Raw genomic sequence first — 120,717 nt, forward strand, 5'->3', positions numbered from 1 at the left:
AAATTTGGGAAAGACAATTGAATTAGGATAGGACACTTTATGCTTCATATACTAGTTCAATTGTCTTTCCCTCCTTCCTGGGTTAAAAGACAAAAACGATGTATTGTACTTGTTTAATTTGAAAATGTAATGTTGTAGGTATCACATTTACGAATAGCATGATTCACATCTATAGTTCTGTATTTAGTACCATCCTTCATTCCATCAGTGTAGAATTAATTCTTAACACATCCTCTCACAAGTGAAGAATTTCAAGTCTACGCATAGGCAACCCAAATGAGGTGACGTGGAGCACGTGTGGCCATTAGGTTTCACATGTGAGATAACCTGTTTTGATACCATAATAAAAGTTGGGGTTTCACCACAACCAATTGACAAAACAAAGAGTAGCCTAACTTACTTGTAAGTCCATGTAAGATCCCTCCTCCCATAAATGTGAAATTTATTCTCAACATGAACGGTTTTGGATTTGTCTATTTTTTTTTTTTTTTTTTTGCAATGATAATCTATGGTAGATGTACTAAATTTTAGATAGTTTAGATCGTTGAAAAAAATTACTCAAGAATTTTTTAGGTTCAAATTAAAACACCCTTCTTTTTCTATATATAAATAGCGGATGTGTTGCTTGAATTTTATCTCTCTAAAATCTTGTAACATAAATTTCCCACAAAAGAAAAGTTCATCTCAAACCCCAAATGGACAGCATCCCTAACAAAACCAGCATTTACCATGGCATGGCCTCTTCTTTAAGTTCCACTTCTGCTCTGCTCAAATTGAGCTCTTGTTTCTTTCACTCATTTTTTTGAGAAGCTCAAGCTTTTCGGGTCAATTTCATCCACTCGGATCGATATTGTCCTCCCGTTCTCCTCCTCAGTCCATTTGATCGATTCCTTCTCCAGTTGCTTCACAATCTGCAAAACAAAATTTAAAAAAGATATGTGAAATTTAAGTTTTCATAAAGCATATGGAGTCATAGTGCATGAAGAAAAAAGTGTTAGAGTATAGTGTTTTAACATTGTGACACTTGTCACAATCTTACTATAGTTAGTTAGTTAGCTGTTATATGTAACAGTATATATAAGAACTCATTATGTAATTACTAAGATCATCAAGAAATATAACAGATTGTTCTTCTCTCTCTAACTTCTCTCTAGTCTCTCTTTCTTTCTCCTCTGTTCTTGATTCAGTATACAAGATTACAGTATATGTTAATCATCTGATATAGATTAACATGGTATCAATCGCCATTGTTGCTTACGCTTGAAGATACGATCCTCTGTTGCTTCCGCCTTCTCTGATTCGGATTGGTTTTTTTTTTTTTTTTTTTTTTCTTTCTCAATCCGACTTCGTCTTCTCCTATTTCTCATTTCTGCAATTTCTAGGGTTTCCTATCGTTCTTTTGCTCTTCTTTGGTACGTGCTCAATTCTGCACACCTTGTGTTTGTTGTATTGTCTCACTGACAAGTTGATCTTGAATTCACGATGGTGACTGCTTCACAACTACAACTCCTTCAATCTCCGATTACGGGCCTGATTTCCTCCATTTCTACGTCGGTTAATGTCAAGCTTGATGATTCGAACTATCTCAATTGGCACTTCCAGATGCAACTTTTGCTTGATAGCAATGGCATCATGTGGTATGTTGATGGTTCGATTGCCTGTCTATCTCAATATGCTTCGTCATCCGGTGAATCTGGTATCTCTTCTTCTTCTCTGAATGATGAATACATAGTATGGAAAATGCATGACCGAGCTATTATGCAATTGATTATTGCCACTTTATCTCCTATTGCCATGTCTTGTGTGATTGGTAGTACTAGCTCCAAGGATCTGTGGTTTAGGTTAAAGGAACAATTCTCAACTGTTTCTCGGACTAGCATCTTTCAGATGAAATCCAATTTGCAAACCATTAAAAAGGGGTCCGATTCGATTTCTCAATATCTTCATCGCATTAAGGAAGCTCGAGACTATTTGTCTGCTGCTGGGGTCTTTTTTGCGGATGAAGACATTGTTATTCTTGCTTTGAATGGTTTACCTGCTGAGTATAACACTTTCAGGTGTGTTATCAGGGGGCGTGAAAGTGTGATTTCACTGAAAGATTTTCGGTCACAGTTACTTGCAGAGGAAATTATTGTTGACAATTCAGTTCATAATCCTCTTATGACAGCTATAGTTGCTAATACAGGTTCCACTTACACAAAAGGGGCTTCGGTTCAGTCTCAGGGTTTCTCTTCTCATCATGGTCAATCTCAGGTAGCCACTGGAGGCTTTAGACCCTATAATGGGAACAAGAACAAGGGCAAAGGTCGTTTCAATCAGGGCTCAAGATTTTATAATTCTAGACCAGTGTTTTCCCCCATGGCACATATGCTTCCTCACTCTAATCCTGGAGTTCTTGGTCCATCTCCTGGTCAACAGTTTGGTCGTCCTTCTACACCTATGCCTCACATTTGTCAGTTGTGCAATTCTGAGGGACATACTGCCCCATTCTGTGGAGCCTCTTCACATGAGCCAACAAAATGTCACATTTGTGGTCGAAGTAACCATACAACTTGGTATTGCTTCCATAAGGATAAGGGTCCCAATTACATGGGAATGCATAACCCTTCTTCTGTTTTTCCACAGTCCTCATATGTTATGCAACCACCGCCTGTTCAGTATAATTCCTATCAAGCTCCTCCTCAGCATTCCTCATTCACACCTTCTCAGTTTCATGCACCGCAACCCCCTATGCAAGCCATGCACACAGTGCACAACTCTGCACCTCAGTCATCAAGTTCTTCAGGTCCTTCTCAAATGTGGCTCACGGACTCTGGGGCCACCAATCATATGACAGCTGATTTGACTAATCTGTCCCTGGCATCACCATATTCATCCAATGAAACAATTCACACTGCAAATGGGGAAGGTTTGAAAGTATCTCATGTTGGTCATTCTACTATTCATACATCAGTTTCTCCAATCAAATTGAACTCTGTGCTCTGTGTTCCTCAATTAACTCAGAACCTGTTGTCAGTCCATCACATTTGCCTTGACAATAATTGCTGGCTTATATTTGATGCTTTTTGTTTTTGGATTCAGGACAAAACCACAGGGAGGATCCTCTACAGAGGCTTGTGCAGTAATGGGCTGTATCCTATCCACTCTTTGTCCACTTCCAATTTCCAGAAGAATAATCAAGCTAAGGCCTTTCTTGGACAACTTGTTCAATCTGATCTGTGGCACCATAAGTTAGGTCATCCAACAAATAATGTTGTCTCTCTGATGTTGCATAAATCTAATGTACCTGTTCCCAAATCCTTATTACCTATGCTATGTCATACATGTCTAGAAGGCAAATTTAGCAAGCTCCATTTTCCAAATCATGTCAATAAGTCAGTCATTCCTTTTGAAACTATTCATACAGATTTGTGGGGTCCTGCACCATGTATATCAGTGGATGGTTATAGATATTACACCATCTTTATAGATGAATGTACCAGATACTGCTGGATTTTCCCTTTAATAAACAAGTCTGATTTGTTCTCTACGTTTGTTGCTTTTCATTCCTTTGTTGTTACTCAGTTTTCTGCCTCAATTAAAATTCTTCAATCTGATGGGGGGGGGGGAGAGTATACCAGCCTCAAATTGAAACATTTTCTTCTTGACAAAGGCATTTCACGTCAATTATCTTGTCCCTATACCCCTGAACAAAATGGGGTAGCTGAAAGGAAGCATAGACATATCATTGAAACCACTATCACACTGCTCCAAACAGCCAAGTTGCCACATCAGTTCTGGTCTTATGCTTGTCAAACAGCCACCTATCTCATCAATCGAATGCCTACTGCTGTACTTCATAACAAATCTCCTTTTGAGATCCTATTTGGGACATATCCAATGCTTACACATCTTCAAATTTTTGGGTGTGCTTGTTTTCCCCTTCTCAAACCCTATAATAGTACCAAACTACAAGCAAAAACCACAAAGTGTGTGTTTCTAGGGTATGCCACAAAATATAAAGGTTATCTGTGCTATCATGTGTCTACAAAGAAAGTGTTTGTTTCTAGGCATGTTATCTTTGATGAACAACATTTTCCCTACACAGATTTATTGACTGCATCTTCCAACACAGTTTCAACTGCACATAGAGTTGTCTGTCCATCTCCTAGTTTCAATTGTCATACCCCTATAGTTACTCCCGAAAATAGAATTGTCTCATTTATCCCAGAATCACCTCATCAACCTTCTGCCTTGGATTTACCTGAAGTCTCTCCAAGTTCTCAGTCCATTACTGCTCCAATCCAAGTCTCTTCTCAGATCCCTATGGTACCTGATATCAGTTCCAATTCTGCATCGGAAATACCTGTTTTTAATCCTGATACTCTGTCAGTCGTTTTGCCCATTCCTCCACTTAATTTGCATCCTATGCAAACCCGAAGCAAAAGTGGAATTTTCAAAAAGAAGGCTCTCTTAGCCAGTGTTCAAGATTCTGGGGGCACTGATCTATCCTTGGTTGAACCAGCTAGTTATAAGTCTGCCATCAAAGTACCTGTGTGGTTAGCAGCCATGAAAGAAGAAGTTAATGCTTTACATGCTCAAGGCACTTGGAGTCTAGTTCACTTACCAGCAAACAAGAACCTGGTTGGATGTAAATGGATTTTCAAGATTAAGAGACACTCAGATGGGTCTATTGCAAGACACAAAGCCCGGTTAGTTGCTAAGGGCTTCAGTCAAGAACCCGGATTGGATTATGGGGAGACTTTTAGCCCTGTAGTGAAACCTACTACAGTACGGTTAGTTCTTGCTCTTGCTGCTCAGTTTAATTGGTCTCTTCGCCAGTTGGATGTTAAAAATGCGTTTTTGTATGGCCTTCTACAAGAGGAGGTCTACATGTCTCAACCTCCAGGTTTTGAAGATCCAAATCATCCTTCTCTCGTGTGTAAGCTGCATAAATCTCTCTATGGTCTCAAGCAGGCTCCTCGGGCCTGGAATGACCGCTTTACTCAGTTTCTTCCTTCTTTGGGATTTGAGACCACATATTCTGACTCATCTCTGTTTGTTAAGTATGTTGGTCATGAAATTGTGGTGTTACTTCTCTATGTGGATGACATCATTATAACTGGCAATGCTTCTGGTGCAATTACACAAGTTATTAGTGCTCTCACCACTGAGTTTGATATCAAGGACTTAGGCTTACTCTACTACTTCTTAGGGATTCAAATCACTAAGACTGCACATGGTTTGTTCCTGTCACAAACCAAATATGTTGAGGATTTGTTGGTTAAATCTGAAATGATTGAAGCCAAACCGTGTGATACCCCTTGTCTTCCTTACAACAGGTTACTGAAGGAAGATGGGGAACCTTATTCCAATCCTACGTTGTATCGAAGTCTTGTAGGAGCTCTTCAATACTTGACTTTCACACGGCCTGACATTGCTTTTTCTGTGCACCAAGTGTGTCAGTTCATGCAGAATCCAATGGTGTCCCATTTTACTGCGGTTAAACGCATATTACGATATCTGAAGGGCACAATGCAGTTTGGTATATCATATACTAAAGGAGATTTGCAGTTGAAGGCTTTTAGTGATGCTGATTGGGCAAGGGACCCTAATGACATGTGATCTACTACTGGTTTGGTGGTCTTTTTGGGTAATAGTCCGATTTCCTGGTCCTCTAAGAAGCAACAAACCGTTTCTCGATCCTCAACCGAAGCTGAGTACCGAGCTTTATCGTTTACATCTGCTGAGTTGGATTGGATTAAATAGTTGTTAGTTTTTCTGCACATTCCCTTACCTAGTGTGCCTGTCCTCTTTTGTGACAATCTGTCAGCCATTGCCTTGTCTTTCAACCCTGTCCAGCATCAAAAGACCAAGCACATCGAAGTCGACGTCCATTTTGTTCGCGAAAGGGTCTCACAGAAACAACTATCAGTGCAATTTGTGTCTTCTCAAGAGCAGTTTGCCGATATTCTTACCAAGGGCTTGAGTGGTCCTCTTTTCCGAACTCATTGCCGCAATCTCATGCTTGGTTCATCACCGCATGTTCTTGAGGGGGGATGTTAGAGTATAGTGTTTTAACATTGTGACACTTGTCACAATCTTACTATAGTTAGTTAGTTAGCTGTTATATGTAACAGTATATATAAGAACTCATTATGTAATTACTAAGATCATCAAGAAATATAACAGATTGTTCTTCTCTCTCTAACTTCTCTCTAGTCTCTCTTTCTTTCTCCTCTGTTCTTGATTCAGTATACAAGATTACAGTATATGTTAATCATCTGATATAGATTAACAAAAAGAAGCACAACGTGTTAAGCGATCTGTTTTATGATATATGTGCTATTTTCCTTACCAACTAAAGCAAAAACAGTTATATTATTGTGACCAATTTCAATCAATTGTATTTGTGTATGTACAAGGATGAAATGGAAAACCTACTTGAAAATTACGATAGCGATTTCACCACATGATAAGATTTTCTGATACTAACTTTCATTAACAGCAGAACCAGACTAAATTGTGCATTTGTAATTTTGAAGTTGAAGCTCAAATGAAAATTTGAACACACTACGTATAAATCAAATGAAATGCTGAAAAATTTGCAACATGAGCTTGATGATAAAGTCATACCAGTCGTCTCCGGGCCCCTCCTGTTGTATCTTCATCATTCGATCCCACTATGACCCGAAGATACTTGAAAGCTGAAAAAAATGCAAATTCATGTTGTCCTTGATTCTTCTTAATAAATGGGAGATCCAAAGTCATTCCATACTGTTAATTTCATTTCAAGAAAAAATGATGGAGGGTCATGACGACCTACCTGGGATGCCAGAGAGATAGGTTAACTGAGATCTTAGAAGACGTATAGCTTCCTTGGGCTCGTGGTTATGCAAGCCAAGAGACACATCATCCTCACTGCATTCAAATGATCACCTGTTAGGCCATCTTATGAGGCTTTTAATATCAATACTATGTATTTTTCTCTGAAAAAAGTTCTTTATTTGTAGCAGGACAAGACTAATTGTGAATTTGTAATTCACAAGTTGAAGCTCAAAGGAAAATATGAAGACATTAGATATAAATCAAATGAAATGCTGAAGATTTTGTCGTCTCTGGGCTCCTCCTGTCGTATCTTCATCAATCGTTCCCACTATGACCCGAAGATACTAGAAAGATGAAAAGAAAAATGCAAATCGACGTCGTATGTCCTTGGTTCTTCTTAATATATGGGAGATGGTCCAAAGTCATTCCACTTTGTTTATTTCATATCAAGAGAAAAATGATGAAGGGACGTCGGGGATGCCATAGAGATAGGGTAAAAGATTAGTCCGACGCTGTTCTGCTGGCAATTGACGAAACAAAGGGAGGTAATGAAAAGATACGGGTGTCCTCTTTGCAAATGTTTTTCACCCTACGAAAATATACGTAACTTTTAAATCCAAACCGTTCAAAATAATCTAAAGGTTCTGAATGTGCCACGTATTTAATGGTCCAGTTTTCCTGATCCTTTTCCCCACTCCGTCTCCCTTCATTTTTCCTTTTGCGATCGACAAGTCATGTATTTCCACATTGGGTAATGTTAGGGAATATAAATTTATAGATAAAATTTGTATACTAAATTATGTGTTCCTAATAGGAATGAACATATTTATCAACGCCTAAGTTATAATCTACTTATCAATTTCCACTTTATTTAGTTTATAAAATTTTGTCTACTAATTTAGCGTCTCTAGCGTTACCCTTTCACACCACACTATCTCTCTTTCTCTTACCTGCACACTAGAGTGTCAACATTGCTAGAAATGAAGAAATTAAGCTATGGAAATAGAGAGAGAGATATATCGAAGAGGTTTAGAGAGAGAAAGAGAATATTGCAACTGAATCTTTCTATTTCTATTAAGTTAACTATTATAAGGCATTCTCACTATTTATACTCATACAGCTTATAACAACCTTGAGACAAACCTCAACAGCCACTAATAACAATACAAGTGGCATCCTCTACATAACTTAAACAACACAACACAAATATCCTTTATATTCTAACATTCCCCCTCAATCTTATGTTGGGAAGGCCCATGCATAAAATTGGAACAATGATGGCTAAAAGAAGGAGAACATAAACCTTTGGTAAGGGTATCTGCATACTGATCAGTAGAGGATACAAACTGAAGTGAAATAACACCTTGTTGGAATAATCTCAACAGTAGTACTAGCCATGGCTCTATATTCTACTTCAGTTGAAGAATGACTAAATGTATGTTGCTTCTTAGAACTTCAAGAGATGATTTTGGAACCAAGAAACACCACAAAACCAGTTGTAGACCTTCTATCATTGGGATCACCAGCCCAATCCACATATGTTTATGCCTAAAGATATAAACTTCCAAGCCTAAAACATTGTATACATGTAGATGTGAAACCCAGTGAAAACAAAAAAGAAGTAAACTTGTTGTTCCAAGCTCATGGAGCTTGTTTAAGACCATAGAGAGATCTGTGTAATTTGCAAACGTACTAGGGTGATGAACATCAACAAATCCCTAAGGTTAAGACATGTATACTTCCTCCTTAAGAAATCCATGTAAAAAAATGCATTTTTTACATCTAGTTGCTTCAATTTCCAACCTTTAGTAGCTGCCAAAGATAACATGAGTATCACTGTAGTTGGTTTAACCACAGGGTTAAAGGTTTCATAGTAGTCTAGTCCTACCTCCTAAGAAAATCCCTTGGCCACCAACCTCGCCTTGTGCCTAGCAATGGAACCATTTGGATGCCTCTTGATCTTATAGATCCACTTGCAACCCACTAAGTTCTTATCAGGAGGTAGAGGAACTAGAGACCAAGTTTGTTGTTGAAATAATGCATCTATTTCCTCTTGCATTGCTTGTTTGCACTCAACAGATTTGGAAACTGCAATAAAGGTTTTTTATTCTGTGCCAGTGGTAGACTGAACTGCAACATTGAAAACTTGTTTCTTCTTAGAAATACCTGATCTACATAGGGTGACAATTCTAAAAAGAAATGACCTCAAGTTGTCAATCTTAAACCTAAGATGTTGTGATATCTGGATTCAACTCTAATATATGAAAAGACTCAGAAGTTCCAATGGCTAATGCAGTAGCAGTAGAGAAGACAAAATCACCATGTGGGAGAGAACTAGACTGAGTAACTTGGGGTGAGGAAACAACTGATTGAAAAATATTTTGTAATGGTATAAGGATATAATGGGGTACTGATGAAAAGAATTGGGATGAACAATGTGTGGTGGTGAGATATAAGTTTGAGAAGAAGAAGACTGTTTGCTAGAAAGGTGAGACATTGTTGGATATTGAGTTTCATCTAATAAGACATGTCTAGAAACTATCAATTCGTGTTTTGAAACATCAAAGCAATGTATCCTTTGTACTGTGCAACATAACCCAAGAAGATGCACTATGTTGTCTTAGGGTCAAGCTCATTAGTCCTATAAGGTTTGAAAAAAGGATAACAAGCACAACCAAAGACCCTTAAATGATCTAATCTAGGTGGAGAGTGAAATAAAACTTCAAATGGTGATTTCATTCCAATAATAGGTGTAGGCGTTCTATTGATTAGATAAGTTGCAGTAGCACAAAGCACCCAAACACTCTAACACTCAAGAAGACTCGGAAAACCCTTTGTGTTCTTCGTCAAATCCCGTGAAGAACCACTAAGCACCCCTACACGTGCTGGTTCCTCCATTGCCAAGAGCCAAAACCCTGCAACATTTGTTCATCCAAGATCAAGTCATCGCGACCCTTAAATCAACAATACTACACAACACATTTTAGAGATCGAATCAGATGATCAAGTTGTAAAAAGATTGTAACCCTACAAATTCATTAATGCAAACAATTTATTTTGTACATGTGTTCTTGTCTCATTTGTCGCAGGATTTTCATGTTTACAACTAGATCTGGCAAAAATTTAATGTTGGAATGTAAGAAGTTAACAAAATGAAAACATGGGTCTAAGATCACAGTACAGTCTGCATCTGCATTGGAAGAAGACAACTTACCTGCATTTGAAGAAGACACGGATGCTAGGGTTTAGGAAGATAGTCTTCTACTCTCTCTAAGCTACGGACAGTTTTTTGCGTTGAATATAATGTACTTTGTGAAACCAGGGACAAACCTATATATAGTGAATAGGGTTTCTCCGAAACCACCTTTTGTAGTTAAAAGAGAGATACTTCATAACATTTTCTTCTTCCTCCATTTATTTTTAAAAGCATTACAAATTAACTCTAGAAACTAATTTATGCAGTATAGCTTGTAGAAAACCCTGATGATCCTTGTCTACCTCTTTGAGTGCGGGCTTCATTATATCCACAGGACATATATGCGGTTCCCCTTTGCTTATTAGAAGTAGTTGGGGAAATTTTCATCTTAAAGATACATATCATACGTACGTTGCATCAACTTATATTTCATCCTTCTCCTAGCTACCACACACTATATGTTCAACAATACAGAGAGAACTGCTGACACATAAGTTATCAACATTTGTGTAAAATGATATGAGCACCAAACTGTGGCTGAAGGGTTAGATTTGAAGAAGGAGCATGAGCATAGGATGGAGAAAGCTCAAATGTAAAGTGTTGTAAAATCAGCGATAAGGCCAATTTTACTTCCACCATTGCAAAGTTTTGCCCGATACAATTCCGCGGACCGCCTCCAAAAGGGAAGTATATGAATTTGTTCTTTGTTGCCTTCGAAACGCCTTCTGAAAACCTCTCCGGCTTGAACTCATGTGCATCATCACCCCACAGTTGTTTGTCATGGTGAACTAGGAGGGTGGGTAAGGCAACTTCAACTCCAGCTGGTAAAGAATATTTTGAAAGTTGTGTTTCCTTGATTGTGGTTCGAGTCATCACAGTACCTGCTGGGTATAATCGAAGAACTTCATGTAGAATCATGGTCACCTGGGAAATCATGCATTAGATACACACACACACACACACACACACACAACCAAGATAAGTTTTATATTAACAACATAGGGGAAACAATAGAATGCACCAGTGTATGGGATGATCAGTGCATGGGACGATTTAGTTGGATTTGCATAGCTGCATTTTCAATCCAATTTTTCTCATTTAAGCACAGTGCATTCCAATTCCATACACTGCGTGTGCTATAGAAAAACCCAAACATTATAGATTGATATATACAAACTTGAACTTGTGTGTGACTATTTCCTGTCATATAACATTTTGAGTGGAAGACAATTCAGCTAAAAGTGGAGTCATCACCCATTTCATTTCTTTTAAAAGCATGTCATCTTTTAACTGAACTGTTCTTCACTCAAAACGAATCACATAGTCGAAGCAATCTCTCGAAAGTTTTTCTTGATGGAAAACACTTACAACTTTTAGATGAATTATCCCATCAAATTCTGGCTTGTTGCTTCCAAAAACCTGCAAAATCTCTTCTCTTGCACGATCTTGCCAGTTCTGATATTGACCTAGCAAAACCATTGTCCAAACTAGCAACACTGAGGTTGTCTCCTGCCCTGCAAAGTAAAACAGCTTGCACTCCTCGATCACATCATGCATACTCATTCCAACTTTTTTGTTGTTGCCATGTTCTTTGATTTCACTCAAGTTGGACTCCATAAGCACACCTAACAAGTCATCTTTTGTGGCTTCGCCAGCCCTAATCGCATCTTCTCTTTTGTTTATAGTACCCATGAATAACGCTCTTATCTCTCTGTCAATTTCTTTCATCTTCATGTTTATCTTGGTCGGTAGGAACCTGCAAAAAAACATTATTAATTCCAATGCTGATATGAAGAAAAAACAAAGGGTTCGACTATAATACTACGTCTCATTTGAATTCATAAGTTTTGAGATTGGGTGGGTTGGATTGATTATGTAACCTTTGGAGGTTGAAAGATGTGAAAACAGAAAATTTACCTCGCTCCTGGAATGTAGACACTTCGTATAACTTTTATTGCAAGTTGTGCTTGCTCTTTCAAAAGTTGAAATATTTTTCTTCCTTCTTTGTAGCTACTTCCAAATGCTGTTCGAGAAATCACATCGGCTGTCATATTTTGAAAGTAGGGCCACACATCCAACTCACATGAACCCTCTTTCAACATCAAGCTCTCCCATTCCACAATCATCTCGCTGCAACTTTGGTAAAATTCAGGCAACATACGCTATAGAAAACAAGAGGAAAACATAAATTTTCAACAATAATTATATATGAAACATAATTAATACACATCTAATTTGCTCAATCAATATATTTTCCATATGTACATACTTAAAACATGCCTGGATATGGTTATTAACCTACTAAAATTTGTTCCATTCGCATTCAAACATCGTAAAGACAACTTATTTTAAGGTAATAGAAGAATTTCATTCATAAAAAACCAAACAGGTTACACAAACTAGGCATGAAACAAAGGATACGTGGCTCGGAAGAAAACCTATCCCTGGGTAAACCACATGGGAAAAACCCTGGAGGAGGAAAACGAATCACCCATGCCAACAAATTACTCACATAGAACATAATCATCGGAAGTATAAGACATAAGCCAAGAAGGACCAACATCCTCCCAAAAAGAAAGACCATGGACTCTAAGGCTGAGTCCATGAACATCCTAAACAAACACAACTAGGTATATGAAGAGAAGAGTGATGCAATCTAAACACATTTACTGACGACAATGTTGACCACTTCTCTATTACTAGAGAGTTGGGTTGATAAGATATTTTCGTTCGCCTATATATAAAAACTATTCTAATTAAATCAATGGTAAAATCTCCAGAAGATTTGAATGAATATTGGCAAGATTGTATGCATAATACCTTTAGCTTCTCTAAATGGAATACTGGGTTGATAATTCTTCGGTGTTTTGCCCATTTCTCACCTTCATACAGTGCAATACCAGTTGCTAGTAACTTGATAAGTGGGTTTGCTTTCGGCTTCGGAAAATCATCCATTTTTGTAAGGAATGTTTTCAGATCTTCTGGATCAGTGATATTCACCCTTGGTGTTGGGCCCATCCAAACAAAAGAATTCTTACCTGCAGTTTTGTTTTTAGAGAACATAAACGTTCAATGTATCATACTACAACCAGAGTAGAGTTGACACATTTGTCCGAAATATACAAAAGATATTAAAGAAAAACAGAAGGAAAAGTCAAGAGCATGAATTGTGGAGATCTATCTAAGATATTTGAGTGCACAGCTAGTTTTAACACCTTAGACTTTTCCCATCGACTTCAATAAGTGAAGACTTATGTGTCACAAAATTTATCGGGTCATTGAAAATGTCTTATCACATTTAATTATGTTGTGCATGTAAATCTGAATTGTATATATTTCATTTATAATTTAGCACCATAGCTAATTATGTTATAGTTTGGTAAGTGAAAACTATCATAGAAAGGTGCAAATTACTGACATATTTACTTCAAATGAGAAAAAATCATAAATTTCAAGAAGAAAAAAAGAATAAAATTGAGATCAACTAGTATTAGAGTATAGATTTCAAAGTGATCCCACTTTTTCGATTCTATATGTGTTTTAACAACGGACAAAAGTGAACAGTCCAAACCTTTTCAATTCTTATTTCTTGTAAGTAAACATTATATATATGTAGATGTGAAAAGATACATGCTTGACATACCGCAATTTTTTACTAATTGGTAGTCGAAAGGGACAACTCGTGGGGCTATGTCATGGGAGAGGCTCACTGGTTTAGAATATGCTTGTTTTATCATCGTGGAGATTTCTTTCATGTCTCCTGTGTAAAACCTGTACGAGTTTCCGGTAAGGCCTTGCTGCCTCAGATATCTTTCCAGTTTCTTTGGCCTCAGCCACAACCAGTTCAGCAACCTCCATGCCCCTGCAATTACTATTACTGTTATCCCCACCAAAACAGCACCAATAGTAGCCACTGATACTTCCATTAGTTTGTGTGTTTCAGACAGAGAAAGAACGGAGAGAGAGAGAGAGAGAGAGAGAGGGAGGGAAAATTAATGTATATATATTTCACTTTTATAATTTTGTTTGGCTTAATCTCTGACAAATCAAACCTGTTGCTTCCGTATGTTTACGTTTGTGGTCCAAGTGAGGACTCAAAGACATTACCACAATTCTAAATCAAATGAAACACGGAACTTACTTTGATCCACATATTACGACCATTCGAGGCAACGGATGTCGAAAGATTTTTTATTTTTTTAATAAACTTCCCTCGCATCCAATGAATAATTATCACTTTATAAAATAGTGGCATGAAATTATGATTCACCGACTTAGGTAGGGATGACAATTCTAATCGTTAAACTCGATAACCGTGCATAACCGTCCGAATGGATTGGATTTGGGTATGGAAATTCGGGTATATTTTGGGTATGGGAAAAAACCTTGAATATTATTCGGTTATGGTTTTGGATATGGTTATAGGGGTCCCCAATGTTGGAGAACAATTTAGAAACAATAAAATAACAAAAATACAGAACCGAAATACTTATACTTTATTATTAAAAAATACTTGTAATACAGAATGCAATTATGTTATAGTAACAAAAAATTAAAATGATACCAACTTGAATGAATTGAAGGTAGAGGCTAGCACAAACGCTATGTCCTTCGAACAGTATTTCCGTCTCACTCGTGTGCTTGTGATTCTACAACGTCTGCTCAACCAGGATACAACTACCTAATTCTACAACCCGCACTGGATTATAGAACTCTAGCGAATTGCTTTGTGTGTTGACTCTCTGGAAATTTTGTACGGAAGACAAGGGGGAAGAAAAAGATGATTTTTGATGGAACTGAGGACTCCAGTTATATAGGCTCTTTCATACCTCTTCAAACACATTTTGGATGTATCTGAAGCTATACAACTCTTTCCAAAGAGATACAACTCTTTCCAAAGAGTTGTTTCTATTAATCAAAACGTTTTTAATTAATTTCATTAAAAACTTAATTCGAAATTAAAACTAATTGATCAGATTACTTTTAATTCCTTGGCCCCAAGGCCCTTGTTTTGATTAATTAATATTAATTAATATTAATATTATAGTATAATCATCAAGCCTAATCCACACAACCATAAGACCCAAGCCTTCAATCCATTTCCAAATAGTCCAAGTTCTAATTACTAAGAAAAAGGAATAAGCCTATATAAAGACTAGTGAAAAAATATTGTTGACCAATGTGGGACAAAAAGGTCTCAAACTCCTACAATACCCCACATTTGAGATGACTCTTTGGTCCTAGAAACACTAAGATATGAGAGTAAACAATAGATGTGACATACATCAGGAGAGGTGTCTTTTGAACTTGAACCTACCTTAGTATATACTTATCGGATTTACTAGATGACGCAGTGAATATAAAATCTTGAACTATTCATCTCCGTAGTAAACCAAGACAATAAGCAAAACATATGCCACATTTACACATCACAAATTCATACGTTTGTGTTCTTTTTGGTCCTGAACAAATCCTAGATTCATGAGAGCTTTAGAGAATGTAGCCATGTAATTCTCATAAATGCGACCCCACATTTACTCTCATATAGGTGATATTGATTAAGAATAGGCTGCTACTATTCCACTTGATTTACAAGTATCAATATCATTAAACTAATGTATCCTACATCATCAGCAGTCAACACACTTCTTCCATCATAGGAATGGGTATGTAAGTGTGTTTCTTCTTGAATCTAGCCAAACCAGTTTGCCTATTGAACCTAGACCATAGGATTTCCAATCAACTAGGTTAGGTTTCCATTTGACAGTTTCATTTTACTCTATTGGCTTTAAACCCATTCCCTTCGATGTATGCTTAACTTGCTTTCTAGACAAACCTTTAGTAAGCAGATCCGCAATATTATCTTTTGACTTAACATAGTCAATACAAATTACACCACTAGAGAGCCATTGCTTTATTGTATTATGCCTTCGTCTAATTTGTCTAGACTTCCCATTGTATACACTATTTTTAGCTCGATATTGTATAGCTAAACTATCACAGTGCATACATATTGCTGTTACAGGTTTAAGCCATATGGGAACATCCTCCAAAAATCTCTTAGCCACTCAGCTTCTCCTCCAGCCATATCAAGAGCTATAAATTCCGATTCCATAGTTGATCGGGCTATGCATGTTTGTTTAGAAGATTTCCAAGATATTGCTGCTCCTCCCAAAGTAAATACATATCCACTTGTGGATTTTGTATCATTACTATCCGATATCCAATTCGCATCAGTAAATCCTTCAAGCATAGGAGGATACCTTGTATAATGCAATCCATAATTCATTGTATGCTTTAAGTATCTCAATACTCGAATTAAAGCTTCCCAATGATCATGCCCAGGATTACATGTATATCTACTCAGTCTACTCACTGAATATGCTATATCAGGCCTTGTACAGTTCATAATGTACATAAGACTTCCAATAACTTGTGAGTATTCACGTTGAGATATAGCATCACCTCTATTTTTCTTAAGTTTGCTATTGGCATCAAAAGGAGTAATTTCATCTTTACTTTGCAAATGACCATATTTTCTAAGTGTAGCTTCTATATAATGGGACTGTGTAAGAATATATCCTTCTTGGTTTCTTTTTATTTTTACATCAAGAATCACATCAGCTAATCCAAGATCTTTCATATTGAAACTTGATTTCAATATCTTTTTGGTCCAATTTATTATCTCTTTGTTAGTTCCCATTATAAGCATATCATCTACATATAAACACAACATAACGTAAGCATTATTTTGAGTTTTTGTGTAGACACACTTATCACACTCGTTTATCTTAAAATCGTGTGTTATCATAACATGGTCAAATTTTTCATGTCATTGCTTTGGAGCTTGTTTAAGCCCATATAGTGATTTCACAAGTTTACAAACTTTGTGCTCTTGACCTTTAACCACAAACCCCTCGGGTTGTTCCATATATATTTCCTCATCTAAGTCTCCATTTAAGAATGCAGTCTTTACATCCATTTGATGTATTTCCATGTTATGGAGTGCAGCTATAGCAATCAACAGTCTTATTGACGTAATTCTCGTTACAGGCGAGTATGTATCAAAGAAATCCAAACCATGTTTTTGACGGTATCCTTTAGCTACCAAACGAGCCTTATATTTGTCAATCGTACCATCAGGTTTTAATTTCTTCTTAAAGATCCATTTGTACCCAATTGGCTTATTGCCAGGGGGCAAATCGACTAATTCCCATGTATGATTTTGCATAATGGAATCTATCTCACTGTTAACCGTATCCTTCCAAAATGGAGCTTCAGGAGTGGACATGGCCTCCTTGAATGATTGAGGTTCTGTCTCGGTTAATAAGGTCACAAAATCAGGCCCAAAGTCCTTTCGAATTTTTGTCCTTTTACTCCTTCTAGGTTCAAGTTCTTCTTTTTCTTGAACTCTAGACGAGGATGAACCATCATCATGTTCTCTAGGTTCGTCATTAACCTCAGATACATCATCATGTAATCTCTTTTTCAATAAATTAGACTTGCCTATTTTGTATGGAAATATATCCTCAAAAAATATTGCATTTATAGATTCTATAATAGTATTGACATGTATATCACTGACTTCAGAATGAAAAACTAAGAATCTATAAGCTGAACTATTAGATGCAAAACCAATAAAAACACAATCTATAGTTTTAGGCCCTAATTTTGTTCTCTTTGGCAATGGGACTTGTACTTTTGCCAGGCAACCCCACACTTTAAGCAATTTAAACGTTGGGGTTCTTCCTTTCCATAATTCATATGGTGACTCCTTTCTCGTTTTAGGTGGAATTCGATTCAAAATTTTATTTGCAGTAAGTAAAGCTTCACCCCACAAATTGTGTGGAAGCCCAGAGCTATTCAACATAGAATTGATCATGTCTTTAAAAGTCCTATTTTTCCATTCGGCAACACCGTTTTGTTGTGGTGTATAAGGGGCTGTTGTTTGATGAATTATGCCATGTGTGGCACAAAATTCAGCAAAGGCATGAGACTCATATTCTCCTTCCCTATCGGACCTTAAGACTTTAATCTTCTTGTTAAGTTGATTCTCAACTTCTGCCTTATATGTCTTAAACATATCCAAGGTCTCATCTTACTATGAAGTAAATAAACATAACAATACTTACTGAAATCATCTATAAATGTTACATAATAGTTCTTTCCACCAAGAGTTGGATATGATCTAAAATCACACAAGTCACTATGAATTAAATCTAATAAACCATTGGACTTTTCATGCACTGATTTAAAGCTTTGACTCGCAAATTTCGATTATGTACAAGTCTCACATTTAACATTATCTAGATAATCAATTTTGGGCAGCAAACCTAAATTATGCATTCTAAAAAGTGAACGAAAATTTACATGTCCTAACCTAGAGTGCCATAAATTAGACGAATCAACAATATAAGCAGAAGCATTATTTATTTCATTCATAACATTAGCAAGTACATTTAGTTTGAATAATCCATCAGCAAGGTAACCCTTCCCTACAAACATTCCCCCTTTAGTTAGTACAAACTTATTGGACTCAAAAACTAGTTTGAATCCTTTATTACTAATGATAGGACCAGAAACAAGATTCTTCCTTATATCGGGGACATGTAGCACATCAAGGAGGGTTAATTCCTTTCCAGAAGTGAATTTCAGAACACATTTCCCTATTCCAGCCACAACAGATGCGGATGCATTTCCCATAAACAGCTGCTCGTTTCCCTCGATTTTCTGGTACGAAGAGAACATATTTCTGTCACCATACACATGGCGAGTTGCACCGGTATCTATCCACCAATCAGCGTGATCAGATACAAGGTTTATTTCAGAAATCATTGCAGCCAAAGCATCCACATTGTTTTCAATCAGGTTTGCGCGGTTGTTGTTGCCTTGATTTCCAGGACCTTGATCCCTTCGATAGCGACATTCTTGAGCCCTATGGCCTTACTTTCCACAAACCCAACAACTTCCCTTGATTTTCTTGAAGTCTTTGCCTTTCGCACCAGAGACAAAGTGTTTTTCCTTCTTCTTAGTTTTCTGGAACTTCGGCCTTTGCTTTGATGAACTTCCTTCAACAACATTCGCCTTGGCTTCCATACTCGAAACCAGGCCCTTCTCATTCTTTCTGTTATATTCCTCTATTCTCAACCTTACAATGAGATCCTCAAGGGTCATCTCTTTACGTTTGTGTTTGAGATAATTCTTGAACTCTTTCCAAGAAGGTGGCAGTTTTTCTATAAAGGACGCCACTTGGAAAGACTCATTGATCACCATCCCTTCAACATGAATGTCATGGATGATTTTCTGGAGATCTTTAATTTGAGAGACAATGGACTTGGAATCCACCATTTTGTAGTCCAAAAATTTGCCCACGACAAATTTCTTCGAACCAGCATCTTCAGTTTTATATTTTTTCTCAAGTAATTCCCAAAGTTCCTTGGCTGTTTTGCATACTACATAGACATCATACAATGAATCATCTAATGCATTAAGAATATAGTTTCTGCAGAGGAAATCATTATGATTCCAGGCATCTATAGCCGTTAAAGTTTCTGCAGAAAAAATATTTTCTCCATCTGCAGTAGGTACAGTCTCGCGCAGAACATTAGCCAAATTCAAAGTTGTCAAATAAAACAGCATCTTCTGCTGCCATCTTTTGAAGTCTCCACCCTTAAATTTCTCAGGCTTCTCAGAATGAGATTTAGTTCCCGATTGTTCCATATTGTTCGAAGATTGTTGGAGAACAATTTAGAAACAATAAAATAACTGAAATACAGAACCGAAATACTTATATTTTATTATTCAAAAATACTTGTAATACATAATGCAATTATGTTATAGTAACAAAAAATTAAAATGATACTAACTTGAATGAATTGAAGGTAGAGGCTAGCGCAAACACTATGTCCTTCGAACAGTATTTCCGTCTCACTCATGTGCTTGTGATTCTACAATGTCTGCTCGACCAGGATACAACTACCTAATTCTACAACCCACACTGGATTATAGAACTCTAGCGAATTGCTTTGTGTGTTTACTCTCTGGAAATTTTGTACGGAAGACAAAGGGGAAGAAAAAGATGATTTTTTATGGAACTGAGGACTCCAGTTATATAAGCTCTTTCATACCTCTTCAAACACCTTTTGGATGTATCTAAAGCTATACAACTCTTTCCAAAGAGTTATGTCTGTTAATCAAAACGTTTTTAATTAATTTAATTAAAAACTTAATTCGAAATTAAAACTAATTGATCAGATTAATTTTAATTCCTTGGCCCCAAGGCCCTTGTTTTGATTAATTAATATTAATTAATATTAATATTATAGTATAATCATCAAGCCTAATCCACACAACCATAAGGCCTAAGCCTTCAATCCATTTCCAAATGGTCCAAGTTCTAATTACTAAGAAAAATGAATAAGCCTATATAAAGGCTAGTGAAAAAAATACTGTTGACTAATGTGGGACAAGAGGGTCTCAAACTCCTACACCCAATCCATATCCGTACCCAAATCCGAACCGAATAATATATAATATAATTATATATAATATTAAAGTATTATATAATGTATGTATGTGTGTGTGTGTGTGTGTGTTCATTATTCACCGAATCCATTACCTTGATAATACAAAAATTGCATTGTGTGAGTTGCATTTTATGGCAAAGTTCAATAGTTTTGATATGAATCAAAATCTATGAGAATTTGATGGTATTTATGGGCGATATCAAAGATCAACCAACATTATCAATGTTTAGCTTTAATTTTCATGCTAAATATTTAATAACGAAAGCAATATTTACTAAATTATCATGCATCAATCGGGTGAATATATTTTTTGTACTAACGAAGATGGATATAACCGTTAATCGATGGGGAATCCGTTATCCGGTGGGTATGGTTATGGATAATACCCGATGGTTAATTTGTGGTTATAGATATGGTTAATTTTCATGGTTATGGGGATGGATGTAGCATTTCCGTCCCCAAACCGATCCATTGCCATCCCTAGACTTAGGCTAATAATTAATAATTCTAAAAGAAAAACGCGACATAAAAAGGTAATGTCTTTATTAAAGCATTAAGGGCAAAAGACTATTTACTACCTCATGTTTCGTGGTTTTCAACATTTAGTACATGAAGTTTTTTTGTCCCCAGAGTCATACCTAAAGTGTAAATTTTGGGACAGTCTCATACATTCGTTAGTCAAACTATTAAGTCTCCCGTTAACTGTGACATGGTGCCCTTGTTGACAATGACTGGGTGCCACGTGTCATCCACGTGGAAATTAAAAATGAATTATTTTATAAAATAAAATAAAAAATTTATATTAAAAAATATATATACCTTCATCTTCCCCAAATCCCACCCTCCCATCACCCACCTCTTCGTGTTCCCCAAATCCTACCCTCATTCGCACTTAGCCAGCCTCAATCAAACCCCCCCCAAAATGTCTAATCTACAACTAAAGACTTCATGCACCCTCCCTGCCACCCTCCCTTCCCAACCCCCTCCCTCATTTTCCCTCCCTTATTCTCTTCCCTGCACCTACCTCCTTACCGAAGCCCCAACAGAGCAGCACCTCTAGGTCCCATTTCGCTCACTACTCCTGCCAGAAACCGACCTCGACCTATGACGCCGCCACTTCTTCGCACTAGCTCCTTCACTGTGCTTTTGGAACTTCCACCGACCCATACTTCTCCACCTATCGCCAGAACCTAACCCCCCAACCCATGGTCATTTTTATCTTTCCCTATAGTGCTCTGCTTTGCTTTTTGGGTTTTGGATTTTCGAAACCATCAAACACCCAAAAAACGACCAAATTTTGAATCCAACACGCAGATTCAATCCCAACTTATCCTCAAATCAAAACCCACCAAATTCTTCAAGTTTTCGACCAAACGGGTCGCACGCCCAACACAATGACGCTGCCACCTCTCCAAGTACCCCCACATCGTCGGAATCAGCCGTAGCCATTTGGTTTGGGGTTCAGCCGCGTCAGCGAGAAATCGAAGTCGAAGCCGAATGGGTTGAAAATATTTTGGGGATTAGGGTTTTTCATGCTAGGTTTGCTCAATTTTTCTGAAAATTGAAATTTTTTGGGGATTAGGGTTTTTGCAAAGGTCAGAATAGTGGGTAGAGAGAAGGGAAGGGAGGTGAAGAAGATGGAGATGGAGTAGGTTGGGTACAAAGGGATCAGGGGAGGGAGATGTGTCGAGAGAGTCGAAAATCAGTAATGGAGAGGAGCATCGGAGAAATCTTTTAGTCGTGGGTTGTCGTTTTGGCTGTGGGTTATTGTTTCGGGAGTGAGCTTGGATCTGAGGGAAGAAGGAAAGGAGAGTGCGGGTTGGGGGAGACTGGTTTTGGTGGTGAAGAAAGGTTGAGGGAGAAGGTGCGAGTTGCAGAGGGAAGAAGGAAGGTTGGGGGAAACTGGTTTTGGTGGTTGGAGTGAGCTTGGGGGAGGTTTTGGGGAAGAAAGGGAAGAAGGAAGGGAGGGGGTTGGGGGAGGTAGAAGACGGGTGGGTGATGAGAGGGTGGACACAGGTGGGATTTAGGGAAGATGAAGGTTTTTTTTTTTTTTTTTTTTTTTTTAATTTTTTAATTATATATATTTTTTTTTATAAAATAATTTTTTTTTAATTTCCACGTGGATGACACGTGGCGCCCAGTCATTGTCCACATGGGTGCCATGTCACAGTTAACGAGAGACTTAACAGTTTAACGAACGGATGTATGAGATTGTCCCAAAATTTACACTTTAGATATGACTCTGGAACGAAAAAAACTTGATGTACTAAATGTTGGAAACCACAAAACTTCAGGGTAGTAAACAGAGTTTAACTCAAGCATTAAATATTGGAGAAAATTAAGTTGACTTGAAGCAGTGCAGCTGTGCAGGTTAGTAGATGCATCAATCAAGGAGGACGGTAAGCAACGCCTGAGCTAGCTGTTGGATGTATTTACATATAAAATATGAGTGATGATTCTTTGGCATCATTGACAAAAATAAACACTTCTTTGGCATCGCACATCATATGATGTGTAATCAAATTACTTATGTTATAATACGCACCATAATTATTGATGTATCATAAGCTTTATATGCATACTCAAGTTCTCATGTTATTATAAGAAAGACTTATTTACAAAATGCCCTCGAACACGTTTCTCAAGTTTAAGTATCACTTTACCTCTATTTGCGTAACCACATCACTTTTCTCCTTCAACTTATGTGTTTCACATTCGTCAAGTTCATCCATTGACTCGTAAACTTTCGATCATGCATGGAATACTCGATTAAGGGTTCTGCATCATTAGTTAGATAATTAGTTAAATGGTTGTACAAGTCAACAATGTAGTTAGCAAGTTTGTTAGTATTTGGTTAAAGTTGTTAGGATTTCTATTATAAAAACAGAGTATGTAATCATCATTCTTTTAAGTTAATATACATATCTCATTTCTCGGTGTAAACTCTCTCTCTCTAATTCTTCTCCCACATTTCTCTTTCTTTTTGTAAAACTTCATCTCCTGGTTTTGTGATTGTTCATCTCTGCTACTTCTTCAGTGTAGTTAACAATTTATATTACTGATATCATGTACTCTTCTCTAATTTAAGTTCATCCAGTCTTGTTTCTTTCAATCATTTTTTTTGGAGAAACTCAAATTATTCGGGTCAATTCCATCCACTTGGATCAATATTGTCCGCCCATCCTCCTCCTCGGTCCATTTGATTGCCTCCTTCTCCCAGTTGCTTCATAATCTGCGGAATTTTTTTTATAAAAACAGGTATAATTTAAGTTCTCGTAAAGCATATGGTGGTGTCATATATAATGCATGAAAAAAAGAAGCAAACATAAGTGTTAAGCAATCTGTTTTGTGGTGTGAACAGATTTATACTTAAATTGTGCTTAGATCTAACACATTTCGATTAGTTGTATTTGTATGTAAACCTACTTCAAAAATACGATCATGGTTAGAAAATTGGCTTTTAATATCAATACTATGTATTTTTCTCTGAAAATAACTCTTTATTTGTGGCAGGACCAGACTAATTGTGAATTTGTAATTCACAAGTTGAAGCTCAAAGGAAAATTTGAAGACATTAGATATAAATCAAATGAAATGCTGAAGATTTTGTCGTCTCTGGGCTCCTCCTGTCGTATCTTCATCAATCGTTCCCACTATGACCCGAAGATACTAGAAAGATGAAAAGAAAAATGCAAATCGACGTCGTACGTCCCTGGTTCTTCTTAATAAATGGGAGATGATCCAAAGTCATTCCACCTTGTTTATTTCATATCAAGAGAAGAATGATGGAGGGACGTCGGGGATGCCAGAGAGATTAGGTTAACTGAGATCGTAGAAGATGTATAGCTTGCTTGGGCTCGTGGTTATGCAAGTCAAGAGACACATCGTCTTCTCTGCACTCGAACCATCACCTGTGAGGCAATCTTATGAGGTGGGGCACCAAAATTTTAGATTGAAACGTTGTTAATTTGATACTTTGATTGAAGGACAAAATATTAATTTCAGTATTAAATTTAATGTTGAAATTTGATACATACATATATATATATATATATATATATATATATATATATATATATATATATTTGAAGAGAAACGATAGCTTTTATTGAATCAAAGGAATTTAATCAACAACCATGAGGGCCTCCACAATTGGATCTGGAGGCTTCTCAAACCAACAAAACTCAATAAGTAAAGAATTAGCCAACTTGGCCATACCATGTGCCGCAACATTAGTAGAGCGGCGCACAAAGCAAACTTGTGAATCCACACAGGCTCGCAAACTAATACGAATATCCTCCGCCAGAAGGTCCATAGGAGCAGACCCCTGGAAATTGTTACCAACAGCTTGAACCACCTGCAACGAGTCACATTCTACAATGATACGCTCCAGCTTCCTTTCCACAGCCCAGCGAATTCCCTCACGGACTGCCAGAAACTCAACCATAGTGGAGCACGATGCAGAGGTATTTGGCGAACAAAACCTCCAGCATAGCTACCAGCTTTGTCACGAAATACACCTCCAACACCGCCCACATTGACCCCAGAAAGGAAAGAACCATCAACATTTATTTTTATCCATCCAGCCGGAGGGGGACTCCAGCGTGACATTGCCTCCGGGGGACGGGAAACAGGACCAGGCCTAGCCTTAATAACCTCAGACATCTGCAAATTAGAAAGATGGGAGACTAAGGACGGGTTCATTACTTTATTCTCCCAAAGTAAGGCGTTTCTAGCACGCCAAATACGATGAATACACATAAGCAGCAAAGCAAACTGATTTGTAGAAACCTGATCCACACAAAGTGATAACCAGTCACAGAAAGAAGCAGACGGCGGAAGACTGAATCTGAAATTTAGATGAGAGGCATCATACACCGCACGAGCAAATAGACAAACAGTGAAAACGTCTAGCGCCGACTCCAAAGAGGAACTACAAAATAAACATAGATTATCCACCATAACTCCCTTGGTTACCAAATTAGCAAGAGTGGGCAAAATGTCTCTGCACGCCCTCCAAACGCACAAAAGAATTTTGCCTAGGATATTAACCTTCCACAAAGCTTTCCAAACTGAAGCACCCCTCAAGGTTGAGTTTAAACATGTTTTATTTTTATTTTTAAATATGAGTACATTATAGATAAAACAGGTGAATAAATTTTACTTTAAAAAAAGAAGAACATTTTACATAAAAAAAAATTGGGAACATTTTTACATTAAAAATTGGGAAAGACAATCGAACGAGGATATGACACTTTATGCTTGATATGCTAGTTCGATTGTTCTTTCCCTCCTTCTTGGGTTAAAAGAAAAAAACGATTTATCATACTTGTTTAATTTGAAAATGTAATGTTGTTTACGAATCGCATGATTCACATCTATAGTTCTGTATTTAGTACCATCCTTCATTCCATTAGTGTGGAACTAATTCTCAACACATCCTCTCACAAGTAAAGAATTTCAAGTCTACGCATAGGCAACTCAAATTGGATGACATGGAGCATGTGTGGCCATTAGACTTCACACGTGAAATAACCTGGTTTGATACCATAAAAAAAGTTGGGGTTTCACCATAACCAATTGGCAATACAAAGAGTAGCCTAACTTCTTGTAAGTCCATGTAAGATCCCTCCTTCCATAAATGTGAAATTTATTCTCAACATGAACGGTTTTGGATTTGTCTTTTTTTTTTTTTTTTTTTTTTTTTTTTGCAATGATAATCTATGAAAGATGTACTAAATTTTAGACAATTTAGATCGTTGAAAAAAATTACTCAAGAATTTTTTAGGTTCAAATTAAAACACCCTTCTTTTTCTATACGTAAATAGCGGATGTGTTGCTTGAATTTCATCTCTCTAAAATCTTGTAACATAAATTTCCCACAAAAGAAAAGTTCATCTCAGACCCCAAATGGACAGCATCCCTAACAAAACCAGCATTTACCAATGCATGGCCTCTTCTTTAAGTTCCACTTCTGCTCTGCTCAAATTGAGCTCTTGTTTCTTTCACTCATTTTTTAGAGAAGCTCAAGCTTTTCGGGTCAATTTCATCCACTCGGATCGATATTGTCCTCCCGTTCTCCTCCTCCGTCCATTTGATCGATTCCTTCTCCAGTTGCTTCACAATCTGCAAAACAAAATTTACAAAAGATATGTGAAATTTAAGTTTTCATAAAGCATATGGAGTCATAGTGCATGAAGAAAAAAGAAGCACAACGTGTTAAGCGATCTGTTTTATGATATATGTGCTCTTTTCCATACCAACTAAAGAAAAAACAGTTATATTAGTGTGACCAATTTCAATCAATTGTATTTGTGTACAAGGATGAAATGGAAAACCTACTTGAAAATTACGATAGCGATTTCACCACGTGATAAGATTTTCTGATACTAACTTTCATTAACAGCAGAACCAGACTAAATTGTGCATTTGTAAGTTTGAAGTTGAAGCTCAAATGAAAATTTGAACACACTACGTATAAATCAAATGAAATGCTGAAAAATTTGCAACATGAGCTTGATGATAAAGTCATACCAGTCGTCTCCGGGCCCCTCCTGTTGTATCTTCATCATTCGATCCCACTATGACCCGAAGATACTTGAAAGCTGAAAAAAATGCAAATTCATGTTGTCCTTGATTCTTCTTAATAAATGGGAGATCCAAAGTCATTCCATACTGTTAATTTCATTTCAAGAAAAAATGATGGAGGGTCATGATGACCTACCTGGGATGCCAGAGAGATAGGTTAACTGAGATCTTAGAAGACGTATAGCTTCCTTGGGCTCGTGGTTATGCAAGTCAAGAGACACATCATCCTCACTGCATTCAAATGATCACCTGTTAGGCCATCTTATGAGGCGGAACACACATAACTCATGGATCAAGAGTAGTGTACATTTCACACCTGATCTGAGCTTGAATAGTATCAATACTATGTATTTTTCTCTGAAAAAAGCTCTTTATTTGTAGCAGGACCAGACTAATTGTGAATTTGTAATTCACAAGTTGAAGCTCAAAGGAACATTTGAAGACATTAGATATAAATCAAATGAAATGCTGAAGATTTTGTCGTCTCTGGGCTCCTCCTGTCGTATCTTCATCAATCGTTCCCACTATGACCCGAAGATACTAGAAAGATGAAAAGAAAAATGCAAATCCACGTCGTACGTCCTTGGTTCTTCTTAATAAATGGGAGATGATCCAAACTCATTCCACTTTGTTTATTTCATATCAAGAGAAGAATGATGGAGGGACGTCGGGGATGCCAGAGAGATAGGTTAAAAGATCAGTCCGACGCCGTTCTGCTGGCAATTGACAAAACAAGGGGCAGTATTGAAAAGATAAGGAGTCCTCTTTGCAAATGTTTTTCACCCTGCGAAAATATAAGTAACTTTTAAATCTAAACCGTTCAAAATCATCTAAAGGTTCTGAATGTGTCACGTATTTAATGGTCCAGTTTTCCTAATCCTTTTCCCCACTCCGTCTCCCTTCATTTTTCCTTTTGCAATCAACGAGTCATGTATTTCCACATTGGGCAATGCTAGGGAATATAAATTTATAGATAAAATATGTATACTAAATTATCTGTTCACAATAGGAATGAACACATTTATCAACGCCTAAGTTATAATCTACTTATCAATTTCCATGTTATTTAGTTTATAAAATTTTATCTACTAATTTAGCGTCTCTAGCTTTACCCTTTCACACCACACTATCTCTCTTTCTCTTACCTGCACACCAGAGTGTCAACATTGCTAGAAATGAAGAAATTAAGCTATGGAAATAGAGAGAGAGATATATCGAAGAGGTTTAAAGAGAGAAAGAGAATATTGCAACTGAATCTTTCTATTTCTGTTAAGTTAACTATTATAAGGCATTCTCACAATTTATACTCATACAGCTCATAACAACCTTGAGACAAACCTCAGCAGCCACTAATAACAATACAAGTGGCATCCTCTACATAACTCAAACAACACAATACAAATATCCTTTATATTCTAACATTCCCCCTTAATCTTATGTTGGGAAGCCCCATGCATCAGATTGGAACAATGATGGCTGAAAGAAGGAGAACATAAACCTTTGGTAAGGATATCTGCATACTGATCAGTAGAGGACACAAACTGAAGTGAAATAACACCTTGTTGGAAACGTTCTTTAACAAAGTGACAATCCACTTCAATATGCTTAGCTTTGGAGTGAAGAACTAGATTAGTTGCCAATGCCATAGCTGAGATATTGTCATAATGTAATATAGGAGGAACATAACTAGGAATATGCAAGTCTTTAAGCAACTGTTGTATCCAAATAATCTCAATAGTAGTACTGGCCATGGCTCTATATTCTACTTCAGTTGAAGAATGACTAACTGTATGTTACTTCTTAGAACTTCAAGAGATGAGATTGGAACCAAGAAACACCACAAAACCAGTTGTAGACCTTCTATCATTGGGATCACCAGCCCAATCCACATATCTGTATGCCTTAAGATATAAACTTCCAGGCCTCAAACATTGTATACATGTAGATGTGAAACCCAGTGAAAACCCAGTGAAAACAAAAAAGAGGTAAACCTGTCATTCCAAGCTCATGGAGCTTGTTTAAGACCGTAGAGAGATCTGTGTAATTTGCAAACGTACTAGGGTGATGAACATCAACAAATCCCTAAGGTTAAGACATGTATACTTCCTCCTTAAGAAATCCATGTAAAAAATGCATTTTTTACATCTAGTTGCTTCAATTTCCAACCTTTAGTAGTTGCCAAAGATAACATGAGTCTCACTGTAGTTGGTTTAACCACAGGGCTAAAGGTTTCATAATAGTCTAGTCCTGCCTCCTAAGAAAATCCCTTGGCCACCAACCTCGCCTTGTGCCTAGCAATGGAACCATTTGGATGCCTCTTAATCTTATAGATCCACTTGCTACCCACTAAGTTCTTATCAGGAGGTAGAGGAACTAGAGACCAAGTTTGTTGTCGAAATAATGCATCTATTTCCTCTTGCATTGCTTGTTTGCACTCAACAGATTTGGAAACTACAGTAAAGGTTGTTTATTCTGTGCCAGTGGTAGACTGAACTGCAACACTGAAAACTTGCTTCTTCTTAGAAATACCAGACTTTGACCTGGTCTGCATAGGATGACAAATCTAAAAAGAAATGACCACAGGTTGTAAATCTTGAACCTAAGATGTTGTGATATCTGGATTCAACTCTAATATATGAAAAGACTCAAAAGTTCCAATGGCTAATGCAGTAGCAGTAGAGGAGACAAAATCACCATGTGGGAGAGAACTAGACTGAGTAACTTGGGGTGAGGAAGCAGCTGATTGAAAAATATTTTGTAATGGTATAAGGATATAATGGGGTACTGATGAAAAGAATTGGGATGAACAATGTGTGGTGGTGAGATATAAGTTTGAGAGGAAGAAGACTGTTTGCTAGAAAGGTGAGACAATGTTGGATATTGAGTTTCATCTAATAAAACATGTCTAGAAATTATCAATTCGTGTTTTGAAACATCAAAGCAATGTATCCTTTGTACTGTGCAGCATAACCCAAGAAGATGCACTATGTTGTCTTAGGGTCAAGCTCATTAGTCCTATAAGGTTTGAAAAAAGGATAACAAGCACAACCAAAGACCCTTAAATGATCTAATCTAGGTGGAGAGTGAAATAAAACTTCAAATGGTGATTTCATTCCAAGAATAGGTCTAGGCGTCCTATTGATTAGGTAAGTTGCAGTAGCACTAAGCACCCAAACACTCAAACACTCAAGAAGTCTCGGAAAACCCTTTGTGTTTTTTGTCAAATCCCGTGAAGAACCACTAAGCACCCCTACATGTGCCGGTTCCTCCATTGCCAAGAGCCAAAACCTTGCAACATTTGTTCATCAAACCTTGCAACATTTGTTCATCCAAGATCAAGTCATCGCGACCCTTGGATCAACAACACTATACATCTACACATTTTAGAGATCGAATCAGATGATCAAGTTGTAAAAAGATTGTAACCCTACAAATTCATTAATACAAACAATTTATTTTGTACACGTGTTCTTGTCTCATTTGTCGCGGGATTTTCGTGTTTACAACTAGATCTAGCAAGAATTTAATGTTGGAATGTAAGAAGTTAACAAAATGAAAACATGGGTCTAAGATCACAGTACAGTTTGCATCTGCATTCGAAGAAGACAAGTTACTTGCATTTGAAGAAGACACGGATGCTAGGGTTTAAGAAGACAGTCTTCTACTCTCTCTAAGCTACGGACAGTTTTTTGCGTTGAATATAATGTACTTTGTGAGACCAGGGACAAACCTATATATAGTGAATAGGGTTTCTCCGAGACCACCTATTGTAGTTAAAAGAGAGATACTTCATAACATTTTCTTCTTCCTCCATTTATTTTTAAAAGCATTACAAATTAACTCCAGAAACTAATTTATGCAGTATAGCTTGTAGAAAACCCTGAGGATCCTTGTCTACCTCTTTGAGTGTGGGCTTCATTATATCCACAAGACATATATGCGGTTCCCCTTTGCTTATTAGAAGTAGTTGGGGAAATTTTCATCTTAAAGATACATATCATACGTACGTTGCATCAAATTATATTTCATCCTTCTCCTAGCTACCACACACTATATGTTCAACAATATAGAGAGAACTGCTGACACATAAGTTATCAACATTTGTGTAAAATGATATGAGCACCAAACTGTGGCTGAAGGGTTAGATTTAAAGAAGGAGCATGAGCATAGGATGGAGAAAGCTCAAATGTAAAGTGTTGTAAAATCAGCGATAAGGCCAATTTTACTTCCATCATTGCAAAGTTTTGCCCGATACAATTCCGCGGACCGCCTCCAAAAGGGAAGTACATGAATTGGTTCTTTGTTGCCTTCGAAACACCTTCTGAAAACCTCTCCGGCTTGAACTCATGTGCATCATCACCCCACAGTTGTTTGTCATGGTGAACTAGGAGCGTGGGTAAGGCAACTTCAACTCCAGCTGGTAAAGAATATTTTGAAAGTTGTGTTTCCTTGCTTGTGGTCCGAGTCATCAGAGTAACTGCTGGGTATAATCGAAGAACTTCATGCAGAATCATGGTCACCTGGGAAATCATGCATTAGATACACACACACACACACACACACAACCAATTTAAGATTTATATTAACAACATAGGGGAAACAATAGAGTGCACCAGTGTATGGGATGATCAGTGCATTGGACGATTTAGTTGGATTTGCATAGCTGCATTTTCAATCCAATTTTTCTCATTTAACAGTGCATTCCAATTCCATACACGGCGTATGCTATAGAAAAACCCAAACATTATAGATTGATATATACAAACTTGAACTTGTGTGTGACTATTTCCTGTCATATAGCATTTTGAGTGGAAGACAATTCAGCTAAAAGTGGAGTGATCACCTATTCCAATTCTTTTAAAAGCATGTCATCTTTTAACTAAATTGTTCTTCACTCAAAACGAATCACGTAATAGAAGCAATCTCTCAAAAGTTTTTCTTGATGGAAAACGCTTACAACTTTTAGATGAATTATCCCATCAAATTCTGGCTTGTTGCTTCCAAAGACCTGCAAAACCTCTTCTCTTGCACGATCTTGCCAGTTCTGATATTGACCTAGCAAAACCATTGTCCAAACTAGCAACACTGAGGTTGTCTCCTGCCCTGAAAAGTAAAACAGCTTGCACTCCTCGATCACATCATGCATACTCATTCCAACTTTTTTGTTGTTGCCATGTTCTTTGATTTCACTCAAGTTGGACTCCATAAGCACACCTAACAAGTCATCTTTTGTGGCTTCGCCAGCCCTAATCGCATCTTCTCTTTTGTTTATAATACCCATGAGTAACGCTCTTATCTCTCTGTCAATTTCTTTCATCTTCATGTTTATCTTGGTCGGTAGGAACCTGCAAAAAAGCATTATTAATTCCAATGCTGATATGAAGAAAAAACAAAGGGTTCGACTATAATACTACGTCTCATTCGTGTTCATAAGTTTTGAGATTGGGTTGTGTTGGAGGTTGAAAGATGTGAAAACAGAAAATTTACCTCGCTCCTGGAATGTAGACACTTCGTATAACTTTTATTGTAAGTTGTACTTGCTCTTTAAAAAGTTGAAATATTTTTCTTCCTTCTTTGTAGCTACTTCCAAATGCTGTTCGAGAAATCACATCGGCTGTCATATTTTCAAAGTAGGGCCGGACATCCAACTCACATGAACCCTCTTTCAACATCAAGCTCTCCCATTCCACAATCATCTCGCTACAACTTTGGTAAAATTCAGGCAACATACGCTATAGAAAACAAGAGGAAAACATAAATTATCAACAATAATTATATATCAAACATAATTAATACACATCTAATTTGCTCAATCAATATATTTTCCATATGTACATACTTAAAACATGCATGGATATGGCTATTAACCTACTAAAATTTGTTCCATTCGCATTCAAACATCCTAAAGACAACTTATTTTAAGGTAATAGAAGAATTTCATTCATAAAAAACCAAACAGGTTACACAAACTAGGCATGAAACAAAGGATACGTGGCTCGGAAAAAAACCTTTCCCTGGGTAAACCAGATGGGAAAAACCCTGGAGGAGGAAAACGAATCACCCATGCCAATAAATTACTCACATAGAACATAATCATCGGAATTATAAGACATAAGCCAAGAAGGACCAACATCCTCCCAAAAAGAAAGACCATGGACTCTAAGGCTGAGTCCATGAACATCCTAAACAAACACAACTAGGTATATGAAGAGAAGAGTGATGCAATCTAAACACATTTACTCACGACAATGTTGACCACTTCTCTGATACTAGAGAGTTGGGTTGATAAGATATTTACGTTCGCCTATATATAAAAACTATTCTAATTAAATCAATGGTAAAATCTCCAGAAGATTTGAATGAATATTGGCAAGATTGTATGCATAATACCTTTAGCTTCTCTAAATGGAATACTGGGTTGATAATTCTTCGGTGTTTTGCCCATTTCTCACCTTCATATAGTAGAATACCTGTTGCTAGTAACTTGATAAGTGGGTTTGCTTTCGGCTTCGGAAAATCATCCATTTTTGTAAGGATGGTTTTCAGATCTTCTGGATCAGTGATATTCACCCTTGGTGTTGGGCCCATCCAAACAAAAGAATTCTTACCTGCAGTTTTTTTTTTCAAGAACATAAAAGTTCAATGTGTCATACTATAACCAGAGTAGAGTTGACACATTTGTCCGAAATTTACAAAGATATCAAAGAAAAACAGAAGGAAAAGTCAAGAGCATGAATTGTGGAGATCTATCTAAAGATATTTGAGTGCACAGCTAGTTTTAACACCTTAGACTTTTCCCATCAACTTCAACAAGTGAAGACTTATGCCACAAAATTTATCGGGTCATTGAAAATGTCTTATCACATTTAATTACGTTGTGCATGTGAATCTGAATTGCGAATCTAGATATATATCATTTATAATTTAGCACCATAGCTAATTATGTTATAGTTTGGTAAGAGAAAACTCTCATAGAAAGGTACAAATTACTGACATATTTACTTCAAATGAGAAAAAATCATAAATTTCAAGAAGAAAAAAAGAATAAAATTGAGATCAACTAGTATTGGAGTATAGATTTCAAAGTGATCACACTTTTTCTCGATTCTATATGTGTTTTAACAACGCATAAAAGTGAAAAGTCCGAACCTTTTCAATTTTTATTTCTTGTAAGTAAACATTGTATACATGTAGATGTGAAAAGATATATGCTTAACATACCGCAAGTGTTTACTAATTGGCAGTCGAAAGGGATTACTCGTCGGGCTATATCATGGGAGAGGTTCACTGGTTTAGAATATGCTTGTTTTATCATCGTGGAGATTTCATTCATGTCTCCTGTGTAAAACCTGTACGAGTTTCCGGTAAGGCCTTGCTGCCTCAGATATCTTTCCAGTTTCTTGGGCCTCAGCCACAACCAGTTCAGCAACCTCCATGCCCCTGCAATTACTATTACTGTTATCCCCACCAAAACAGCACCAATAGTAGCCACTGATATCTCCATTAGTTTGTGTGTTTCAGAATTCAGACGGAGAAAGAGAGAGAGAGAAGCTTCAACTGAAAGAAGGAAAATTAATGTGTATATATTTCACTTTGGCTCGTACATTTATGAGTAATTATGAGCCATGTGTTGGCAACAATTGAAGACCATTGACCGAAGACCATTGACCATGTGAATGCGACAATGGCAGCAACCGTGACTTTGTTTTTGCTTGCATGCAATTGTGCATGTTTTCTCTTTTATGCATTAAATGGCAAATGGAGAAAAAGTTGTACTCTATAGGCTAGGTATAGACCTTGGTGCATGCTAGGTAGGCTAGGTGATGATTATGTCATGTGAACTTAAGACTTTTTGGTCTTGGTTGTTGGGATAGTTGCTACTGTATGCCTATAACTAGGTGCAGTATTTGCCCATTTAGTAAGCTTAGAAAGTGGGAAGATAAGCATCATAGAAGCATCCAAGCGGGAACATCCGGCTCTCCTATGGGAAAAGGTTGAACATGGGTTGAGAGAAAATCAAGAGAGCTAGAGTGAAAACTAATCTAGTGAAAGAACACGAATTATGTCGATTCATAGAGTTGATGTACAAGGGATTTGAGATTGAATTATGTCAATTTAACTCATGTGTAATTTGTACTGTTATACTCATAGTAAAGAGTAATATCTCTCTGGAGACGTAGGCAAGTTAATGCCAAACCTCGTAAATTTCTCAATGTCTTTATTTCTTGTATTTTATTTTATTCAACTATGGGTCTGTATCTTGGTAAGGTAATCTGAATCTTGTTTCCACACTAGCCGGGTCAAGGCACAGCAGCACGTTATAAAATAGCGACATGAAATTATGATTCAGCGACTTAGGCTAATAATTAATAATTCTGAAAGAAGAACGTGAGATAAAATGGTAATGTTTTTATTAAAGCATTAAATATTGGAGAAAATTAAGTTCACGTCGTTGAAGCAGTGCAGGTTAGTAGATGCATCAGTCAAGGAGGACGGTAAGCAACGCTTGAGCTAGCTGTTGGATGTATTTACATATAAAATATGACTCTGAATCTTTGGCATCGTTGACAAAAATAAACACTTCTTTGGCATTGCACATCATATGATGTGCAATCAAATTATATGTTATAATACGCACCATAATTATTGCTGTATCATAAGCTTTATATGCATACTCAAGTTCTCATGTTATTATAAGAAAGAATTATTTACAAAATGCCCTCAAACACGTTTCTCAAGTTTAAGTATCGCTTTACCTCTATTTGAGTAACCGCATCACTTTTCTGCTTCGACTTATGTGTCTCACATTCGTCAAGTCCATCCATTGACCCGTAAATTTTCGATCATGCATGGGATACTCAATCTATTTGTTGTTAATATGACATTTACATTAAGGGTTCCGCATCATTAGTTAGATAATTAGTTAAATGGTTGTACAAGTCAACAATACAGTTAATAAGTTTGTTAGTATTTAGTTAGAGTTGTTAGGCTTTCTATTATAAAAACAGAGTGTGTAATCATCATTCTTTTTAAGTCAATATACAAATCCAATTTCTCTCTGTAAACTCTCTCTCTCTCTCTCTAATTCTTCTCCCACATTTCTCTTTCTTTCTGTAAAACTCCATCTCCTGGTTTTGTGATTGTTCATCTTTGCTACTTCTTCAGTGTAGTTAACAATTTATATTATTGATATCATGTCATGATCAATATCAATGAGTAAAAGTTAACAGTCAATGAATGTAGTTGAGGGACTATCAAAATGTCAGATGCGAAATGGAAGTCATATCTGATGCAAAATGAGAGCAACTCCAGCGTTGGAGCCCTCCCCCAAGCTATTCACTATTCAATTCACCTGATGAACAGTAACTGCCCTTAATGAACAGTAATCGCCTTTTGCATTTCCACCGTTACACTTCTATCATTATTCATAGTTTCTGCTTCTTTCTTCACAAAAATCTGTATCATTATTCATATTCTGCTTCTTTCTTACAATGTCTTCTTCTTCCTCAAGGATGATGTGGAAACTCGATCAGGAAGAGGAAGAATTGTTTAACCAATCAGAAGGAATGTTCAATCACCAGGTGGCAAAAAATGAGAGGGAAGAGGATGAGGAGCGTAGAAGGAGAGATGACGAAGTAAGAATGGGCAGAGCCTCACATTCCCGTCGAGTCATCCAAGCTGTGGCTCAGATCTGTAGGCCCAACCGTTCCGGAAACCTTGATAGAAGCAGGCAACGACGAGGTATCAAACTCTTGGATGATTATTTTGTCCCTAATAGTGCATTTCCTGATACGTACTTTAGACGTCGTTTTAGAATGGAACGACATTTGTTCAACAAAATCATGATTGCTGTTTGCAACCATGATTCTTACTTTGTGCAAAAGAATGATGTTTTTGGTGCTATGGGTCTCCTTCCTCAGCAAAAAATTATTGATGCCTTGCGGATGCTTGCATATGGAGCATTTGCAGACCAAGTGGATGAGATAACGAGGATGGGGAAATCAACCATTCTTGAGTCCCTGATGAGGTTTTGCGGAGCAATCAAATCTATCTACACCGTTGAGTACCTCCGCAAACCTACAAACATGGACTTGGAACGGCTTCTGAAGAAGGCCGAGATGCGTGGTTTTCCTGGGATGATTAGAAGCATTGATTGTATGCACTGGATGTGGAAAAACTGTCCAAGTGCATGGCAAGGCGCTTATGGGGACAGAAAATGAGCAAAAAGTATCATTCTGGAGGCGGTGGCATCTTTTGATACATGGATTTGGCACGCCTTTTTCAGGGTTCTGGTAGCTCAAAATGACATCAACGTCCTTGTCCAATCCCTAGTGTTCAACGATGTCCTGCAAGGAAAGGCACCAAAAGTCATGTATGAGGTCAACAGACGTATGTACGACGGGCCATACTACCTAGCTGACGGCATTTACCCACGATGGTCAACATTTGTCAAAACAGTGCCACGTCCGCGAAGTGCAAAGGAAAAACACTTTGCAAGCTGTCAAGAGGGGTGCAGGAAGGATGTGGAGCGTTGTTTCGGTATCCTCCAAGCTCGTTGGGCGATCGTCAGGGGTGCTGCCAGATTGTTTGATGTAGAGTTGCTTCGATCCATCATGATGACGTGCATCATTCTTCACAACATGATTGTGGAAGATGAGTACGATTATGAAGCCGTTGATGAATATGAGCCAGACACGATGAACAATTCAAGAACACGTATATATTGTGCTCATAACGCCACCAATGAGCCCGTGCAACATGAGCCATTACAAAGGGATGGACGTTACAATGAAAGGCTCATTCAATGATATACTGCATTTCAAATGCCAGACATGTACAATGCTCGGCAAATTGACTTGATAGAGCACCAGTGGGCATTGAAACAAGCTGAAGATAATTAAGTTCATTTAGTGTGATTTTTTGAATTTGGTATGTTTATGTTATTTTATTTGATGTGTTTTATTGTCTCTATTAGTTTGTGTGTTTCAGAATTCAGACGGAGAAAGAGAGAGAGAGAAGCTTCAACTGAAAGAAGGAAAATTAATGTATATATATTTCACTTTGGCTCGTACATTTATGAGTAATTATGAGCCATGTGTTGGCAACAATTGAAGACCATTGACCATGTGAATGCGACAATGGCAGCAACCGTGACTTTGTTTTTGCTTGCATGCAATTGTGCATGTTTTCTCTTTTATGCATTAAATGGCAAATGGAGAAAAAGTTGTGCTCTATAGGCTAGGTATAGACTTTGGTGCATGCTAGGTAGGCTAGGTGATGATTATGTCATGTGAACTTAAGACTTTTTGGTCTTGGTTGTTGGAATAGTTGCTACTGTATGCCTATAACTAGGTGCAGTATTTGCGCATTTAGTAAGCTTAGAAAGTGGGAAGATAAGCATCATAGAAGCATCCAAGCGGGAGCATCCGGCTCTCCCATGGGAAAGGTTGAACATGGGTTGAGAGAAAATCAAGAGAGCTAGAGTGAAAAGTAATCTAGTGAAAGAACACGAATTATGTCGATTCTGTGAGTAGATGTACAAGGGATTTGAGATTGAATTATGTCGACTTAACTCATGTGTAATTTGTACTGTTATACTCATAATGAAGAATAAAATCTCTCCGGAGACGTAGGCAGGTTTTTACCGAACCTCGTAAATTTCTCAATGTCTTTATTTCTTGTATTTTATTCTATTCAACTATAGGTCTATATCTTGGTGAGGTAATCTGAATTTTATTTCCACACTAGCCGGACCAAGGCACAACAGCACGTTATAAAATAGCGACATGAAATTATGATTCAGCGACTTAGTCTAATAATTAATAATTCTGAAAGAAGAACGTGAGATAAAATGGTAATGTTTTTATTAAAGCATTAAATATTGGAGAAAATTAAGTTCACGTCGTTGAAGCAGTGCAGGTTAGTAGATGCATCAGTCAAGGAGGACGGTAAGCAACGCTTGTGCTAGCTGTTGGATGTATTTACATATAAAATATGACTGATGAATCTTTGGCATCGTTGACAAAAATAAACACTTCTTTGGCATTGCACATCATATGATGTGTAATCAAATTATATGTTATAATATGCACCATAATTATTGTTGTATCATAAGCTTTATATGCATACTCAAGTTCTCATGTTATTATAAGAAAGACTTATTTACAAAATGCCCTCAAACACGTTTCTCAAGTTTAAATATCGCTTTACCTCTATTTGAGTAACCACATCACTTTTCTGCTTCGACTTATGTGTCTCACATTCGTCAAGTCCATCCATTGACCCGTAAACTTTCGATCATGCATGGGATACTCAATCTATTTGTTGTCAATATGACATTTACATTAAGGGTTCCGCATCATTAGCCCATGCATGCTGGAACCGGTCCACAGGGCCCCTTTTCTCTAGCCTGTCCCCCGAGCACCCAGCAACGTTGGAGTTGCTCTGAAAGTCTGATCAGATGCCAAATGAAAGTGCATTTCAATAATTACGCCTACAACAAGTTTCCTCTGGGCTCTTGGTAAACATATGTACAAATACAAAGCCCTGAAAACTTTGCAACAATATAAGAGGAAGGGCTATGAAATATATATAAGAAAAGTTCATCTCAAACCCCAAATGGACAACATTCCTAACAAAACCAGCATTTACGACCATGTCCTCTGAGATCGTGGAAGATGTATAGCTTGCTTGGGCTCGTGGTTACGCAAGTCAAGAGACACATCATCTTCCTATGAGGCAATCTTATGAGGTGGGGCACCAAAATTTTAGATTGAAACCTTGTTAATTTGATACTTCGATTGAAGGACAAAATATTAATTTCAGTATTAAATTTAATATAGAAATTTGATATATATATATTAAACAAAATGTTTTATTTTTATTTTTAAATATGAGTACATTATAGATAAAAACAGGTGAATAAATTTTACTTCAAAAAAAAAAAAGAACATTTTACATTAAAAAAAAAAAAAAACTTGGGAACATTTTTACATTAAAATTTGGGAAAGACAATCGAACTAGGATAGGACACTTTATGCTTCATACACTAGTTGGATTGTCTTTCCCTCCTTCCTGGGTTAAAAGACAAAAACGATTTATTATACTTGTTTAATTTGAAAATGTAATGTTGTAGGTATCACATTTACGAATAGCATGATTCACATCTATAGTTCTGTATTTAGTATCATCCTTCATTCCATCAGTGTGGAATTAATTCTCAACACATCCTCTTACAAGTGAAGAATTTCAAGTCTACGCATAGGCAACCCAAATGGGATGACGTATGACCATTAGGCTTCACATGTGAGATAACTTGTTTTGATACCATAAAAAAAGTTGGGGTTTCACCATAACCAATTGGCAATACAAAGAGTAGCCTAACTTACTTGTAAGTCCATGTAAAATCTCTCCTCCCATAAATGTGAAATTTATTCTCCTCCCATAAATGTGAAATTTATTCTCAACATGTACAGTTTTGGATTTGTCTATTTTTTTTTTTTTTTTTTGGCAATGATAATCTATGACAGATGTACTAAATTTTAGACAGTTTAGATCGTTGAAAAAAATTACTCAAGAATTTTTTAGGTTCAAATTAAAACACCCTTCTTTTTCTATACGTAAATAGCGGATGTGTTGCTTGAATTTCATCTCTCTAAAATCTTGTAACATAAATTTCCCACAAAAGAAAAGTTCATCTCAAACCCCAAATGGACAGCATCCCTAACAAAACCAGCATTTACCATGGCATGGCCTCTTCTTTAAGTTCCACTTCTGCTCTGCTCAAATTGAGCTCTTGTTTCTTTCACTCATTTTTTTGAGAAGCTCAAGCTTTTCGGGTCAATTTCATCCACTTGGATCGATATTGTCCTCCCGTTCTCCTCCTCGGTCCATTTGATCGATTCCTTCTCCAGTTGCTTCACAATCTGCAAAACAAAATTTACAAAAGATATGTGAAATTTAAGTTTTCATAAAGCATATGGAGTCATAGTGCATGAAGAAAAAAGAAGCACAACGTGTTAAGCGATCTGTTTTATGATATATGTGCTCTTTTCCATACCAACTAAAGAAAAAACAGTTATATTATTGTGACCAATTTCAATCAATTGTATTTGTGTATGTACAAGGATGAAATGGAAAACCTACTTGAAAATTACGATAGCGATTTCACCACATGATAAGATTTTCTGATACTAACTTTCATTAACAGCAGAACCAGACTAAATTGTGCACTTGTAAGTTTGAAGTTGAAGCTCAAATGAAAATTTGAACACACTACGTATAAATCAAATGAAATGCTGAAAAATTTGCAACATGAGCTTGATGATAAAAGTCATACCAGTCGTCTCCGGGCCCCTCCTGTTGTATCTTCATCATTCGATCCCACTATGACCCGAAGATGCTTGAAAGCTGAAAAAAAATGCAAATTCATGTTGTCCTTGATTCTTCTTAATAAATGGGAGATCCAAAGTCATTCCATACTGTTAATTTCATTTCAAGAAAAAATGATGGAGGGTCATGATGACCTACCTGGGATGCCAGAGAGATAGGTTAACTGAGATCTTAGAAGACGTATAGCTTCCTTGGGCTCGTGGTTATGCAAGTCAAGAGACACATCATCCTCACTGCATTCAAATGATCACCTGTTAGGCCATCTTATGAGGCAGAACACACATAACTCATGGATCAAGAGTAGTGTACATTTCACACCTACTCTGAGCTTGAATAAGCATTTGAGCAGATTTTTCATCTGCTTCCCGTGCCTTTTTGTTAAAATAATGTCCCTAGAAATTCCAAAGAGCATAAAATATATCATTATAGCCTCTAGAATTAAGGGGAGAAGGGAAAAGCAAGTTTAGAAGGAAGGCAATTGATGATAATGTCTATTAGAACGCAGACAAGGAAGTGCACAGCCTCCATCTACGAAACGCATGTGCATCTGAAGATACACAACTGTGCCTAGACTGCCTTGTATTACTGTTACTTGTATTATGCAAGAAGGGCCAAAAGAACAATTTAAAAATCAGATTTCGGTTCACAAATGCTCGACATAAAACTTTACGTGAAGCAAGCATATGTATCACCTAAATATTTCCTTGCATTCCCATATTGGAGAGAAGCCTACAGGGCTTAACACTGCAACATCCACTACGTTGTTGACCCACAAGTACAAGAATGCTACGCAAAGGGTCAGACTCAAGTCAAGCCATATAACACGAAAAACTCAATATTTTGATCACTCTATTAAATAAACTGTTACAGTGCTTCTGAAGGAACAACGATCTGAAAACAGAGATTCTAACTCAAATCACTACAAGCCGGAACGTAGATTATAAGAACTTTGTTTATTTAAAGTTTGTGTATTTAAAATTAAAGCTTAATGAGAACAAGTAGCATAGTTAATTCCATCTTTAAGTATTAAATCACCAAATTAAAACAAAAAATCTATACCTTCTCTAGCAGTTTGTCTGAATGTGCACGATCACCCTCACAAAATGCATTAAAAGCCTGCAGAGCAAGTGGGGGGATTAATATTCACCTATGCTCAACGATAATAACAATGATTAATGCATTAGGAGTGTAAACCAACAAAGTTGAAGATGAAAATAAAATGTAGACAAGAAAATGCTCAGACTGATTGGGCAATCATATCTCCCTTTTGTCAAGAGTAACAGACATTGTGGTCTCCTTGAACATTCAATCAAATAACTTCTGTAAGTAAACTTCCAGAAAGTTAATAGAATAAGAATCTTACCGCTTTATAGTATTCCTTCATTGTGATCCAGTATTCTTTCACAGATTTACGTAGGACCTCATAGCTATTATCATCATCTCCATCTAGAGAAGGTAAATGCATTACAAAACTTTATACGGAAGAAACAGAAAGATAGATAAAATCCTTAGTCAACCACCATGGAAAACTGAAATGAAGCCACAAACAAATGAATGGTTCCCTAAGTACGCATGATTACTAATCAATAGCTAAAGGTACCCCATAGGAAAGAATCAGATACTGGATTAGAGAATTAAGAAAGAATTTAGAAGAAAGAAAATCTTGGATGAGAAATTATTAGAGTAATGAAAAGAGTAAAGTTTGTACCTGCCCCGGAAACTCCTTGTGGTGCTAGTGCTACAGTAGCTTTACATTCTACAACCGTGTCTATAAATGGTTTAACCATGTATCCCTTAAGTCCCTTATATTTATATCTTTTCACTTCCCTCGATGGGAGACTTCTTTTAGGTGCTTCGTCAGTTCTTTCAGGAACATGAAACAACGCTTGTAAAACCTGTTGGCAAAGAAGCCCATCTCCTTCTCCTACCGGTGATTCAGATAAATCACTGCAAGAGTGGAAACAAAAACAACTTCAAACTTCTAGCTTGTGCAAAGGGAGAGAGATGAAAGAAATAAGTAGTTCATTCTAAGTTAAAGCAAAATGAGGCTCCTCTAAAGTATAAAGTGAACTAGCAAAACTACCAATAACAACATACCTATGGGCAGAATGTTGATCCGGACGCTTCTCTGCAGACTGTTACAGGAAAAACTTCAAATGAATAAAAAGAACAAGAAAATGAAAAACTATTGCTGGCTACTTCATGTGTAAATTTGAGCTCATAGTGAAGCGCAGCAGACCGATCAAAAGCTATCCCATTAAGAATGAATTCTTTTCAATCATGGGCCACAGAAGTTGTTCCTACTTCTGACGGCCTCAGATCCTACTTTAGTTTGCCCTACCTATCCTACATATCAAGCCTGATTAAAGTAAACATGATGCCACTAAACATGGTGAAACTGTCTCAATTGTATTTTCAACATGCCAAGGGATTTTACCTTCATTTGATCAATTTCTATTCCTTGCTCAATTAACAATTTCTCAACTGCCTGAACTTTTGGTAATCATACTTCCGTGATTGGTTGGAGAATGCAGTAAAACTAAAGCTTACCTTCAAACCAGCTAAGCCGACAACATCATCAGACTTCTCCAACGTTGATGCTGATATGAAAAGAAGATTCTCCACGCTCTGCAGAATCAAAATATGAATTCTTCAAAATTGATGACAAAGATTAAAATTTTGGGTGGTAAAGAGAAGAAAACGATTCTTTCCAATCTTAATTTATACAGCAACAGAAAATATATGCAATTAGAATTGAAACATTCAGTTACAAAGAAACCAAGTCATCAAAGAAATAATTAATATTTGGAATAATTGACAGAAAAACTGTGGTAGTCTCTGAGATTTCGAGGCCCTGTGCGAAATTTATAAAATGGCCCCTCCTTCAGATAGTATTAAAAAAAAAAAAAAACAATGTATTGATGTTATAAAACAATCACTTAAATCAAAATGAACTTTAGCACTCACTGATTGCAAGTTTACAAATGTCATTAATTATAAGTAAAAAAGCTACAAACATAACCTTCACTAGATAATCAAAAGCAGTTCAATCTATAGAAGCTGTAATGTAAGAAGCAACATAAGAATGTACATCATACCTTCTGCACATCATATCCACAAAGGCCTGCATTCAATAAAATTCACAAGTAAACGTTTTGTCAACCTCAAGAACATCATCAGAAAAGTATTTTTACAATACAAAGGCACAATTGACCTACTGTTTGTATTTAAAATTTAACCCTAATGACATCAAAGCACTAATAACTAAAGAACCTGAAAATGCCATTTTACTCAATGGTAAAGATACATCAGAATACATTCATATTGTCCGATTAGGCAATCAATTTTTCAGTTTCCTATAACCTAGGCAGGTCTCCACAACTAGCTTGAGAGGTAATGGCTAACCAGAACAACCAATAAACCTAGAACTGGAAGAGTGAAGAATATCATGAAGATATTTGAATTTTCATCATCTAGAGCAATATTTGAAATTCAATGATATCATGACCATGCATTCATATTTTCAGACCATAGTGATCCAAATTGTATTTTTTTTTGTTAGTGTTAAAGGCAATCAAGGGACTCAAGGAACTGTCAAGTTGTATTTCAATTTCAAGAGGTACATGCACTTGACATGTTATCCAAAATGAAAGATTCCAATGTGATATCGACAATTATATTTTTCATTGTCTCCTGTTTAAGTAATATGATGAAAAATAAAATGAAAAGTGTGCCATATTCTATAATAGTATTCCAGAAATACTAAAGAATTCAGATTTCTAAGGGATAAGAAAATTTACCAAGAACTTCTCGGATCACGTTCTTATCAAGTTTAAAGCCCTCTCCAAGCATTTTACACAGAAATTCTTCAGCATCAGCATGCAGTTTGCTGTTTGTTGGTGGCGTGGTTGATTGGACTTCTTCACTCCATATCGCAGAGGCAGGCACTTCTTTCCAATCTAGTTTTAATGGTTTCTTCACTTCAGTATATTCAATTGTTGATGCTCTGGGTCTACTGTACTCCTTTCCAATCATCCCTGAAACAGTACCCACTGAAGCAGAAAGTTTTTTTGACTTCAATGTTCTGGTGTTGTCCATTCCATTGAAGGGATTCTGAATACTTTTGACGGTTGACACATCTGCATGAACTGCACTTGCAACGTCCCGTCCAGATTCCAGGCCTTCCAAAGAAGTTGTGCTTGCACCCTCAAGCTTAACTTTTGAGGAACTAGCACCGTTTGAGGAAGTTAAATGTGATCTGCAAAGAATTTCACCGGCCATTTCTACATTGCACTTTGCCTGGCAGTATGCGGAGGCTATGTCCTTGAGAGAAACCATTGAGCTAAATGCTTCAAGCAAATACTCCAAGTCCCTTCTCTTGTCATCACAGCTTGCAGCAGGTGTGTTAAGTGCTTGCATTGTAACATATGCTTCACAAAGAAGAAGAACAACAGAATAGCAACGTTAATGTATAAACAGGAACTCCACCATGACACGAGATAAGATTTTCCAAAGCAAGGATTTGTAAATAGAAACCAAATGTGGGCATAAAAATGGAAAGCAAGTTCTCAAGCTCTCAATTTTATATTATATAGAAGCTTGTATGTTCAAGCAGCAACCCCAGTTTGCATCCACAACTACTAAAAGGACCAATAACCACATTCAGGGACACAATAAAGAAACTTGTAATTTTAAGCCCTCTCTTTCCCTTCTCTTATTGTCACAGGATGCAACGCTTGCATATAAATTTTCGAGCTTTGATTTTCTTGCATTTTACAATTATAGAACCGCTCGAATACCCTGTGCTTTCGTTCCCTTTTATACTACTCTTCAAACTAAAAAAAATCTTTACTTTCTACTTCCACCACAATTCCTTGACTGAGCTTTTACCAAACAAATGCATCATGTATGTCAGTATGTGCTATATCCCAAATTCCACACTCATATCATAGGGGATTTGATGTGAAAAAACAGAGTGCTGGCTGTCGACTATCTAACGCATTCCCCTCCTTTATCAAAACTCGATGTACGTACGTACGTATGTATGTACACGTATACATACACACACATATATATACACGCAAAAATTATGTCATTAGGTTCTTAAGTAAGAATTATGCTTCGTGATCTGTACGGACACACGCGCTCACATTATGTAGTCATGTAATCATCTGCAAGAAATACATATCATATTAAGAATCACAGAACATAAAAATGTGCATATTTCAAAATATAATCCAACGCAACAGTAACCAGGGTTTTAGTGAACGATTTTGGAAAGAAAAAATTACAAAAAAAAAAGGAAAAATAATAATATTTTGATGAATGGCAGTGCGGAGGAAGAAACGAAAGGTCGGTTACCTGGAGAAGATGGAGCGACGAGAATATAGGATGAGAAAGAGTAGAGAGAGAGAGAGAAAGCCCTCTTTCTTTCTCTTTCAAAATTCAGGCTTTCTTTCTCTTTGTGGAAGGCGTTTAGCCTCTCTCATGGAAGAAAAATGGAAATAGCAGAGTGACTGTAGGAAACATGACAGTACGAGAGTAACACGCGATTTCAAAATTCCGCGTCCTACGCGCTTCTTTCTTTGGACAAAACGGCATTCTCGTAATTTTATTCACTTTGCAAATGGACTGAATTTCAAGCAGTTTTGCTTGTTGATTTGTAGGTTCTTTAACAGATGTCTTAAGTTTGGTTGATGCAGAACAAGCCAAGGGAGTTTTGGGGAGATGGGGATGATAACATGGGATTCACTTAACCAAAGGCAACGTAGCTCGTTCACGTCATTAATTGTGGATTCGCTCACACAACCAGACCAAATGTTTGATTTTAGAAGAAGAAATCACTTTCTTCAAATGCACAAGACAAATACAATTTTAGTTCATTCAAGTCTGTCCTTCAAGGCTTTCTAGTACAATATTTATAAGCGTTTACAAATTAATAGACCTCAAGTTTCCATGACACCCTTAGAGCATCTCCAGTGAGGTGCTCTATATGAGGCTGGAAAAGTGGTGGATATAGCCCATTTTAGAGCTCCGAGGAATCTTTGGGGCCTTATAAAAGAATCTTGTGTTAGCTTTTCTTAAGTTAATTTTTGGACGTGCTATCTTAAATTTTTTTTTTATAAAGCCTTCAACCTAAAAAGTTCAAATTATGACAAAATTAGATTTCATCACTAATGAATCGTTCGTTGGATTAAATTCTCTTATCTCAAACTCATCAGTTGAAAGAAACAAACCCCCACTACCCTCTGAAATAATTTGATTTTCATGTATAACACAACAATTTACCTAGCACCAATTGGTAAATTAGTATCATACAATTTTGAAAAATAATTATTTGAAAATTTCACCCATCAATGCCCATAAACGCTAAATCAATTTGAAATTTTAATTCTTATGGAATTTAAAACAATCATTAATTGGCCAAATTGCAAGACAAATAAGTAAGAAAAAAGAATTAAAATAATAATAATAAAAGGAGAGTATAAGTATATTCGCAAGTGGAGGGAGATTGATAGAATTTTGCTCACATGGGTTGCTACTTTTTTTGTGGGACCCACTGTTTTTTGGGGCTAAATGTAGCCCGATTTTATGCTACTTAAGAAAGGAAGTTGCTATCCCCAGTAGTGGATCTAGCCCCATTTTCCGGCTCATTGGGAATGAAATTTCTCTCTAATGCTAGAAATGTAGTAGCCTTATGGATGATAAAGTCCCCAATAAATTCTTAAGTAATTAAAATATAGAACCTTTGTTATTCCAAAGCATGTTAATGGTTTCAAATTGTTTTCTCCAAGTCTTCCTCCCGCATCATTGATTATCGTCAAATGCGAATTTGAACCATATTATTGCTAGTCCATTATGAGGCTTAACTCACCCCATTTTCTTAGTGTAGATAATATCGTTTGTTCAAAAATGTTTGCAATCCATTTTTAGCAACCAAAAAAAAAATTTAGGGGTTTACCGGGCCTTTGTGTGGGCTATGATTGTAGGTGTGTCATGTTTATGGTCTTTGTGGTATATCTGTACCGGCATTTTTCAGTAGTGTTATTAGAGTGGTGGGCATATAGAATAATAGGAATTTATCTTTATTGTTATATGTGCATAGAGATGGCAAATTAATATATTGGATTGTTAATGAGTAATCATTAAGACCCCCTTCATATCAAACTCAAACGGATCTAATGGTTATCGATTAACAATTCAGTGCGTTGATTTGCCACTTCTAAATGCATGTAACAAAAAAGGTAAACCCTTACATGAACATTGCACCAATAAAACAAGATATATCTTAAGAGTTACTCATTAACAATTCAATATGTTGATTTGCTATCTTTACTATGTGTGCTTCACTCCAAGTAAAAAAATTATTCATTGAAAAAATGTAGCTATTTGACACCTTATACTCATCATGTTTCTATTAATATCTTGTTGAAAAAAAATCTTGCAATCCATTTTGATAAATGAGCGATGGAATGTTGTTGAAAATATTTAAGGTAAACACTTACATCTCTCATGACTTATTTCAAATAATGTATCTTCACCACGTAAATTTTATATTTGAAACCGTTCACTTTTTCACTTTTCATTTGAAGATATCTAAATAAATTTATTAAAAAAAAACCCACACACACACTTCGGCTTGTTGTAGATTCTTTGTTTTTGGTCTACAAATTCAGATGGGCTTCACCCTTGGTTGATTGAAGGCGAAATGAAGGGGTGTATTAAATTGGGATTTTGGAAAATTTTAATTCTTTTAATAAATTTAGGGGTATTCGATTAGGATTTTAAGTGATTTTTGGAATTCAATGTATATTCAATCATGATTTTAAAATAATTTATCAAAATCCTTAAAAATCCGAATATATTCAATTAGAATTTTAAAAAATTTATAACATTTCAAGTGTATTCAATCATAATTTGAATTTATAGAATTTAAGTTAAGGAATTAGAGAGAATTTTAGAGATTTTGAGCATTCAGAAATCTTACATCTTCTCATGAGATTTCGAGAGAATTGAATCAAAATTTTACAAAAAATATCTACAAATCAGTTTAACACCATAAAAATCCATTGATTTATAAATCCATTAAAAACTTTCACATTATCAATTGAATACACCTCTGAAAAAGTAGAAAATAATGAAAATTGGAGAAAGCAGAAGAGCATGTGGCATCGTTTCTGAAGAGCATGTGGCATTTGGCTCTTACCAGTTAAAATTCTCCCATTTCTCTCCTTCCCTCCGCCGCTCTCTCCTCCATCTCCGTCACCAAACGCTGGGTGTCTCTCCGCCAAACCAGTAAGCTTCCATTTTTATGCTGCATCTTTTTTTGTCTGCATTTCTATGCTTTAGTGTTTGAAATTTTGATGCCATTTTGGTAATTGTTTACTTGTTTCTGGCATGCTATGCCCAATGCCTTTTGGGTGTTTTTTTTTTTTTTTTCCAATTGCAAGTGATTGATATCTGCTATGTGTTTGGTGAATTACACATCTCTGCTAGGCTTTTCAACAAACACATAGAGAGCAACATACTTCTGAGATAGATTACAGAAACTTTTTGTTTTTGATCTAAATTTGAGCTGAATTATGTGTTTTTACTGATTGGGTTGGGATCAGCTGCTGTCTGGTCCACCATATCCTCAGTAGTCTATAGCGGTGAGCAAGCATATGAAATTTTGTGAGGAATAGTTGCTAAGCTTGTGGCCTCTTTAGTTACTGAGCTTCAAATTGTATGATAATGTTGAAACTTTGCATTTCAAATTCTTGTACTAGATTATTCGATAAGCAATGAGGTTTCTCAGTATCCAGTATTTGTTGATGCTAAACCGCAATGAGGTTTTTCGGTATCCAGTATTTGTTGTTGCTAAAGCATTTTAATTGGGTTTGGCAGCTAGGTATGGGAGGCAGAGGAGTTATCGGGGATCGATGGTCCATGAGGATTCTCTGGGCGTGTGCAATTGGAAGTGCTGTCAGTATGAGCTCTTGACCTTTCCATGTTTTGATTCTTCATTCAAATAGCATACTGGATTTCCGACTCAAATTTTTGTAAGGAAAATGCTTTGTCTGCTTTTAGTTTTACAATACTTTTGTTTCACAAACTGTCACGCGAATAATATTCATGCCACGCATAACACTTCTTCTTTACGGTTGTGATTTTAGTGAGCATGGTGCGCTCCTGCGTTCATTTGTGAACTAAGATGATTCAAACCAAACTAACTGATTCAATTTAATTGTTTAAAACCCAATTATATCTACATTAGATAAAGTATCCGCTAAACCGGTCAGGGTTTCAAACTGGTTAAAACTCAACTAGTACTATAGATAACACCACGTTTTGTGTAATTGTTTATTCTGTGAATTTCTTTGTTTCAATTTCATGGCACCTCGTTATTTTTTCTGATGATGATTGTCACTTCTTTTTAGGCCTATATATGGTTGCTGTGGACAGACAACTAAAGAACAGGGAACGAGCGCTGGCCGAAGAGTTAAAAGCCATGGAGGCAGAGTCAGGCAGCGGTGAGGTTGTTTGACTGTTGATAAATTATAGGCAATAACTAGCTTAGAGCTTTCTAGATTTCCCAAGTTCGCATCTGTCATTTTGGCCATTGTGAGGATTATGTAAAATGTTCTGTTGTTCCCATTCGGAATCAAGTTTTAGGGGTTTACCCCGTTGACAAGAGTATCACGATTCTGGTTTTTGGAGGATATTGATGTAGAAGTCGTTGCAGAGACTGTTCTCTGCACAGGAATATATATTCGAGAATGACATTTCTATTGCGATCCTGGCATTATATTCGAGTAGCCGTGGTCAATCGTATCTGCGCAGCGCTGATCCTGGCACGCTGGCTCGAAATGCATCAACAATCAATATCAGCTAACGCATGTGTGGGCAACTGACTTCATCCTTAAATGCTTATTTGGTAGTGTTCATTTGTAGAGGCTGTTTACGTTCTTGTAACGCAATATAGTAATGTAGTTGTGTAACTCGAATCTCTCAACTAATAAGTTACCATGGGCTGCAAGTGCAAGAAATGTTCCTCCAATTTCTGCAAGAGCTAGAGTTATATAACAAAGTGTCAGTAGCTAGCGCTGAAACACAATTAGCAAGTTAATATGGAGTTATTAATTTGTTTTGGCCACTCCAAAACCCTTGATCTGAACCGTTCACTGTTTAAATCCTTGTTCAACCATCGCTCGTACGAAAAATTCACCACTATCGACACACACACGCCACGCGTGTTTATCAATTCTAGTTGTATTGTGTGATGTGATCAATGAAATTGCCTACAAAAGAAGAGGTTGTCCGGCGGGGAAGCTGAAAACAAGGTCCATTTGTTGTGGCAGCACTCTGTCTGCTCACAAAAGTTTCATGACTCCAGAGAGTTCTAAAACAACTAGCAAACCTCGGAGAAGCGCTTTTGGTGCTTTTCCAGTTTCCATGTTTCATAAGCACTTTTTCATGCGGAGCACAAGTTCGCTATATATAAATAGTCATATAACCATGCAAAGCAAAGCAAACATACAGAAAAAGATGGCTTCCTGCAGCATTGGGTTGTTGGCACTTGTCTGCTTGCTCAGCTTGAGCAATGCCCATAGGGTCCTCAAATTCGAGGACCCAAGTGGGCATGGAATGAAAATGAGAATGCAAAAACCCATGGGCCAAGGCGTTGGCATTGGCATTGGGACTGGAAGTGGAACTGGGGAAGGTGTAGGCATTGGGAGGGGTATTGGTGAAGGCGGTGATGGTGAAGGATTTGGAGAGGGCAATGGAAAAGGCATTGGAGAAGGTGGAGATGGGAAAGGATTTGGAGAGGGTTACGGAAAAGGCATTGGTGAAGGTGGTGATAGAGAAGGATTCGGAGAGGGCTACGGCAAAGGCATTGGAGAAAGCGGAGATGGGAAAGGATTTGGAGAGGGCGACGGAAAAGGCATTGGTGAAGGCGGTGATAGAGAAGGATTCGGAGAGGGCTATGGCAAAGGCATTGGTGAAGGTGGAGATGGGAAAGGATTCGGAGTGGGCTCTGGAAAAGGTATTGGTGAAGGAGAAGATGGGAAAGGATTTGGAGAGGGCTCCGGAAAAGGCATTGGTGAAGGTGGTGATAGAGAAGGATTCGGAGAAGGATATGGCAAAGGCATCGGTGAAGGTGGAGATGAGAAAGGATTTGGAGAAGGCTACGGAAAAGGCATTGGTGAAGGCGGTGATGGTGAAGGATTCGGAGAGGGCTATGGAAAAGGCATTGGTGAAGGCGGAAATGGGAAAGGATTTGGAGAGGGTTACGGAAAAGGCATTGGTGAAGGTGGAGATGGGAAAGGATTTGGAGAGGGCCACGGAAAAGGCATTGGTGAAGGCAGAGATGGGAGAGTATTCCGAGAGGGCTATGGCGAAGGCATTGGTGAAGGTGGAGATGGGAAAGGATTTGGAGAGGGCTATGGAAAAGGTATTGGTGAAGGCAGTGATAGAGAAAGATTCGGAGAGGGCTATGGAAAAGGCATTGGTGAAGGCAGTGATGGTGAAGGGATTGGAATGGGCTATGGTGTTGGCAGAGGCTCTGGCAAAGGTGTTGGTCATGGAAAAGGCATTGGTGAAGGTAGTGGAAGAGGCGCTGGCACTGGTATTGGCATTGGGCTAGGTTCTGGAGATAGTGGATATGGGGAGGGTCGAGGAGTTGGTACTGGGACTGGGCATGGTGATGGCGGGTTTGAGGCCGGTTTTGGCGTCGGCATAGGGTCTGGTTACGGTAGCAATTGTAAGAATTTCTGATCTTAATAATTCACCACACTTAAGCCTTACGGGAAGGCTTTGTTATATACACTACAATATACAACTTTACACTTTTAAAAGACAAGGACTGCACTCCACACATGCAGCAGCTCATTAACAGCACACCATAGCACTCGGAGCAATAGCATAGCAATAATAAAAATGTCTTCCCTGCTGTCCATGAGTCAGCATTCACATGTCCTCTTGCTCTCTTTCCTTTATGACAATGATGACTGTAGTTGTAATGATGGCAGCCACTTAGCAAGACTCGGACTTGGTTTAACAGCCCCCCGCAAGCTGACAGGAGGAGAAACAACTGGAAGCTTGGAAACAAGATGCTTGAACCGTGAAGAGGACAATCCTTTTGTAAACAGATCAGCAATCTGGTCTTGAGAACATATGAAATTCACAAATAACTCTTGACGAACCACTTTCTCACGAACATAATGATAATCCACCTCCAAGTGTTTGGTACGGGAGTGAAAAACTGGATTTGAAGCAAGGGCAATGGAGGAAACATTGTCACACCAGATTGTTGGTCTATCAAGATGCAAGTGTAAGTCACGAAATAGAGAGCGGAACCATGATACTTCTGCAGCAGTATAAGCAAGCTGCCGATATTCAGCTTCGGAACTTGACCTACTGACAGTTTTCTGCTTTTTCGAACTCCAAGACACGAGATTGGACCCTAAGTAAATGCAAAAACCACCTGTGGAATGCCGTGTATCAGGATTCCCAGCGTAATCAGCATCAGAATATGCTGTAAGTTGTGCAGTACCAGGTTTATACACAAGACCATGATTGTGTGTGGCTTTAACATATCGAAGGATCCGCTTAACTGCCATCCAGTGAGTAGTCTTTGGAGAGTGCATGAACTGACAAACCTGGTTTACAGCATAGGAGAGATCTGGTCGCGTGATAGTTAAATACTGAAGTGCTCCAACAACACTTCGATACATCTCGGAATTGTCATGTGGCTCACCAGTGTAAGCACTGAGTTTCTGTCCGCAGGAAACAGGAGTGGAAATTGGTTTAGCATCCAAAAACTTTGTACGCTGAAGCAAGTCCACAGCATACTTGGCCTGATTCAAATGCATTTGATCACCACAATAGGTTACTTCCACACCCAGAAAATAATGAAGAGGCCCCAAGTCCTTCATTGAAAACAAAGTGCCCAGTTTACATATCAAGCTAGACATGTGGCGAGTACTGTTCCCTGTCAACAATATATCATCTACGTAGATCAATAAAATCAAGTAGACACCAGAGTTATTGAAAACAAATAAACTGTAATCACATGTGGATGCCTGAAACCCTAATTGAAGCAAAAACTCTGAAAAACGTTGAAACCAGGCTCGCGGAGCTTGTTTCAACCCGTATATACTCCTTTGCAATTTGCAGACATGTGTTGGATGCTGCTCATCAATGAAACCTGCAGGTTGTCGCATATAGACTTCCTCCTTCAGAAATCCATGCAAGAAGGCATTTTGTACATCTAATTGCCTGATATGCCATTTTTTTGAAACTGCCAAACTAAGAACCAGGCGTATGGTGCTGTGCTTGACCACAGGACTAAAGGTCTCGGTGTAATCAAGTCCAGGCTGTTGATGAAATCCATTTGCGACTAACCTCGCCTTGTGCCTTTCTACAGAGCCATCCGCCCGGCGTTTGATTTTAAAGACCCATTTGTTTGGCAGCACATTCATTTTTGAATGATAAGGAACAAGCTCCCACGTGCCACAGTGCTGCAATGCATTAAATTCGAGAACCATGGCCTCCCTCCATTTGTGGTGTTTGACTGCCTGACTAAAACAGGTTGGTTCAACGAAAGAAAGATCAGTAGAGACATGCATAGCATATTTAGGATTAGGTTTTTGTATTCCAGACTGTGAGCGAGTCATCATGCGCGGCCTTATGGAAGCACGATCATGGTCTGAAGGTGGCAGAGAATGAGGCGGGAGTGACACAACAACTGGGACTTGCTCATTTAAAGTTTGGTTCGTGGAACTAGGGTCAGGGAAAGATAAGGTGGTTTGAGGGTTGGAAGGAGCAGATAACATGGGAGAGTGAGGAAGGGTAGGGTATTCAGGATTTTGCGGGTTGGTTGTGGTGATGTTTGGCTGGGATGGGGATGCTAAAGGAGGGATAGGATTCAGCAAAGAGAGAGAAGTATCTGTCGAAAGTATAGGAAATGTGAACAAAAGATCAGGAGAAGCAAAACTACCTGTGTTATCAACGTTTTCCCGCAAGGATGTGAGTTCCTTAAATGGAAATGAGTCCTCATCGAATAGGACATGGCGAGACAAATAGATTCGTCTCGTGGACAGGTCCAAACATTTATACCCTTGATGATTCAGTGAGTAGCCTAAAAATACACATGGTTTGGACTTGGGTTGAAGTTTATTTTGTGCATAAGGTACAAGCCACGGAAAACACTTACAACCAAACACCTTTAAGGTTTCATAGTTTGGAGGTTTTTCAAATAATGTCTCATAGGGCGAGTTATGAGACAGAACTCGAGTTGGCAATCGATTAATTAAATAAGTTGCTGTTGAACATGCATCAAACCAATATTTGTTTGGAAGGGAAGAGTGAGAAAGCAAGACAATACTTGTTTCGACAATATGTCGATGTTTTCTTTCTGCTAGGCCATTTTGCTCGGGGTGTTTTGGACACGAAAACCGTTGAGAAATGCCATTTGTTGCAAGAAACTGTTGAAAACTTCGACTTTTGTACTCACCTCCTTCATCACATTGAAGGGTTTTGATTGAGGTATTAAACAAATTTTCAACCTTAGCTTTAAATTGAACAAATATTTCAAACACTTCAGACTTATTTTTCATGGGAAAAATCCAAGAGTACCTGGAATAATCGTCCACAAACAAAACATAATATCGAAAACCTTCAGTTGAAATAACTGGAGAACACCAAACATCGGAATGTAAAAGTTGTAAGGGAAGTTGGGAAACAGACTCAGAAGTACTAAACGGTAGCTTAGTACTTTTTCCTAAAGGACACGAATGACAAAACGTTACATCCGCAGTACCATGAATGGGTACTTGTTTGTTGGAAATTAAAAACTTGATAACAGACGATGCAGGATGACCAAGACGTGAATGCCATTTTTGAGCCGAGACTCGAATGCCTAGACACACTGAAATAGGGTTATGGAACTGTCCACTGCCACCAAAAAATGGGTATAAGCCATTCTCACATCGCCCGCGGAAAAGCGTCCTCCGGGTCTTGAGGTCCTTAACAAGAAAGAAATGAGGAAAGATGAGTAAATAGCAATTATTGTCTAGGGTAAAACGGTGTGCAGAAATGATGTTTGTAGAAGCAGTGGGGCAGCGTAAAATATTTTGCAATTTAAATGAGCAAGATTGTGTTTGTAGTTGATTCGAACCCATGTGAGAGATAGAAATGCCAGTATCATTACCTACACCACCCACATTCTGATTACCATTATACTCTTGTGGGTTTACCAGATTCTGGATGTCTGGAGTTACATGAGCATTAGCACCGGTGTCCAAAAGCCACAGTCCATTATTCTGCCGATTGAGAGGAACAGAAGATGTTGCCATGGCAGTAAGCTGCTTTGCTGGAATTCTCCCTTCATAGGCTGCATTCATTCTTTGATAGCAATCTAGGGCAGGATGCCCTTGTTTTCCACATATCTGGCATGTGAGTCGTTCTCCTGTGGGAGTAATTTTCTCACCATTGTATGCCGAGTTTGTCCTTTGAGTATTGGTGCGAGGAAAGAACCCCCGTGGATTGATCGCACCACCACCACGTGTGGTCTGAAAAGCGCCACGTCCAGTTCCACGAAGTCGTCCACCACGACCTCTGGTAGTGACAAAAGCATTCACCGGAGCAGCCTCCACAGACAGAACATTCTGTGCAGCCATGCGTCTCTCGGTAGTCAGAAGGAGGGCCTCAAGTGTAGGATACGCGATTGGAGTATCACGTGCTTGAGCAGCACTCACTGTCATTTCATAGGCAGGGCCCAAATTGTTCAAGATAATCTGGACCAGTTCATCATCATTCACGGGGTTGCCAGCTAGGGCAAGGTTATCAGCAATCGAGTTCATTCGATCAAGATAATCAGCAATAGACATGTCACCTTTCTTAGTTTGCATCAGTTCATTGCGAAGAAACAAAATACGGTTTTGGGACGTAGAAGCATACCGTTGCTCTAGAGCCTCCCAGGTATCATGGGAGGACCTCTTGCTGGCGACAGCGGATAACACAGATGGTGTGAGAGAGCCATTGATCCAGCTTAGTATCAGTTGATCATGCTGCACCCAGATTGTGTAGGCAGGGTTGACAGCAGCAGCACCAGGAAGATGTTTGGGTGGACAGATGATGGACCCATCAACATATCCCATCAGGTTACGACTCTTGAGGATTGGAAGGATCTGAGCCAACCACAAAGGATAGTTGGTTCGATCTAGTTTTATGTTGACAAGCGTAGTCATGGAGGAGAAAGGATTCATAGTAGGGTTGGAAGTTGCAGCGCCGTTGGTGGTATCAGCCATGGAGAAAAAAAAAACAAAAGGATCTAAGTCGTTAGACTGCTAGGGCTCTTGATACCATGTAAGAATTTCTGATCTTAATAATTCACCACACTTAAGCCTTACGGGAAGGCTTTGTTATATACACTACAATATACAACTTTACACTTTTAAAAGACAAGGACTGCACTCCACACATGCAGCAGCTCATTAACAGCACACCATAGCACTCGGAGCAATAGCATAGCAATAATAAAAATGTCTTCCCTGCTGTCCATGAGTCAGCATTCACATGTCCTCTTGCTCTCTTTCCTTTATGACAATGATGACTGTAGTTGTAATGATGGCAGCCACTTAGCAAGACTCGGACTTGGTTTAACAGCAATTACGGTGGGGACTTTCACATTCCTCTCCCAGGTTACGGTTGTAGTTACCCAAGTAAGCCGGACCCCGATCACTCAATTGATTGGTACCAAGTTTGCAAAGCATGTAGTTACCCGGGTGCGCCGGGCTGTAGCTGCCCTGATAGCTCACTGTATTGGTACCATATCTGCAACATTTATGGTGTCCTCCACCGAGCAGGCCAGGGTGGACAAGGAGAACCCATGCAACCAGATACATCAACCAACACACCAAATGCTGCAAAGCTACATAACTATAGAACTTTATGAAGTCTGTACGTAAAAGTAAAAGCTTAAGAAAATAAAATACTCGTGCAATTCTAATGAAGTCTATACTCACTCTACCATGTTATGCTTGATTGAATTTACAACTTATAATCACAGAAGACGTGTATAAGACGAGGATATTTGATCAAACCGGGCAAAAACTTGCCCCGGCGGTACATTCATCACCTTGATAAGTAACACCAGTAAGATGTCTCATTGTCAAGTTACATTCGAATATCACCCCAAGCTCGCATCATTGATCACTAGTCAGTGACACTAAATTTCATATATATAGCTATTACATCAAATATTTACATTCTAACTACTGCAATATCGTGTCGCATTGTTACATCCCGCGAGTATTCTATTACCTCTACGCCCTTTCAAGTATTTTTCATAGTACATATGGAGGGAAGCAAAATATACACAATTCCCATTTCTAATACTTTCTTATTCAATGGGATCCCAAATTCTTCGTCATGTGATTTTTCGTTACCATCATTGCTGAGCAATGCTTCATTCCCTTCTAGCTGGCATTGATGCGGATCTTTGAATACCTTCTGTTTGAATAGTCAATGAAACCGATGAAGAAGAAATAGAAGCCGATGCTTGAAGAAGGGGTGTAGCTGGCGTACTTGAGGTTTCGTTATCAACTGGGCAAGGACTGGGCGGAGAACTAGAAACCGGTTGCATTTCAATTCCATTATGCGTATTAGCATCATCTGCAGGGCAATCGAGCGTTTGATCATCATCTTCCTCAAGCGATACTAATGTGCTTGTTTCTGTGCGTATGGTTGAACCATCGTTGGATATGCCTAGCCTTCTTCTTCTTCTAGCTGCCTCTCCCCATCCATGAATTGTTTCTCTTATCCTTTGTGGAATTATTGCCGCCTTATAATTTGTTCCCATCTGAAAATAAACGTGAAATACAAATACATGAGTTGGAGTTTCATCAATGACATGTATGTATAATATATGTATATCTGGCTGTACCTGAGTAACCAAGGCATACAGTGGCAAGGTGATGTAGCTGCACAAGAACTGCCCGGCGAACCTACAAAATGATTACAGTAATATAAAACCCGTGATTGACAACATACTCGATATGGTAGGTTAACGTAAGTCACGTAACTAGTCAAATTGTTTGCGTACCCTAAAATCAGCCTCATATACACGAGCCAATGCTTTCGGATAAAGCAAGAATTATACCCAAACTGCCACTGTAATCAAATAAACATGAAATTTAGTGGCCTTAAATGACTGAACAAGTTGTTATCAACTTCCAACACTCTACAGTGAGTACAAATTTAATCATGGAAAAGGAATTACCCAAAACCAAAAGAATGTAGCCAATTCAAATGCATTCTGCAAAATCAAAAGAGATAGAACGAAAAACCACATGCACATTAGTTCTATAATTCTGATTTGTGAGTGCAGGTTGTTAAAGAACATTATGATACAATAAAAAAAGAAACGACTGGCGTTACGATCACCATTGCAAACCTGGAATAAACAAAAATGGATCAAGGACAACAAAAGTTCGGGCTTCTTGAACCAGAAAAGATCATCCCGAGGCCTCAGCTTTGCTTCTCGACGAGATCCAGTTATACCAGCATTCTCCAATGCTAGGGTTGCAATAATATGCTGCAGCTTCATTCCCACAAGTAGAACTAGCTGCATAGGAACATACAATTTAAATTACATAAGACGAGAAGCACAGGACTAACAGATTGAGAGAGAAGTTTATAGTCGGAAAATTCACTACTATAGCTCCACCCTGTGGATATTACATCTCAAATGCAAACTTCAAAAGTGTCTGTCTGTCAATGCAAATTTTTGCTAGCATCTTAGACATCATTTTTTTCTAGTGAACATGTGACAAACCAAAACTGAAAAGGATATGAGTAAATCTGTACTTACCGCAATTGGAATGATTGCAATCCAGAAATAAAGATTAGAGCCTGCCATAGGTCACAGAAAACAGTCACATTTTAGAGTTTTCAAGACCGATAATAATATTACGAATTTATGATCCTCCAACTGGCAGTTAGAAGAGTATCACCGTAAAGAAACACGCAAGCTACAATTACTACTGAAGGTGACTACAGATAAATCCTTTCGAGTTCTATGCATACCTTTTACATTAAGCAGCATGAAAGCAACAACAAATCCCCAGAGTGTGGCACTGCAAGAGATTTAAGAAAATTCAGTTAGCTATTCGTTCTCTGTGGAATTCAACTATCCAAACCTGTAAGTAGTAACAAAATTCAATAACAGAAGTTTGTGATCAGCAGAATTTGAATTAGGTAAAAATTTGACTTGAACGCTTCTTGTTATTATTGTTGTTATTGTTCTAAATTTCTCTTCTTGTTCCACCTGACCAGATACACAGTTGTCCAACTCCAAACCCAATACAATTCCTAACACATTGCAACTGTACTACGAGAGCTGACGGATAGTTTGGAAGTATCAAATACCTTACATGGACTTTGAAGATTCTTTTCTACTAGTATCGGATCTCCACTATTTCCACGGTTGAATGGTAGTTCTTTCTTGACAATATTTATCTTTCTTCACGTTGAGTTCATACACAAGGACAGTAGTTGCCATAAAGAAGTAGCAATCACAACAAAAAACACTTGCGCAATTAAGCTGTTAACCAACATTAATTCTCACAACCTAAGGTGTCAAAGGTTGTTCTAACTGATTTATTCAGCAATCTGCAACAAACCTGAAGGCAAGAAGCGCCTTGAACTATATTGTTACAACCTTATGTAGGACTTTTGGCTTCTAGAAGAAGCAGTCGGTATAATAAAGCAACAACCACCATTTGAATTATCACTTCCATCACAATTGTCCCTTTTTCTTTCCATTCAAAAATTAAGCGATGTGGTCTGGTTCAACCACTAGACCAGCCCTTGGAGCATGCGTGGATTCACTATTAAGTTATCCCTTCCATAAGGACTTCCAGCAACTATCTAAACTAACAAAATTGTTATTCCATTGAAAAAAATATAACTTCACAATTTGCATAATATTAAATGCCAACTAACAAGACAGCACCACCGCGTATAAACAAATATTAACAATAAATAGTTGCAGTCATGATAACATTCATTCATAACAGAAGAAACTTATAACTTACCTTACACCAACAATCCTTTGGAATTCCTCTTCCGTAGACCGAATCATATAGCTGTGAAAATCATACTTTGGCGGAAGGTTGTGATTCTGGCATGAGTAAGAGAAGAAAAGAGCAAACATTTACTGAACGGTGGTTAAAAATTGGCATTCCTAGCATGTTCGTATGTACCAGCAAAATACTAACAGTGTTAGATTACCTAAACATACATATAATATGAAAGAACAATAGCAAACGAAACCAGTTTTACGGTATTCTACATACAACATACAAACAAATTCTGCCTAAAAATGAAAAATTACCAACATAAAATTCTTTTGGACACCATGGCTCCTGGCACATGCCATGAATTGATACAAAAATAAACATAAAATCATATTCGCTTATATCGTAAGAACACTCTTACTTGTTCATTCATTTAACATTATGTGTTTGTCTTATGATTATTGTTAACTGTTATAAAACAGGCAATGCAAGTTTTTATCACAGTAAGTTTGAAGGCGTACAGTGAAAACCATATCACTAAGGGCCAACAGTGAACATTAAACTGGGAAATTTACAAACAAAAGAAAAACAAAATGAGGAAGACTCGTTCGACTCTTCGGATGAATGAAAATACTAGGTACCATGATGAAACCCTTGCGGAGTGTTAAATAGTCAGCACAAACCACTGAACGCCCGAATTGCCGGAAGAAACATATCTGTACAACAAAACATATCAACAATAAAAAGACCTTGAATTGAAGCAGCTGCTTCCGGATGCCAAGAAACACAAAGAAACCTAAATTATAATCATATAAAAGGAAGAAAAGCAGCCATCGGTTTTCATTTTTCTTTTCTTGGAAACTCAATGTGGGCGTGTTATGCTTATCAAACATAAAAGGTTTCGTCTGTAAGAAATTAAGAATGTAAAACAACAAAGAATGGAGTTACCAATGTATTTAAGAAAAGAGAGATGTACCTACCACCCAGATAAAAATGTCATTCCTGACAACAGGAGTTGACGGATTTACAAAGCTAGACTGCCTTCGCATTGTCAACTGCCGTGTGATCTCTGTTACAGAGTATATCTACAATCATCTCATAGGTAATTTGAAAATCCACGCCATATGGATCATAAAAGTTCAAGCACTCAAATATTCTGTCTCTTTCTTAACAAGGGGACCAATAAGCTGATCTATAAATAATTCTATCAATGCGAAGTCAGAGCTTACCAGTCAATGAATCATGTCGGTCCTTTCGAGCCTCATCCTCCCACACTCTCCAGCTGTGAATCTGATCACATTATTACAATGTCAAACAGTAATCGTAACAAAAATAGTATTTCAACGTTCTATTCTCATCTTGTGTTTCAATAAATACCCAATCATCAATTCAACACATATATAGCATATTATGCACTAGAGAGAAGTAATATTAAAGACCAATGAAATTCCTTTCAACCAGATAGAAGTTTAAGAGAAGTGCAAGTGTGTGCAAAAGGTTGATGTAGATGTGCAAGTGTGTGCATACTGTAGATAAACACAATGCCTGACATACGACACTCTAGATCCACAAGCTTGCGGCGAATGCAAGCCTGAACGAATAGTAGTTATAATAAAAGTTCCTGAACAAATAGGTTGACCGTTGATGGCAGTTAAGAGAATATAGACCTTGTTTCACTGAACTTCTTGCAAAACTAATAGTTGGCAATTCTTTCTCTGCCTTTAACGTAAAAAAGAAAAGTTTACCCTTTTGTTTTGACTTCTTTCAATAGAAATCAGTAGACAAGTTCTTACTCAGGGAAAATGGACACTTTCACCTTCTATGTTTTCTTAATTTCACAAATTGGCCACCAAAACATATGCACCCTTCTTTAGACAGTTTATCAGTATTCAGCAGTAACTACACTATCCACTATCCAGAAGAAAAGCAGTTTACCGAGACTGGCAGGTTTCACCACTGTACCTAATACAGTCTGGATGGAAAAGATGAAGAACAAGTAGAAAAATGAAAAAAATTCTAACCTTCACTATTGCCAGCAACATCGTTAAGCAGCTGTAGGATATATGTGTTATTGCCATGATAAAGATGAAGCGATGCAACTGCTCAAGGCCTTCATAAGAAACAATTGGTTCATAACCCTGTTCAAACAAACAGTGTTACATTTAACCAAGATTGTCCGCTAAGACTTAACTTATAGTTCGTGGTAAATAGGAGAGAAGAGACAGGAAGAAGTCCAAAATAATTTCCTTCAGCATTTAACTCATATTCAACAATTTCCAAGAACCAAGTAAATATAGTGCGCCAGAAAAAAGGAAAAAAAAAAAAAAAAAAAAAAACTCATCATATACTGATAGAAGTGAAAAAGGTCTTAGAAATTTAGAACAGAACTTTAGTTTGATTGCTATACTATACATGGATAAGTTAGGCACCTCTTTGCAGGGAATACGGTTTTCTTGGGATGGATTATTTTCAGTTTCTTCGTTAATCTCGTACCGAGAGCATGGTGTTAAACTGCTATCGTAGAACTTTGATGGAATGCAAATATTGGATATCATGCTTGAGGTAGCCGTCAAAAGGAGAGAGATAAACCCAAGTAACATCAACTCTGGAGGCAGCAGGACAAAAATGTGAAATTTTACAAGTGAGAAGTGTAATATGAAATTATTTTGTTAAATGCCTTTGCCAGAAACACATCAATAAGAATTTCTCAGATCGTTCAGGAGGTTAAAACTGCACTTTAGGTCATATACCTTCCTTCATTTTCTCCACAGCTTCAACCAAGGGCTTACGATCAGTTTTCCGCAGCCACTGAAACCAATAGAACATACACACACGAAACAGTTATATGTATAATCAAAATCTGAATTAACGTTGCATGTGTTCTAAGTTTGATTCATGAATTAAGCCACAATAGAAAATTTTATGTCAACTAATCTTCTTAATTCCACTTAAGTATCCAATAGCTTAAAAAACAAGGAAGAAAAACAAAGTTCATGAAAACTGCTAGAGTATCACTTACAGAACTCAGCCTATGGATTCCGCGCTCAACAAGCAGAGAAGCAGCCAACAAAATTGTCAACACAGTAGCAACAGACCATGTTGGAATCAAGGCCAACGATCGCATTTCTTGTTCATTTTTCGCCATTCTGAATTACTCCCCTACTCAAACACTATGTAATCATAAATGTGAACGCAAACTGTAAGAACTACAAAAAGGTCAGTAAAAAACCCTTCCAAATTTCCAAAAATTGAGAAAACATCAACTTCAACAAGCAATATAAGATGGACTAATTAAGTAAACCTGAGAATAATTCCAAGTACCTCTGTTGCTATTTTTACGCTTCAACTTGCAATCGCATTTTCCACCCACCAAAAAGAGAGAAACACAGAAAAAGTTCCAAAAAAGGAGCAATTTTTCCTTCTTTTTATGCAAATTACTCACTCTCTGCAGACTCTTGTGACCAAAAACGCACTTTCCTCCAACCCTTTTGGCCTTTATCCTTCCTGGTAAATATTCAGGATCAGAAGGCCCAAAAGAACACAACTTTCTTCTTACCACATTCAGCCTGGATCTCATTCAACACGCAAAACAGGGCAGATTCAAGGGATCATACAAAACCCAAAACCCAGAAACTCTAATCCTTTTTTTCTCAGTGGTTTCCTTGTAAAAATATGATTTTTCTTGGGTCAAAAAAAAGATACAAAAATGTGGGACCAAAAATGGCGAAAAGAAAGAAACGTTCTGCTTTTTCTTCTTTGTGGTTTTATACTTTTGTGGCCAACACCACCATGTTTGAATCAAAAAACACCTGGGACCTTCACCAGAAGAGATCTTACTCTCCCTCCCTCTTTATTTTTCTTCTTTTGTCCTTTGATGGAGTATAAACATTTGAAGTTAAGAATGGTAATTCTCAATGTGGACTACTTTTGCCACAAGCCCGAAATGATCTGCATTGAGGAGGACTGAAACGGCTAATTTTGCTTTTGTTCAAAGCACTACTAAAAGCTCTTTTGCTGTCATTTCATTCCTTATTTTTGTAAAATACGTCATTTCACTTTACAGTGTTACATTATTTTAGCCGTAACATCAGACTTTCACAATTTTTAATTTCTTAACATTAGCCATTCAAATATGTATAAAAAATTTGATTCCGATTCATTCTTTTCGAATCCGACATCTTGTTTCTCAAAAAATAGATTAACTCGTTATCAAAAATTGAATCTTTAATTTTTGGTGAGGCCCACATTAGTGTTCGTCTCGCTCTGGTCTGTTCGTTTCGGGAAGTGACTTGCATTCCACTCCGCATATGTAAAGAAGCGCTAAATTACATTTCACCATGTCCTCCCTGCATTTTGTAATAACTCAAAATTCAGAAGAAAATAAATTAAATGTTTCCTCTCCTGCACTTTAACAGTCTACCATATATTTATATTATAATTACATATATATATATATATGTGTGTGTGTGTGTGTATGAAATCCTTGCACATCTGTCATGATTCATGACACTCCTTTTGCTAAACTATTTTATTTTAGTTAATCTGTACTATTTAATCTTTTAATTTTCATTTGAAATCAACCCTACAAAAAAAAATTTACATCGAATATCGTTTGATCATTTAAATGTGTTAAGTAAATCAATGATGTAGATATCAAGTAGCATATTTATGATAAACCATTGATACATTTCATACATTTAGATGACTAAACGATATTCGATATAAATGACTTTTAGTAAGAATGATCTTCAAATGAAGATTATAAGATTGAACTGTCAAGATTGTGAAAGTTTTATGGTGAGGATACGTTGCAAGTAAGTGGGGGATGACCTCATCCCTTAAGGGAGGAATGCAAGCATTATTCCTCTTTTTTATTCTCCTACACTCTCTTGTTTATTTACATTCGTTGATTCACCATTGATTTATTCAATCTTGTGGCTATAAATAAGAGATAAAGTGCAAGAAGATAAATATAGCGCATGAAAATCAATAATTGTCTTAGGAAAAAAAAAAAAAAAAAAAAGGGTTAAGTCCAGATAACTATCCAACCTTTAGAGGTGATTCTAAATTTGTTCCTAACATTTAAAAACATTTCAAATAACAATATGAAGTTTTGAAAAATGAACATCTATTAGGTTCACTAACATTCAATGATGATATGGACAAATATTAAGTGTGTTTTAACTCTTATGTCATATGGGGCATTAGAACTCCAAAAACGTCAATTAGTGAAAACTAACTTTAGTATTTATGCACTTCGTCATTTAATGTTAGTAATATCATAACTTAATATTGGTAAAGTCTCGAAGGACCCACCAAATGTTTAATTTTCAAACATTAAGTAGAAAAGTTGAAATTAATTTGGAATCACAAAAGAAAAAACACTAATCATACATTTTGAACTATAAAATGGACACTTGAACCATTGATCGAACTCAGCTCATTATGAAATTTGGGGGCGGGCCCGATTCATGGAAAACAATCTATTTTCTCGCTAAAAATTTTAATCTCAATCAATCAATGATTTAAAGTGATTGGACGGAGGGGGATCCTCTACCCTCCTAATTTCTCTACCGTTCCATGCCCTCTTATTTGAACATTTACGGTTAAACCACGTCAACATCTTATATTAATTTTTTATAGAGATAATAAGACAAAAAGCAATATGTGAGAAAATGGGATGGAATGGGATGAGAATAAGAGGGTAGAGAATCCTCTTCTTTATTGGACTGCTCCTTATTGACAAAATCAAGTGAAAAGGAGATGGCGGCAGCCAATTGTCGTATGTATTTGTAATTTTACCCTTTTTGTACATATGCGAAAGAAGATCCTCGTCAGATCCTCTTTAAGAGGATCACAAAGATTCTCCAATTATATTCGTTCATCGTACATCGTGCGGTCAATTTTCGTCAAGTACTATTTATGTTCAATTTTAAATATAAAAAATTCAGTGATTTCTGATCGCATAATGTACGATAAACAGATGTAATTTGATGATCCCTAGTGCTCACAAAGAGGATGAGGATGCTCACTCTACTCATTAACTTTCCCGACCCAAAGAGGATGAGGATGCTCACTCTACGCATTAACTTTCCGGACCCCTCCATCAAGGAGTGATTGGCGCCAAAAGTCAAACAATCGATCGATGATAGGCATGCATGCATGAATCATGACATCACGACACACTTTTTCTTTTGACAGAGAATATGCGTGACACTTTTTAAAGGAGCCCACCAGTCTACGACCGCCATGCAGTTGTAGTTCACATATTCTACAGTATAACTAGTACGCATATTGCTTTTCTATGAGGAAGGAACTTGGTTTCTGAAAAAATCAACAACAGTTTCTGCTGGTTAACAAATTACAGATAAATACGTGTATAATTTGTAATTTAAAAATTAATTAATTGGATACGTGTTCACATATGATTGGTCAGCAGCCAAGTTCTATTCTTTCTTTGAACTCTATTTTCCGAAATCCATTGAACTTGTAACCTCTTGTCAATTTACTCCTGTAAACTTTAATTTGAGCTAATTACTTTCCTAAATTTTTATCCATGGTCAAATTCTCATTTTCCATTAAATCTCACACATTTCATTCATGATTCCATTATTTTGGAGGGCAAAATTGTCATTTCAATCCAAACATTTCTTTCCCCTTTTGAATTAGCATCTAATGGTAAAACAGAGAAGAGAACAATACGAAAACAGTCAAATGTGGGGGGGGGGGGGGGGGGGGGGGGGGGGGAGGGGAGGGGGGAGAGAGAGAGAGAGAGCAACGAGGAAGTTGTTAGTGCGGCGGAAGGTGGGCTGCGAGAAGGTGGGTTTCGGCGGATACCTCTTTCTTTGACAAAAAACCTCTAGATATTGTTGAGTGTGGGATAGTACTGTTGTTTTAATCATTAAATCTTAATTTTTATAATTTTAAACAAATATTTAAAAGTTAAATACTCGAAGTACCCTATCCTCCGAGGCATCCTAGATGCTCCCTTCTTTGACATGTGGAAAGTTCTGGTATGTATATTATAATGTTAACAAATGAAAAGAGGTGAAGAAAAAGCTTAAGTACAAATTCTATATTCTGATTTTATTGGCAAAAATTAATGAAGAAGATGGTAAACTGCCAAGACGACCAACACGAAAAGGCCGCATCTTGCAAAACCTTTATTTACTAATTAAGTTACAATGTAATGATGTATATTTATAAGGTCCTAAATTCAGGATGGGATGCTACTTTGTTAGCATCTCAACTTATTTTGCTGGTAGACACGCAAGATTCAAACTCTCGTGCTAAAGAGCGTGGAGGTTCGACTTCTCTTCAAGGCATAATATCAAATATTGAGAATGCTCATTTATTTGGAATAAGTTTGGCAGCGGATCACAAAATCTTGGTTCAAACCCTTCGCTATGGAGGCAGCCAATCAATATAGATTGACCCGAAATTTGATTCAAATCCAATATAGCACCTATGGGCACATAAGAAATGTATTGAATCGATTCTTTTTAATGTATAGATCCGATCGCAACTTAGAATTTGGAATTCAAAGGAATCAAATAGGAAATGATACTCTGAATCATTAAACTATGATGGAATAAACGATCAATCAATATTTATCAAATTTGAAAACGAGTCAGAAGAAATGGTTCAATCCTCTAATTTTTATTTCTCGAACCGAGAGATTCATGAATCGGGATCCTAATGCATATGCAATTGCTTTAAGGTACTGTCGCATTAGCATTTTTGGGTCATGTTATATTGATATTTTTTTTATGAACTTGATTTTTTCACAGTTCGAAGTTTCAACTGAAGTGATTATGAATTTCAAATTGTCTGTGCTAAAGACGTGTTTATCTGTTAGGGTTGAGTGGAAACACTAACAAACATGAAAGTGTTGTAGTGATGTGAATCTTGAGGTGGCTAGCTATGCAACTATAGGTGGCTTTTCTCCAGGCTTGGGTCCAAACTCCAGGTCAAGAGTGGGTGACTATAATTGATAAAGAGCTGGCTCTAGGCAAGGATATTCGGTTGGGCTGTCTCATCAAGGAAACTCTCCCACTGCATGCGATCAGATGGAATAGAAGGGTCTCGTGCTTGTGTGAGCAGTACTTGACAAATGACGTAATCAGGTGTCCATTTTCAAGTGTAATACATAACCAAGACATTGTATTTGTATTATCCTTTCTTTTAAAAGGTTAAAAGCTTAGAAGTCTAAACAACATTAGTCATACACCATTAATCATGTTCGACTCGCAATTTCGTGGGTTCCATGAAATTTGTTCCCATCAGCCTGCACATTGGCAGGGATCTCCATGCTTTGCATGATAGCTTTGGGAAGAGATTTATCTATTCCTTAAGATGATCGCCGCCGCCAATGGCCAGCATCCTCAATACCAACCGATTAGTCGAGTCGTACTTCTCGTCCTGAAGTTTTAGAACATGTCCTAAAATATAAAAAATAAAAATAAAGTTGTCCTAATTGCAACCCTAAAGGGAGCCTACCATTACAAGGACAAGTAACTTTTATGGCGGATTTGGTCGCAACACACCATGTGTTTCAGCACCAGGCCTACGTGAAGTTTGAAACTCGCTTTCACTTCGCCGGGTTTGGAAATTTAAGATTCGTTTAGTATTCGATTTGAAACCTACTTTATGGTTTTCAATTGGGAAATTTAATAGTTGTCAAATGAAATGATGTGTCATGAATAAAAAATAAGTAATTAATTAACACTTAAGTAATAATCCAATCGTCAACATCTACATCATTTGAGTTACAAAATTTGATTTATAAATTTGATCTCTCTAACATTATCTTAACTAAATTACTTAATACAAGTGGGTTTTAGAAACAAAAAATTGGATTCAATAATGATACCAAACAGGCTCAAGGTTCCAAAGAACATTGTGCCATTCTTTTAAATTGACTGGGCAACAAATGCATAATGGCTATCCCGCTGAAAATTGTAACAAACTTTTTAGGATAATGCTATGGAGGTTAAAGTTTTAAACTAAATTACAAATCAAATGATGTGTCACCAATAAGAAATAAACACGTTAATCAGGGAAATGCTAGGGAGATCAAATTTTTTAAACCGAATTTGCAAACCGAATGATATGTTTGTAGATGATTGGATTATTAATGAAGTGTTGACTAACGTGTTTTTTTCTTATTGGTCACACATCATTTGGTTTAAAAAATTTGGTCTCCCTAACATTACTCCGTTAATCAACACTTAAGTAATAATTCAATCATCAACATCTACATCATTCGGTTTACATACTTTGGTCTAGAGATTTGCTCTTTCTAGCACTAATCTTTCTATGGTTTATTGTTTAGGGTGGTGTTATCTTTTTAGCACTAATCTTTCTAGCGCTAAACTTTGGTCTAGAGATTTACTTTTCACACAAATCCCTTAATTTCTAGCCACCGTATCAAATGAATTGAAAAGAATCAAATAATAAAAATTAACATGAGTACGTAGAAGGTAAGAACAAGCATGTGGCACCACCCTATTGTTTGTATTACTCTTAAACTAGCCGCTTACCAAGGAAAAATTACCACAACGAAACACTAACAAGCTTGAAAGTGGTTACAACTAACGAGCATAGGTGCTTTCTGGAGAAGCAATCCCATTCAAGCACTAATCTTAACGTGATTGAGAAACAGAATGGTTCATAGGTGAGCAAAACACAAAACAAACATCAATTTTAATACCACTTCATAAAAGATTTTACAATTGAAAAAAACCCAAACAAAATAAATTACTCGTACTTGTTTTCGAGATGAGGTTCGTCTGAAAAGAAAACGCTAACATAACATTTATGGACTACAAAAACACCTTCCGTGACACAAATATGTGTTGGAGGCTCAGTTGTCTTCAGAATCCTCAGACTGTTCAGCCGCGTCATCCTCGGAGTCACTGTGCTTAGATACTTCATCGTCCGACTCTGGAGACTTCTCAGATGCTTCAGCGGCTGGGAGCTGTTCGGGTCCTTCATCGCCCTTTAACTCTTCTTCACTGAAAAGATCCCTTTGCACAGGGATAGTGCTCACCTTCTGAGATGCAATAATATCTCCAATGGCTCGATAAGCTGCAGCCTGATTGTTATCTTCCACAGTGTCTTCTTTATTGTGATTTATATCAGGCTCCCCCGTTGGCGATTCTCTTTTTGGTGGCGGCACAAAAAATGGTATCTTACCCCTCTGCCAGTCGTGGAGGACCATCTTTGCTGCAGTCATCAAGTCGGGTTCACCACCCTGGAAGCACACCACCCAAAAATTTAGCAGACACATAAACATTGAAAAAGCAAAGAAACGAAAGAACAAGATATAGTTAACATTTGTTGAAGTTGCCGACTCAGATTGTGGACGAGCATAATTAGTTTCCTAATGATGGTCAACCATCATAAGGTGTAAATGATGTTCAACTAGCATAAGGGAGGAAAGAAAAGATGCATAACAAAACACCAATTATGTCTAAGCAATGCAACTCTTCTGCTCAACTTGTCAAAGACCGCAATTTCCCTGCAGGTTTCGACTCTGTTTCATTGGGGCATTATCTATCACAAACTCACAGTTACACAAAATCCGAGTGACTAACATTGACAGGAAAAATACATCTTTCTAAAGAAAGAGCCACACACTAGGAACTTTCAATATTCATCTATATAGTGCTTTCTTTCCAGATTTGTATTGCAGACTGAATTTGAGCCGCCCATTCAGGCAAAGTTAAGTAAGGACGAGCCTGATCAATGTTCAAGTCATTAGCAAACGACATCTTCCTATACATTAAAAGTAACACGCATGTTTGTGTCTGCATGTACATATATGTATGTAGATAATTTGGGAAACACCAATTGACCAGATCTGAGCAAGGAAATTTCCCAAAGCATTGCAGGAACTAAGGGTAGAAATGTTATGACTAGTGGGATAATTAGAAAGCATTATTAAGTAGCGAGTTACCTTTAAAAGTTTGCCTGACAATTTGCATAGCTGACACAGGAAGTCATTATCATCCTCCCTGAGAACATAGGACCATTAAAATACAGTTACGTGTCACTCTCTGAGAATATATGTTCAATTTGCAGAATATGTGTCAAAAAGAAAATTACTAAGTACATAGATCATATGAAAAATTATTGCAATCTGAATGAGGTGAGAACGAAAATAACAGAATAAAAGGCCACATAATACACCCTTAGTAACAGGACACAAACATCAAAATCCAACACAAAGACAAAGAAGCATACCAGTTGTCTATCTTATATGCTCTTTTCAAGTGGATCTTCTTAACTCGTTTTAGAACTTCTCCTATGTGTTCTGTAGCATCCTGCAAATTTGTGACACGTACCTAGCAAAATAGACCCAAATTATTTACCATCTGATGAGCATAATATTACATTTTTAGGCAAACATTAAGCGCAGGCTCCAAGTCCGCAGAGAACAAGGAAACGGAAATGTTAAAGGGGTTAAACTAGTACAGCAGGAAGATTGTACTTTCGAACCAATCTAAAATATAACTTGGACAAAGATAAAGAAAGTACAGCAGGGAGATACACAATACGACATTGCATGCAACAAGTGACATTCTATGTATATGCATACGTGCATGTATAGAGAGGAATTCACTTATGTGGCTGCACAATTACTGCACAAGCATCAGAGACAAATGCTCTATGTAGAGAGGGATATGTTACTGACACTCCAAAAAAAGTCACTCTGCACACTCTAGTGACTTGTCTATAAACCAGAAGCAAAGTTCACAAACGAGCAATTTAAAGACAATATTGGTAGTAAATCAATATTTCCAAAACGATAACCTAAAATATTGTTTACAGTCAAAACTTAAAAGATCGATGAGAAAAACAAAAAAGTAAAATTCACTATTAGGAGCTACACAAGGAAAAACAGAAGAAGCATACCACGCCCTTCAGTACAATATCTGTTTCAGAATCACCGCTTTGATAGACAACTCCAGGGCAATCAATCAAGAAAATCCTCTTTGTGAGTGTTATATACTGCCACACTTTAGTCTCCCCTGGGATAGGAGCAACTTTGCAAACCTGTTGAGCAATGAACAAAAAATTATGTCAGCCATCTGGTAATAGAATAGCTAGAAAGACAAACCACAACTAAGAAGCTTGTTATATGATTTACAGCTTTCAGTATCTTCTAAAAGTACATCCTATGGATCGTGCGTGCGCAAGTATATGAATGTGCTGATGCTAGACAGGCACGCAGAGGAATTGGAATCGGTATGTGGCATATCGTACCCCACAAGTAAAAAAAAAAAAAAAAAAAAACAACAATTATCCGATGGAAACTTGCCTACAACAACAGTGGAAGGCAACCTAAGAATTCGAACTAAAACCAGATGGCATCAAACTACAATTATTTTTATCTATTGAGAAACATGCATCAGGCGACAATGTACACAATCTACAAACCCCCAGAATAAAAAAATGAAATCCTCTAGATCATGGTTGAGGAATATAATGCTATTTGATTTTATGAAACATAGCAGGATTCAATTAAATCCATTGACATTGCAAAATAGTGGTGAATCCAAATTTTGTGCCTTAGCAAATGAACACACGTGTACAAAATCTATACAAATGGAAATGCAAGCAGAAAACCAGAATCAGCAATGGTGTTGAAGATATTACATTTTTAGTTCGCAATGTGTTGATAACAGATGACTTTCCAACATTGGGATACCCAACAAATCCCACAGAAATGGCCTGCTTGTCACTTTTCAAACGGGCGAATTGTCTCAAAACTGATAGAAGAGTTCCCTAAGTGCAAATAAATTAAACAAAATCAGCAGATTCCACAGAAAGCAAGAAAAATTAGGAATACACAGTTACACAGAGAAAGAGAGAGAGAGAGAGTTCATAAAACTTGACTTATGGAAGTCCAAAATGGATCATAAATTCTTAACAAATTCTTATTTCACCATATACTTTCATGAAACTCAATATATAAAGGCATAAAGGTTAACAGAAGGTACCTTGCCAAATGATTTATTGACGCTAGCATGAAATGCAATAGTTGGAAATTCAGCCTTTAATACGTTCAACCAACGGCTAAGCACCCATGAAGGAACCAAATCACACTGTAGAATCAAAGTAAAAATATTGTTAAACAAAATTAAAAGTAAGCACCTTCAATTCAAGAGGACCCCAAAACACAACCAACCTTGTTTAACAAAAGAATTAAGTGTTTATGCGTGCAATGCTCTTTCAAATGCTTCTCTAAGTGGTGGCATCTTGTACCTTGTGGGTCCCTTGCATCCAAAACCTGAAATGAGGGGAAAAAAAAGGCAAGGTTGTGGTGGTCACATTCATATTGGCCAACTGTACCATGTTGAAGTGGACAAACATAAGATAATACTAGCAAAAGACTAAAAATAACCTGGTTTTGATGATTAATAATTATCAACTCTTAAAGAAACACACGGAAAAACAATAGATTTCAAGCCACGTGACACATTTAATGCAGAATTTGCCTTCATGTAAACATTTTCCTAACCTAACAAAAAAAGCATAGCACAAAGTAATCCATGTTTACAATGCTACACTGTTCACCATACATGTAATGAATAATATCCAAGAACTGAAATTAACTTTGTCAGCAAAAGTACATGTATGGAATTAGTTTCTCTCCAAATCAATGAAAAGGAGAAATACCAACCTGGACAACAACATCAGAAGAGTCTATCACTTTGTAGAGCTCACCCCAAATACGTTTACTTTGGCCCTTCTCAAACATTGTATGCCGAACTAGGTCCCTAAATCCATCCGCTTCATTACCTTCTACAACACTATCATCAGCATGCTTCTCCTGAAACACATCTACAGAGTTACAAACAAGATTAGATGCAGACCATTTAAAAGTGGCAATACTAAAATGACAAATTTTTTTATTCTAACACATACCATACCAGACTAAAAGAAAATGCCTAACATTAACTTGCGCTTTTTACTTGCAAATGCTCCAGACTAAAGCATAAACATAAATACTAACCAAATAATCAAGCAATAGAACGAAATGGTTATTACAACTGGGTAGATCAAGGGCATGTAAAATTTAAAGAAAGAAAAAATTACCCTGAGAACCATCAGCCTTCTTAGCTAAGGACTCATAATCTGCCGCGAGGAGCTTTGGACGTTTCCTCTTTGTCTTGGGTCCAAATACATCAGAAAATGTCTCTCTCTCTAGAAGATGAACTCTGGTTTGCTTCACAGAGGTTAAATCATGAACATAGCAAGTAAGAATACAACAACTAACTATGCCATCAGCCCAAAAAAACATATGCTATCTTCTTCTTCACATTCTAATGGAGTAAGGCATGCCAATTTAGAAAAACTGCAACCAGAATCCTCCATTGATTGAATCAAAATCATGAACACTTGGGCACCATTGCACCCATACAAAGAAACATCTCCATACTCTATCTTTCTGAACTTTCGTTTCCTTGTTTATGTGAAAATGAAGTCAACAATGCACTAGCCAATTGGTATTGCTGCACCTCACAGCAATATGCACATCGAAGCTTGATATTTTTATATCGCTCCAAAATGAATGTAGCCAAAGGAAATGAAACAGAAATAGTACTTTACCTCCCATATATAACAACTGTGTTTCTTACAAAAATAGCATTCCAAAAGCAGCATACCTTCTGATGGTCATTCAAGAGAGACAACGGCAATTGCTTCCCCTTCAAAATAACATTGTAATTACTCGAAACCGTCCTACTGTGCTCCTCGCGGAAGATGTCAAGCTGCTGCTGAGACGCAACCCGAGTATTCCCTAAAAATTCAATAAACAATCACAGCTGTTCATAGACAAATCAAATTTACCAGCTTTTTCGATAATCAATTACAAAGCGAAAAGGCCAAAATTCAATGATTTGCAGCAAAATTATAATCTCTTACACTATGTCCTTATCATATACGGTGCAATTATACATAGACGGTGTATTCAGACGTATCTACGTACCAAACCAGCGGCGATCAGGCTGGATACGAGTGTTAGGCAGCTCCTTGGACTGGAACTCGTTCCTCAGGACCTTTCCCTTGCTGTTACGCTTGGGCCTGGTGTTGTACATCTTGAGGCGGCGGACAGTGGCGCCGGTACGCGCGTCCTTGTTCTTGGCCTTGGCATCGGAACGGTTTGCATCCAGAGAGTGCTTCGGCTTGCCGGAGATGTTGACCTTCCTCTCCGTCTTCTTCACCATCTTTGCGGTGGTGCCGAGAAAATGAGGGAAAATGGCTGAGATTTTGTATTGCGCAAAACCCTGCGACTAGGGTTTCGGAAAGGAAGAGGGGAGGTGGAAGACGAGAAATTATAAAGTGACGGGTGACGGAGATTGATGGACTGGACCAACAAAGTGAAATTAGCCCAAATGTCGGTGGCGCGGTCCAATAAAGTTGGGCTCATATCACACGCAATATTTAAAATATTAGCATCTGTTAAGATATCGATTTAAAAATTTGTGAAAACACTAATGGAATGAATATCCATTATCGATATCGGTTCTTTTAAATGAAAATGATAAAATTTTAAAATGAAACTTTAGAGAATGTCAATTATTGGTTGGGACGAAATATCAAAGTTCTTTCGATATTTAAATCGATATGTCAGAAATCGACAAAATATGTCAATTTTAGCCCAAATTTAGTTTCTCCGATATGTGGTGAAGCTTGCTTCACCCTCCTTTCCCTATCTTTTTCTAATTTTTGGGATATTTTCACGGTAATATCAACAGTATTGAAGAAGTTTCAACCACTAATCATATGATAAGAAAATGATAACACATCGTCATTCTCGTTTCCAAATGTATTTGCTTTCCACAAAAGTAGTGGATTGTAACAGTAGTTATAAAGGAACACGTTCCTTTTCAATTTGGCTGCGCCGTCCGTCACAACAAATTGTTTGTTTGAACTTTTTCTTCGTTGGTCGGTTCCAGGTAGGCCTGGCAAACGGGTTGTGTCTGTCGTATTCGTGTCGTTTTCGTGTAACACCTGTTATCTTAACAGGTCGTGTCGTGTCACACCCGTTATCTTAACAGGTCCTTAACAGGTCGGGTCACTTTACCCAGTGGGTAAAGTGACCTGACCCGTTATGACCCATTAAGAAAAAAATATATTTTTTTAAAAATTTGCACATACCACATATTGCCATATAAATATTACTTCAAAACATTAAAACATTTGTCGTTTAAGTACTATATCTACACTCGAAAATAAGAGCCTAATAAAAAAATAATACATACACTACTAATCTATTACAAATATTAAATGTGCAAGGATATGCAAAATGAAAGAGTTTTTGTTTTCAAGATTGTAAGTCTTTCTCAAAAGTTTACACCTCTATTTACAAAATCTTCAATTTACATCGATCATCATGAAATTGTATTGGAACTTTGGCTTGATCTATTGCCTTCAAGAGTTATGTTGAAGATGTTTTCAGTAAGGTTTTCCACGTCAGATGTCTGTTCCGCATAAACTAAGTATAGAAAAACCAAACATTAAAAATCATTCAAATTATGAGAAGTTTACCAAAATAATTATGAAAAGAAATAAAATAATAATATTATACCATATAAAAATATATTACCTCCTTTTCCAAATAGCTAATCTCGTGTGCACAACTAAGCTTGAACTGTTTCTGGTAACAATGAACTACGATACTGATCTAGTACTCTACCCCCAATACTAAATGCAGATTCTGATGCAACAGTTGAAATGGGAATTGTTAACACATCTCGTGCTAACTGAATAATATTACTTGATCCCTGAATGTTTGTTTTTTGCAATTTTTTGTTGATGTGATCTCGAAGCATATACAAACAAGTATGACGGTTTGGATCGTTGAAATTAGTTTTGGAGAATTCGTATCCCATCAAAACGATAGATTGACTAATACTTAGAGTTTATTTATACTTTCATTAAGTATAACATAAGACTTTGTGGTATCCACTTGTGTAAATATTTTAAATTGAAGATCGAATTCATTCATTGTAAGGAGTGTAGTTGTAAAAAATCATCAAAATCGAAGTTAAAATAACAGTTAAATCGTGATTTTTCATTTATAACCGTCGAAAAGCTTTGTCCCGTTACTTGATCTCTGAATGTTTGTTTTTTGTGATTTTTTGCTAATGTGATCTCAAAGCATATACAAACAAGTTTGACAGTTGGGATCGTTGAAATTAGTTTAAGAGAATTCGTATCCCATAAAAACAATAGATTAACTAACACTTAAGAGTTTATTTATATTTTCATCAAGTATAACATAAGATTTTGTGGTATCCACTTGTGTAAATATTTTAAATTGAAGATCAAATTCATTCATTGTATTCATATAGGGTCAAGGAGTGTAGCTATAAAAAATCATCAAAATCGAAGTTAAAATAACCGTTAAATCATGATTTTTCGTTTATAACCATCGAAAAGCTTTGTCCAGTTATTTGATCTCTGAATGTTTGTTTTTTGCGATTTTTTGCTGATGTGATCTCAAAGCATATACAAACAAGTTTGACGGTTGAGATCGTTGAAATTAGTTTCGGATAAATTGTATCCCATCAAGTTCCAATGGGGTGTGTGTGTGTGTGTATATTTATTAAGTATATTTAAATCTATTTATTTTGTACGTATAATTGACTGGTACACGAAGTAGTAGATCACGTGTGTCATTATAAAAATAGTGAGATATGTCATATGTATGATAAAAAGTTAATAACTTAAAAAAAAAAAAAAAAAATTTCTCACCACTTCTATTAATTTTCATTTTTCCCTCCCTTTTTTGTTTCATTTTCAACTTTTCTTATAATTTTCACTTTTCCCTCTAGCATCTTTCCCTCATTCCCTCACTTTTTTGTTTCCATTTCAACTTTTCTTATCATTTTCATTTTTCCTCCCTTTTTCTTCAAAAAGGGCGGCAAGAATGAAATGGAATCAAATCAATGAATGCATCATGCATATTAATTAATAATTATTATAGTTTTTATAAAATTTAATTCAAAATTTAATATATATATATATATATATATATATAATTATTATAGATAGTTAATATTTTGGAGGTATAATTATTATAGTATATATAATTATTATAATTATTATAGACTTTATAGTTAATTTAATATATATATATATATTTATTTATTTATTTATTATAGTTTTTAGGGGTATAAAATTGTTAAATTAATGTATATAATTATTACAGTATTTTTTTAGGGTTATAAAATTATAAAAATAATATTCTTCTTATCGTGTATCGTGTTACCCACGTGTATACCCGAATCAACTCGTTATCTTAACAGGTACTTATCGGGTTACCCGATAACGACTCGATTCGTTATCGTGTCGACCCGAACACCTGTTAATTTCGTGTCGTGTCGTGTCGGGTTATCGGGTCGTGTCAGGAATTGCCAAGCCTAGTTCCAGGGTACGAGTTGCTGGTGTGGTGGTGAAAGTAGGAAGCCAAGTGTCCAAGTTTAAGGTGAGGGATGAAGCACATTAGCTCACAAGCCCCAAATCTGAGTTTTGCTGAAGCTGCTAGCCTGCTCCTGGCTATCGAGACAGTACGAAGGTCTCGAAAGAACTGAGTTTTCTGCCGGTAACTCCATCCTTATTTTGGGAGGCGCTGGAGGAGTCGGAACACAAGTTATTCAGGTAGAATGTTGATCTTATTTCTCAATCCAATGTCCTCATACTATATAGCTCAAATTCTATATGGAAATTTCTTTTTATTCAAGCGATACTATAATCTAATAACTACAGATAGAAAATTCAAAGTTGAGTGTAGAATGGAAAGCACGTTGCTCTAGTCAACTTGAGTAAGCGTAGGTTTGAGCTTCAACTGGGGCATTCTTGGAGAAACTGAAGCCTTACTTTGGAGGGTGGGAAGATTAAGCACCATTTTCGAAGATGGTTGAAGCATTTGCCTACCTTGAAACCTCTAGAGCCACCGGAAAGGTGGTTGTGTCTCCCATCCCATGAGAGGGAGTGTACAAGCTCAGGCAGGCAATCAGTTTGTGTTTGATGCATATTTGTTAATCTGCTGGTTGTTTTAACCAAAATGACTTGTAATAAAGCAGATATGCTCACTTATGCACTCGAGTTTGAATTTTTTCTTCATGCAATTTAGATTAGTTGTCAGTAGAAGCTTAAAGCTCGATCAAAATTCTGAAAATCATGAGTTGTAAAAGCATCTCCAATGTGTGATGTTGCAAGGTGGAACATGGAGATTACAATGTTTATCTTTAGAACAGTTCTACCCCTAACACAAATACGCCAACACCCAATGCATTTATCCACTCAATAAACAGTGATAAATCTCAATGAACAGTAATAGGCCAAATGCATCTCCACCACTAAAACTAAGGTCATCTCCAACCGAAGGGTCCAGAGGACCAGAGGGCCGAAAATAGCGCAAAAATCGTCTCCATACGAGGGCTAGGCTAGAGGGCTCGTGGGCCCCACAGAATCTGAAAGGGTCAAAGGGCTAGAGGGCAGGCCCTTTCCAGCCAGCCAGCCAGCTAGCCTCGGGCTGGCCAGAATTTTTTTAAATGTGTCGGATTTCCTATCGGTTACAACCGATAGGAATAATTTAGATTATTTCAATAGTGTCGGTTATAACCAACATGAATAGTGATTTAAATATTACGGCTAGACAGGAATATTTTTGATTAATTACTATTCGTGTCGATTATAACTAACATGAATAGGAATTTGAATTGCAATAGTGTCAGTTATAACCGATACGAATAGTATGAAATTTTTTTAATACAACGGCAAGCTGACTGCTTTATTTATTTATTTAATTTTTTTTTTTTTGAATTTAAACCTTTTTTTTCTTCTATAAATATGGTGAAGCTCTTTCAATTCTTCACTTCATCTGCAATATTTCTTTCAAATTTTCAATAATTTCCTTCAATATTTCCTTCAATTTTTTCAATAAAAATGGCCTCATCTACAATGAAAGGTAGGGCTTGGACCCGAAAAGAAGACGAAGCTCTTTGCAGGGCTTACAGATGGGTCTCGAAATATAGTGTGAGGGGGATTTCTCAAACAAGTGAAGGTGTTTGGAGTCGTGTGTCCAAAAAATATTTAGAGTTCTACAAATGCACCATTTCACCGAATACCTGAAACCATGAGAGTTGTTCTTCAAGATGGAAGAAACATCTTCATCCAAGTTTGAATACATGGCATCAAGCACTATTAGCAGCCGCAAGTAGACATGAAAGCGGCTCCAATTACTAAGACGAAGTTAGTGTTTTCACAGTTTATTTTAAATGTTTAATTATATTACATTTAATTTCATAAATTAATTTCCTTTAATTTTTGTAATATTTAATTATAGTACATTTAATTTCATGAATTAATTTCCTTTAATTTTTGTAATTATATTTTCTAGGTACGCCAAGCGGAGGAATTGTATATGAAGGGCAGCTCAAAACCTTTTCAGTTTCACGGTTGTTGAGAAATTTGTAAAGGGTGGGTGTTATTTGAAGATCCACCTCAACGTAGAGCTCCTACGTCGGTGTTTGGAACTACATCCTCAGCTGCAGATATGGATGAAGATGGATCTCCTACCATTCAACAAACAAGGGTAGAAAATCTGTTTTCAAGTGAAGGTTCCATACCTAGGGCTATGGGACGAAACAAGGCGCGAAGGTTGAAGGAAAAGGGTAAGGCAAATGATGATTCCGCCGCTCAACATGAAGTGGCGGCCTCATTGCAATTAATGGTGGAGAAAATGCCCTTGAGGCGGAAGAAAGAAAGTGTAGGCATGAATAACTGGCCAAACAAATATAAAAAGAGATAGATGATAAGAAGATGGAAATGAACACTTCGAATTACACTCCAATGAGTAAGGCCTATTTTGATAGAAAAAAAAAGGAAATTATGTCTCGGCGGCAGTTGCTTACCTCTAACTATACTCCTACAATGGCGGATGATGAAAATGATGTTGATCATGGATATTAAATTTAAGTTGTTGTAGTTTTTAAATTTAAGTTAATGTTGTTTTTAAATTTAATTTGTAGTTTTTAAATTTAATTTGTCGTTTTTAAATTTAAGTTGTAGTTTTTAAATATAAGTTGTAGTTCTTAAATTTAAGTTGTTGTAGTTTTTAAATTTAAATAATAAATTATGTTTGGCCTTCGGTTGGAGATGAAGGCAAATATGGCCCTATACTGTTCATTAAAATATTAATATCTTGGAAATGAGTCCTCTGGCCAGCTGTCGGTTGGAGATGGCCTAAATAGCCTAGTCAATTTTATTAAAATATTATTAATTTTTATTATAAAATTAATAATTTGACTTCTATTTTCTAACTCGGTTTCTCTCTCTCTCTCGGTTTCTTTCTCTCTCTCACTTGGCTCAGTCTCTCGGTCTCTTTCTCCTTTGTCCGACTGCTACATCTGCTTTGCACATGCCTCCACCTCAAGGTCAAGGTATGAAACCCTCACCGACAAAAACTCTGGCACCAATATCTCGACAGAAATCAACTGCAGGTACCCGAAAACCTCTTATATCGCAGCTAACCTCTGCTGAATCGGGTCGTACTCCTTCGATAAATACGGCGGTGAAAACGCCTCCAGGCTCAGATCAGTTGGGTACTCGATGCCAGTGAAGTTGTTGTAAATATACAGATTGCTTCCGCCGACCAAAATCCTACCGTCAGGTACCAGGACTGCCGCGGAATGGTACAATCTCGCTTTCGGCGAACTGGTCATGACTGAAAACTTGCGGTTCAGAACCTCTGATGGCCGGTAAATGATGGGTGTGGTAACCAAATCGCGCCTCGACCAGCTCCGCTCCTCAGCCTCCACAATAACTCCTTCTCTAGTGCAAAAAAAAAAAAAAAAAAAAAAAAGTTGGATGACGTCATGTAGGCTAGGCCATGGCTCTGTCGATTTTGGGCTGACCTGGAGACCAGCTTGGGTTGGGTGCCAGGCAATCTGCTGGGAGAGACTTCCCTAGGTGCCGGGCCATTTTTTTGGCTGTGTGCCGGCCTATCCCACCCCCGGTAGAAGTGCTCTTAATCTATGCGCTACTTAGAACCAAATAGAAGTTTTTATAAAACCCGGAAGGGCTGCTCTAACAAACTAAGCTATTGCGTCCCAAATTCAAATCCTCTAATTTTTTTTCTTTATTATAGAATATCCCTTGTTTTAAAAATAAGAAAATCAATCATGTGATAATATTTGTGCGTCTTATATATAAACATGGTATCACGCTAGTACAACAATTTGGTTTACATATATTCTTCGATAAAAATTTATCATTATTCATAAATGCTTGCATACACGATCATGTATTTATTTCCAAATATTACTCTCAAAGTTATGATTAATTATTAAATATAACTAGATAGTATTACTATTGCTCATCTAGTACTAATCTCCTTAATTGTTCTATAGAGGTGCCCCTAGGGATGGGCAAAATACCCGTAGTTATAGGTAACCGCGGTTACTTGTCCATTTAAACTTCACGATTACGGTTATGGGTAATTGTTTAGATAAATAAACGGTTATGGGTATAACCGTTTACCCGTGAAATTTAAATGGATGGTTATGGGTATTAACCGTGGTTATAAACGGGTAACCGTTTACCCACTTATTTTATATATGTAAAATTAACACAAACCATGTTCTCGGTCCAATAATACTTAGCACCCAATAAATTAGCAAGGAATTCATCGGTCCTTCTCTCAATAATACTGCTACAGGAATGATGATTCTCATCCGCAATGAATTCGCCAAATTAATTTAAATTCCTTGCGGGTAACCGTGAAATTGACTGAAATGTCTTCGAAACAATTTTTGTAACCCAATAATACTTAGCAAATATTATATTACCTTCATTGGTAACAGTTAACAATATCGTCTGTAAACTATTATTTCAATTATTGGAATGATATAAGGACTTAAAAAATTAAAATATGGAAATGTATGATGAATGTACTTATAACGGTATTTAATTGTTAAAAAAAAAATTATAATTTTCAAGTTGTTAAAAAACCTGACGGGTGAAAAAGGGGTAATGGTAAAAAAAAAAAAAAAAAAAAAAAAAAAAAGATAAACGGGTTAAAAAGGGTAAATGGGCAAACGAGTATTAAACAGTTACGGTAAAATGAGTATGCGGTTATGGGTATGGCTAACCGTTTATAAACCGTTATGGGTATGAGTATAACTGTTTAGGCAATTAACCAACGGGTAAACAGTTATGCTGGTATGAGCATAAACAGTTATAGGTAAATAACCGCGGTTATCCGTCTACCATAACCATTGTCTATCCCTAGGTGCCTCCTTTCACTTTCAGCCACTATAAGAGTCCAGGCACCAGCAGTAGTAATCAGACCTTGAGATTTCCATCATTTGATCTGGGCTCATCTTCTCAAGCTCATTTTGGCGGCACGCCGTGAAGTTATTCCTGTTTTGAGTGTCAGAAGCGAGCCGGTATGCGTCTACTTTGTGAACTTGGGATCTCATTCTCTTGTAGATCTTCATTGTTGCAACACAATCCTCATAAGGATCTTGAATGCCTGTTTGAATGTCATACCTATATAGATTATAAGTAAAATTGCATTAGTACTAATATGTAGCTAGAATTTATATTTATATATATAGGGAACTAATAGTAGGGTTGGGTACTTGCCCAAGATATGCTTGTGTGAGATACTTGAGGGAGTTGCTGAGCTTGCTTGATTTCATCAATGGAGGATATTTTGCAGTATCCCTATACACAGTCAGTCACGTTTAGAACTAGAATTACAATTGAAATTCGCAATGGATAGTTGTATGTGTATATATGTGATCCTATATTTTTATAAATATATATAGATAATTGTTAATTAGTACTTTAAAATAGTCATTGTACACTTCGCTGTCTTTTATTTTCTTTTTATTGATCGAAGAGAGTCTGATGACTTTATAAAATGGATTTTTTTTGTTTGGATGAAAGAAAAATAAGTTGAATTACCTAATCATTACTTTGGATATTCAACCTGCAGAGAGTCAAGGTCATGATACAAACCGTGGCCCACAAGAATCCTAGCTCTTCCACTTCGGAGTCGAATCTTCCACATTGGTTCCCCATTGCAGAGGAAGTCTTGGATCTTCTTTTGCACTTGCCTCAAAGGGATTGCATCCCTCAAGTATTCAGGGCGAATACCAGTAGTTTCATACCTGTATATATACAAGTATAAAGCAAAATGATCGGTCATGTATATAAAAATGAACCTTCAATCGCTAAATCACACTCCGAAATTATGACCATATTTTCTTAAAGTAATGACATCTTTATTTTAGGAAGTACAATTTTCACAATATCTTCGTCTTTTGTTTTGTTTCATCCGACAGTCAGAAATAAATAATAGCCCCTGAAAGCACCCCCCTACATATATACGCTACATACATTACATATTAGTTAGTACAATTCTTCATATAAATGCATATATACCTATAGTTTGTGACTGGAATCAGTGGCTTGACATAAGACTGAAAGATGATGTTGTCATATTCATCAGTGAGGCAGACATTTGCGCAGAGATCCAGGGAGCCATCGCTGCCTCCACCAACCATTTTGCAAGCAAGTGCAACAACTTGAGTGCCTCTTGTGCTACCACTTTCAGTATTGTCACGAATGCCCAGATTAGCAAAGCGACCAAGTAATCCCTGATATGTATTATACGGAATGAATTTAAATTTATAGCAAATAGGGTTTGGGCAAAAAGGTCATGATCAATAAGGTAGTATGTGTGGATTAATACAGCATTGCCACCGGAGAGTTGGCATCTGTCCTGGTGAACCCTAAGAGCATACGGGCTTTCGAGGATGGCTAAGCAAATTTTGCATCCTCTGGTGCTGAATATATTTCTGCATTCTTGTTTTGGCAATGGCCCTGAAAATAGAAATAATAGAATTAATATTTGCAAAAGAAATTTGGGATATTAATTTATGTAATTAATAACTGTTTTCTGTATACGAGTGTACTTTATGCTAAATTAATTTAAGCTATGGAGAGAAGGATTTGAACTTGGATGCAGAAAGAGGAAAACACAGTTTATAGTCAACTTGGCTACGCTCAGTTGATCTGCATAATTTGTTTTAGTTACGTATAAGATGCTCCCTGAGAGATTCAAAATATCTGTAATGCTGCTTACAAATTCCACACATGGGTTCATGAGCTGAGTGGTATGAGGTTCTCATGTGCTCCACTAAGTGCTCGATTCTATTGAATTGTTGATAGCATGCTGCACACTTGTGCCTGATTAATCATCGCATATATGTCATTCTCATTAGTTTATATACTAATCATCCATGATTAATCGAAAAATTACTTACAAGTTACAACTTAATTAAGCTGAAAGAAATGTGAATGCAGTGATATTTCTGTATGTGTTGAGAGAGAGTGAGAGAGAAAGATAACCTCAGAGTTTCTGTTGATTCGACTTTATACTCCATGGTGGTTGCTGAAGTTGTAATGCTACTCCCAAAAATGAAGGAACTAAAGAAGAAGCTAGACTTGAAGAGAAAAATGGAGGGTGTGGAAGGTATTTATAGCAGTACTGGCATGTGGTAGTATAGGAGGAAGATATGAGTGGAGTAATAATATCATGTGATTGTGTTCTAAGCAAATGAAAAAGTTGTTCAAAATTAAGAACATTTGTAGTGACGCAAAAGCTTGATCAGGGGCCCACCATTCAACTCGAATGGTTGAACTATATTTTAGAATTTCGTGTCAAGATTTAGAAAGACGGGTTAGATGCCCACTAGATTGGCACACAATCTCGACTCTCCTGATCCACCCGAACAGTCGCGGTATCATGATCCACCCGAACAGTCTCGGTAAGTAAAGTCTACTAATGTTTTGTTACAAAACTGCGAAATTATGTATCTGATTTCTGAATTCCTTAGTCAACACAAGCTTATTCCCTGGTTTTGAAAATGCCAGGAATCCGGTGCTACATACAGTGCAATCAGTGACCGAATGACCAATATTGGAATCCTTAGTCGACACTAGCTTGCTTCCCCGTTAAAGAAGGATCACTTGCATGCTAAGCTAAAAGCTGAATGCTGTTGTCCCTTACCCCTTTGACCTTATGCACTTCATTTAATTCCATTATTCTCTTTTGATAATCCGATGAAATGAATCATTGAATTTGTTAGGAGACCGTGTTATCAGATCAATGTGTATATTTTGAATGATTGGATGCTGCAGCCTAGGCTTGTTATTTTAATCAATAAAATTATTAGTAAATTAATGACTAATGAGTAATGAGTATTACAAACTTAAGGCTGGTTCTATTTCGTTGATTTTACCCTTAAAGCCTAAGTACCTCCTTAAACTTTCATAAATAGTCAATTCATGGGCAGTTAGATCAATGCAAGATGAAATACGCGAGTTGACCAATGGAAAAATTGAAGGAGGTGACGAAGGACTAAAGTGCAGCACATGACAAAATATAGTAACAACATTTAATAGTTGAATGGAGGAATCGTTGTGAAACTTTGGTATTGGTTTAGGGATCATGACTATAATTAACTCATATTACTCGGCTCTTTTAAAACAAATAAAACAAGGTAGCGACATGCCAATTACATTATAAACCTAAGTTAATCACGTTGCATGACAATGTGACGATATTGATCTACGCATTATTTCATAGAGGCAAGGTTAGAGCAACTCCACCGTATGCAATAGCCCGGTGGACGGGCTGAATTTCCTACCCAATAGCCCTAGCTCCTTGCTCCAGCCCATGCGGGCGATTGGGCTGAGGGTGCCTGAGTGAGAGGGCGGGCTCGAATTGCAGGCTCGAGCGCTTGAGGCCAGGTGATGCCAAGCTGACGTTAGGATGACGTCAGCCACATTATAAAAAAATTTGCGTTAGGCACGTGTCGCACACGTGGGCATGGGAGCGCGTCACCGACAGCTTTTCAGTCGGTGGGGCCTGCGATCCAGAGGTCTGAAATGTTGCCGTTTCCTGGGCCACGTGGCACATTCTCGTCCATTGGATTTCAACGGATACTTTTTTTGGACCATTGGATTTCCAATAGTTAAAAAAAAAAAAAAAAATCAAACCTCCCATAAACAACTAGATGATGTGGCACAATATCAGCCATTGGATTTCAGATCAACGGTCCACGTTATTCGCCTTTAAAAATTAAAAAAAAAAGAAAAAAGAAAAAAAAAGATATTTTACCGTTGTGCCACATGGCATAATCTGAAGGGTTGGATTTCAAAATTTTTAAATCCAACGGCAGAGATTAATGAAGTTAATTAAAAATTAATTAAAAATGTTAAAAATTAATAAAAATCTGAAGAAAAAAAAATTAAAAATTAAAAAAAAAATTGATTTTACTTTTCTATAAATACCTTTAGGGGGCGTTTGTTTGCCCTCACTAAGTTGGACTGGACTGGACTGGACTAGCTATTAGTCCAATACTGTGTTTGTTCCATGCTGGGACTAACATTAATAAGACTAAAGGGGACTAGCATGGACAAAACCCTTCACTAAGAGGTCTTAGCGAGACCCCCCAATAACCATGGGACTAGCTAAGACTATCCTCTCTTTCTCATCCTCATCATGCTCAAGACCACTCCCGACAGACTCCTCATCATCTCCGGTCACCTAGATCAATCATTAACTTTCCGACTCTCTTTCAGATCCATTTCACAACCAACTTTCATATAAAATATACCAAATTGAAGCTGGGAGTGACAAGATTACGATTTTACCTGAATCGAGGCCAAAATGTGGTCGAATGTGGCCGGAAAATGGCCTGGAAGTCTCGGCCTGTTTGGGCTTCTTCAAATCCATGACAGATTCGAGCATTCAAAGCTAAGATCTCGGTCCAGGGATGGTGATGAATTTTTTGGCGGTGCTAACTTCATCCAATTTAACTAGGGTTGGCCGGAAAACACATCGGGAAACCTACAACTCGTCGGGAAAATTGGAGCCGTGAGGTTCCATTCGAACAACGTATAGTTAGAGAGGGAGGGAGGACAGAGAAATAGAGACTGGAATCAATAAGGAGTTTGACCAGGAATGAGAAAGAGACATGAATTGAGAGGTCTAAGAGGAAAAAAAGAAGGAGAGGTTAGGACGATGAGAGAAGAGGAAAAGAGTGGGACGGAAATGGTAGGAAAATATAAGATCATAATAAAATATTAATAATTTATATATTAAATAATATAATATTAGAATTTGTTATTACCCAGCTTCTTAGTCCAATACTGCACCAAACGCTTCACTAAGTTAGTCCAGTTTAGTCTAGTCTAAGCTAGTCCAGCTTAGTCCTTGAAGCTAATCCAGTCCGAGATAGTCCGGCGCAACAAACGCCCCCTTACATTATCTTCTACCTTACACCACAATTTCATATTTTCTCAAATACTTTCAACCACATTCCAATCTTTTTCTCAAAGTTTCAATCCAATTGGTTTCCAAAAAATGACTAATGATGCAGGTACGAATAGGACGCTTATTGAAGATGTTACGTTGTGTTCTATCTGGGTTGAAGTTACTCATGATCCGATTACGGGTAATGAGATGCAGTTGTGAGAAATGTGGAGTCTTATTCATACCTTTTTTCTTGAGAAAATTGGTTGGAAAAGAACGAAAGAATCGATGTCCAGTCGTTGGAGAATACTCAGCCAATCGTTTAGTTATTGGAAAGATGCCTTGGCACAAACTAGTAGTAATATTTGAAGTGGGGAAAATTTCGCGGATTAGGTAACAATATATTATTTATTTGTTTGTACTATACCCAAATTTACATTAGCTACTTTGATTATAATTATTTCTTTTCCCGCATTGTGCAGACACTTCCAACACAAACTTGGTATAATGCCAAGACCAAAAACAAAAACAAATCATTCATCGGTGGGAATGTTGGAATATTGTCAAAATTGTCCTAAATTCAGAGTTGTGCTTGTCGGTTCAGAAGTTGTCATGAACAGCACCCTTCTACACTTTACGCTCGATCATGACTCGCATGTTCATGAAAGCGACACATAACAAGTGCTGGAAGCAACCCTTAAACAAGGGTCGGGGTCGACTTGTTATCCAATTATGCCTCAAGGTAAGAAGACTTCAAAGAGAAAAACGAGTGCTTCCAAGAATGATTATGCAAAATATATGGAAGAACTTGATTGCCAATGTGAATTGACTTTGTTGCGTGAAATGGCTAAATTTGAGGCTGATAAGGCTAGAGAGGAGGCAAAAGTTGCAGCTGCTGAGAGATTATTTCAAGCTAATGAGAGAGAAAGAGAGCTACTTAGGCAAGAAAGGGAAGAGCTTAAAGAAGAAAGAATGGCTCAACAAGATCATGACATTATGAAGGAGTATGTAGAGGCGATGTCTCCGAATTCTAAATATTTTTTAAACTCGGAGAAAGCGGACGTGGTGCATAGGAGGTGTGCAAGAGAAGTGAGAGCAAGAGAAGATTGTACTAGCATCACAAGAGGAGATGGTCCTAGCACAAAAATTGGTTAGGTGATGATTTTCCATTCACGAGGGACTAGGGAATTTGTTTTTAATCAGAGCCCATAATTTTCCAATCACTTTGGGTTGTAATTTCTTATTTATTGAATAGAGTACTTTATGTTGTTTCCAAGTTGTTGAATTTAGCACCTTATTTAAACTAAGAGTATATTTATTTAATTTGGTAATTTATTTAAACTAAGAGAATCTTTATTCAAATGATATAAACACACTTTTTATAAAAACACCTCAGTACCAAACTAATATTTATAGGGGAAACTTGATATAAGTCCAATTTTTTTAGCCAATAGTAGGAATAGTCCAGTTTATTAAAATAAGTCCAATTTGTTATATTTAATTATTTAATTATCAATAGTTATCTGTTCAATGATAAGATTTATTATAAAAATCAAATTTCTTCCCAATTATCTCTTTGCTTATTTCTTTTTATTTATCTTTTTGTTATTTCTCGTTCTTCCTCCTACTTTAAACCCCATTTATAGATTTTATTTTTAATTTTTATAATCAACCTATATCACAGGTTAATTATATTTATCTACCTATATGACAGATTCTTTTTTTATAATCAACCTGTCACATATTAATGTGTCTTACTTGTAGGTATGTTATGTTTTTTCTACATTTTAATTAGGTTTCATATCTCACGTATAGGTATTATATACATTCATATATTTGTTACTTGAGTTAGGGTAGAATGTTTTGTAGATAAATTTATGTTAGTATATTAGTATTTTTGTTATAAGATATTAAATATATTCTTTTGGAGTTGGAAAATGCATAATATTAGAAGATTTTAATTGATTTTTAATATTTTTAGAAAATATAAAATGAGTATAAAAGAAATAAAAACATATAATTAAATAACTGGACTCGTTCCTAAAAACACTCTACATTTTTGGACCTGGATCTAAAAGCCCCATATTTATATCCATAGAAAATGCTATTTGCTTTGTATGCTTTGTAACAAGTGTTATTGAATGATTTCTTGTAATTCTTCTCACAATGGAATGATTAAAGAATGAATAATAATTATGTGCCGAATTTGCTATTTATGTGAGTACTACTTTAGCTTAATTCTTTTAAGAAAAACTAATGAAAATAGCTTGAAAACTTTGAGTTTTAACGATAAGGACAAAATAAAGGATAAAGTGAATAGTACCAGGATTGATTTTTTAGTGTAAAAATGTGATTTTTCGTTAAAATGAATAATATCGCGGGTTTTTCGTTAAAACTCTCATTCTTTTATCTCCTACACTTCATAAAATATTAATAAAATGTAATAGCACTAATGAGAGATCAACGTCATATCAACATCATCTATGAAATGTAATAGCACTAATGAGAGATCAACATCATATCAACATCATCTATGAAATGTAATAGCACTAATGAGAGACCGAAAAAGAAAAACGGTGTATTTAATTTATTTTGGTTTGGATGCTAAATCATGAACGAGAGACTCGAATTTAATTGAATTGTTCTCAAAAATTGAAATCTGAAATAAAATTACAAGGAAGGATCCCTAACTTCTTGCTGTTGTATAAAAGTTCAATGTTGGCTCCATTTTAATATTATTTAGTGGCATAGACAACATGTACAGAAACAAAAGATATGAGTACGCCCTATATGAATGCATGAAAACTGCAGTAAACGGTTCAAAATGAAAGTAGAAGATAAGTTACTCAACAAGAAAAATCATCACTTTCAATCTTAAGCACCAAATGAGTATAAAAAAAATATTTTCGCATTGCAAACTGAGAAATTGGCAAACAACCAAGAACGCACATGAATGTACATTTTCCAAACCCTTCAATACATCAAGGGCATGTTTATGTATCCGTAATCGAAATGAAAATGTGGAATTGAATTCCGATTACGAAGTACTCTGTTGTTTACTAAACATGGAGGAATAAAAAAAGCAGTGGGGCCCACACAAATTTTGGAATTCAATTCCTTGTATTGGTGGAATTGGATTCCCTAGATATAGGTGGTAATCCAATTCCTGCTTGTTTGGGCAATCGAAATGACACTTTTATTCCCTTTATGCCCTCACTTACTTTTTTTATTTCCAAAACTATTCTTTATAAACCCATTAAGGTATATAAAATATTTGATTTGGGACAAGGGCATTTTAGTAATCATACTGGTTTATATTCTGATTCTGCTAAATTAGTAAACAGTTTTTATGGAATTCTATTCCGATACCAAAACATTTAAGTAAACAACTTCAACAAGAATCCGATTCTGACTTCTCCTTATTCCAACTCCTCCTCAATTCAATTCCTTCTCGATTCAATTCCTTCCATTTTCATTACTGTTATGTAAACATGCCACAAATAGAGATTTCCAAACCCCTCAATACGTGGAAGAGAGATTTCCTCTTAAGATTGATTTCTTCAGTTCCCAACTACCTAACCAAGCCATAGAAAGCAAGTAGAGCTCCTCCGGAGTCAAGGCATAAAATTCCACACAATCATATAAAAGCAATCAAGGATGGTTATTAAACAATAATAAGAAGAGAAGGAGGAAGACATGAGCATTTTTTAACTTAAATATTGCTTACATAAATAATATATATATATATCTATATAAGCAAAAAGCAAAGATCTCAGTTGGTCAAGATGGGGCCAAATTGAGAAAACTAACAACCATGACTGCACGTTTGTGTACATTTTTTCAAACCCTTCAACACGTCAAAGAGCTCAGTTGGTCAAGATGGGGCCAAATTGAGAAAACTAACAACCATGACTGCACGTTTGTGTACATTTTTTTCAAACCCTTCAACACGTCAAAGAGAATTCCAAACACTTCAATACGTCAAAGAAAGATTTCCAAACCCTTCGTTACGCCAAAGAGAGATTTCAAAACCCCTCAATACGCCAAAGAGAGATTTCAAAACGCCTCAATACGCCAAAGAGATATTTCCGAACACTTCACAACTAAACAATCATAGTTTTAATTGATTTTTTGTAAATGCTATCTTTATAGAGCGATTTATAATATTAACGATTCTGATCATAAATATGAAGTTATATGAATCGACAACAAACAATTTTGAGTAGGAAATCCTATTCATACTTCAAGTAACCAAGTATTGTTCTTTTTGTTAGGAGAGTGATAGCGTTAGTGGATTAGATACTTAGTTGTTAGGAGGAAGAGGAATCGGTGGAGAAATCTGCACCGAAGTGCATATGTATGATTATTTTCCGCCACTGTAGTAAAGCACCATCAGCATGATGGATTGTTATTATTCAAACATGATTTCCCATTAGGAGTCTAAACAGAGGAATGCAAAGAGGTAAACAGGGAGCGTAAAAATCAATCACTCCCCCAAACGAAATGATTATCCAACAGTCCCGAAGGATTGTGGATGACATTAAAACTCAGGATTGCTTGAAAAATAACAAAGTAAGGATATTCTCTAAGATAACATCCATAAAAAGGGACAAAGTTTAATATTTGAAATCACATAAAGAAAACGAAATGTGTGTTCCATTGAAATGGTTTTTTTTTTTTTGGTCAAGGGGAATATTTTATTCTAACCAAAACACAAACTTACAAGTAGACAAAGGCCCAACAACACCTATATACAACTAAAAAGAGCCTAAACAGAAAGAAAAAACAACAGAAACAGAGAATGAGCCCAAAACCCCAAAACCAAATAACATCCCAGAAACACCCACTACTTTCTCCACTGAAGGTCCAAGGAACTACCAGCCAACCAATTCTCCGACCACTGCCGATCATCTCCTTCACTAACGCCTCATGTGCATAGCCATAGGTTTAGAGTAATCAGCATCCAAGCGAAAGAGGCCAATCATCGGGTGAAAGCTCAAAACAAGTCCCGAGCAAACACTGCCCCAAGCTACAGACACAAAGGAGAACGTGGTGGTGTCAAAACGACTCGAGCTGGTGCAAGCGCTGGAACTCTACACACGAACTCGACAGAGGACATGGCTGAAAAACGAAGTAAGGATGAGCCAGGAAGAAGAAAACCCACGGAGTTGGAGGAATTGGATAGGCCGAATTGAAGATTGGCAAGAACTGATAGATATTTTTACCTGCAAAAGTAGAAAACACTTAAAAATACTTGCAAGAGAACAAGGTAGTTGTAGTATAAACGACTCAAGTAAGGTCGTTTCCGCAGGGATTGAATAAATAATTTATGTAAATACCAAATCTTAATTAATTTTTTGAAAACAAAGATTGTAAAAGGTTGATTTTGAATTTAAAAATAATAAAAACGAATTTAATTAAAAATGAATAAAGAAATTAGCAAAGTAAAGAAAAATAAAAGAAAATAGTTTTGAAAACCAATTTGTAAAAACCTAGGGTTTCGCCGTCCCCTTAACAATTCTATGTAGATTTACCAATTACTTATGAATTACACATGCAACTTTGAATGTTAGGTTTTCCTTATGCATATTCTACTTGTGGCATTCAAGTTAGAACGTATATCAAACATGCAATCCTTCTGTGGCATTCAAATAAAATATAAATATGCATGACTCGTTACGCTTTGTGAAAACCCTTTGAAAAACCATGCAACCCCTAAGACGTGGCATTCGCCCTAGGTGAAATTACAACTATCAACCACAATAAGCAATACTCAATTCCCCAGTGGCATTCTGACCGAATTGTATCCGATTACTTATCTAAACATCCTAATGGTAGCTAAGCATTAAGATACAGAGACAATTTAAAGCACAGTGATTAATAATTCAAAGTATGCATGCATAATATCATAAGCAATTAAATAAAAACTATATATTCATGCTAAGGATCAAGGCATCGCCCTAGCAAATGAAACTAGTTATGAACAACCATAAAACAAAATATTATTGAAAACATGGATAGAAAACACCTTGAATATAATCTTGAATCTTCAAAACCTAGCAAAGTATTGATGTGTGCGTTCTCCCCCAATGTTGTGTACAAACCCTAATGGCTAACAAGCCTTATTTATATTACTCTAATTAATATCCTTCTAGTAAAAGGTCTTAGAATAAAACTAGGAAGCATAATAAAATAATAAAACAGAAAATAAAAGGTTTCCTATTTGAACTAGAATTCGGAGTTCTCAGAAAATCACACTTTTGACCAACCAAATCAACTCCAATTTGGTCCTAAAGGTCTCTTTTGAAATCTTAAGACGTCCCCTACAAATCCTCAGAAGGAATATTCCTTAAAATATGCCATCTTGACCTCCAAAATACCCAAAATGTCCAAAAACGTCAATCTGGAAAAGCTGCGCGCTGAGCCTTAATTTCATCAACACGGTCAAATGGCCTGATAGAAAAATCTAGAATTTTGATACAATCATCTTGAAAGGCACACAAACATCCTCCAATTGGAATCACTCCAAAATTCATCCGTTTGATAACTTTTTTCTCCAGAAGAAGTCGAATGCCCTATATTGAAAATATATAACAAAGCATCAAAATTTTACCAAAATAACTAATAAATTAATACTAAGATTAGGATAAAATATATAGTATAATATGGACTCATCAAGAACCAACAGTAAATGCAGGGAGAAAAGAAGGAAAAGAGGGAGAAGAGGACACATCACCCGACCCCAACCGAAGCTAGGGCAGGTGCCATCGAAGAATCTGGAAGAAGGTCTCATAGAAGCACTCTTAAAACGAAGAGAAAGAAACTCTCCGAGAGGAGAGAAGCGTTCCATTGAAATGTTTAGATTGTAGTAAAAGGTTTATTAGCTGCATGCCATCACCCTGCAATATTCTTGAATATATATAACAAATGAAATGATGTTGTATAATATTATTAATGAAGTACTACAAGCTCATCAAAGGTGTAAAGCACCGGATTAGGATTTTGTATATGTTAGTTAAGGAGCTGCTGAGTCAGCACATTTAGTTAGATTTGGTATCCAATTACACATGAATGAAATACAGTTACACAATTATGCCACCTCGAGACTGTTTTAGATCCCATGAGCAGTAATGTTAGATTGTTCCCCATTTCTAGGGATAACAATTCTAATAACAGTTAAATCTGATACTTGTGGATAATCGTCAGAATGGATTGAATTTGGATATGAATATTCGGGTATCGTATGGATATGAGGAAAAACCATTAACTTTATTCAGTTATGGTTTTGGATATGGTTATAGGAGTCCTCAATCCGTACCCGTCCCGAATCCGACCTGAATATATATATATATATATATATATATATATATATATATTTGATATATAATATAATTTTATTTAATTTACCGAACCCTTCCTATAATATTTTTATTATGCACCAAACATCATGCATGTGGCATACCAACAACCTCATCAATTCAATACTTTTAATGTTATACTCAACCAAATTAATTCATTGAATCATTTTATGTGTCAATTATCAAATATTCCAAGTTTATCAGATTCATCTCTCTTCAAGAGTCTTATTGTAAAAAATTGGTACATGTTATCATGAACAACTTCAAATATATTGTTATGTTTTTTGTAATTGGATGTTGCTATTTAATGACGGAATTAGTATCTAGTCAAATTTATAGTGCGTTAATTGGATGAATATAATTTTTTTTTTCTTTTTTGACAATGGATATAACTGATAACAGATTGAAAATCGGTTGCCCGGTGGATATGGTTATGGATAATTCCCGATGATTAATTTGCGGTTATAAATATGGTTAATTTTGTGGTTATAGAGATGAATATAACATTTCTGTCCTCAAATCGAACCGTTGTCCTCCCTTTTCGAAAACTTGCAGATAAAGAATGAGCTACAGACGTAACAAAAGTTGAACATGAACTTAAATACAATGGGTATGCCGATGCTCAAAACTCTTTTAACAGATTAGGGTATATTTAGGGAGGGTAATAATGTAAAACCGTACATTCATTTATACTAGGATAATATTTAGGGAGGGTAATAATGTAAAACCATACATTCATTTGAAATTGAAGGGCTGTGATGAATCATAAGCATCTCCAATCAAACGCTGCGTGGTCAATCGAAGGGCTGTGATCAGCCGAGCCTATGAGTAGAACCGGGTTCTGAAGACCCCTGCATAAAGCAGTCGCCGTCCGCAATTAGCCCTAATTTCTCTCCAATTTCATTTTCAATTTCGTTGCTTTTGCATAATCAAACCATTAATTTGTCGTTTTTTTCATTGGAAGACTGTATTTTGAATGTTTGTTTGGGTTGCAGGGTCCTCCTGAACCCGGACTGTATCCAGTCGGAACTCCGATCGGAAACCTCGAAGGTATCACTCAATTTCTACATACAAAGTTACAAACCATAATTTTCTTTTCTCTTCATTTTTAATTTGATATTGAATCGAATTTCGCAAATGCAGGGCTCTCCGGGTGTTAAAATCAGCTCATGTAATACTTTCCGAAGACACCCGGCATTCGGGGAAGTTGATCCACCATTACAGTATCAAAACTCCTATTGTAAGTGATTGGGAAGGTGAAATCATGGGGCTTCAGTTCGTAAAGGATGCTGGGATGGATGCCAGGGATCAGTGATCCTGGTACGGAAATGGTAAGGGTCTTCTCCCCCCTTTTTTTTTCTTAACTTTTAGAACAGGTAGTGCAGTTGAGGTTTCACTCATCAAGTTTTCAAGCACCGGAGGGAAAGAATCCTACTCCGGCTACTTGGACACACAAATTGACACTTATTTTGACACACACCTTAATATAAGAGAAATCTACGTACGATGATAGAGCTCACATGTTCCATAAATAAATAGTGTGTCAACAAGGATGTTAATATTTTGTGTCCGAATAGTTTTATTGTACGATCATATATATTAAAACAAATCTTACATCATGAGAAAACAAACAAACAAGAACAGAAAAAGTCATACTATTTGAATACACAAAATTAACACTCTTTAATATAGGTGCATTCCACATACAATGGTAGGACCCACCTCTATAAAGAGTGTGTCAGCGAGTGGGTAAATTTTGTGTATTGAAATTGTTTTATTTAAATTGAAAATACATAATGATAAGTACAATCTAGTCTCTAATCCTTCTTTTCATCCTTGCCATGCACACTGCCATCTTCACATAGAGCGAATCTTGTACATTATCAAAGAACTGAAAATATGCGTACCTCCATGTCTTGTTAAGAACTAGAGAACCGCAAACTCCCCAAAATCCGACAATGAAACCTAGGGCTGCAAAAATATAAATCCCGGGAAGCTCATCACGTTCATTGTCTGCATCTTGGTCGATGTTACTCTTATTATCCGCATCAACGTCTCTACACTCATTTGGAAGTGGAGCGCCACAAAGTTGAAGGTTCCCCTCAAATGTAGAAGCGTTGAAGCTCTGGAGCTGCGTGCCCGTTGGTATTTGTCCTTCAAGATTATTGTACGAGACATCTAATTCTTTCAAGAAATTAAGGCTTGTCATTGACGAGGGAATTTTCCCTGACAAATGATTCTTGGAGAGATCCAAATTCTCTAAATAGCCTAGGTTAGATATTTGGTCTGGAATGTTGCCGGAAAAGTTGTTGTTGCTAAGATTCAACCCACGGATAAGCTGCAATTGGCCGATCTCAGTAGGTATACTACCACTAATGCTATTGTTTGATAGGTCTATTGTTCCTGGAAAGTAAGATAATTTATGCGGCAAAAAATTTTGATATTGTTTTCCGAGGGTGAAGATGGGAAGTTCAAGTTCATAATTGTCTACTGGAGATGCATTCACCATCAACATTGGCAATCTACAAAGTTGTTTTGGAAATTCACCTGAAATTTGGTTGGAATGCATTTGCAGGTACAAGAGCTTCGGAAGAGTCCCCAACCAACTAGGAATTGACCCTGTGATTTGATTATCACCCAAATCCAACACCTCTAGATTCTTTAGGTTTGAGAACCAACCAGGTAACTGACCAGTGAGCCCACACTTTTCCAAATTCAACAAACGAAGATTCTGGAATCCATGGAAATTAACCATGTCATCATCAGTTGGCATTGCCTCGCGGTTAAACGAACCACCAATGAGGAGTGTGCGAAGATTTTTGCAACGCATTAATATCTTCATTGCCCCTGAAGCATTGGTCAACCGTAAATTTACAAGCGAGAGGAAGGACAAGGATTCCAATGAAAGAATCTGAGGTTGTATTTGTCCTTCTAAATAATGATTGTGACTCAATCGAATTGCTTTTAGGGACCTGCATGAGTAAAGGCTTATCGGCAAGATACCAGTGAAATTATTCCCACATAGGTCAAGTTTACTAAGGTGGCTGAGTTTGGAGAAATTAGGTGTGGTGAGGTCTCCTTCCAAGTTGTTGAATCCCAAATGTATTTCTAGGAGGTTTGTGCAGTTCATCAAAGATGAAGGTAAATTACCCTCTAAGCTGTTGAAGTTAAAATTCATGAATTTCAACTTGGAGAGCTTCCCGAAATTGATAGGGAGCACACCACTCAAATTGTTAAGGTACAAGTCAAGAATTGTGAGGTTGGCAAGGTTGGCAATTCTTTCACAAATGGCTCCATTTAGTGAATTGAGAGGTAATGCAAGTTCCTCAAGTTTGGTAGCGTTATAGATGTCTTCCGGAAGTGATCCTAACAAATTATTGTGACCGGCACGAAGTATCTGCAGTTTGGAACACCTCCCGAGCCCATGAGAAATGTTGCCACTAAATTCATTGGAGGAAAAATCCAATACTCTTATGGAAGGAGAGGATCGAAAACAAATAGATGAAGGGATATACCCAAAGAAGGTGTTGTTGCTGACATTGAAACTTGTCATATTCCAAGCTTGTTGGAAAAAAGAAGAAGGAATTGCACCATGGAAGTGATTGCTCGACAAATCTATTGTCTGAATATTTTTGGGTGGTAGAGAAAATGGTATCTCTCCCGAAAGAAGGTTATAGCTCAAATCAAGGATCTTGAGGTGATTCAAGGACGAGAAGAATTTGGTTTCAAGTGTGCCATAAAGTGAATTGTGGGAAAGGTTCAAGTGGGTGAGATGTGTGAGATTTGCAAGTGATGAGACAAACATACCTCCTTTGAGCCCTTTGGAGGGTAAGAGTAAATGAGTGACCCAACCCTCTTGATTACAAGTGATGTCGTTCCAAAGACAACAATCAACAGAACTACTCCAATTTATGGGAGGGGAAGATAGGGTGCGGGCGAAGGCCATGAGAGAGATGCATTCATTTTGGTTGCTTGCATGAATATTTGTTGTAGATATAATGAAAGAGAATAAGAATATGAGGAGGAAACCATGAGCCATTTTTTTTAACTTGGATATTTCTTGCAGTAGCAGGCCTGCACATATCAGATATATATAGGAACAACCAACGGTATGCAGCTATGTATAATTTGTGTGTGTGTGTGTGTGTGTGTGTGTGTGTGTGTGTGAGCATACGTTAATGTACATTTTCCAAACCCTTCAATATGTCAAAGAGATTTTCTACAGTGAGAAAGACCTTGTTATTTTCATAAAAGGAACTAATATCTTCCATTCCAAACTACCCAACAAACCATATAAAACAATGGAGCTCCTCACGAGTCAAGGCATAAAATTCCACACAATCGTATTAAAGCAATGAAGGATGGTTGTTAAACAAAAATGGTATCCCATAGGGTTCTAAACAGAGGAATGCAAGAGGTAAAACAAGGAGTGTAAAAATCAATCACTTCCCAAAACGAAATGGTTATCCAACCGTCTCAAAGAATTGCAGATCACATTAAAACTCGGGATTGCTTGAAAAATAATGGTACCCGAATATTCTATAAGATAACATCCATGAAAAGGGGACAAAGTTCAAAATTTGAAATCGCATAAAGAAAACCAAATATGTGTTTCTTCTTCTCCATTGAAATGGGTTAGATTGCAGTAAAAGGTTTATGAGCTGCAAGCCATCGCCCTGCAATATTCTTGAATATATAACAAATGAATTAATGTTGTACAATATTAATAAGTACCTGAGGGCTCGTTTTATATCTAGGAATGAGTTAGATTGTATAACTCTATTATATCAAGGAAAAAAAAATTGTGTTCAATGTGAAGGTAAAAGATGAATTTCTTATTAAGAAAACTCATCACTTTCAATTCCCAAAATTTTGTGTGACTAAAAAAGACAAGTTTTTTTTATCTTAATTAAGAAAACTCATCCCATTCTGATCCCCTAAAAATAAAAAGTCATTTGCCTCCATCTTCAATTGAACTTGAATGTTATCCAATTAATCTGATGAATCTTAATAACCAAACAAGACTAAAAGGATACTATCGTATTGCAAACTGAACAAATTGGCAAAAAAACCATAACCAGACATTAATGTACATTTTTCTAACTCCTGTTCCACTTGTGAAAGCAAAGTGGAAAAGACCTTGTTTTTATAGTAAAGAACATTTTGCAACCTTGTGCTTTACGGCTACGTACAATTTAGTCAAAGCCGGATTTTAAGGGATGTGACCGGTTCCACTGCACAAGGCTCCAAAATTTTGGGGGCCCCTAAAAATAATTTTTTTATTAAATATAATATTATATAAAAATAATATAAAATAATTTAATCAAATCAATATATATATATATATATAAATGCCCCACAAAAATAATTTTTTACTAAATATAATAATATACAAAATAATATATAAAAATACTAATCCAATCAATAATTATGTATATAAAAATCCGATGGCTGATTCCCATCAGTGCCGCTGATGCTGCTTCCTACTTTTCTTCTCTCACGCCCAAATCCCATCACTGCTCCCACTTTTCTTCTTTCACAATTTACACCACAGTTCCAGACTCCAGTGTCAGAATTCCCATCACTGCCGCTACAATCTACTTTACTTCTCTCTTCCCATTGTTCTTTTTCCCACAAATTATTAAACCCTAATTTATAAGTTCATGAAATTGAAGAGAAATTTCCAAATTATGAAGACAATTCAACTTATCAGAATGATGTAGACTTCAATTAAAGTAAGATATTTACTAATTTAAGTATATTGACTTGGAATTTGAAGATTTGGGTATTTCTCATTTATAATAATTTTTTTTCTTTTGTACTTTTCAGGGCAAAATCAAGAGGAGAGCAGTTACAAAAAATCACTAGACACTCACATATTGTGGACTATCATGTTTCATTGTTCATACTTACTATAATTTTATTGTGATATTATTTGAGATATAAAAGATGGCATCTACTAGAAAATATACATCTAGCTACTTGAAGCGTCAAAGAAAAAGAAAAATTGAACAATTGACTCAGTCTCAAAAAAGAGCTATTGATAGGTTCTTTCTAAAAGAAAAAGAACCAAAAAATTCAGTGGATGATTTAATTACGGAACAACAAGATGACAATGAGAAATTAGCTGATGATTTGGGTAATGATGAAATTGATAATGACCTTGATGGGAATGATAATCCTGAGGATGCTCCTATTGTCAGTGGTCAACCGAGTGAGTCAATTCCCTCAAACATTTATGATCCTCAAATTTGGGATAGTCTTGATCCCAAATGGATTGATTTGTTGGTAGAAAAAGGTCCTGCAAAAGATCTATCAATTGAGAAAGGTCCTAAAGATCAGTTTGATAGGCATTTTAATGCAGCCTTTTATACTCGATACTTATCCAATGGAGAGAAACATGATAGAGATTGGCTAGTCTATTCAAATGATGTTGATAAAGTGTTCTGTTTTTGTTGCAAATTGTTCAAGAAAGGGTCTCTCAAAGGTCAATTAGCAAATGAGGGCTACAAAGATTGGACACGTCTCAATGTGTGGCTTAAAAAGCATGAAACAGTTTTGATCACATCTCGAACATGACCACTTGGATTGATTTGCGTCTTAGATTGCAGAAAAACGAAACAATTGACAAAGTTATGGACGACCAGATCAAGAAAGAAAAAGAGCATTGAAGGGAGTTACTACGAAGGTTGATCTCTATTATGAAAATCTAGCTAAATACACACTGACTTTTCGTGGAAATAACGATAAGCTTTATCAAGAAAGCAATGGAAATTTTATGGGCTTAGTTCAAATGATGGCTGAATCTAATCCATTAATAAAGAATCATCTTCAACGCTTCCAAAATAATGAGATTTGTTATCATTCTCTTAGTCATACCATCCAGAATGAGTTGATATTGTTGATATCTTGTGAAATCAAACATGCAATCATTCAAAAAGTCAAAGAAGCTAAATATTTTACCGCGATACTTGATTGTACTCCTGATTTTAGTCACCAAGAACCGATGACCTTGATCATAAGATGTGTGGATATGAACAGTACTCCAGTAAAAGTAGAAGAATATTTTTTGTAATATCTGATTGTGAATAACACATAAGGAGAATGATTGTTTAAAGAGTTGCAGAATGTATTAAAAGTTCTTGATCTTGATATTGATGATGTAAGAGGGCAAGGTTACGATAATGGATCAAATATGAAGGGGAGACACCAAGGTGTACAAAATAGGCTTTTCGATATAAATCCTAGGGCCATGTACACTCCATGTGGTTGTCAAAGTCTTAACTTAACACTTTGTAATATGGCAAACTCTTGTGGCAAAGCGAAAGACTTCTTTGGAATAGTACAACGTATTTACAGCTTGTCCGCAAATTCTACAAAATGATGGCTGATTCTAAAGGAAAATATAAAATGACTGACTCTCAATTCATTGTCGACCACACAATGGGAGAGCCGTGTTGCAAGTGTTAAAGCAATTCAATCTCAACCTCTACAAATAAAAAAAGCTCTACTCCAATTAGCAGAAAGTGACAATGACTTAGTAACAAGAAGTGCAACTAAATCTTTGGCAGCATATGACATTGGGAATTTTGAGTTTTTATTGGGCATGACTATTTGGTATGAAATATTGGCTGCTGTTAATGAGGTTAGCAAAGATTTGCAATCTAAAGACATGCTTATTGATGTTGCTATAAAACAAGTATAAGGATTGATCGCTTATTTTGAAAAGTACAGAGAAACTAGGTTTGCGGAGGCTATGATTAATGCTAAAAAAACCTTGCTATTGAAATGAAATTGATCCCGTGTTTCCAGAAAAGCGTCAAGTTCGTAGAAAAAGACATTTTGATGAGAATGAAGGTGAATCATCCCAACCAACTGAACAATCAGCAGAAGAATCTTTTAGGGTTCATTACTTCTTGTATATAATAGATCAAGCTATTGGTTCACTGAAGAAAAGGTTTGAAGAATATCAAGCATACGATGATATATTTCGGTTTTTATTCACTTTAGAACGGTTGAATTCGATGGACAATAATAAATTGAAACATTGTTGTGATCGGCTTCAAAACTTTCTCAAGAAAGATGAGCTCTTTGATGTTGATGGGGTTGCATTATTAGTAGAGTTGAAGCTTTTACGAGAGCGTTTGTCAAAAGAAATAAAGACATCCATTGACATATTGAACTACTTGAAGATGATGTGTTATTCCCCGACTGCAAGCATTGCATATAGAATTTTGTTGAATATACCTATTACTGTTGCATATGCAGAAAGGAGTTTCTCAAAGTTAAAGTTATTAAAATCATACTTGTGGTCAACTATGTTGCAGGAAAGGTTAAATGGACTTGCTTTGATATCAATTGAAAGTGAGTTTTTTTAGACAAAATTGACTATGAAGGTTTAATTGATGATTTTGCAGCAAAGAATGCACGAAGAGCCATCTTTAAGTGAAACTTCAGTGCTAGACTTTTTTAAGTTTTGTTTATTTGGTTTCTTTAGATTGAACTAATTGTTAGTTATTAGTACTATGGTTATTTTGTAGTTTTCTATACATTTAATAATATTTAGAAATATATGGTTAGTGAGTTTTAAAGTTTATTTCGATATTGCTTTTTAACATCAATAAATTGTTCATTTTTTTTAAGATGTCTTATAAGAATGACCCATTTTATGAATTTCGCACAGGGCCCCGAAATCTCAAAAATAGCCTGTTGGCATGTATTTGACTTCTGTCAAAAACCATGGAAATTGCAGGTACATACTTGGGGTAAAGGCTACTGCGGTGCATTGGGCCATGGGGATGAGATTGACAAGACCACCCCAGAACTCTTGACCAAGCTCAAAAGCCACCTCGCTGTGCAGGTTTGGTTTTTTCATTCATCTTATCATTTCTGATAAATTATGATTTTCTAAGTCCATTGTTCTATGCTGCCCTCAATTGTTAAGAGTAGATGCAATGCTCCAACACTACAACTTTGGCGTTGTGAAACTCGCATACAAATCTGTGCATCTCTCTCCTGCATTTTCCCCTTTCATGTGGAACTTCTCTTTTTAATCCATAGATGTGCTATGACAGTTACTGTACTCTGTAGGTGTGCTAGAAAGCTGAAGACCTTTTTCCTCTGTGACAACGGTTCAGTATATGGTTGCGGTCGGATGAGCTTTGGTAGCCTTGGATTTCCCGACAGGGGATTATCTGATAAGATCTTGAGCCCTCGAATCCTCGATAGCTTAAGAGCTCATCATGTTTCTCAGATTAGCACTGGGCTGTACCATACTGTTGTTGTCACTAACCGCGGACAACTCTTCGGACTTGGAGATAAAGAAAAGGCACAACTTGGGCACGACACATTGCGATGTTGCCTTGAACCAACTGAAATCTTCGTACAAGAAATGGCTGATTACAAAATTTGATTTACAAATTTGGTCTCCCTAGCATTATCCTAACTAAATTACTTGATACCCGTGAGTTATAGAAACAAAAAATTGGATTCAATAATGATACCAAACAGGTTCAAGGTTCCAAAGAACATTGTGCCATTCTTTTAAATTGACAGGCCAACGAATGCATACTGGCTATCATGTTGAAAGTTGTAACAAACTTTCGAGGATAATGCTAAGGAGGTTAAAGTTTTAAGCTAAATTGGCAAATCAAATAATATGTCACCAATAAGAAATAAGTATGTTAATCAAGAAAATGCTAGGGAGACCAAATCTTTTAAACCAAATGATGTGGTTATAGATGATTGGATTATTAACTAAGTGTCGATTAACGTGCTTGTTTCTTATTGGTCAAGCATCATCTAGTTTAAAAATTTGGTCTCCCTAACATTACCCCGTTAATCAACACAATAATCCAATCATTAACATCCATATCATTCGATTTACAAACTTTGGTTTAGAAATTTGTTCTTCCTAGCACTAATCTTTCTATGGTTTATTGTTTAGGATGATGTTATCTACACACATTTTTTTTCACTTATCACACATCTCTTAATTTCTGGCTGTCGTATCAAATGAATTGAAGAGAATCAAAAGACAGAAATTAACAGGAGTATGTAGAGGGTAAAACAAGCGTGTGGATATCACCGCCCTATTGTTTATATTACCCTTAAACTAGCCGCTTAGTAGACACCAAAGAAAATTTACCACAATGAAACACTGACAAGCTTGAAAGTGGTTACAACTAACGAGCATAGGTGCTTTCTGAAGAAGCAGTCCCATTCAAGGCTAATCTTAACGTGATTGAGAAACAGAATGGTTCATAGGCGAGCAAAACACAAAACAAACATTAATTTTAATACCACTTCATAAAAGATTTTACAATTGAAAAAAACCCAAACATAATAAATTACTCGTACTTGTTTTCGAGATGAGGTTCGTCTGAAAAGAAAACGCTAAAATAACATTTTGGAGGCTCAGTTGTCTTCAGAATCCTCAGACCGTTCAGCTGCGTCATCCTCGGAGTCACTGTGCTCAGATACTTTATCGTCCGACTCTGAAGACTTCTCAGATACTTCAGCGGCTAGGAGCTGTTTCGGTCCTTCATCGCCCTTTAACTCTTCTTCACTGAAAAGATCCCTTTGCACAGGGATAGTGCTCACCTTCTGAGATGCAATAATATCTCCAATGGCTCGATAAGCTGCAGCCTGATTGTTATCTTGCAGTGTCTTCTTTATTGTGATTTATATCAGGCTCCCCCGTTGGCGATTCTCTTTTTGGTGGCGGCACAAAAAATGGTATCTCACCCCTCTGCCAGTCGTGGAGGACCATCTTTGCTGCAGTCATCAAGTCAGGTTCACCACCCTGGAAGCACACCAGCCAAAAATTTAGCAGACACATAAACATTGAAACAGCAAAGGAACGAAAGAACAAGATGTGGTTTAACATTTGTTGAAGTTGCCGACTATCAGATTGTGGACGAGAATAATTTGTTTTCTAATTAGGTCAACCATCATAGTTTCACCTGCAGGGTTCGCCTCTGTTTCATTGGGGCATTATCTATCACAAACTCACAGTTTCACAAAATCCATGCGACTAACATTGACAGGAAAAATACATCTTTCTAAAGAATGAGTAAAACACTGGGAATTTTCAATATTCATCTATACAGTGTTCTCTTTCCAGATTTGTATTGCAGACTGAATTTGAGCTGCCCATTCAGGCAAAGTTAAATAAGGACGAGCCTGATCAATGTTCCAGTCATTAGCAAAAGACATCTTCCTATACATTAAAAGTAACACGCATGTTTGTGTCTGCGTGTACATATATGTATGTAGATAATTTGGGAAACACCAATTGACCAGATCTGAGCAAGGAAATTTCCCAAAGCATTGCAGGAACAATGGGTAGAAATGTTATGACTAGTGGGATAATTAGAAAGCATTATTAAGTAGCGAGTTACCTTCAAAAGTTTGCCTGACAATTTGCATAGCTGACACAGGAAGTCATTATCATCCTCCCTGAGAACACAGGATCATTAAAATACAGTTTGCCTGACATTGTCACTCTCTGAGAATATACGTTCCATTTGCAGGATTTGTGTCAAAAAGAAAATTACAAAGTACATAGATCATATAAAAAATGATTGCAATCTGAATGAGGTGAGAACGATAATAACAGAATAAAAGGCCACATAATACACCCTTAATAACAGGACATAAACATCAAAATCCAACACAAAGACAAAGAAGCATACCAGTTCTCTATCTTATATGCTCTTTTCAGGTGGATCCTCTTAACTCGTTTCAAAACTTCTCCTATGTGTTCTGTAGCATCCTGCAAATTTGTGACACGTACCTAGCAAAATAGACCCAAATTATTTACCATTTGATGAGCATAATATTACATTTTTAGGCAAACATTAAGCGCAGGCTCCAAGTCCCAGAGAACAAGGAAACAGAAATGTTAAAGGGGTTAAACTAGTACAGCAGGAAGATTCTACTTTCGAACCAATCTAGAATATAACTTGGACAAAAATAAAGAAAGTACAGCAGCGAGATACACAATATGACATTGCATGCAACAAGTGACATTCTATGCATATGCATACGTGCATGCATAGAGAACAATTCATTTATGTGGTTGCACAATTACTGCACAAGCATCAGAGACAAATGCTCTATGTAGAGAGGGGTATGTTATTGATGCTCCAAAAAAGTCACTCTGAACACTCTAGTGAAAAACAGGCATCATAGATGTTACGAACAGCAGGAAGTTGGTAATCGTATAGACACAAATTAATATTTCCAGTCATGTGACTTCTGGTGTAGCTCACATGACCATTATCGTTTTCATGGACTACATCTATAAACCAGAAGCAAGGTTCACAAACGAGCAATTTAAAGACAATATTGGTAGCAAATCAATATTTCCAATACAATATACCCAAAATATTGTTTACAGTCCATACTTAAAAGATCAATGAGAACAACAAAAAAGTAAAGTTCACTATTAGGAGCTACACAAGGAAAAACAGAAGAAGCGTACCACGCCCTTCAGTACAATATCTGTTTGGGAATCACCGCTTTGATAGACAACTCCAGGGCAATCAATCAAGAAAATCCTCTTTGTGAGCGTTATATACTGCCACACTTTAGTCTCCAAACCTGTTGAGCAACTCTGCAAACCTGTTGAGCAATGAACAAAAAAATACGTCAGCCATCCGTTAATAGAATAGCTAGAAAGACAAACCACAACCATGAAGCTTGTTATATGATTTACAGCTTTCAGTATCTTCTAAAAGTACATCATATGGATCGTGCGTGCGCAAGTACATGAATGTGCTCATGCTAGACAGGCACACAGAGGAACTGGTATCGGTATTTGGCATATCGTACCCCACAAGTAAAAAACCCAAACAACAACTATCCGATGGAAACTTGCCTCCAACAACAGTGGATGGCAACCTAAGAATTCGAACTATAACCAGAGTGCATCAATCTACAATTATGTTTATCTATTGAGAAAGGTGCATCAGGCTACAATGTACACAATCTACAAACCCCCAGAATGAAAAATGAAATCCTCTAGATCATGGTTGGGGAATATAATTCTATTTGATTTTGTGCCTTACCAAATGAACACACATGTACAAAATCTACACAAATGGAAATGCAAGCAGAAAAGCAGAATCAGCAATGGTGTTGAAGATATTACATTTTTAGTTCGCAATGTTGACCTTCCTCTCCGTCTTCTTCACCATCTTTGCGGTGGTGCCGAGAAAATGAGGGAAAATGGCTGAGATTTTGTATTGTGCAACACCCTGCGACTAGGGTTTCGGAAAGGAAGAGTGGAGGTGGAAGACAAGAAATTATAAAGTGACGGGTGACGGAGATTGATGGACTGGACCAACAAAGTGAAATTAGCCCAAATGTCGGTGGCGCGGTCCAATAAAGTTGGGCACATATCACACGCAATATTTAAAATATCTGTATCTGTTAAGATATCGATTTAAAAATCTGTGAAAGTACTGACGGAATGAATATCTATTATCGATATCAGTTCTTTTAAATGAAAATGATAAATTTTTAAAATGAAATTTTAGAGAATGTCAATTATTGGTTGAGATGAAATATAAAAGTTCCATCGATATTTAAACTGATATGTTAGAAATCGACAAAATATGTCAATTTTAGCCCAAATTTAGTTTCTCCGATATGAGGTGAAGCTTGCTTTACCCTCCTTTCCGTATCTTTTTCTAATTTTTGGGATATTTTCATGGCAATATCGATTGAAGAAGTTTCAACCACTGATCGTATAACAAGAAAATGAGAACACATCGTCATTTTGGTTTCCAAATGTGTTTGCTTTCGACAAAAGTAGTGGATTAGTGGATTGTAACAGTAGTTATAAGGAACACATTCCTTTTCAATTTGGTTACGCCGTCCGTCACAACAAATTGTTTGTTTGAACTTTTTCTTCGTTGGTCAGTTCCAGGGTATGAGTTGTTGGTGTGGTGGTGAAAGTAGGAAGCCAAGTGTCAAAGTTTAACGTGAGGGATGAAGCATATTAGCTCGCAAGCCCCAAAATCTGAGTTTTGCTGAAGCTGCTAGCCTGCCCCCGGCTATCAAGATAGTACGAAGGTCTCGAAAGAACTGAGTTTTCTGCCGGTAACTGCATCCTTGTTTTGGGAGGCGCCAATGGAGTCGAAACACATGTTATTCAGGTAGAATGTTGATCTTATTTCTCAATCCAATGTCCTCATACTATATAGCTCAAATTCTATATTCATGGAAATTTCTTATTATTCAGGCAGTATTCTAATCTAATAACTACGAATAGAAAATTCAAAGTCGAGTGTAGAATGGAAAGCACGTTACTCTAGTCAACTTGAATAAGCATAGTTTTGAGTTTACTTCAACTGGGGCTATCTTGGAGAAATTGGCGCCTTACTTTGAAGAGTGGGAAGATTAAGCACCATTTTCGAAGATGGTTGAAGCATTTGCCTACCTTGAAACCTCCAGAGCTACCGGAAAGGTGTTTGTGTCTCCCATCCCATGAGAGGGAGTGTACTAGCCCAGGCAGGCAATCAGTTTGTGTTTGATGCATATTTGTTAATCTGCTGGTTGTTTTAACTAAAATGACTTGTAATAAAGAGGATAGGGTTATTATACAAAACGGTTTTGAGATTTGCATGATCAATAGAAATGGTCACTGAGATTGAAAATCAATAGAAATGGTCTCTGAGATTGTTCACCATCCATGATTTAGGTCCTTCACTTAAAAACGATTTTGGGCAATTTTCAAAGCTTTGTAACTTAATCGTTTCTTAACCAAATTTGACCCATAATATATCAAAATGAAGATAGGAAAGTGTAGAATAAGATTATGCCTATTTGGAAGCCCAATGGTTGCCGGAGATAGCCGGAAAATAGCCTGAAAGGTGACTGGTCCGCAGAAAAACTGGAAAACTTGCCGGAAACTGGTTAAACTTTAAACGTTCATAACTTCTTTAATACTCAACCAAATCGAGTGATTCAAAAACAAAAATAATGCTTCTTGATGAGACAAAGAGAATGGTAACTTTTTTTAACGCTAACTCGCCGTGGTTTGGTCGGACAACGGCTCAAAAATGGCTAACCATTTTCGAGTTGTCCACTTTCAAGCAGTTTTCCGGCCAAACCACGGTGATTTAGCAGTAAAGAAACATACCATTCTCTTCGTCTCATCGAGGAGTATTATTTTCGTTTTCGAATCACTCGATTTCGTTGAGTATTGAAGAAGTTATGAACATTTAAAGTTTACCCAGTTTCCGGCGAGTTTTCTAGTTTTCCCGCCGACCAGTCACGCTATTTTCCGGTCATCTCCAGTAATCATTGGGCTTCCAAATGGTAAAATATATTTCTACACTTTCTTATCTTCATTTTGATATATTATGGGTCCAATTTGGTTAAGAATCGATTGAGTTACGAAGCTTTGAAATTTGCCCAAAGAGTTTTTAACGGAATGACCAAAATCATGGATGGTGGACAATCTCAGGGACCATTTCTATTAATCATGCAAATCTCAGGAACCATTTTGTATAATAACCCAAGCGGATATGCTTACTTACGCACTCGAGTTTGAATTTTTTTTCTTCGTGCAATTTAGATTAGCTGATAGTAGAAGCTTAAAGTTCGATCAAAATTCTGAAAATTATGAGTTGTAAAAGCATCTCCAATGGGTGATGTTGCAAGGGGGAACATGGAGATTACAGTGTTCATCTTTAATGTATGTGCTACTAAGAACCAAATAGAAGTTTTGAGTATAAAACCCGTAAGAGTTGCTCTAACAAACTAAACTATTGAGTCCTGAATTCAAATTCTTTATTTATTTTTCTTTATTATAGAATATCCCTTGTTTTAAAAATAAAAAATCAATCATGTGATAATATTTGTGCATCTTATATATAAATATGGTATCAAGCTTGTACAACTATTTGGTTTACATATATTCTTCGATTAAAATTTATCATTATTCATAAATGCATGCATACACCATCATGTATTTCCATTACTCTCAAAGTTATTTATGATTAATTATTAAAGATAACTACATAGTATTACTATTGCTCATCTAGTACTAATCTCCTTAATTGTTCTATATATATAGGTGCCTTCTTTCACTTTCAGCCACTATAAGAGTCCAGGCACCAGCAGTAGTAATCAGACCTTGAGATTTCCATCATTTGATCTGGGCTCATCCTCTCAAGCTCATTTTGGCGCCACGCCGCAAAGTTATTTCGGTTTTTAGTGTCGGAAGCTAGCGGGTATGCCTCTACTTTGTGAACTTGGGATCTCATTCTCTTGTAGATCTTCATTGTTGCAACACAATCCTCATAAGGATCTTGAATGCCTGTTTGAATGTCATACCTATATAGATTATATGTAAAATTGCATTAGTACTAATATGTAGCTAGAATTTATATTTATATATAGAGGGAACTAATAGTAGGGTTGGGTACTTGCCCAAGATATGCTTGTGTGAGATACTTGAGGGAGTTGCTGAGCTTGCTTGATTTCATCAATGGAGGATATTTTGCAGTATCCCTATACAGTCAGTCACGTTTAGAACTAGAATTTCAATTGAAATTCGCAATGGAAAGTTGTATGTGTGTATATGTGATCCTATATTTTTATAAATATATATAGATAATTGTTACTTGGTACTTTAAAATAGTCATTGTGCACTTCGCTGTCTTTTATTTTCTTTTCATTGATCGAAGAGAGTCTGATGATTTTATAAAATGGATATTTTTTTGTTTGGATGAAAGAAAAATAAGTTGAATTACCTAATCATTACTTGTGGATATTCAACCTGCAGAGAGTCAAGGTCATGATCCAAACCGTGACCCACAAGAATCCTAGCTCTTCCACTTCGGAGTCGAATCCTCCACATTGGTTCCCCATTGCACAGGAAGTCTTGGATCTTCTTTTGCACTTGCCTCAAAGGGATTGCATCCCTCAAGTATTCAGGGCGAATACCAGTTGTTTCATACCTGTATATATACAAGTATAAAGCAAAATGATCGGTCATGTATATAAAAATGAACCCATTCAATCTCTAAATCACACTCCGAAATGATGACCATATTCTCTTAAAGCAACGACATCTTTATTGTAGGAAGTACAATTTTCACAATATCTTCGTCTTTTGTTTTGTTTCATCCAATAGTCAGAAATAAAGAAGAGTGAAATCATTCCCCTATATATTTACGCTACAAACGTCACATATTAGTTAGTATAATTCTTCATATAAATGCATATATACCTATAGTTTGTGACTGGAATCAGTGGCATGACATAAGACTGAAAGATGATGTTGTCATATTCATCAGTGAGGCAGACCTTTGCGCAGAGATCCAGGGAGCCATCGCTGCCACCACCAACCATTTTGCAAGCAAGTGCAACAACTTGAGTGCCTCCTGTGCTACCACTTTCAGTATTGTCACGAATGCCCAGATTAGCAAAGCGACCAAGTAATCCCTGAAATGTATTATATGGAATGAATTTAAATTTATAGCAAATAGGGTTTGGGCAAAATGTTCATGATTAATAAGGTAGTGTGTGCTGATTAATACAGCGTTGCCGCCAGACAGTTGGCATCTGTCCTGGTGAACCCTAAGAGCATACGGGCTTTCGAGGATGGCTAAGCAGATTTTGCATCCTCTGGTGCTGAATATATTTCTGCATTCTTGTTTTGGCAATGGCCCTGAAAATAGAAATAATAGGATTATTATTTGCAAAAGAAATTTGGGATTATGTAATTAATAACTGTTTTTTGTATAAGAGATATAGTTTACTCTAAATTAATTTAAGCTACGGAGAGAAGGATTTGAACTTTGATGCAGAAAGAGGAAACACAGTTTATAGTCAACTTGGCTACGCTCACTTGATCTGCATAATTTGTTTGTTACCTATAAGATGTTCCCTGAGAGATTCAAAATATCTGCAATGCTTCTTACAAATTCCACACATGGGTTCATGAGCTGAGTGGTATGAGGTTCTCATGTGCTCCACTAAGTGCTCGATTCTATTGAATTGTCGATAGCATGCTGCACACTTGTTCCTGATTAATCACCGCATATATATAATTCTCATTAGTTTATATACTAATCATCCATGATTAATCGAAAAAATTACTTACAAGTTACAACTTAATTAAGCTGAAAAAAAATGTGCATGCAGTGATATTTCTGTATGTGTTGAGAGAGAGAGAGAGAAAGATATATATATATATATATATATATATATATATATATATATATATATATAACCTCAGAATTTCTGTTGATTCGACTTTATACTCCATGGTGGTTGCTACTGAAGAAGAAGCTAGACTTGAAGAGAAAGATGGAGGGTGTGGAAGGTATTTATAGCAGTACTGGTATGTGGTAGTATAGGAGGAAGATATTAGATTCGGCCGAGTGGAGATTGATATATGATTCCTTGAAGAAATAAAGTAACCAAAAAATTCTAACCTATAAGATCTGCAGTACTATGTTTTTTCTTTTTCATACACTAGGACGTACTGCTACTAAAAGTTTTTACCATACAACAAATTTTTACGAGTACAGAAACATAAGACATGTGGTCTACTATTATGTATTATACTAAATAGATGCGAACAAGAAGGTAAAATGACTTACTTACAGAGTATGTAATAAAAAATTAACGTGTTATATAATTTAAGTGGAATAATAATATCACGCGATTCTGTTCTAAGTAAATGAAAAATTTGTTCAAAATTGAGAACATTTGTAGTGACCCAAAAGCTTAATCAGGGGCCCACCATTCAACTCGAATGCATGAACTATATTTTAGAACTTCATGTCATGATTTAGAAGGACGGGTTAGATGCCCACTATATTAACTAGTAAGTACACAGATTTTGATGTGAAATTATTGAATTCTCAACACTCCCTCTCACGTAAGACCGTCACATAGTAGGCTACAAGTGGTACTATTTCCGCATTGATCATTCAAGCGCGGAAGCAAGGCAAGTTAGTAAACCCGATAAGTCATGCAAGACAAGATCATTACACAATTTGAGCCTAATCAAATATCTGCTCTGACACCATATTAAGATTTCATAAAGACGCACCAACCACCTACTAATAAATGTGCCAATCTTATCCCCCAACTCACATCTTTTCACCTAAACAGCATAACATGTATGATGTTTTTATAACTAGAAGTGAAACAATTCAAAATAAACTGTATTTAATTTTGTCAATTTTCCGATATGAAATTCTTTGCACTCTTCGATAACTTTCGGCACTACTGCAATCTGCATCAAAAGTGTCTGTGGAGCAATATTACCCATTTGAATCTTCTCTTTCAGTTAAAGAAGGATTTCTTTTTAATTTATTGGATTAGTAATGTGTAAAGTATATGTATAGCTTTGGGTTGACGTAGGTTTTAATTTGCATGCTAATGCATGTCATCAGAACACTAATCAAGTCCCATGCTGCAGCAGCAATTAGATGAGAAGCATCAGATGAAATCTTTAATCTCTCGTCGACTTCGTCGTTACCTTTTGATATATAATATTCTGGTCAAAGTTGTCTTTGCATCTGTGCACCAAGAGATTCAGAGCGAGATGAGAAACCCGCACGAATGGTTTGTTGCTAATTTGGGATGTGACCAAAAAAGGAATGAAACCTTTTATTGTTCTTTGCTGAAATTCTGGGATATAAAGTATGATGGTTGACGGTGACAAAAAGTCCGACATTACAGCTAATGGAACGTGAGGACGTAGTGGGATGGTAGAAGATAAGGTTTTCAACTAGCTCGTAAAGATAAACATGAAAAATTATTTGATTATGTCAAGAGTTCAGATAAACAGATTATAATTCACTGCTAAATACATTGATATTGATGGAGAAATCGAACGGTTGTTGATGGAGAACCAGACGGACGATGACATAAAGGAGAAGGTGTAGAGGTTGGCACGCGTCGAGGAAGCGAATCTGTGATGGTGATGGTGATGGTTGCTCTGCTAATTGTTGTGGTGGTGGTCCTGGTATGAACTATGAACCCAGAAATGGGGAAAAAGGAAGGGAAAAAATTGGACTGTAATGAACATCCATTCCAGCAAATGAAAGTACGGAGGATTTCAAAAATCCGAAGCTCGGCAAATCTTCAAATGGTCACTTCTTGAATTTCTGAAATTTAATTTTTCTAATTTCTTGAATTTTATGGGTTTATATCTGTGTTTTTCGTTTTGGGATTTGTTTTTGTGGGGTTCTTCATTTTGATTTTTTGGAACTCTCCCTTTGCCATTTTGTGTTTGGTGGCTTTTCCTAGAAAAATGGTGACGGCCAGGAGATTAAAGAAATGACTGTGGGGCGAAAGCCCCAGTGGGTGATGATGGGATTCGAAGAGAGGGAAAATGATAAGAGTGAGAGGCTCGGTTGATCCCCATTCGAAGGGGAACGATCGGGGTTTTGCGATCGGCGGTGTATCAGACGTTGCCGGAGGAGGAGGAAATTTGGCTTTGCTTAGGGACGAGGAAGAAGGGGGACGGAGGAGAGACTGAGGAGACTGGAGAGGACGAAGGGGACGATTTATGGGGAGAAATGAGGAAAGAAGATTTTTTTATTAAAATTAATTTTAATTGTTAAATAAAAATTAATATTTTTTTATTAATTAATTAATTTTATTATTTTGGTTGGCCAAGAAGTAGGTCTCGTAACTACCACGTCATTATTTAACTGCTAAATAGATAGATAATTTAACAAAAATGTTTGATATTGCAACGAATTTATAAGTTGATGTATAACATTGCAATATTTAAAACATGAGGTATGAGATTGTAATTCAAACCAATAATTGAGGTAATTTTGTGTAATTTACCCGTGAAAGTTGGTTTCAAGTCAAAGATACATGTTAACATTCTAGACGTCCTATTATACTGACAAGGTAAACTATTATGCGTTGATATGATTGCACTACAAAATTATGTTCAAATTAGAGAATACCTATATGTTTTTAATATCGTTAGAAAAACTTTATCGGTTGCGGTTTCAATGCTACAAGTATTTTAGCCGTTGAATTTAATTTTCATGATTGTTTAAATTTTTATTTTCAATCTTTGTCATTTATTTATTTTCATATCATCAAATATTACGAAGAATATCCAAACTCAGACAGAATAGAATAGAGGATTTGGACTTTAGAAATGCATGGCATGGCTGGGGAAGAAATATCAGCAAGACTGCCTTTTGACCAAGATGGGCCTCACCAATAGATTCTTCATTCAAACGAGCTTTGGAGATGCCAAGACCAAAAAGCAATTAAAGTTGTACAGCAGTGAAAGCTGAGATCATTCATTCATATTCTGGTGATTCCATCGACCGATCAGCTGGTCCACTTCCATGCAATATGCACCACTGCATGTTTCCTTGACCAACACATCATCCCACCACTACACACATTTACACCTCTCTCTCTCTCTCTCTCTCTCTCTCTCTCTCTCTCTCGTTTCGAATGTCAAACCAAAATCCCAGGCAAAAAAGTGACCTTCACGTCAACTTCAATACCAGAGGTCCAGAAACATGTTTGAATATATGTTAATAGCAATAACTAGGAAAATTAGCAAACCTGATGATGATGAATATAAATTAACGAAAGTGAAGAAATAAATCATTTAATGGAGATGCAGTGTGTTCAATCATATCCTGCCATAGAAGCTCCAAGAAAGTTTATAAACGAGTGAAATGGAAAAGTTTTTGCGACGAAGTCCTTGAAGAGAGTTGAGGTTCGATCATAAAACCAATTAACAATATGGGAGTAGCACAACCTCTTATAAGCACATGCAAAGTCATTCTTCTCATGAATGTGAAATTCATTCTTAACAGTCCTCACCCCCAATTCAACGATTCTTCCTGCTGCTGTCCTGTTATTTTGGACCCGACTCGTTAACATGACCTGACCCGATCTGTTAATATTAGTATTTGGATGAATGTTTAACGGGTCGGGTCACTAACGGATGAACCCGTTAACAACCCGTTAAATAACAGATCACTTTGGGTCAACCCTTTAGTTGAGGATGTTTGAGTAATTTTACTTTGGGTGCATGTTTCTCGTTTAATACTTTACTCTTGCTTAAACAGTACTACTCATACAATTTTGGGGTTGCCCGCATAGGGCGTACCCGGAAATGAGAGCGGTCCAAGAGACAAGGTTTCTCCTGGGCATTCCATAAAAAAGTTAGTGGGCGTAGTTTAAGTGACCAAATTTGGCATACATATTGATGAGGTGGTTGGTGACAAACAAGTTGGGTGGGTGGATGGGGTTGTGGGCGATCATGTAACGGTGTAAAGAGAGGCTGTCTTGGAGGCGGCGGCGGCGGCTGGCACAGGCGTGGAAGAGAGTGGCGTAGGTTTAGGGGCAGTGAGGTGGTGGGGGATGAAGGGAGTGGATGAGTGAGAACGCTTCCTGGAGGTGGCCACGGGTGGCGAGAACCCACACCTGACCGAGCAGATCATTATCATTGGTTTGCACGTCGAGCAGGGTGAAAGATGAGGTGAAGGTTGTCCGATGAGAGATGCGAGACGCGAGGGTGAGAGCACATGGGCGTAACATGACACTTGTTCGATCAGTGTCTTGGTGGAATGTATGCATTATTGCAATACTTTTGCACCCAATGTGGTCATGAAAATGTTACAAGAACCTTGAAACTGAAGTCTACAATATCAGCATCTATACTTGATTAACAGAGAGATGATTAGTTGCTTTACATGTTCATCCAAACGACGTACTACTTTGATCTTCCTGTGGAAATTTTGTACTTATAATCTCATTTATCCTTGTAGGTTTACATATCCAAGTTAGTAACCTTTTCATTAGATATCCAAGTCAGCACCCTTTTATACATCCTTGTAGTTAATATGTGTAATTGTATTGGAATGCAAAAAAAAAAAAAAAAATGTTAACAGGTGTTAACAAGTGAAACGGGTGACCTATTAGATTAACGAGTTTGGTTTGGGTGATCCGTTAACTTAACGGGTCGGATTGAATCCGATCCAAACCCGATCTGTTTACAGGTCTACTACTGCATGCCATCTTCGAGTGGTTTGTGATTGGAGCAGTGGAAAGTTCATGTCATGTTCTAAGTGGGCAACAATAATATTAACAAGCATTCAGTCCAAGTTGTTTTTTTTTCCTTTTTCTTTTAGTGTTTGTTTAGGTAAAGGTCAATTGCAGGTAGATCGATTGTCAAATTGAAAGGGGCAAATTCTACAGTTAAATCTAAGTTTTACATATTTGAGTTTTTTGTCCAATTTGGGCCCATAATCACTTGTCGTTTGAAAATAAGGTTATCTCCAACCGAAGGGTCCAGAGAGCCAGAGGGTCGAAAATAGCCCAAAAACCGTCTCCAACCGAGAGCTAGGCCAAAGGGCTCGTGGGCTTCACGGAATCTGAAATGGCCAAAGGGCCAGAGGGCTGGCCCAAT

General features: G+C 36.8%; 13 protein-coding genes and 1 long non-coding RNA gene across 17 annotated transcripts; 3 read left to right on the forward strand and 11 right to left on the reverse strand.

Annotated features, from left to right (window-relative positions):
* Positions 1 to 10,343: 10,343 nt before the first annotated feature.
* On the reverse strand, positions 10,344 to 13,982 carry LOC137743443 (cytochrome P450 CYP72A219-like). The gene is made up of 5 exons (XM_068483334.1): positions 13,647 to 13,982; positions 12,824 to 13,041; positions 11,921 to 12,165; positions 11,372 to 11,759; positions 10,344 to 10,927 (listed from the first exon to the last, which is right to left on the reverse strand). Exons 1-5 carry the CDS (start codon positions 13,927 to 13,929, stop codon positions 10,502 to 10,504), a joined length of 1,560 nt encoding a protein of 519 aa, XP_068339435.1. The 5' UTR covers positions 13,930 to 13,982; the 3' UTR covers positions 10,344 to 10,501.
* A 2,040-nt stretch (positions 13,983 to 16,022) lies between these two features.
* Positions 16,023 to 16,646, reverse strand: LOC137742827 (secreted RxLR effector protein 161-like). The gene has a single exon (XM_068482778.1). The coding sequence runs from the start codon at positions 16,644 to 16,646 to the stop codon at positions 16,023 to 16,025; it is 624 nt and encodes a 207-aa protein (XP_068338879.1).
* Positions 16,647 to 16,835: 189 nt separating this feature from the next.
* LOC137742828 (uncharacterized) lies at positions 16,836 to 19,723 on the reverse strand. The gene is made up of 3 exons (XM_068482779.1): positions 18,997 to 19,723; positions 18,568 to 18,789; positions 16,836 to 17,587 (listed from the first exon to the last, which is right to left on the reverse strand). The coding sequence occupies exons 1-3, from the start codon at positions 19,721 to 19,723 to the stop codon at positions 16,836 to 16,838; spliced, it is 1,701 nt and encodes a 566-aa protein (XP_068338880.1).
* A 6,826-nt stretch (positions 19,724 to 26,549) lies between these two features.
* Positions 26,550 to 27,350, reverse strand: LOC137741708 (uncharacterized). The gene is made up of 3 exons (XR_011069329.1): positions 27,254 to 27,350; positions 27,064 to 27,134; positions 26,550 to 26,655 (listed from the first exon to the last, which is right to left on the reverse strand). It is a non-coding gene; the product is annotated as an uncharacterized lncRNA (long non-coding RNA).
* A 3,555-nt stretch (positions 27,351 to 30,905) lies between these two features.
* On the reverse strand, positions 30,906 to 34,658 carry LOC137742677 (cytochrome P450 CYP72A219-like). The gene is made up of 5 exons (XM_068482604.1): positions 34,339 to 34,658; positions 33,508 to 33,725; positions 32,605 to 32,849; positions 32,075 to 32,462; positions 30,906 to 31,637 (listed from the first exon to the last, which is right to left on the reverse strand). The coding sequence occupies exons 1-5, from the start codon at positions 34,619 to 34,621 to the stop codon at positions 31,212 to 31,214; spliced, it is 1,560 nt and encodes a 519-aa protein (XP_068338705.1). The 5' UTR covers positions 34,622 to 34,658; the 3' UTR covers positions 30,906 to 31,211.
* Positions 34,659 to 40,748: 6,090 nt separating this feature from the next.
* Positions 40,749 to 46,978, reverse strand: LOC137743871 (putative nuclear RNA export factor SDE5). Its single transcript, XM_068483802.1, has 12 exons — positions 46,870 to 46,978; positions 45,309 to 45,938; positions 44,607 to 44,632; positions 44,059 to 44,136; positions 43,606 to 43,643; positions 43,217 to 43,455; positions 42,872 to 42,954; positions 42,568 to 42,624; positions 41,827 to 41,900; positions 41,647 to 41,741; positions 41,456 to 41,526; positions 40,749 to 41,042 (listed from the first exon to the last, which is right to left on the reverse strand). Exons 2-12 carry the CDS (start codon positions 45,925 to 45,927, stop codon positions 40,926 to 40,928), a joined length of 1,497 nt encoding a protein of 498 aa, XP_068339903.1. The 5' UTR covers positions 45,928 to 45,938; positions 46,870 to 46,978; the 3' UTR covers positions 40,749 to 40,925.
* A 2,674-nt stretch (positions 46,979 to 49,652) lies between these two features.
* LOC137743734 (uncharacterized) lies at positions 49,653 to 51,284 on the forward strand. 4 transcript variants are annotated; one of them, XR_011069519.1, is made up of 3 exons: positions 49,653 to 49,803; positions 50,399 to 50,549; positions 50,928 to 51,284. XR_011069519.1 is itself a non-coding variant. In XM_068483678.1 (3 exons), the coding sequence occupies exons 2-3, from the start codon at positions 50,401 to 50,403 to the stop codon at positions 51,032 to 51,034; spliced, it is 183 nt and encodes a 60-aa protein (XP_068339779.1). In that variant the 5' UTR covers positions 49,653 to 49,803; positions 50,395 to 50,400; the 3' UTR covers positions 51,035 to 51,284. The 4 variants fall into 4 exon arrangements, 2 of the variants coding, with proteins under 2 accessions (XP_068339779.1, XP_068339780.1); XM_068483678.1 differs by having other exon boundaries at positions 50,395 to 50,476; XM_068483679.1 differs by having other exon boundaries at positions 50,399 to 50,476.
* A 751-nt stretch (positions 51,285 to 52,035) lies between these two features.
* LOC137742830 (glycine-rich cell wall structural protein 1-like) lies at positions 52,036 to 53,265 on the forward strand. The gene has a single exon (XM_068482780.1). The coding sequence runs from the start codon at positions 52,036 to 52,038 to the stop codon at positions 53,263 to 53,265; it is 1,230 nt and encodes a 409-aa protein (XP_068338881.1).
* A 5,153-nt stretch (positions 53,266 to 58,418) lies between these two features.
* LOC137743602 (MLO-like protein 11) lies at positions 58,419 to 65,195 on the reverse strand. The gene is made up of 15 exons (XM_068483527.1): positions 64,591 to 65,195; positions 64,322 to 64,379; positions 64,001 to 64,176; positions 63,593 to 63,709; positions 62,801 to 62,861; positions 62,552 to 62,640; positions 62,213 to 62,287; positions 61,590 to 61,675; positions 60,580 to 60,629; positions 60,365 to 60,405; positions 59,948 to 60,118; positions 59,774 to 59,809; positions 59,597 to 59,664; positions 59,438 to 59,498; positions 58,419 to 59,353 (listed from the first exon to the last, which is right to left on the reverse strand). Exons 1-15 carry the CDS (start codon positions 64,714 to 64,716, stop codon positions 58,961 to 58,963), a joined length of 1,608 nt encoding a protein of 535 aa, XP_068339628.1. The 5' UTR covers positions 64,717 to 65,195; the 3' UTR covers positions 58,419 to 58,960.
* A 6,066-nt stretch (positions 65,196 to 71,261) lies between these two features.
* LOC137742081 (nuclear/nucleolar GTPase 2) lies at positions 71,262 to 76,898 on the reverse strand. Its single transcript, XM_068481827.1, has 11 exons — positions 76,570 to 76,898; positions 76,247 to 76,380; positions 75,678 to 75,807; positions 75,262 to 75,422; positions 74,767 to 74,868; positions 74,579 to 74,683; positions 74,235 to 74,363; positions 73,491 to 73,631; positions 72,819 to 72,919; positions 72,532 to 72,589; positions 71,262 to 71,826 (listed from the first exon to the last, which is right to left on the reverse strand). The coding sequence occupies exons 1-11, from the start codon at positions 76,805 to 76,807 to the stop codon at positions 71,437 to 71,439; spliced, it is 1,689 nt and encodes a 562-aa protein (XP_068337928.1). The 5' UTR covers positions 76,808 to 76,898; the 3' UTR covers positions 71,262 to 71,436.
* Positions 76,899 to 84,898: 8,000 nt separating this feature from the next.
* Positions 84,899 to 87,046, reverse strand: LOC137742831 (RNA exonuclease 4-like). The gene is made up of 7 exons (XM_068482781.1): positions 87,012 to 87,046; positions 86,698 to 86,849; positions 86,353 to 86,483; positions 86,043 to 86,257; positions 85,571 to 85,768; positions 85,239 to 85,328; positions 84,899 to 85,142 (listed from the first exon to the last, which is right to left on the reverse strand). Exons 1-7 carry the CDS (start codon positions 87,044 to 87,046, stop codon positions 84,899 to 84,901), a joined length of 1,065 nt encoding a protein of 354 aa, XP_068338882.1.
* Positions 87,047 to 98,828: 11,782 nt separating this feature from the next.
* Positions 98,829 to 101,365, reverse strand: LOC137743789 (receptor-like protein 2). The gene has a single exon (XM_068483727.1). It carries the CDS (start codon positions 101,317 to 101,319, stop codon positions 99,091 to 99,093), a length of 2,229 nt encoding a protein of 742 aa, XP_068339828.1. The 5' UTR covers positions 101,320 to 101,365; the 3' UTR covers positions 98,829 to 99,090.
* Positions 101,366 to 103,229: 1,864 nt separating this feature from the next.
* Positions 103,230 to 103,859, forward strand: LOC137742832 (uncharacterized). The gene has a single exon (XM_068482783.1). The coding sequence runs from the start codon at positions 103,230 to 103,232 to the stop codon at positions 103,857 to 103,859; it is 630 nt and encodes a 209-aa protein (XP_068338884.1).
* Positions 103,860 to 113,386: 9,527 nt separating this feature from the next.
* Positions 113,387 to 115,569, reverse strand: LOC137742833 (RNA exonuclease 4-like). The gene is made up of 7 exons (XM_068482784.1): positions 115,535 to 115,569; positions 115,175 to 115,326; positions 114,839 to 114,969; positions 114,529 to 114,743; positions 114,050 to 114,256; positions 113,727 to 113,807; positions 113,387 to 113,630 (listed from the first exon to the last, which is right to left on the reverse strand). The coding sequence occupies exons 1-7, from the start codon at positions 115,567 to 115,569 to the stop codon at positions 113,387 to 113,389; spliced, it is 1,065 nt and encodes a 354-aa protein (XP_068338885.1).
* Positions 115,570 to 120,717: the final 5,148 nt, after the last annotated feature.

This window comes from Pyrus communis, chromosome 8, assembly GCF_963583255.1.
Source record: "Pyrus communis chromosome 8, drPyrComm1.1, whole genome shotgun sequence".
NCBI classification, from domain to species: Eukaryota; Viridiplantae; Streptophyta; class Magnoliopsida; order Rosales; family Rosaceae; genus Pyrus; species Pyrus communis.

Excerpts from the sequence above, each read along its gene's own strand:
- LOC137743443 (XM_068483334.1), bottom strand. The coding sequence starts at position 13,929 with ATGGAAGTATCAGTGGCTACTATTGGTGCTGTTTTGGTGGGGATAACA. Across the intron at positions 13,042-13,646 it reads CCAATTAGTAAAAAATTGCG|GTAAGAATTCTTTTGTTTGG; the intron begins GTATGTCAAGCA and ends ACAAAACTGCAG. Across the intron at positions 12,166-12,823 it reads TCCATTTAGAGAAGCTAAAG|CGTATGTTGCCTGAATTTTA; the intron begins GTATTATGCATA and ends TGTTTTCTATAG.
- LOC137742827 (XM_068482778.1), bottom strand. The coding sequence starts at position 16,646 with ATGAAAGATCTTGGATTAGCTGATGTGATTCTTGATGTAAAAATAAAA.
- LOC137742828 (XM_068482779.1), bottom strand. The coding sequence starts at position 19,723 with ATGGAACAATCGGGAACTAAATCTCATTCTGAGAAGCCTGAGAAATTT. Across the intron at positions 18,790-18,996 it reads CTTTGTCTCTGGTGCGAAAG|ATACCGGTGCAACTCGCCAT; the intron begins GCAAAGACTTCA and ends ATTGGTGGATAG. Across the intron at positions 17,588-18,567 it reads TGTTTCTGGTCCTATCATTA|TCAGTGATATACATGTCAAT; the intron begins GTAATAAAGGAT and ends TTCATTCTGAAG.
- LOC137742677 (XM_068482604.1), bottom strand. The coding sequence starts at position 34,621 with ATGGAGATATCAGTGGCTACTATTGGTGCTGTTTTGGTGGGGATAACA. Across the intron at positions 32,850-33,507 it reads TCCATTTAGAGAAGCTAAAG|CGTATGTTGCCTGAATTTTA; the intron begins GTATTATGCATA and ends TGTTTTCTATAG. Across the intron at positions 32,463-32,604 it reads GTCTACATTCCAGGAGCGAG|GTTCCTACCGACCAAGATAA; the intron begins GTAAATTTTCTG and ends GCTTTTTTGCAG.
- LOC137743871 (XM_068483802.1), bottom strand. The coding sequence starts at position 45,927 with ATGCAAGCACTTAACACACCTGCTGCAAGCTGTGATGACAAGAGAAGG. Across the intron at positions 44,633-45,308 it reads CGTGATCCGAGAAGTTCTTG|GCCTTTGTGGATATGATGTG; the intron begins GTAAATTTTCTT and ends TATTGAATGCAG. Across the intron at positions 43,644-44,058 it reads TCGGCTTAGCTGGTTTGAAG|TCTGCAGAGAAGCGTCCGGA; the intron begins GTAAGCTTTAGT and ends TTCCTGTAACAG.
- LOC137743734 (XM_068483678.1), top strand. The coding sequence starts at position 50,401 with ATGGGAGGCAGAGGAGTTATCGGGGATCGATGGTCCATGAGGATTCTC. Across the intron at positions 50,477-50,927 it reads TGCAATTGGAAGTGCTGTCA|GCCTATATATGGTTGCTGTG; the intron begins GTATGAGCTCTT and ends ACTTCTTTTTAG.
- LOC137742830 (XM_068482780.1), top strand. The coding sequence starts at position 52,036 with ATGGCTTCCTGCAGCATTGGGTTGTTGGCACTTGTCTGCTTGCTCAGC.
- LOC137743602 (XM_068483527.1), bottom strand. The coding sequence starts at position 64,716 with ATGGCGAAAAATGAACAAGAAATGCGATCGTTGGCCTTGATTCCAACA. Across the intron at positions 61,676-62,212 it reads TCCGCAAGGGTTTCATCATG|AATCACAACCTTCCGCCAAA; the intron begins GTACCTAGTATT and ends TACTCATGCCAG. Across the intron at positions 59,354-59,437 it reads TGTATGCCTTGGTTACTCAG|ATGGGAACAAATTATAAGGC; the intron begins GTACAGCCAGAT and ends GTTTATTTTCAG.
- LOC137742081 (XM_068481827.1), bottom strand. The coding sequence starts at position 76,807 with ATGGTGAAGAAGACGGAGAGGAAGGTCAACATCTCCGGCAAGCCGAAG. Across the intron at positions 75,808-76,246 it reads TCTTGAATGACCATCAGAAG|CAAACCAGAGTTCATCTTCT; the intron begins GTATGCTGCTTT and ends ACCTCTGTGAAG. Across the intron at positions 73,632-74,234 it reads ACACATTGCGAACTAAAAAT|GTTTGCAAAGTTGCTCCTAT; the intron begins GTAATATCTTCA and ends ATTGCTCAACAG.
- LOC137742831 (XM_068482781.1), bottom strand. The coding sequence starts at position 87,046 with ATGGAGTATAAAGTCGAATCAACAGAAACTCTGAG. Across the intron at positions 86,484-86,697 it reads TCTCAGGGAGCATCTTATAC|GGCCATTGCCAAAACAAGAA; the intron begins GTAACTAAAACA and ends TTCTATTTTCAG. Across the intron at positions 86,258-86,352 it reads AACTCTCCGGTGGCAATGCT|GGATTACTTGGTCGCTTTGC; the intron begins GTATTAATCCAC and ends AATACATATCAG.
- LOC137743789 (XM_068483727.1), bottom strand. The coding sequence starts at position 101,319 with ATGGCTCATGGTTTCCTCCTCATATTCTTATTCTCTTTCATTATATCT.
- LOC137742832 (XM_068482783.1), top strand. The coding sequence starts at position 103,230 with ATGGCATCTACTAGAAAATATACATCTAGCTACTTGAAGCGTCAAAGA.
- LOC137742833 (XM_068482784.1), bottom strand. The coding sequence starts at position 115,569 with ATGGAGTATAAAGTCGAATCAACAGAAATTCTGAG. Across the intron at positions 114,257-114,528 it reads ATTCCAGTCACAAACTATAG|GTATGAAACAACTGGTATTC; the intron begins GTATATATGCAT and ends GTATATATACAG. Across the intron at positions 113,808-114,049 it reads TATCCACAAGTAATGATTAG|GGATACTGCAAAATATCCTC; the intron begins GTAATTCAACTT and ends CTGACTGTATAG.